General features: G+C 43.4%; 1 protein-coding gene and 6 long non-coding RNA genes across 9 annotated transcripts; 2 read left to right on the forward strand and 5 right to left on the reverse strand.

Annotated features, from left to right (window-relative positions):
- Positions 1 to 2,995: 2,995 nt before the first annotated feature.
- On the reverse strand, positions 2,996 to 8,217 carry LOC147651413 (uncharacterized). The gene is made up of 4 exons (XR_015273873.1): positions 7,997 to 8,217; positions 7,066 to 7,188; positions 5,456 to 5,581; positions 2,996 to 4,900 (listed from the first exon to the last, which is right to left on the reverse strand). It is a non-coding gene; the product is annotated as an uncharacterized LOC147651413 (long non-coding RNA).
- A 12,633-nt stretch (positions 8,218 to 20,850) lies between these two features.
- On the reverse strand, positions 20,851 to 24,175 carry LOC147651414 (uncharacterized). Its single transcript, XR_015273876.1, has 7 exons — positions 24,147 to 24,175; positions 23,984 to 24,063; positions 22,832 to 23,906; positions 22,712 to 22,753; positions 22,454 to 22,617; positions 22,292 to 22,370; positions 20,851 to 22,214 (listed from the first exon to the last, which is right to left on the reverse strand). It is a non-coding gene; the product is annotated as an uncharacterized LOC147651414 (long non-coding RNA).
- Positions 24,176 to 26,848: 2,673 nt separating this feature from the next.
- Positions 26,849 to 33,867, reverse strand: LOC147651415 (uncharacterized). The gene is made up of 3 exons (XR_015273877.1): positions 33,744 to 33,867; positions 31,970 to 32,070; positions 26,849 to 26,970 (listed from the first exon to the last, which is right to left on the reverse strand). It is a non-coding gene; the product is annotated as an uncharacterized LOC147651415 (long non-coding RNA).
- Positions 33,868 to 35,227: 1,360 nt separating this feature from the next.
- Positions 35,228 to 41,421, reverse strand: LOC147651416 (uncharacterized). Of its 2 annotated transcripts, XR_015273874.1 has the most exons (5): positions 40,505 to 41,421; positions 39,600 to 39,726; positions 37,990 to 38,115; positions 37,257 to 37,434; positions 35,228 to 36,587 (listed from the first exon to the last, which is right to left on the reverse strand). It is a non-coding gene; the product is annotated as an uncharacterized LOC147651416 (long non-coding RNA). The 2 variants fall into 2 exon arrangements; XR_015273875.1 differs by lacking the exons at positions 39,600 to 39,726; positions 40,505 to 41,421 and adding an exon at positions 39,079 to 39,234 and having other exon boundaries at positions 35,228 to 37,009.
- A 3,172-nt stretch (positions 41,422 to 44,593) lies between these two features.
- LOC147651417 (uncharacterized) lies at positions 44,594 to 54,043 on the forward strand. Its single transcript, XR_015290462.1, has 3 exons — positions 44,594 to 44,991; positions 51,614 to 51,708; positions 53,491 to 54,043. It is a non-coding gene; the product is annotated as an uncharacterized LOC147651417 (long non-coding RNA).
- Positions 54,044 to 62,223: 8,180 nt separating this feature from the next.
- Positions 62,224 to 64,859, forward strand: LOC111932458 (uncharacterized). Its single transcript, XR_002866164.2, has 3 exons — positions 62,224 to 63,967; positions 64,118 to 64,231; positions 64,428 to 64,859. It is a non-coding gene; the product is annotated as an uncharacterized LOC111932458 (long non-coding RNA).
- Positions 64,860 to 80,909: 16,050 nt separating this feature from the next.
- LOC111932689 (regulator of G protein signaling 2) lies at positions 80,910 to 84,484 on the reverse strand. 2 transcript variants are annotated; one of them, XM_086902172.1, is made up of 6 exons: positions 83,906 to 84,484; positions 83,683 to 83,808; positions 83,425 to 83,526; positions 83,266 to 83,327; positions 82,272 to 82,438; positions 80,910 to 81,860 (listed from the first exon to the last, which is right to left on the reverse strand). In XM_086902172.1, the coding sequence occupies exons 2-6, from the start codon at positions 83,790 to 83,792 to the stop codon at positions 81,666 to 81,668; spliced, it is 636 nt and encodes a 211-aa protein (XP_086758298.1). In that variant the 5' UTR covers positions 83,793 to 83,808; positions 83,906 to 84,484; the 3' UTR covers positions 80,910 to 81,665. The 2 variants fall into 2 exon arrangements, with proteins under 2 accessions (XP_086758298.1, XP_086758299.1); XM_086902173.1 differs by having other exon boundaries at positions 83,683 to 83,841; positions 83,906 to 84,113.
- Between the last annotated feature and the right edge of the window lie 38,539 nt (positions 84,485 to 123,023).

Genomic DNA, 123,023 nt, shown 5'->3' on the forward strand with positions numbered 1-123,023 from the left:
TCTATATTATTCATTTAAATGCCATGCCTTTAATTAAATAAAAAAAGAAAAGCCCCTTGTTTAAAAAAATTAATATATTTTTCTAAAATATTGATCTTCTATATTTATACACACAGATACAATGCATAACAGATATTAAAGTACATTACCATCTATCTATATAATTTTCATACTGATCATTAATTTACTTGTCCAGATTTGGATTACTGGTATTTATTTCTTCTTTTATGGCTCGCTCTCTCTCTCTCTCTCTCTCTCTCTCTCTCTCTATCTATCTATCTATCTACCTACCTACCTATCTATCTATATATCTCCCTATCTATATATCTCCCTATCTATATATCTCCATATCTATCACCCTATATACATTTCTTTATTATAGATGTGTATCTTTTGATTTCTATATTATTCATTTAAATGCCATGCCTCTATACAAATAAAAAACAAAAAGCCCCTACATTTAAATATTTGTAATATTTATTTCTATCACATTGATCTTCTTTATCTATACACATAGATATCATACATAATTGATATTAAAATATATTATATTAGCATCTATCCATAGAGTTTTCATACTGAATATTAATCGACTTTTCTAGATTTAGATTATCTGTATTTACTTTTTTTTTATGGCTCTCTCTCTCTATATATATATATCTCCCTATATCTCTTTATTTATTATAGATGTGTATATTTTCATTTCTATATTATTCATTTAAAGGCCATGCCTGTAACCAAATAAAAACCAGTAATTCCCTTGATTGAAAGATTTATAATATCTATTTCTATAATATTGATTTTCTTTATTTATACACACAGAGATATAATGCACAACAGATATTAAAATACATTACCATCTATCTGTATATTTTTCATATTGAATATTAACCAGCTTGTCTAGATATAGATAATTTGTGTTTATTTCTTTTCTATGGCTGTATCTCTTTATCTCTCTCTCTCTCTCTTTCTCTATCTATCTATCTATCTATCTATCTATCTATCTATCTATCTATCTATCTATCTATCTATTTATCTATCTATCTATCTATCTATCTCTCTCACTACATATATTTCTTTCTTATAGATGTGTATATTTTCATTTCTATATTATTCATTTAAATGCCATGCCTTTAATTAAATAAAAAAAGAAAAGCCCCTTGTTTAAAAAAATTAATATATTTTTTCTAAAATATTGATCTTCTATATTTATACACACAGATACAATGCATAACAGATATTAATGTACATTACAATCTATCTATATAGTTTTCATACTGATCATTAATTTACTTGTCCAGATTTGGATTACTGGTATTTAATTCTTCTTTTATGGCTCTATCTATCTATCTATCTATCTATCTATCTATCTATCTATCTATCTATCTATCTATCTCCCTATCTATATATCTCCCTATCTATATATCTCCCTATCTATCACCCTATATACATTCCTTTATTATAGATGTGTATATTTTGATTTCTATATTATTCATTTATATGCCATGCATCTATCCAAAAAAAAACAAAAGGACCCTACATTTAAATATTTGTAATATTTATTTCTATCGTATTGATCTTCTTTATCTATACACATAGATATCAGACGTAACTGATATTAAAATATATTAGCATCTATCCATATAGTTTTCATACTGAATATTAATCGACTTTTCTAGATTTAGATTATCTGCATTTACTTCTTTTTTATGGCGCTCTCTCTCTCTCTATATATATATCTCCCAATACCTATTTATAATATCTATTTCTATATTGATTTTCTTTATTTATACACACAGAGATATAATGCACAACAGATATTAAAATACATTACCATCTATCCGTATATTTTTCATATTGAATATTAACCACCTTGTCTAGATATAGAAAATTTGTGTTTATTTCTTTTCTATGGCTATATCTCTCTTTCTCTCTCTTTCTCTCTCTATCTCTCTGTCTATCTATCTATCTATCTATCTATTTATCTATCTATCTCCCAATCTATCTCCCTATATTTATTTCTTTATTATAGATGTGTATATTTTCATTTCTGTATTATTCATTTATATGCCATGCCTCTATCCAAATAAATTACAAAAGGACCCTACATTTAAATTTTTGTAATATTTATGTCTATCATATTGATCTTCTTTATCTATACACAGAGATATCATACAGAACTGATATTAAAATACATTATATTAGCATCTATCCATATAGTTTTCATACTGAATATTAATCTACTTGTCTAGACTTGGATTACTTGTATTTATTTCTTTTTTATGGCTCTCTCTCTCTATATATAGATCTACCTAGCTTCCCTATATTTTTTTTTACATGTATACATTTATATATTTCTCTTTCTAACATTCTGCTTTTTAAAATTTGCATTTCTTTCTCTTGGAAACTCTCCCAATTCTTTCAGCTAACAGGTCAGAATGACAAAAATATAAATTCCTACTCAACCCCGAGCGCAGAACGCGCTCGTCTCTATGGACCTTAGGCCCAGAAATTTCTCTCGGTGCATTTTAATACCTCAGGGATGCACACATGTGTTTTATACACTCCCATTTTACAGGGAAGTAAGAGGTGGAAAGACAAAACCCACTTTCTTAACCCTAAGCCGTTCCTGACATAACAAAACCCTAACGACGGAGTGCACAGAGAGGGGGTTCCTTTCCAAGGGGATTTGGAGAGGTCAATTCCTGTCCCTTGCCAATACCTACCGTAAAAACCAGAACAACTCCACAGGTTTTTGGATTCTGCACCCAGCCCTCCCAGGGAATTTCCTGGCAGCTCGGGGTCCCCTCTGGGCAAGGGTACCCAGCACCAGCCCTCCCCATTCCCCGCTCACCTTGCTCCTCCAGCGCAGCGTGTCCCTCCCTCTGGCGGGGCCCTCGGCGTGCCCCAAGGGACACGGGAGCCCCCCAGTCTCCACCCCGTCCCCCTCAGCCTTTGCTCTTCCCCCCCAAAGAAGGCACAGAACAACTCCAACTGCCCTGGACAGCAGCACCTGGCTTTATTGGAAGCCTTTCTAGGTCCAGACTACAGGGCTGGGGTGATGGTGCTGCCTTCTGCATGCCTTTCCTTTGTGGACACAAACCAGTGCAAAAGCAAGGTCCTGAAGCAACCGGGATCCTCCTGAGAGGGCCACTCCGTTCCAGCAGCAGTGCTGAACACACTCCCCCTCCTCTCCCAGCCCTGGCCAGCGCTACAGCAGGCAGAGGAGGGAGCTGCCTGGGGAAAATGGAATCTTGGCCCTGCTCCACCAGGTACCAACCTCTTCCTCTGCTAGACAATGTGCCTTCACACAAAAGACGAGTCCCCAAAGGATGGGCCTTGCAGGCTCTTGCCTTGGAGTGGGAGCAGCTCCACCCTGCTTTTATTCTGGTGGCAGCTTGCTTCCTCCCAAGGTAGACACTGGTGCTCCCAGGGTGAGCACTCCCGGTGGAATGGCCAGGCCTCCCAGCCCTGCAGTTTAAAAAGGAGCACAGACACACACAGAGAGAGAACCATGGACAGGTGAGAAAGAAATGCTCCGTGAGGCGAGGCTGGCTTGAACAGCTGCATCCTGGGCATTGCTTTGTTGTCTCCCATCACCCAGCTCTGCAGCCAAGAGGCCCCTGTGGTCTGTAGCACCCGCTTGGTGCACGTGGGACCGCTCGGGGAAGGCGGCCAGAGCAGGACGTGCTGGGGACCCGGGTGCAGCAGCCACGTAGAAATGCTGTGAGGTCCAGAGACACCGAGCGGTACGGCCAGCCCGGGTCACAGCCACGCTGGAAGGGGAGCGGGAGCTGAGAGTATGGGATGGGGTCATACTTTGTTCCAAGGCAGGTAAATTCCCCACCATTTTTCCTTGTTATTTTGAACTCTAACAGCATCAAACACTTTGTGCTTCTCTGCGTTTAACATGCAGGTTTCCAGTGAGTTGGCTGCTCACGGTTTTTCTCTGTTTCACCACAAAATCGGTTGTAAGATCTTTTGGATCAAATCCCAACATCTCCCTTTACTCGTGGATTAGGAAGGAAAATGTTGAAATATGCCTATAAAATACCTGTGAAAAAAAAATCAAAAAGGGTTGGGGTGGGCAAGTTTTTAAAATGCAAGTAATCAGATTTCACTCCAATGAACTTGACTGTTCAGTGAAATGGTATGATAATGAAATCATCACACACACACACACACACACACACACACACACTATAACCGTAATACATCTACTAGACACATCTCAATGATATACTTGATTATATAATGGCTTACACCATTCGTAAACAACTATGGGCCAAAAATCATACTCAGTTTTCTGACAGTGACATTAAGCTTTGGCTGAAATCAAAGTCAGGTTTGCTACATTGCATGTGCGCAAATCTACGGGTGAATCACGAGCCCCCGTCCTTAGAGAGTTCCAGCTCCTCCAGAGAGGCTTCAAACCTCACCATCTCGGGCAGCAGTTTCTTGAGCAGTTCAGTCGCTTAAAAAAGGAAGCACAGAAATTTATCTCTATTTTATGAAGAGCAACGCGCTGCTGCCACACAGTGTGTTTGTTAAAGGGAACCCTGGCTGAACGCTTACAGGGGAAGCGACTCCAAAATCTACCAACAAATTTTACAATGCAGCTGCCAAAACCCACAGCACGGCAGCCAGGGAGGGGAGCCACTGGCAAGTGCTGCACTCACTGTCAAAAGTTACCAATCCTCAGGTGACTGCAATCCACGTACCTTCCTCAACAGCATCAGTGGCTACAAAAATTTACTCAAGTTTAAGCCTCTCTGAGAGGCTGTGCATTATCTTTGCTGCTCCTTGCAGGGAAGGCATGTCTTCTCTGCGACCAAATGAAGTCCCTCCTTCTGAGATGAACCCCAAGCTATGGGCCACCTAGAGCTGTGCCCATCTTAACCTACGAGAGAAAGATCGACACTTTAAAACTCGGGAGCGTCACTGTGCACGCTGAAAAGCCAGAATGCACCATCTCTGGATAAGGCACAGAATCGCTCCAGTTGCAGACAGACATTTTTAAGTACGTACTGGAAATAGCTCGGGACACTTGTAGCAACATTTCGATCTCGGGTGGCCTCTGCCATGCAAGAGAAACTGGAGTGCCAAATCTTCCTAGGCAAGAATTCCTCTCCTTGACCAAATCAGCTCTCAACTGGCACGTGGCAGCTCAACTTTACACCCACACGTGGTGCTGAATACAAGAAGGAATTCCAGTTTCCTTCACTGAAATGAGGGCAACAAAGATCTGGCCCTCACAACCGGTCAGGCACACCTCGGCAGACTCTGTTAGCTCGTGTCAGGCAGGGAGAAGGTGCACGAGGAACGCGTGCGTGCGCCTCGACGCGAGCGGAAGCGTCGCTCACGTGTAACTTCCAACGTGCCCTGCAGCACACGGCCAGGAATGCACTAATGAAGTACTTGTTATGGGGAAGAAATAGACTGTTAAGGACTTTACCTTCATCTGAGTCCAGTCCTCCTTGTACTGAGTCCTTTCTGCCTCGTCTGTGGATTGAAGGTATTTCCTCCTAGACTCATCTCCCACCACGCGGAGGCCTGTAGCGAACGCCAGGCTCGGACGGGTCTGTCGGAATAGGAGCAGAGTCAGAGTCAGAAAGAGGAGCTAAAAATGAGCAGGTGCAGTCGGTTTCAGACACACAGCACTTCCAGGGTGCAGTTCCTTCTGGTACATCTATGCAGTACCCTAAGCAATGATCTCTAAACATTTATCCAAGCTTAAACAGCTTCTTCCTAATTATCACCACCTTTATAACCAGCGCTCGCTTGCCCCTGCAATACACAGGCACAGGGAGGGAGCTGCAGTTATTTACACAACAGAACAAGTAACATACCAAATTAAACACCCAGCACTATACCTCACTTTTGGAAACAAAACCTGGGCAGACACTTTAGTGTGCAAAACCCCTGTAAGAATAAAACCTGCTTTAAATATCTTAGGCATCAAGCCACAGACACGCCTATGAAATTCAGTGCAGCAGTGACAAAAAAAGGAATTATTTCCTTAACCTGTGAATAATCACCTCTAAGATTCTGTGATGCAGTTGCCACTGCACACAGCCACAAGCAGCCTTTTTATTAACAGGCAAAAGAACAAAGGCAATCCCAGTTTATCCCTTCTTGTCTGCAAAGAAACAGAGAAGGGAGAGATGCTTCTCAGAGGAGCATGGTAAAAAGACACATGGTGTAGAATATGGAACAGCTGGTGGTTCAGCATCTCTTCCACTGCAAGATCCAGGGGATAGCTGATGATACCTTGGAGGCAGGAGTCACAAAAGCTGCCGGAGAGGGAAGACAAAGGAGCTCAACCCTATCTGCTCTTAGGTTTTAGCACTGTGACCTTTACCTCAACTTACAGTTAAGTGTTTCTGACAGTGTAAATCCCTTTTGTTTTGATTTTAACAGAGTGCAAGAATTCAGTGATGAAGTAACAGTGGCATACAGCCTTTCATTTCCCCTGGTCCTCTCACCCAGCAATGAGGTCTCACAACAACAATACAACAATAAATAGTTATAGAAGGTAACTCACTGTGCTGAAGAGTCCTTCAGAAGGATGGGAGCCACAACTGAGGCAGATCCTTGGACAGATAAGCCAGAGGTGCTTAGGCCTCGTGTTTCCCCCTTACCCCAGAACCAGCCCCAAAAGGGGAACACAAAGTTCACAGGCTTCTCTTTGAAATTAACGCCATATAAAGAACAAAACATCCTAAAAAAGCTACATGTCATACAAATAAACCAGCTACCTTCTCTATGCCTTGAATCTATTTTTTTTCCCCCCTGTGTTCCTCCTTTCCATCCTTCTGCGTAGCCTTGTAGCAGATAAATCTGTTCAATAAAGGGCCCAGCTGACTGTGAGCAGAAGGCAAAGCAGAGGATTTGTCAGCATGAAAACCCACACTGCAAAGATGAACGAGCATCAGGGGCAGTTAAAAATCTGCTAGAAATTAGTGCTAATGTCACACTACCCTCTCTTCCCTGTTTTCCATATCCAAAAGGAAAGGAAGTTGTGCCTGAGCCAGAAAAGCTAAAAGGGTCGGGCAATGTGCTCACCTGCCATCCCACACAGCTGGGTGTGACTTAATGCACCAAACACAAGGGAATCGTTGCCAGCTGGGCAATAGACACCACGAAGCACACAGCTTTTCCGTGCTGTCAGCAGCTGCAAGGGGAGGACTGCCTCCGAGAAACATACCAAAACAATGAAAATAAAAAAAAATACAAATTAACATCTATTTCCACCACACATGTTTAAATTTATATACTATATTCATTTATATATGACAAGCAATATATAAAGTATCAAAATAAATTATTTTAACGTGTATACGTATGTTATTATATATTAAATATATTACATACATTTTAATGATATATATTCATTATATGTATAATACATATATAAAATAAATATATATAACATATATATTAAATATAAATCTGTTTGTATATATTGGCATTACTTCTATTTCTTTACTTTTCTGGTTGCACATACGTCTATATCTTTATATACTTAATATACATTTCTATGTTTTTATTTTTGTTGTATTTATTTAAAAGCCCCGAAGCTAACCTAATAAAAACCAAACAGTCCCTTTATCTTAAACGGTATTTAAAAATATTTTAATATATATTTTTTATCATATTTATATACCTTCTTGATATACAAAACACATAACATATCCTAAAAGATATCATATTGCCATCTATACGTACAGAAATCATATTATAGATTATAAATCAACATATATGTATATATTTCTATTACTTATTTTTACGCCTACATATATATATATATTTTTTTCTCTATATATTTATAGATATATAGATTTGTATATATTTTTCTTTATATATTCATTCTTTCAATATTTTATTTATTTGTATTTTTCCTATTTATCTAAAAGCCCTGCCTCTAACTAAATAAAAACCAAGCAGCCCCTTTTTCTTCAGTATTTTTTAATATCTATTTTGATCATCTTTATACTTACAAATATATACTCGGTTGATAAGCTGCCCCAGCCCCGGCCCCCGCTCTCACCGTTCCGACACACAGAGCAGCCGCCTCCTCGGGCTGCTTCGGTCCCGGGGCCGGGGAGCGACCGTTGGGTCCCGATGCCATTGGGGTTTCCGCCATTGCCCGGGGGGGGGCCGAGGGGGAGGGAACGGAGCGAGAGCAGCGGCGGCGAGGTACGGGTCGTCGCGAGTGCCAGAAGCCCCAGAACGCGGCCGCGGCAAGGACCCCGGCAGAGAGAGGCGTCTTCACCGCTGCCTGTCGGCGCCCGACCTGCTGGCGCCCGGCCCCGGCGCCGCCGAGCGCACAGCCCGTGTCCGCACGGCCGGAAAAGCCGCGGAAAATTGCGCCGGAGCGGCGTCGGCGCCGGGGTGTTTGTCAGGCAGTAAAACGCACGCACCCACCGCCCGGGGGTCCTTCCATTTTCCCGCCTTTTTGGCCGCCATCCTTGGGAGGTCAAGCCGGCCACGACCGGGCAGCCATCTTGTGCGTGGCGTGACGTCACTTCCGCCCTTCCTCGCCGCCATCTTTGTTGTGGCTGAAGCCACTTCCGGCTGTGCGGCCATCTTTGTTGAGGCAAGATTAAGGCCCCCGCTGCTCTCAACGCGTCTGTCTAACGTACTTGCCTGACCGAAAAACCTGCCGACGCCGACCGACTCCGAGCACTCCGCCCGATTGTCCGCCGCCTTTCCCGGGGCGAGGACGATGGCGGCGGGGCGTAGCGGCTCCGTAGCTGGGCGGCGCCCGCACCTGCGGCGGCAGGCATTGGAGCCAACGCCTCTGCCGGGGTCCTCCCGGCCGGCTCCGGAGTGGGGGGGGGCTTGACGCGGCTCGGCTCGGCTCGGCTCTTTCCGGCCCACTTCGGCTCGGCTCTTTCCGTCCCACTTCGGCTCGGCTCGGCCCCCTCCGCTTCGGATCGGCTCGGCCCTGCTCGGCCCCCGCTCGGCCCGGCCCCGCCCGCCTCGGCGCACAGCTGCAGTACCGCTCTGTGCCCACACGGCGGCAGCACTGCCGCACAGCTCAGCCCGGGGCGGGCGGGGGGGCGCCCCTGCACGTGCAGAGAAGCGAGGCAAGAAACCACGTGTGCAACCCCCTTCCAAAAACTCTTCTCCGAGGAACGCCCCAAAACCCACCCCCCATCGAAACTTAGCAAGCCCTGCCTCTAACCAAATAAAAAACAAAATACCCCTTCACTTAAATGTAATTAATATTTATTTCTATCAAATTGAGCTATATTTATACACATAGATATAATGCATAATCAATATAAAAATATATGAACGTCTATCCATATATTTTTCATATTGAATATTAATCTACTTGTCTAGTTTTAGATTACTTGGGGGTTTTTTGGTTTTTATTTCAATTTATACATAGATATATCTCCCTATATTTATTTATTTATTATAGATGTGTATATTTTCATTTCTATATTAATCATTTAAAAGCCCTGCCTCTAAGCCTCTAACCAAATAAAAAACAATTAAACCCTTGTTTTAAATGTTTTTAATATCTATTTCTATAATATTGATCTTTTATATTTGTACACACAGATACAATGCATAACAGATATTAAAGTACATTACCTATCTGTATATCTATCTGTATAGCTTTCATACTGATCATTAATTAACTTGTCCAGCTTTGGATTACTGGTATTTATTTCTTTTTTATGGCTCTATCTATCTATCTATCTATCTATCTATCTATCTATCTATCTATCTATCTATCTCCCTATATTTATTTCTTTATTATAGATGTGTATATTTTCATTTCTATATTATTCATTTAAATGCCATGCCTCTATCCAAATAAAAAACAAAAAGCCCCTACATTTAAATATTTGTAATATTTATTTCTATCATATTGATCTTCTTTATCTATACACATAGAAATCAGACATAACTAATATTAAAATATATTATATTAGCATCTATCCATAGAGTTTTCATACTGAATATTAATCGATTTTTCTAGATTTAGATTATCTGTACTTATTTATTTTTTATGGCTCTCTCTCTCCCTGTCTCTATATCTCCCTATATCTATTTCTTTATTATAGATGTGTATATTTTCATTTCTATATTATTCACTTAAATGCCATGCCTGTAACCAAATAAAAACCAGTAATTCCCTTGATTGAAAGATTTAAAATACCTATTTCTATAATATTGATTTTCTTTATTTATACACACAGAGATATAATGCACAACAGATATTAAAATACATTACCATCTATCCGTATATTTTTCATATTGAATATTAACCAGTCAACGCCTCTGCCGGGGTCCTCCCGGCCGGCTCCGGAGGTGGGGGGGGGCCCGACGCAGCTCGGCTCGGCTCGGTTCGGCTCTTTCCGGCCCACTTCGGTTCGGCTCTTTCCGTCCCACTTCGGCTCGGCTCTTTCCGTCCCACTTCGGCTCGGCTCGGCCCCCTCCGCTTCGGATCGGCTCGGCCCTGCTCGGCCCCCGCTCGGCCCGGCCCCGCCCGCCTCGGCGCACAGCTGCAGTACCGCTCTGTGCCCACACGGCGGCAGCACTGCCGCACAGCTCAGCCCGGGGCGGGCGGGGGGGCGCCCCTGCACGTGCAGAGAAGCGAGGCAAGAAACCACGTGTGCAACCCCCTTCCAAAAACTCTTCTCCGAGGAACGCCCCAAAACCCACCCCCCATCGAAACTTAGCAAGCCCTGCCTCTAACCAAATAAAAAACAAAATACCCCTTCACTTAAATGTAATTAATATTTATTTCTATCATATTAATCTATATTTTTACACAGAGATATAATGCATAATCAATATAAAAATATATGAACGTCTATCCATATATTTTTCATATTGAATATTAATCTACTTGTCTAGTTTTAGATTACTTGGGGGTTTTTTGGTTTTTATTTCAATTTATACATAGATATATCTCCCTATATTTATTTATTTATTATAGATGTGTATATTTTCATTTCTATATTAATCATTTAAAAGCCCTGCCTCTAAGCCTCTAACCAAATAAAAAACAATTAAACCCTTGTTTTAACTGTTTTTAATATCTATTTCTATAATATTGATCTTTTATATTTGTACACACAGATACAATGCATAACAGATATTAAAGTACATTACCATCTATCCCTATAGTTTTCATACTGATCATTAATTTACTTGTTCAGCTTTGGATTACTGGTATTTATTTCTTCTTTTATGGCTCTATCTATCTATCTATCTATCTATCTATCTATCTATCTATCTCCCTATCTATCTATCTCCCGATGTATCACCCTATATACATTTCTTTATTATAGATGTGTATATTTTCACTTCTATATTATTCATTTATATGCCATGCATCTATCCAAAAAAATAACAAAAGGACCCTACATTTAAATATTTGTAATATTTATTTCTATCATATTGATCTTCTTTATCTATACACATAGATATCAAACATAACTCATATTAAAATATATTATATTAGCATCTATCCATATAGTTTTCATACTGAATATTAATCGACTTTTCTAGATTTAGATTATCTGTATTTACTTCTTTTTTATGTCTCTCTCTCTCTATATATATATATATCTCCCTATATCTATTTCTTTATTATAGATGTGTATATTTTCATTTTTATATTATTCATTTAAATGCCATGCCAGTAACCAAATAAAAACCAGTAATTCCCTTGATTGAAAGATTTATAATATCTATTTCTATAATATTGATTTTCTTTATTTATACACAGAGATATAATGCACAACAGATATTAAAATACATTACCATCTATCCGTATATTTTTCATATTGAATATTAACCAGCTTGTCTAGATATAGATAATTTGTGTTTATTTCTTTTTTATGGCTGTATCTCTCTGTCTCTCTTTCTATCTCTCTATCTATCTATCTATCTATCTATCTATCTATCTATCTATCTATCTATCTACCTACCTACCTACCTACCTACCTATCTATATATCTCCCTATCTATATATCTCCATATCTATCACCCTATATACATTTCTTTATTATAGATGTGTATATTTTCATTTCTATATTATTCATTTAAATGCCATGCCTGTAACCAAATAAAAACCAGTAATTCCCTTGATTGAAAGATTTATAATATCGATTTCTATAATATTGATTTTCTTTATTTATACACACAGAGATATGATGCACAACAGATATTAAAATGCATTACCATCTATCCGTATACTTTTCATATTGAATATTAACCAGCTTGTCTAGAGATAGATAATTTGTGTTTATTTCTTTTTTATGGCTATATCTCACTCTCTCTTTCTCTATCTATCTATCTATCTATCTATCTATCTATCTATCTATCTATCTATCTCCCTATATTTATTTCTTTCTTATAGACGTGTATATTTTCATTTCTATATTAATCATTTAAAAGCGCTGCCTCTAAGCCTCTAACCAAATCAAAAAAGAATTAAACCCTTGTTTTAGATGTTTTTAATATCTATTTCTATTATATTGACCTTCTATATTTGTACACACAGATATAATGCATAACAGATATTAAAGTACATTACCATCTATCCCTATAGTTTTCATACTGATTATTAATTTACTTGTCCAGATTTGGATTACTGGTACTTATTTCTATTTATGGCTCTATCTATCTATCTATCTATCTATCTATCTATCTATCTATCTATCTATCTCCCTATCTATCTATCTCCCGATGTATCACCCTATATACATTTCTTTATTATAGATGTGTATATTTTCACTTCTATATTATTCATTTATATGCCATGCATCTATCCAAAAAAATAACAAAAGGACCCTACATTTAAATATTTGTAATATTTATTTCTATCATATTGATCTTCTTTATCTATACACATAGATATCAAACATAACTCATATTAAAATATATTATATTAGCATCTATCCATATAGTTTTCATACTGAATATTAATCGACTTTTCTAGATTTAGATTATCTGTATTTACTTCTTTTTTATGTCTCTCTCTCTCTATATATATATATATCTCCCTATATCTATTTCTTTATTATAGATGTGTATATTTTCATTTTTATATTATTCATTTAAATGCCATGCCAGTAACCAAATAAAAACCAGTAATTCCCTTGATTGAAAGATTTATAATATCTATTTCTATAATATTGATTTTCTTTATTTATACACAGAGATATAATGCACAACAGATATTAAAATACATTACCATCTATCCGTATATTTTTCATATTGAATATTAACCAGCTTGTCTAGATATAGATAATTTGTGTTTATTTCTTTTTTATGGCTGTATCTCTCTGTCTCTCTTTCTATCTCTCTATCTATCTATCTATCTATCTATCTATCTATCTATCTACCTACCTACCTACCTACCTACCTATCTATATATCTCCCTATCTATATATCTCCATATCTATCACCCTATATACATTTCTTTATTATAGATGTGTATATTTTCATTTCTATATTATTCATTTAAATGCCATGCCTGTAACCAAATAAAAACCAGTAATTCCCTTGATTGAAAGATTTATAATATCGATTTCTATAATATTGATTTTCTTTATTTATACACACAGAGATATGATGCACAACAGATATTAAAATGCATTACCATCTATCCGTATACTTTTCATATTGAATATTAACCAGCTTGTCTAGAGATAGATAATTTGTGTTTATTTCTTTTTTATGGCTATATCTCACTCTCTCTTTCTCTATCTATCTATCTATCTATCTATCTATCTATCTATCTATCTATCTATCTATCTATCTATCTCCCTATATTTATTTCTTTCTTATAGACGTGTATATTTTCATTTCTATATTAATCATTTAAAAGCGCTGCCTCTAAGCCTCTAACCAAATCAAAAAAGAATTAAACCCTTGTTTTAGATGTTTTTAATATCTATTTCTATTATATTGACCTTCTATATTTGTACACACAGATATAATGCATAACAGATATTAAAGTACATTACCATCTATCCCTATAGTTTTCATACTGATTATTAATTTACTTGTCCAGATTTGGATTACTGGTACTTATTTCTATTTATGGCTCTATCTATCTATCTATCTATCTATCTATCTATCTATCTATCTATCTATCTATCTCCCTATCTATATATCTCCCGATCTATCTCCCTATATTCATTTCTTTATTATAGATGTGTATATTTTCATTTCTATATTATTCATTTAAATGCCATGCCTGTAACCAAATAAAAACCAGTAATTCCCTTGATTGAAAGATTTATAATATCTATTTCTATAATATTGATTTTCTTTATTTATACACACAGAGATATAATGCACAACAGATATTAAAATACATTACCATCAATCCGTATATTTTTCATATTGAATATTAACCACCTTGTCTAGATATAGATAATTTGTGTTTATTTCTTTTTTATGGCTATATCTCTCTCTCTCTCTCTCTCTCTCTATCTATCTATCTAGCTCCCTATCTATATATCTCCCGATCTATCAACCTATATACATTTCTTTATTATAGATGTGTATATTTTCATTTCTCTATTATTCATTTAAATGCCATGCCTCTACCCAAATAAAAAACAAAAAGCCCCTACATTTAAATATTTGTAATATTTATTTCTATCATGTTGATCTTCTTTATCTATACACATAGATATCAGACATAAGTAATAATAAAATATATTATATTAGCATCTATCCATATAGTTTTCATACTGAATATTAATCGAATTTTCTAGATTTAGATTATCTGTACTTATTTCTTTTTTATGGCTCTCTCTCTCTCTCTATCTCCCTATATCTATTTCTTTATTATAGATGTGTATATTTTCATTTCTATATTATTCATTTAAATGCCATGCCTGTAACCAAATAAAAACCAGTAATTCCCTTGACTGAATGATTTATAATATCTCTTTCTATAATATTGATTTTCTTTATTTATACACACAGAGATATAATGCACAACAGATATTAAAATACATTACCATCTATCCGTATATTTTTCATATTGAATATTAACCACCTTGTCTAGATATAGATAATTTGTGTTTATTGCTTTTTTATGGCTATATATCTCTCTCTCTGTTTCTCTATCTATCTATCTATCTGTCTGTCTGTCTATCTATCTATCTATCTATCTATCTATCTCCCTATATTTATTTCTTTATTATAGACGTGTATATTTTCATTTCTATATTAATCATTTAAAAGCCCTGCCTCTAAGCATCTAACCAAATCAAAAAAGAATTAAACCCTTGTTTTAGATGTTTTTAATATCTATTTCTATTATATTGACCTTCTATATTTGTACACACAGATATAATGCATAACAGATATTAAAGTACATTACCATCTATCCCTATAGTTTTCATACTGATTATTAATTTACCTGTCCAGATTTGGATTACTGGTACTTATTTCTATTTATGGCTCTATCTATCTATCTATCTATCTATCTATCTATCTATCTATCTATCTCCCTATATTCATTTCTTTATTATAGATGTGTATATTTTCATTTCTATATTATTCATTTAAATGCCATGCCTCTATCCAAATAAAAAACAAAAACCCCCTACATTTAAATTTTTGTAATATTTATTTCTATCATATTGATCTTCTTTATCTATACACATAGAAATCAGACATAACAAATATTAAAATATATTATATTAGCATCTATCCATATAGCTTTCATACTGAATATTAATCGACTTTTCTAGATTTAGATTATCAGTATTTATTTATTTTTTATGGCTCTCTCTCTCTATATATATATATCTCCCTATACCTATTTCTTTATTATAGATGTGTATATTTTCTGTATTTATTTCTTTTTTATGGCTCTCTTTCTATATATATATATATATATCTCCCTATAATAGATGTGTATAAATTTCATTTCTATATTATTCATTTAAATGCCATGCCTGTAACCAAATAAAAACCAGTAATTCCCTTGATTGAAAGATTTATAATATCGATTTCTATAATATTGATTTTCTTTATTTATACACACAGAGATATAATGCACAACAGATATTAAAACACATTACCATCTATCCGTATATTTTTCATATTGAATATTAACCACCTTGTCTAGATAGAGATAATTTGTGTTTATTTCTTTTTTACGGCTATATCTCACTCTCTCTTTCTCTATCTATCTATCTATCTATCTATCTATCTATCTATCTATCTATCTATCTCCCTATATTTATTTCTTTATTATAGATGTGTATATTTTCATTTCTCTATTATTCATTTAAATGCCATGCCTGTAACCAAATAAAAAACAGTAATTCCCGTGATTGAAAGATTTATAATATCTATTTCTATAATATTGATTTTATTTATACACACAGAGATATAATGCACAACAGATATTAAAATACATTACCATCTATCTGTATATTTTTCATATTGAGTATTAACCAGCTTGTCTCGATATAGATAATTTGTGTTTATTTCTTTTCTATGGCTATATCTCTCTATCTCTCTATCTCTCTATCTCTCTATCTCTATCTATCTATCTATCTCCCTATATTTATTTCTTTATTATAGATGTGTGTATTTTCATTTCTATATTATTCATCTATATGCCATGCCTCTATCCAAATAAATAACAAAAGGACCCTACATTTAAATTTTTGTAATATTTATGTCTATCATATTGATCTTCTTTATCTATACACAGAGATATCATACAGAACTGATATTAAAATATATTATATTAGCATCTATCCATATAGTTTTCATACTGAATATTAATCTACTTGTCTAGACTTGGATTACTTGTATTTCTTTCTTTTTTATGGCTCTCTCTCTATATATAGATCTACCTAGCTTCCCTATATTTATTTTTACATGTATACATTTATATATTTCACTTTCTAATGTTCTGGTTTTTGAAATTTGCATTTCTTTCTCTTGGAAACTCTCCCAATTCTTTCAGCTAACAGATCAGAATGACAAAAATATAAATCCCTACTCAACCCCGAGCGCAGAACGCGCTCGTCTCTATGGACCTTAGGCCTAGAAATTTCTCTCGGTGCATTTTAATACCTCAGGGATGCACACATGTGTTTTATACACTGCCATTTTACAGGGAAGTAAGAGGTGGAAAGACAAAACCCACTTTCTTAACCCTAAGCCGTTCCTGACATAACAAAACCCTAACGACGGAGTGCACAGAGAGGGGGTTCCTTTCCAAGGGGATTTGGAGAGGTCAATTCCTGTCCCTTGCCAATACCTACCATAAAAACCAGAACAACTCCACAGGTTTTTGGATTCTGCACCCAGCCCTCCCAGGGAATTTCCTGGCAGCTTGGGGTCCCCTCTGGGCAAGGGTACCCAGCACAAGCCCTCCCCATTCCCCGCTCACCTTGCTCCTCCAGCGCAGCGTGTCCCTCCCTCTGGCGGGGACCTCGGCGTGCCCCAAGGGACACGGGAGCCCCCCAGTCTCCACCCCGTCCCCAGCCTTTGCTCTTCCCCCCCAAAGAAGGCACAGAACAACTCCAACTGCCCTGGACAGCAGCACCTACTTTATTGGAAGCCTTTCTAGGTCCAGACTACAGGGCTGGGGTGATGGTGTTGCCTTCTGCATGCCTTTCCTTTGTGGACACAAAGCCCTGAAGCAACCGGGATCCTCCTGAGAGAGCCACTCCATTCCAGCAGCAGTGGAATGGTGGTGGTTGTGTTTTTCTGGTTCAGATTTGGTGCTGTGCATTTATTTTTAGGTAACTATGGTGGTTCATGTGTATTTCTGGTTCGATATGGTGGTCTGCAGATGCATTTTGGCTTGAATATGGTGATGTGCATTTATTTGTGGTTAAAAATGGTTGTGGTCATGCATTTCTGGCCAAACGCGGTGCTGTACATTTGTGTGGTTTCCGGATGCTGTGCCACACGTGTTTTGGTGGGCCTGTGTGGTGTGGTTTATTTGGAGGGCTGTGTGGGTTGGTTAGTGGATGGTACAGCAGTGTGCATGTGCTGATGAGGTGTGGTTTATTTGGAGGGCTGTGTGGGTTGGTTAGTGGATGGTACAGCAGTGTGCATGTGCTGATGAGGTGTGGTTTATTTGGAGGGCTGTGTGGGTTGGTTAGTGGATGGTACAGCAGTGTGCATGTGCTGATGAGGTGTGGTTTATTTGGAGGGCTGTGTGGGTTGGTTAGTGGATGGTACAGCAGTGTGCATGTGCTGATGAGGTGTGGTTTATTTGGAGGGCTGTGTGGGTTGGTTAGTGGATGGTACAGCAGTGTGCATGTGCTGATGAGGTGTGGTTTATTTGGAGGGCTGTGTGGGTTGGTTAGTGGATGGTACAGCAGTGTGCATGTGCTGATGCGGTGTGGTGGATTTACATGGCTGCCGTGATGTATGTACTATCTATGGGAAATATTGGCAATATGATTTTGGTGAACATGGAGGGGTGTTGTTGTCATCGGTGACCTTGCAGTAGGGGATGAAGCAGCATATATAACATATAAGCATATATAACATCTATATATATATCTTATTTAATATTAATCTACATGTCTATGTTTATATTACTTATATTTCTTTTTTATGTCTATATCTTATAGATTTGTGCATTTTAATTTCTACATTATTTATTTAAAAGCTCTACCTCTAACCTAATAAACACCAAACAGCCCCTTTACCTGAAATGGTAATCAAACATTTTTTTAATGTCTATTTTTATCAAATATATATTTATATACTACATTGATATATGTATAATGCACAAGAGATATTTTTCCTGGTTTAGGGTAAATTTGGGAGAAAAGTTTTGAAAAGGGTTTTTAATAAAGAAAATTTAAGTGGTTTTTTTATTTTGTTTAATTGGTTTGGGAAAAGATTTCTTTGGAGGAAAATTGAAAAAAATGTTTATTTAATGAGTAAAGTATTTATAATTATAAACAAATGAATAATAAATAATAAAATTATTTGTTGTTTGAAGAGATGGTCAATTTAGAAAGTTCTTGTTGGGAAGTGTAGTTTTGTTTGTTTAGTTATATATCAGTTTTTTTGGTGTTGCAAAGCGTTGAGGCCCAGACCCCCGAGGGCTGGATGTGTGAGTTTTTGGTGTTTGGGTTTTTAGTTTAGAGTACATTTGAATAGATTTAAGAGAAAGAAAAAAATATATATAGTTTGGAGAATTTTTTTGTTTTAGTTTGTTAAAAATTAATTCAAAGTAAGGGAGACTTTTGTTTTGTTGTACAGAATATCGTTAGGAGAAGGATGTGAGGGAATGAGTGTTGTTTTTGAAAATAACTTGTGTGGGGTGTTTTGTTTCTTTTGGAAATTAGTTATATATATAGACAGATAAGAGTAGAGATATTGAGTAAAAAGTGAGGTTTAGTTATATATATAGACAGATAAGAGTAGAGATATTGAGTAAAAAGTGAGGTTTATACGTATTTTTTATTTAATGCTTAGATTTTTTTGAGGTATATATTTTTTGAGGTATACATTGTGTTATTTTTTCATATTATTTATCATGTGTCATTTGGTTTTTGAGTTAAGACAATTTTATGGAGTTTTTTCTATTTAACCTGGAATTGATTTTAATTGCTTTTTTAAATACATTTTTTATTTGTTACTGGGATTTTGGTTTTGTTAATGATATGCCAGGGTTTAGATTGGGTAGGGTTAGTTTGCTTGGTGGAGTTTGGGGTGTTAATGAATTAGGTGGCTTTTGCTAGATGTTTTTTAATATTTGAAAGACTTTTTTATTTAATGTTTTTAAAATGGTTTTTAATAGTTTTGTTGGGTTTTTTTTTTGTACTTGGTGCATGATAGGGGATATGGTATATTTACTGAATATTATGTTTTTTAGTTGAGGTGTTGATAAGGTTGTTTTTGAAATGAGTTTTATGGTTTGATTTAATTTTTTAGGGGCATTATGTTTTTAAAGGGCTTGTTTTTTAAGGTTAAGGATGATGTTTTGAGTAGCAGTGTGAGGTATAGGGTAGGTTTTCATTTATTTATTGATGTATTTTTATTATTGTGAGTATGTAGTGCTTATGTATGTTTGGGGTACAGTAATGTAGCTAATTCGTTAGGTTTCTTATATTTCTATTTGGATTATTGTTTCTTAGAGGAGGTTCATTTGTTTGATTGTAGTATGTTTTAAACTTATGGCTAATGTGAAAAATATTGTTTATGGTTAAATTTATTTTTTGGTTTTGTGTTTATTTGGAGATAGTATTTTTATTTTGATGATTCAAGGTATTATGAGATTATTGAGTTAGGAACAATTTGGTTTTGTATGGTTAACTGCAGTTTATTTTTGATCTTTTTTTTTTGTAGTTGCATGTACCTGTTTATTGCTTTGGTGGTTTTTATTAGTTGTATTTTTTGAGATATGAATATATATATGATGGATATGAATATATTATATGATGGATTTTTACAGTTAGTTTGTTTTTGTAGTGATTTCTTATTTTTTAGTAGCTTAATTTTTTTTATTGTTAATGTTAATGTTAATCTTAAGTTATTTTTATAGAGCATTGATTATTATTTATGAATTAGAAGGTAGAGATGTGGTTAGGTTGTTTTTAGTAATGCTTAGGGCTCATTGAATGGTTTTCAGTTTAGTAAGCTGTTGAGGTTTTTTTAAGCAGATTGGGTTGTGTTAGGTTTTATATAGCTTTTTGTGTTTTGTTTTACTTTTATGATGGGGTATGAATTATTAGTAAAAAGAGTGTAGTGGGGTTTTTTGCTCCTCTTCTAATAAACAGGGTATAATTACTAATACACTTTTAAAACATATTACTGGGATTGGGATGTAGGGTAGGCCAAAGAAACAATAAACTAAAGCTATTTGGTACAAATTTCAGTACTTTTATAAAGTTTTTATCCATCATTATTACTGACCTTAGCATAACAGCTATAGTAATCTGTTCTCTTTTACTGAGAAAGTTATGTAGTAGGGACAGTATTGGAGTTATTTTTGGATAAGAAAATAAACTTAGGGACAAGAAAGGCATTAAAACCTCCAAAAAGCTCAGAGACTAGAACAACATAAAGGCCTCCACCCTGAGAGACATGAACTTAAGTAACACCATTACAAAGTCCTTTATCCCAGCACACATTAAGCACCAATACAACATAATCAGCATGGGTTTTCCTTACTCTTCTGAACCCCACATTGGGCAGCAAATAATAAAATGCTTAGAAAGCTAAGACAAAACTCAAAGCGCTGCAGGATAACTTCACAGATGCAGACATCTTGTGTTGATCTAGGAAAAGCCTCTAGATTCCAAAGTAAAACCTATGTCACAAATTTCAAATTACAGGGGCCTGGGACTTGGCCTTGTACACCTACAGCCAGGCTGGGCAGCAGGGCAGAGCAGCTCCGGGACAACTACACCCAGACACCAGTGACACACCAGACACCCGACGAGGGGACACAATGGGGAGACAAAACTCTGGGCCACAAGGACGGCCGCAAGGACTGAGAGAATGCGGAACGAGATGAGCCAGGTGAGAATGAAGGCGAGCTGATGAAGCTCACAGAACCCGGGAGGAAGAAGATGCTGATGGAACAATTAACTCCAGGAACTGCCAAGACAGATGCTCAAGAACCTGAGGGCCGCAGTCCCCTACCTGTCTTTGCGTTTCTTCAAGTCCTAAGCCGCAACAATGGATCCTCGCGGCGCACGGCTGTTGACACAGCTCGGAACAAGAGGTCTAAAAGACATCCAATCGGATGCTTGTCAAAAGAGACGCGATTCCAAGGCCTCTGAGAGCTGCCAAGCCGAGGAGCCCAGAGATCGGAGATGCTATAAGTGATGCTGGGGTTTCTGGTAAGCCCCCAGAAGGGATAAGGGAAGGCACATACAACAACAAGAGGCACAAAAAACACAGAAGGCACAATGGACAAGTGAAACGATGCACCCCGAGGCTGCTCTGTCCTGCACACCTCAGCACTGTGAACAAAAGTGAGGCTCTCCCACCGTGTGGCCTAAGGGGCCACAGCCTGGACCTCCCCGTCCCCAAAGCTGACTCAAATATCCCAGGTCACAAGTCCCGACCCGGCACCCCGCTTTCATCCCCTCTGCGGGTGGTAGCCTTTGACTCAGCTCTCGGATGCCCGCTGGGGAGGATCCACACGGAGCGCCAAGGAAGGCCGCCTGGCTATCCGGGAAGTTCCTGCCATCGCCAGGCTGTCGTCTCTCCGTCAGCTACAAAAAATAAAACAGAAAATCAGCAGCTGATCTGTGCAGGGCGTCGGCCAAAACCCGACAATTCCGCTACTCACGGTCTCCTGCGAATGGCCGTGTCCTGAGGCCGCACGATACGGCCACGCCGGGACCAGGCAGCGTCGTCACAGGGCGCGCCTGAGTTAAGAGAAGAAAAAGTGATGTGGCATTGCTGAGACTTGAACAGGCCCTCGCTCCTCCCCCCGACATCCCCAACTCACGGGAAGCCCTCGGCCCCTTCCTGAAGGCCACCCACACGACCCCTTTACGTGGAAAAGGCTCCGTCACGCGGTCCCTGTGACGCTTCCGCAGGGCTCACGGGAGCGGCGAAGCAGGCGTGCCGGCCGGCTGGCGACGGGGTCTCGACGAAACGCGACTGGACCGCCTAAAGCACGCAAACAAGGAGGGACGCTTGGCGTCGCACCAGAAACTGAGAGCCCAGCGATAACAACAGCCTCCCTCCACCAGTCAACGCTCACCTTGCCCACTTCACCTTGACTGCTGCTAGCTGGCTCTATTTCCTAAAAATAAAGACAAAGAGGAAACCTGTAACACAGGGACCGGTTCCAGTTGCCCTGCAAAGACAAACACTGACTTACCTTCTCGGGGGAACCCCCTTACCCTGGATGGGGCGCTCTGCCACCGATTTCATCCGTCCGCATCTGAAAGAGAGCTGAGACAAAAGTCAAAGTGCTGCAGGGTAACTTCACAGCTCCGGACATCTTGTGTTGATCTAGGAATATGTTCTAGACCCCAACTACACCCTACATCACAAAGTTCAAATTACAGGGGCCTGGGACTTGGCCTTTTACACCTACAGCCAGGCTGGGCAGCAGGGCAGAGCAGCTCCGGGACAACTACACCCAGACACCCGTGACACACCAGACACCCGACGAGGGGACACAATGGGGAGACAAAACTCTGGGCCACAAGGACGGCCGCAAGGACTGAGAGAATGCGGAACGAGATGAGCCGGGTGAGAATGAAGGCGAGCTGATGAAGCTCACAGAACCCGGGAGGAAGAAGATGCTGATGGAACAATTAACTCCAGGAACTGCCAAGACAGATGCTCAAGAACCTGAGGGCCGCAGTCCCCTACCTATCTTTGCGTTTCTTCAAGTCCTAAGCCGCAACAATGGATCCTCGCGGCGCACGGCTGTTGACACAGCTCGGAAGAAGACGTCTAAAAGACATCCGATCGGATGCTTTTCAAAAGAGACGCGATTCCAAGGCCTCTGAGAGCAGCCGAGCCGAGGAGCCCAGAGATTGGAGATGCTAAGAACGGCGTCAGGGTTTCTGGTAAGCCCCCAGAAGGGATAAGGGAAGGCACATACAACACGAGAGGCACAAAAGACACAGAAGGCACAATGGACAAGTGAAACGACGCACCCCGAGGCTGCTCTGTCCTGCACACCTCAGCACTGTGAACAAAAGTGAGGCTCTCCCACCGTGCGGCCTAAGGGGCCACAGCCTGGACCTCCCCGTCCCCAAAGCTGACTCAAATATTCCAGGTCACGAGTCCCGACTAGTCCCAACTTTCATCCACTCTGCGGATCTCAGTCATCGACTATGCTCTCGAATGCCCGCTGGGGAGGATCCACACGGAGCGCCAAGGAAGGCCGCCTCGCCATCCAGAAAGTTCCTGCCATCTCCAGGATATCATCTCCAGGTCAGCTACAATAAATAAAACAGAAAATCAGCAGCTGATCTTTGTAGGGCGTCAGCCAAAACCCGACAATTCCGCTATTCACGGTCTCCTATGAATGGCTGTGTCCTGAGGCCACATGCTACGGACATGCCGGGTGCCGGACGCCATCAGCACAGGGCGCGCCTGAGTTAAGAGAAGAAAAAGTGATGTGGCATTGCTGAGACTTGAACAGGCCCTCGCTCCTCCCCCCCACATCCCCAACTCACGGGAAGCCCTCGGCCCCTTCCTGAAGGCCAGCCACACAGCCCCTTTACGTGGAAAAGGCTCCGTCACGCGGTCCCTGTGACGCTTCCGCAGGGCTCACGGGAGCGGCGAAGCAGGCGTGCCGGCCGGCTGGCGACGGGGTCTCGACGAAACGCGACTGGACCGCCTAAAGCACGCAAACAAGAAGGGACGCTTGGCGTCGCACCAGAAACTGAGAGCCCAGCGATAACAACAGCCTCCCTCCACCAGTCAACGCTCACCTTGCCCGCTTCACCTTGACTACTGCTAGCTGGCTCTATTTCCTAAAAATAAAGACAAAGAGGAGACCTGTAACACAGGGACCGGTTCCAGTTGCCCTGCAAAGACAAACACTGACTTACCTTCTCGGGGGAACCCCCTTACCCTGGATGGGGCGCTCTGCCACCGATTTCATCCATCCGCATCTGAAAGAGAGCTGAGACAAAAGTCAAAGTGCTGCAGGGTAACTTCACAGCTCCGGACATCTTGTGTTGATCTAGGAATATGTTCTAGACCCCAACTACACCCTACATCACAGATTTCAAATTACGGGGGCCTGGGACTTGGCCTTTTACACCTACAGCCAGGCTGGGCAGCAGGGCAGAGCAGCTCCGGGACAACTACACCCAGACACCAGTGACACACCAGACACCCGACGAGGGGACACAATGGGGAGACAAAACTCTGGGCCACAAGGACGGCCGCAAGGACTGAGAGAATGCGGAACGAGATGAGCCGGGTGAGAATGAAGGCGAGCTGATGAAGCTCACAGAACCCGGGAGGAAGAAGATGCTGATGGAACAATTAACTCCAGGAACTGCCAAGACAGATGCTCAAGAACCTGAGGGCCGCAGTCCCCTACCTATCTTTGCGTTTCTTCAAGTCCTAAGCCGCAACAATGGATCCTCGCGGCGCACGGCTGTTGACACAGCTCGGAACAAGACGTCTAAAAGACATCCGATCGGATGCTTTTCAAAAGAGACGCGATTCCAAGGCCTCTGAGAGCAGCCGAGCCGAGGAGCCCAGAGATTGGAGATGCTATAAGTGATGCTGGGGTTTCTGGTAAGCCCCCAGAAGAGATAGGGCAAGGCACGTACAACACAAGAGGCACAAAAGACACAGAAGGCACGACGGACAAGTGACACGACGCGCCCCGAGGCTGCTCTGTCCTGCACACCTCAGCACTGTGAACAAAAGTGAGGCTCTCCCACCGTGCGGCCTAAGGGGCCACAGCCTGGACCTCCCCGTCCCCAAAGCTGACTCAAAAATCCCAGGTCACGAGCCCCGACCCGGCACCCCGCTTTCATCCCCTCAGCGGGTCGTAGCCTTCGACTCAGCTCTCGGATGCTTGGTGGGGTGGATCCACATGGGGTGTGAAGGAAGGCCTCCTCGCCATCTGGGAAGCTCCTGCCATTGCCAGGATGTCGTCTCCTGGTCAGCTACAACCAAGAAGACCAAATATCAATGCAGGATCTTAGTGGCACATCTGTGAAAACCCAGCACTTACCTTCTCTAGAGAATGCCCAGGTTCATGGGCTGCACACTTCACCCCACAGGGAGGCAGAGGCTTGCTTCACAGCAGTATTGGCTGACAGCAAAATGACCACCACCTCAAGGAGGGGAGGAAGACTCTCCAGTCAGTGAGGGACAGGGAGCCCAGGATACCCCAAGGATAGAAACCCCAGCTTATATGACAGCAGTAGGCCCGAGCACTCACTATCGCTTCCTGGCTGGCCCTAGCACCAGGGAACTGCCTGCACCTCTCGGGGGTTCTGGCACTCTGCTGCTTTAGGGTTCCTGCCTGCAGCTGTCTCAAGGAAACGGGAGCGCTGTTAGGGCTACTGTTTAGGGTTTGAATAGTCCTGTACTCTACCTTATATCCCAACCTATACCCCTTTTATTTTCTCTGTTTGTCTCCAGCCCTCGAGCCCTTGACCTCTGAAGCCCTCCCTCAGCCTCTCCGTGTCACTGCCAAGCTGCCCCGCTGAACCCTACAAACTTACAACCCTACGCTTGCAACCGGGGATGCTCCTTATCCATAGGCCCCAAGAGATGTCCCTTAGCCCGGACCAGGCAATCCACAGTTGCTCCCTACCCTACCTAAGTTTGGCCCTGAGACAGGGCAGAGGCTGACAGAGCCGAACTCTTTGCGGAGGCCAGGCACGAAGCCTTACCAACCGCCGCCTCGAGGAGGGGTGGGAGCAATCCCCGGCTGCGGAGGGACAGAGAGCCCAGGGTGGGGCGGGGCGGGAAACCCCCTGTTTCCCCAACCCTGCGGATCGTCCCCCCACTATCTCTTCCTGGCTGGCCCTAGCACCAGGGAACTGCCTGCACCTCTCGGGGGTTCTGGCACTCTGCTGCTTTAGGGTTCCTGCCTGCAGCTGTCTCAAGGAAACGGGAGCGCTGTTAGGGCTGCTGTTTAGGGTTCGGGGTGGGGTACACCTGAACTCCACCTTACCTATACCCCTTCTTTTCACTGTTCACTCAGCCGTTTTATTTTTGGAATTCTTGTGACAGATTGAGGGCACTGAGGAAGGACTGCCAAGATGAAATCAAAAGGGAAAAGGAGAAAGATCACCCCTGCAAATCCACACTGGCTCAGCTGTTCAGGTGCTGCTTCCTGGCAGAAAGCTTTGTCCCTCACCACCTCCTTTATGCAGTGCTCCACGTCCAGGTGCATCCACGTGCTCCCCCAGACCCTATGAGATGCTCTCACCGTCACTCCATCAGATGCCACTGGGAGCCCACCAGAAACTCCTCTCCTCCAGCAGTTCCATGCCAAAGTTGATTTGCCACTCGTATTTGGCCCTGTAATAACAGCAAAATCATTGCCCTCTGTCAGGTACTTGTTGTTAGACACAGGTTTTTCCATAGCCATCTTTTCAAGAACGAAGTGCCATCCCTGCTTGATTGCTAAATCAACAGTAAATTCTGGAAAACCTAAATGAGAAAAAGAATCTAATATTACGAGTTAATATGGGAACCTTTATGTGATTAAACTAGTATGCTTTGAAATAAAGTGAATTCTTCCAGGTCTACTGCAAAAATCTAATTCCTAAAAAAAAAAATAACCAAAAAACAAACAGCATCAAATTCTCACACATATGATCAATAAAGTCACAATACCTCCACCAGCCAAGGGAAAAAAATCTTAACCTAGAAAAAATCCAAACCACCTCAAAAAGATTCAACACTGAAACACAATGCATCCTAACACTTCAACTAACAATACTAAAATAAATTTTAAAAACAAGTATTCCCTCTATCCACACCACCAATACCACATAAAACAAATAAAGCAGTCTCATCACAGCACCCCCAAATCAAAAACCTAAATTGCACTAAAATCTTTAAAATAATCACAAATTAACCCCAAAATAAAGTTTAATCTCACTAACAAAAAAAACCCCAAAACAGGTAACACAAACAAAAGCCACGCCATACAACCACCAGCAAAAACAGATGCTATGCTCTTTCACTAACAGTTCTTATCACATCAGCAAAGTTAAACATAAATAAAAAGCAACCCTATTGAACTCCACACATCACACTGAAAGGAATGATGAGCTTGTCTTTACAAACAAGCTGTGGGTCAGTTGATAAGATGTAGCTATCAGTGACAGACGACAGAAACAATGGGATGAATTCCAGTAGAAGATCAAAGAGGCACTGAAAGAACACTAGGAGTTCCATAAAAGTTAAGAAGGGATTATGCATTGGGGGTGGAGGGGGAAAAGGTACCCCAGGTGTCAGGCGTTCTGGGCAGTCTGTACCTGTCAAGTACCTCAGCCTATGGGGAAAGGGAGAAGGGACAAGCGGCCGGGAATTAGGATAAAAAAGGAGGCTGTGCCCTCAAAAAATTTGAGAAACCCCAGGGGAATGCCCCATGGCCTCTCCCTTTATTTGAATAAAGTAAAAGGACTCCTCCGTCTCCTTTTTGGACATAAACCTCTGGTGTTTGTGGATTAATTTTCCTGACATCATTGATTAGTGAATACAAAATAATTGCCAAAACCATAGTAACTTCTTCTAAAACTGTTCAACTTGACTCCAATCCCAAAACCCAAGCTACCACCAAAACACCCCACGGCTCAAAAAGACCCACGCCACATCCCAAACACACGTGAATAAAAACCACAAAACCTTCTAAATCTCCTGATCTCTACTCCACAACAAATAAACTATCTAACGTTATTCATTCTTCTTCCTACGCCCTACTTATTGAAATAAACATTTTTTTCACTTTTCCTCAAAAAAAAATTTCCTTTAAAATCTATTAAAAAACTAACTGAAACCTGATTTCTATCAAGAAACACATTCATTTTAAAACATTTCCTCCCAATTGGTCTCAGACCTTTCCAAGGTTTGGATCCTGTTCCAGTGCACCTGAACCAAATCAACCTGCTCTGGCTCTGGAAACATCAACACCAAACCCAGAGCACGAAGCACCTCGCTGTCCCTACCCTGCTGTCCCCCGGCCCTGCTCTCTCGCATCCTACGCTGCAGAGCGCTGGGAGCCAGGTTCAGCCCCGAGAATTGTCACATCCATTCCCTCGGACATTCCAGCTTCCACGGGGATATTGCGGGGACCCCCTGCATTCCATTCCCCAGTACAGCACCAAGACAAAGTTCTCACTCGGCCCGCGTCTCCAGAAAATCGCGTGCAAGGCTTAAATAAACCCCGAGGCTTGAGAAATACAGTCTGCCCGAAAAGCCCAGCTCTGCATCCAGGGGAAATGAACATCACAAACAGATTCACACACCCCAGATGCACGGGACGCTGCCAGCTCGGACCTGCAGTTAACTCGGCAATGGAAAAACCTGAGCTCGAAGCCCTCCTGCAAGGGTACAAAAGGTATTGGACACAGTTTCTAGAAGGCACCACATCGTTATTTAAAGGCGCAGCTCGGCTAAAGAGCAATATCGACAAAGCCCCGAGACAAAAAGCCCGGCAGGTCGGGCTTTTCCCCCTCCCCTCCTCCCAGCGGCTTTTGCCAGCGCACTCTGAAGCTGACAAGCCACAAGTGTCCCCCAGCGCCCCCGCCGGGACTCGCTCCCGGGCTGGCGCCGCTCCAGCTGCGGGGGGACCGGGGGAGCCACGCGAGCCCCGGCAGCGGCGGCACTCGGCACCCGGGGGCGGCCCCGCGCTCCCGGCCGGAAAGCGGCTCCTCCGGCGGGCGGGGGCAGCTCCGGCCCCGGGAGAGCCCGGCCCGCCCGGCGGCACCGGGACCGGCCCGAAGGGGCCCCGGCGGTGCCCGAGCCCCGCGCCCGGAGCGGACAGAGCAGCCGGGACAGACACAGCTCCGCGCCGCGGCTCCCGCCTGCCCGCCCGGCCTCAGCACGGCTCTGTCACTCCTCGGGGGCTGCCCAGCCGCCAAATTCCCCAGGGAATGCCAGAAGCGCTGCCGTGCAGGGCTGTAAGGGGTCAGAATCGCTCTCAAAAGCAGCGCCACGGCTCCATGTGACCCCGCCTAATGCTGGAAAAGCCGGTGTTTCTGTCAATTGAACCCCGGAAACTGAGGCAATGGGGGGGTGTTCGTGCCTTCTTAAACCAATACGATGGCAAATAAATGAGTGCTCCCCCCCTTCAATTTAATCCCCTAAAAGTAAAAAGTTGTTTTTCCCTTGATTGAAATCTCTCAAATGATAGGAAAAGGGGAACACTCAATCAGACCCTTAAAAAGTAGTGACTATAAGGCTTCCTTCTCAATTTAAACCTCAGGATGATGGAAAGTGGGGGGTTCCCCTCAAGTCAAACCCATAAAATAGCAACAATATTTCCCCCCTTCCATTTAAAATGGAACATGGGGATTCACTGTTCACTGATACCCCTAACACCCTGGAAAAGGCAGGTTTTCCTCCAATCAGCACCCTTAAAATCATAGGTGGACTCCCCCCCAGTGTAAAAATAGATAATAACAGGAGTTTCTTCCCTCAATTTATGCCCCCCTTTTGTCCTCATAATACCCATTTCTTCCGGGGGGAATTGGGGAGCAAACGGCAAAATGAAATCAAAAGGGAAAATCCCTTTTGCAAATCCCTGCGAACCCACACAGGCTTACTTGGCTCAGATGCTGCTTTAAACAATGCTCCATGTCCAGGTGTATCCAGCTGTTCTCCCAGATCCTATGAGACACTCCCAGTACTACTCCATGAAATATCCCCCAGGAGCTCACCAAAAATCCCTCTGCTCCAACTGCTCCACACTCCATGCTCAAGCGAAGTGACAGAAACCCTCCCCCTAAAATAGCCCCGGCCAGGACCCACCCATTCTTTACCATAACTGCTCACACCTGGGGCTGCTCTGAGCGCTCATCAACCTCACAATTCAGTTTGTGCTGTTGCCATCCTACGGGTGAGGGGAGGGGCAGAAGGAACTTGTCGCTCATTCCCTGGACAGGACATTGTCTGCACCTGACACACTGGGGCACCAGGCTTTCCTTGCTATGGATCAGGACACTTCTCCTCCTCCTGGTGCCCAAGGCTGAAAATGGAATTCCACCTCCACAATTCCATGTGTTTGAGTTTCACAATTCCCAATGTAATTCCCCATGGATCATAAGCCATCACCTCTAATTTTTCCTCTAGAATCACTGCTGACTTGCCTTTCTGTGGAAGTGCTTGACGCATGGATGCAGAGTTCAGGGGCTTGTTTATGGCTTATCCTGACGAGCACAAATGAAATCCAAACACCCAGAATTACAGGGAAATATGGATAAAGTTTATAAATACTCCTCTTCCCTGCAAATCCCTGGCAACCTCCCATTGACCTTTTACTCTTAACCTCTGAATTTTGACCTTTGACTCTTGACTTTAGCTCTCTGAAGTTTGATTCCCTGATAATTGACCTTGAACCACATAACCTTGGAAAATTAACCCATAACATTGCACCTTGGACCCTTTACTCTTGATCTTTGAACACTGACCATTCACATGTGACCCTTGAAGTTTGAATCCCTGACTTTCCAATTTAACCATTGACCCCTGACCTTTTGCACTTGACCTCAGCCCTTTGACCCTGCCCCAACATCAATATTACTGACCTACAGTGATTTCAGCATATGAATGCTACCACAGTTATCTCACCCAGCCGTGTCAATACCACTATCAGTCTCTATCCCAGCCCCAGTGATTATAGCTCCAGTCCTAGTGATCCCTTCCCTGCCCCAGTGATTTCAGCTCTTGGCCCACGAGCTTTATTTCACTGCAAGCTCTCTTCTTCCAGCTCCACATCCACTTCCTTTTCCCTCCGCTCTGCTAGGTGAAGCTGCTCCAGGTTGAGACAAAGGGTCTTTGTTCTTGGTTCCAGCTCTGAGGTTTCACCTTAAGGCTGAGAAATGCCACTCCAACCCCATCCCAACCCCAAAGCAATCTTTACTGTATTTACAGCCTGCCCCGTTGTGTACCATTCTATGCTTGCTTCCCACATGTACAGTCACTATGCCCTCAGAACAGTGTTTGCAGCAGTCCCCATCCCAGCCCCAGTGACTTCAGCTTCAGTCCCACAAGCTTTATTTGACTGCCAGCTCTTGTGCTATCCTTCTGCCTCCTCATCTTCCCAGCAGTGCCACATCATGCTGCTTTCTGGCTCTCCAGGCAGGATCTCTGTTTTAGCTCTAGCTCTCTGTGGTTTGAGCTTAGCTCTTGAACTCACATTCCAGCCCCAACCTGACCATCCTTACTGGAGGAACAGCTCTGCAAGGCCCTATCCCCGCCCTTACACTGATTTCAGCTCCAGCCACGCAGTTCGCATCCCAGCTCCATATTCCTTATCCCAGCCCCACAACAGTTTTACCCTAAACCCTACCATGTTTCTGTCTGCTCCAGCTCTGCTTCCTGAGTTCCTGCTCCTCAGCTTCCCACTTCTGGTGGCTGAAAGTTGCTCCCGCTTCTCACTGCAACCCAGGGCTGTTGATAAGGCCACAAGTCAGTTATTACTATCACTTCAATGTCTCTAGATACTGTCCTACCCACCCTAATGGGAGCCCAACTTTGGGGACACTTGAGGCCTCTAGCCCAACAGGTACCTTCCCCTTCCCCCTGGGTCTCAGCCCAGCACTTGCCCAAAGGCCCCCCCTCACCACCCCCAGGCATTACCAGGGGCTGGGAATAGCCATTGGGCCCCTGCTAGCCCATCCCAAAAGGTGCCCTTGGGCTGGTTCTCAGGCCCTGGAGCCCTCCCAGCCCCCAGACCCTCAGACTCTCCTTGGTACCAGCAGACAGGGGCTGCTAATCCCCCAGGCACCTCCTGCAGGCCCTGAGCTGCAGCTCCATCCCCTTCCCCCATGGCATTTATCCAGCTCCAGCCTCAGTATTTCCATTGCCCCACATTGGTTTAGGCATGATTCAAGTGCCAAGGTCTTTATTCCACACTCTGGGGCTTTATGTCTCCACTGGTCCCACAATGGGTGTTTCAGCCCCAGCCCCACAATCTCTACTGAATTAACATCAGCTATCCAGCAAAAAAGCCCCTAAAGTAATTAATTTTAAGAATTAATTAATAAATAATATTTAATTAATAATTAAATCATAAATAATAATGAACTAGTAAATAATCAATCTTTTATTAATTAATAATTTATATTTATTTAATATTTAATTAATAATCAATAAATAAAAATCAATAAATATTAGCTAACTAATAATAAATATTTAATTAAATAATTATTAATAGATATTTATTATTTAATAGTATTAAATAATTAGTAAATAACAAACTAATAAATAATAAATACTGAATTAAATAATGATTAACAAATAGTATTTAATAATAGTAGATAATATTTAATCATTATTTATTAATACTTAGTTAAACTAATACATATAAGGATAACAATATATCTTGTTAAAAGTAATTATAATTAATAATAATTTTATTATTTTAATAAAACAAGCAAAACAAAGCAACGTAATAAAGAAAATCGTTAGTATTTTAAATAAAATCAAACTAAAATAATAAAAACTAAAAAACCCAGCTTTATTCTCAATATTTTAAACATTATCTTCGATCCAGAAACTACAAAACAGATCCTCTCTGTCCCGCAGAAACAACAGCTCATCTCCCTGTGCCACTCCAGACCCCGCACCCGCCTCCGGCCGCCCGAAAAGCCCAGGACGTGGCAGAAAGAATTGGCCACGACCGGCCCCGCCGCCCCAAGACACCGCCGGCCCCCAGATGCTGGCCCCGGCAGACGCGGGCATGGCGCCCGACCTCACCGGCGCTCCCCGGATCAGCGAGCGCAAGGCTCTCGTCCTGGAGCACCGGCGCTCCCTGGATCGCTCACGCCGCCGCCCGCCTCTCCACCGCTCGCCGCCGAACTAATGCCCGCACCCCTCCAGCTCACGCTATTTATAGCCCACACCGGCCAGCCCAGCCAATCACAGCCCGAGGCAGCGCCGGGCCCGCCAATCCCAGCCCGCCCGTTCCCGCCGCGCTCGCCTCCGCGACCCCCCGCTGTCCCCTCAGGCCCCGCTCCCGTGATCCCGCCCGCTCCCCGCCTTCTCCCCGTTTCTTTGGGCGAAGTTACGGCCGGTACCTGAACGGGGAGCCCCCGCCCACCCTTCCCGGGACCCAGCAGCACCTCTCGGGGCTGCGGCAGCTCGGCTCCGCCGGCTCCCAAAGCGACAGCGGCCGGAGCGGCACCCCAGCAAAACGGGGGAGTGGGAACGGGCCACGACTGAGCGGGCTGAGCTTGGCGAGACCGCGCCTGGATGAAAAAGGGCGGCTGTGATTGGCCACCTAGAACCCTGACCTAGAACCCTGACCTAGAACCATAATCTAGAACCATGACCTAGAACCCTGACCTAGAACCGTAACCTAGAACCCCGACCTAGAACCCTGACCTAGAACCATAACCTAGAACCATGATCTAGAACCCTGACCTAGAACCCTGACCTAGAACCATAACCTAGAACCCTGATCTAGAACCCTGACCTAGAACCATAATCTAGAACCGTAACCTAGAACCATGACCTAGAACCGTAACCTAGAACCGTAACCTAGAACCCTGACCCAGAACCATAATCTAGAACCCTGACCTAGAACCGTAATCTAGAATCCTGACCTAGAACCATAACCTAGAACCGTGACCTAGAACCCTGAACTAGAACCATAACCTAGAACCCCGACCTAGAACCATAATCTAGAACCCTGACCTAGAACCATAACCTAGAACCCTGACCTAGAACCATAACCTAGAACCAATCCACCGGGATTAGCGGAAGCTTTGAGGCTGCGGCCCATGGGAGCGCGAGGTGCTCAGTTAGGCAGAGCCAGGGGTGCTCGCAGGGTCCGCGGTCGCCCTGGGCCTCTCTCGCCAGACTCCCGTCCCCTTCTCCGGCCCTCTCTATTGCCCTGGTCCCGCCTAAAAGGCCCCCGCAGAGCCTCTATCGGAGCGCCCCAGCGGCACTCGGGGCAGGGGGCGGGGAGGGGCGTAGCCGCCAACTCGCCCGGGTGTGGTGCCAGCTCGCAAAGCTGCGATGGCAGCGCGGAGCAGGGAGCGGCGGTGGGGAAGGCGTGCACAGCTCGCTGCGGGCTCTGGAGCGCCTCTTCCCTCGCAGCGGTTCCTCTTCTGTGGGGACTTGGACTGCCCGATTAGGTGCTGGCCGAGGTAAACACCTTAGCAAAATACCTAAGTGCCCGCCCCTCGCCTGCTGCGGGTCCGCTGCTCACCGTCCTTCTCCCCGCAGTCCGTCCGTGAAGCTGAAACTGATCTGCCGCCCGCCACTGCTGCTATTCTTAGCCGCCGGCCTGCACGGCCCCCGCTCCTTTTAGCGCAGTGTCCCTGCTCCCAGCCGTGTCACTTTACACACTTAACGCTATTTCACCCCTCCCTGCTATTTACAGACACCGCCCCGCTCACTCCCTCCCCAGGCTCGGCAGCCGCGGAACTGCCGTAGCTCCCGCTGCCGCCTCCCCCCCGTCACCCAGCGGAGCGGGGCAGGGCCCCGGTCGGGGCACAGCGGCAGTACCGCTCTGTGCCCACAGGAGCTCAACATAACATAACTGACTCAAAGGCAGCTCACACAAGAAGGGAAAGAGGAAAGAAAAAAACATCTGCGGAGCTCAAAAGCAGAAACTCTGTATCCATGTGCACTAACATCCATGATTTTTTACATTTCCATTTTTTCTTTACATTTGACTTCATCCCCAACAGTTGTCTAAGAAATAATGTTACTAAATCTTTGTTTCTCTTGGTACACCTTGAAAACTTGGTGTTGCTCTGTATGTGTGGCTTTGGCCACGCTTGTGGACATGTAAAGTCAGTACTTGGAGTCCTCTTGGACACATAATGGGAAAAGTGTGTCGGAGTGGATAAATTGCTGTTCTGTACATCTGTAGTGGTGCTGAGATTTCCTTTGGTTAAGGAGACCTTAACCACGTTCACTGTGGGGAAAGCTGATGGACTCCTGACTGCAGGGCTGGGGTGATGGTGCTGCCTTCTGCATGCCTTTCCTTTGTGGACACAAACCAGTGCAAAAGCAAGGTCCTGAAGCAACCGGGATCCTCCTGAGAGGGCCACTCCGTTCCAGCAGCAGTGCTGAACACACTCCCCCTCCTCTCCCAGCCCTGGCCAGCGCTACAGCAGGCAGAGGAGGGAGCTGCCTGGGGAAAATGGAATCTTGGCCCTGCTCCACCAGGTACCAACCTCTTCCTCTGCTAGACAATGTGCCTTCACACAAAAGACGAGTCCCCAAAGGATGGGCCTTGCAGGCTCTTGCCTTGGAGTGGGAGCAGCTCCACCCTGCTTTTATTCTGGTGGCAGCTTGCTTCCTCCCAAGGTAGAGACTGGTGCTCCCAGGGTGAGCACTCCCGGTGGAATGGCCAGGCCTCCCAGCCCTGCAGTTTAAAAAGGAGCACAGACACACACAGAGAGAGAGAACCATGGACAGGTGAGAAAGAAATGCTCCGTGAGGCGAGGCTGGCTTGAACAGCTGCATCCTGGGCATTGCTTTGTTGTCTCCCATCACCCAGCTCTGCAGCCAAGAGGCCCCTGTGGTCTGTAGCACCCGCTTGGTGCACGTGGGACCGCTCGGGGAAGGCGGCCAGAGCAGGACGTACTGGGGACCCGGGTGCAGCAGCCACGTAGAAATGCTGTGAGGTCCAGAGACACCGAGCGGTACGGCCAGCCTGGGTCACAGCCACGCTGGAAGGGGAGCGGGAGCTGAGAGTATGGGATGGGGTCATACTTTGTTCCAAGGCAGGTAAATTCCCCATCATTTTTCCTTGTTATTTTGAACTCTAACAGCATCAAACACTTTGTGCTTCTCTGCGTTTAACATACAGGTTTCCAGTGAGTTGGCTGCTCACGGTTTTTCCCTGTTTCACCACAAAATCGGTTGTAAGATCTTTTGGATCAAATCCCAACATCTCCCTTTTTCTCGTGGATTAGGAAGGAAAATGTTGAAATATGCCTATAAAATACCTGTGAAAAAAAAATCAAAAAGGGTTGGGGTGGGCAAGTTTTTAAAATGCAAGTAATCAGATTTCACTCCAATGAACTTGACTGTTCAGTGAAATGGTATGATAATGAAATCATCACACACACACACACACACACACACACACACACACTATAACCGTAATACATCTACTAGACACATCTCAATGATATACTTGATTATATAATGGCTTACACCATTCGTAAACAACTATGGGCCAAAAATCATACTCAGTTTTCTGACAGTGACATTAAGCTTTGGCTGAAATCAAAGTCAGGTTTGCTACATTGCATGTGCGCAAATCTACGGGTGAATCACGAGCCCCCGTCCTTAGAGAGTTCCAGCTCCTCCAGAGAGGCTTCAAACCTCACCATCTCAGGCAGCAGTTTCTTGAGCAGTTCAGTCGCTTAAAAAAGGAAGCACAGAAATTTATCTCTATTTTATGAAGAGCAACGCGCTGCTGCCACACAGTGTGTTTGTTAAAGGGAACCCTGGCTGAACGCTTATAGGGGAAGCGACTTCAAAATCTACCAACAAATTTTACAATGCAGCTGCCAAAACCCACAGCATGGCAGCCAGGGAGGGGAGCCAGTGGCAAGTGCTGCACTCACTGTCAAAAGTTACCAATCCTCAGGTGACTGCAATCCACGTACCTTCCTCAACAGCATCAGTGGCTACAAAAATTTACTCAAGTTTAAGCCTCTCCGAGAGGCTGTGCATTATCTTTGCTCTCCTTGCAGGGAAGGCATGTCTTCTCTGTGACCAAATGAAGTCCCTCCTTCTGAGATGAACCCCAAGCTATGGGCCACCTAGAGCTGTGCCCATCTTAACCTACGAGAGAAAGATCGACACTTTAAAACTCGGGAGCGTCACTGTGCACGCTGAAAAGCCAGAATGCACCATCTCTGGATAAGGCACAGAATCGCTTCAGTTGCAGACAGACATTTTTAAGTACGTACTGGAAATAGCTCGGGACACTTGTAGCAACATTTCGATCTCGGGTGGCCTCTGCCATGCAAGAGAAACTGGAGTGCCAAATCTTCCTAGGCAAGAATTCCTCTCCTTGACCAAATCAGCTCTCAACTGGCACGTGGCAGCTCAACTTTACACCCACACGTGGTGCTGAATACAAGAAGGAATTCCAGTTTCCTTCACTGAAATGAGGGCAACAAAGATCTGGCCCTCACAACCGGTCAGGCACACCTCGGCAGACTCTGTTAGCTCGTGTCAGGCAGGGAGAAGGTGCACGAGGAACGCGTGCGTGCGCCTCGACGCGAGTGGAAGCGTCGCTCACGTGTAACTTCCAACGTGCCCTGCAGCACACGGCCAGGAATGCACTAATGAAGTACTTGTTATGGGGAAGAAATAGACTGTTAAGGACTTTACCTTCATCTGAGTCCAGTCCTCCTTGTACTGAGTCCTTTCTGCCTCGTCTGTGGATTGAAGGTATTTCCTCCTAGACTCATCTCCCACCACGCGGAGGCCTGTAGCGAACGCCAGGCTCGGACGGGTCTGTCGGAATAGGAGCAGAGTCAGAGTCAGAAAGAGGAGCTAAAACTGAGCAGGTGCAGTCGGTTTCAGACACACAGCACTTCCAGGGTGCAGTTCCTTCTGGTACATCTATGCAGTACCCTAAGCAATGATCTCTAAACATTTATCCAAGCTTAAACAGCTTCTTCCTAATTATCACCACCTTTATAACCAGCGCTCGCTTGCCCCTGCAATACACAGGCACAGGGAGGGAGCTGCAGTTATTTACACAACAGAACAAGTAACATACCAAATTAAACACCCAGCACTATACCTCACTTTTGGAAACAAAACCTGGGCAGACACTTTAGTGTGCAAAACCCCTGTAAGAATAAAACCTGCTTTAAATATCTTAGGCATCAAGCCACAGACACGCCTATGAAATTCAGTGCAGCAGTGACAAAAAAAGGAATTATTTCCTTAACCTGTGAATAATCACCTCTAAGATTCTGTGATGCAGTTGCCACTGCACACAGCCACAAGCAGCCTTTTTATTAACAGGCAAAAGAACAAAGGCAATCCCAGTTTATCCCTTCTTGTCTGCAAAGAAACAGAGAAGGGAGAGATGCTTCTCAGAGGAGCATGGTAAAAAGACACATGGTGTAGAATATGGAACAGCTGGTGGTTCAGCATCTCTTCCACTGCAAGATCCAGGGGATAGCTGATGATACCTTGGAGGCAGGAGTCACAAAAGCTGCCGGAGAGGGAAGACAAAGGAGCTCAACCCTATCTGCTCTTAGGTTTTAGCACTGTGACCTTTACCTCAACTTACAGTTAAGTGTTTCTGACAGTGTAAATCCCTTTTGTTTTGATTTTAACAGAGTGCAAGAATTCAGTGATGAAGTAACAGTGGCATACAGCCTTTCATTTCCCCTGGTCCTCTCACCCAGCAATGAGGACTCACAACAACAATACAACAATAAATAGTTATAGAAGGTAACTCACTGTGCTGAAGAGTCCTTCAGAAGGATGGGAGCCACAACTGAGGCAGATCCTTGGACAGATAAGCCAGAGGTGCTTAGGCCTCGTGTTTCCCCCTTACCCCAGAACCAGCCCCAAAAGGGGAACACAAAGTTCACAGGCTTCTCTTTGAAATTAACGCCATATAAAGAACAAAACATCCTAAAAAAGCTACATGTCATACAAATAAACCAGCTACCTTCTCTATGCCTTGAATCTATTTTTTTTCCCCCCTGTGTTCCTCCTTTCCATCCTTCTGCGTAGCCTTGTAGCAGATAAATCTGTTCAATAAAGGGCCCAGCTGACTGTGAGCAGAAGGCAAAGCAGAGGATTTGTCAGCATGAAAACCCACACTGCAAAGATGAACGAGCATCAGGGGCAGTTAAAAATCTGCTAGAAATTAGTGCTAATGTCACACTACCCTCTCTTCCCTGTTTTCCATATCCAAAAGGAAAGGAAGTTGTGCCTGAGCCAGAAAAGCTAAAAGGGTCGGGCAATGTGCTCACCTGCCATCCCACACAGCTGGGTGTGACTTAATGCACCAAACACAAGGGAATCGTTGCCAGCTGGGCAATAGACACCACGAAGCACACAGCTTTTCCGTGCTGTCAGCAGCTGCAAGGGGAGGATTGCCTCCGAGAAACATACCAAAACAATGAAAATAAAAAAAAAATACAAATTAACATCTATTTCCACCACACATGTTTAAATTTATATACTATATTCATTTATATATGACAAGCAATATATAAAGTATCAAAATATATTATTTTAACGTGTATACGTATGTTATTATATATTAAATATATTACATACATTTTAATGATATATATTCATTATATGTATAATACATATATAAAATAAATATATATAACATATATATTAAATATAAATCTGTTTGTATATATTGGCATTACTTCTATTTCTTTACTTTTCTGGTTGCACATACGTCTATATCTTTATATACTTAATATACATTTCTATGTTTTTATTTTTGTTGTATTTATTTAAAAGCCCCGAAGCTAACCTAATAAAAACCAAACAGTCCCTTTATCTTAAACGGTATTTAAAAATATTTTAATATATATTTTTTATCATATTTATATACCTTGGTGATATACAAAACACATAACATATCCTAAAAGATATCATATTACCATCTATACGTACAGAAATCATATTATAGATTATAAATCAACATATATGTATATATTTCTATTACTTATTTTTACGCCTACATATATATATTTTTTTTTTTTCTCTATACCTTTATATATTCATTCTTTCAATATTTTATTTATTTTTATTTTTCCTATTTATCTAAAAGCCCTGCCTCTAACTAAATAAAAACCAAGCAGCCCCTTTTTCTTCAATATTTTTTAATATCTATTTTGATCATCTTTATACTTACAGGTATATACTCGGTTGATTAGCTGCCCCCGCCCCGGCCCCCGCTCTCACCGTTCCGACACACAGAGCAGCCGCCTCCTCGGGCTGCTTCGGTCCCGGGGCCGGGGAGCGACCGTTGGGTCCCGATGCCATTGGGGTTTCCGCCATTGCCCGGGGGGGGGGACGAGGGGGAGAGAACGGAGCGAGAGCAGCGGCGGCGAGGTACGGGTCGTCGCGAGTGCCAGAAGCCCCAGAACGCGGCCGCAGCAAGGACCCCGGCAGAGAGAGGCGTCTTCACCGCTGCCTGTCGGCGCCCGACCTGCTGGCGCCCGGCCCCGGCGCCGCCGAGCGCACAGCCCGTGTCCGCACGGCCGGAAAAGCCGCGGAAAATTGCGCCGGAGCAGCGTCGGCGCCGGGGTGTTTGTCAGGCAGTAAATCGCACGCACCCACCGCCCGGGGTCCTTCCGTTTTCCCGCCTTTTTGGCCGCCATCCTTGGGAGGTCAAGGCGGCCACGACCGGGCAGCCATCTTGTGCGTGGCGTGACGTCACTTCCGCCCTTCCTCGCCGCCATCTTTGTTGTGGCTGAAGCCACTTCCGGCTGTGCGGCCATCTTTGTTGCGGCACAATTAAGGCCCCCGCTGCTCTCAGCGCGTCTGTCTAACTTACTTGCCTGAACGAAAAACCTGCCGACGCCGACCGACTCCGAGCACTCCGCCCGATTGTCCGCCGCCTTTCCCGGGTTCGAGGACGATGGCGGCGGGGCTCAGCGTCTCCGTAGCTGGGCGGCGGCCGCGCTTGCGGCGGCAGGCATTGGAGCCAACGCCACTGCCGGGGTCCTCCCGGCCGGCTCCGGAGGTGGGGGGGGGGCCCGACGCGGCTCGGCTCGGTTCGGCTCTTTCCGGCCCGCTTCGGCTCGGCTCTTTCCGTCCCGCTTCGGCTCGGTTCGGCCCCGCCCGCTTCGGCTCGGCTCGGCCCTGCTCGGCCCCCGCTCGGCCCGGCCCCGCCCGCCTCGGCGCACAGCTGCAGTACCGCTCTGTGCCCACACGGCGGCAGCACTGCCGCACAGCTCAGCCCGGGGCGGGCGGGGGGGCGCCCCTGCACGTGCAGAGAAGCGAGGCCAGAAACCACGTGTGCAACCCCCTTCCAAAAACTCTTCTCCGAGGAACGCCCCAAAACCCACCCCCCATCGAAACTTAGCAAGCCCTGCCTCTAACCAAATAAAAAACAAAATACCCCTTCACTTAAATGTAATTAATATTTATTTCTATCATATTAATCTATATTTTTACACATAGATATAATGCATAATCAATATAAAAATATATGAACGTCTATCCATACATTTTTCAAATTGAATATTAATCTACTTGTCTAGTTTTAGATTACTTGGGGTTTTTTTGGTTTTTATTTCAATTTATACATAGATATATCTCCCTATATTTATTTCTTTATTATAGATGTGTATATTTTCATTTCTATATTATTCATTTATATGCCATGCCTCTATCCAAATAAAAAATAAAAAGCCCCTACATTTAAATATTTGTAATATTTATTTCAATCATATTGATCTTCTTTATCTATACACATACATATTAGATATAACTAATATTAAAATTTATTATTTTAGCATCTATCCATATAGTTTTCCTACTGAATATTAATCGACTTTTTGAAATTTAGATTATCTGTATTTATTTCTTTTTTATGTCTCTCTCTCTCTCTATATATATATATCTCCCTATATCTCTTTCTTTATTATAGATGTATATATTTTCATTTCTATATTATTCATTTAAATGCCATGCCTGTAACCAAATAAAAACCAGTAATTCCCTTGATTGAAAGATTTATAATATCTCTTTCTATAATATTGATTTTCTTTATTTATACACACAGAGATATAATGCACAACAGATATTAAAATACATTACCATCTATCCGTATATTTTTCATATTGAATATTAACCAGCTTGTCTAGATATAGATAATTTGTGTTTATTTCTTTTTTATGGCTATATCTCTCTATCTCTAGCTCTCTTTCTCTCTCTCTCTTTCTCTATCTATCTATCTATCTATCTATCTATCTATCTATCTATCTCCCTATATTTATTTCTTTATTATAGATGTGTATATTTTCATTTCTATATTATTCATTTATATGCCATGCCTCCATCCAAATAAATAATAAAAAGCCCCTACATTTAAATATTTGTAATATTTATTTCTATCATATTGATCTTCTTTATCTATACACATAGATATCAGACATAACGGATATTAAAATATATTATATTAGCATCTATCCATATAGTTTTCATACTGAATATTAATCGACTTTTCAAGATTTAGATTATCTGTATTTACTTCTTTTTTATGGCTCTCTCTCTCTCTGAAACTTCAAATTCTGTTCAGCAGCAAAGATTTTAAGCTCATTATCTTGAGTTTTTAATTATTTTTAGTGCTTGGGGGGCTGTTCAGAACTCAGCCTGCAGGTCGTAAGGCACGGGTGTCATGTGGAGTGGATGCCTGTAGCCCTGGATCAGCGAGGAGTTGATGTAGCTGCTGTCCACGGCGGGAAGGCTTGGGGTTCTCGACACGGGAGAAGCTTGGCGGGGTAAATTTAAAATGCTGGGAAAGTGGGCGAGGAAAAAAAGCTCATTAAAAGAGGAATGGGAATGGGAAAAAACTCGTTAAAAAAATAAAATGCCTAAAATACGCAAAATGTGTAAAATACGCAAAATCAGTGCATTGTACTTTATTTATTTATTTATTGCAGTTATTTGTTTTATTGCTGTCCCATCAGGGGATGCTTCTTAGTAAATGGAATTTCAGTTCAAAATCTCGAACTTCTTGGGGGCATCCCACGCTCCCCGGGATTTCTCCTCACCATATTCCAGCAGGAAAGGCAGCCCCAGAGAGCCGGGATTTAGGGAAGAGTCCCTCCCCCAGGGAGGTTCAAACCCAGATTAGCTCAGTTGATTGGAGCAGAATCCCAGGAATGGCTGGGTTGTGAGCTCCCCCCTTCAATTTAATCCCCTGCAACAGCAACAGCAAAGGAGGAGAGATTTCCCTCAAATCTCTCGAATGATGGGGAAAGGAGGATTTTTATCTCCGTTCAAACCCTTACAATTCAGGGACAACAGGGTCATGAGGTATTTAAAACTTTAGGGTATGAAGAATGATTTTTTCATAGAGTTCGACTCATTCTTAGTTCTGAAAGTCTGTGCATGTGAACAGTCCTGCTTAAGTCAGATTTCTTACATAAACAGCTCCTGCAGACAGGTAGAAAGGTTCATGCCTGCGTTTATTGTTTATGTTTTTGATTAGATCTTGTCTCCGAGGAACTGCTCACTGTATTTCTAAATAGTTTCCAAATGTGAGATCCTGGTGTCTTAATTGTAGAGGGTGAGATGTACCTTCAACACTTTCTTTCACACTGTAAGCAAAACTAAGTTCAGAAAGGCTGTGAGAGAGTGATGAATTAAAAGCGAGATGTTTAATTTAGTCTGGGCTTCAGTTCATATTGTTCCTAGTCCATTATTTATACGAGGTTTTATATTTTACTGTAAGCTCTCAGTGTTTGTGGTCACAATTTTTCTGCTAAACCACCCGTTGAACTAATAAAAAATCTTGTGTGTACTGTTCCTATTCCTCATATTCATCTACGCTTATCTTTATTCTTTGTTTCTCTTGTCATTGCTTTCCTGACCTGTTTTTCTTTTGGAGTATGGCCAGGCAAAATATATCAGTTTTATGAGTTCCCAATAGAAAGAGGTTGGAGATAAACAGTTTAGTAATATTTATAGGTGCAAAGACTAAAATTGCAAAATTACAAAATATTGGACTAATCTGCTTTGCATGAAGGACTAATTAATTAATCCAGTCCTAATGTATGCTTTTGTATTTTTATTTCCTAGAGGGTAAAACATGCAGTAACGGGTTTTTAAACTTGAGAACCCCATTTCTTGGATGCCATGTGCACCTGGGCATGTCAGGAGCCCGGGAGGGTGAGTTTGCTGCAGAGAGGAGACTTTTCCTTTCCCCTCAGCCAGGCGGGGGAGCAGCAGGTCTGGATATTCTCCTGCAGTGGAGCCTCTTCTGGTTTGTAAGAGCCTTCAGAGCACCCTGACTTCAGGGAGTGTTTTTTATTCCTAAACGATGAGAAAACAGAGCTGATAGCATTGGATCCTCTCTAGATGTTTGCTGTTCATGTTTTCAGGCTGTACCTGCATACTTTAAGCTGGCTACATTTTAACTGTAATTTATTGTGGTTAATTGGAGTGAAATTGCAGAAACCGGAGGGAGCAGAAATTGCTGTGGAAAGCACTTTGCTGCTTACAGGGTGGACAGTGTTTCTGGGCTTTTACTGTGCTGTTATTTTCTGCCTTTATCTAGATGAAGGTACATCTGCCCCTCCTGTTATGCTACACCCAGTTCCTGGGGAAAAGGGAGAGGATTTTTGCTTTCTTCCTTGGAGAATCCCTTACCCATGTGGAGGTCGTAAGGTAAGCACCATCACTGCTCTCTTTCTCGGCACATCTTTAGAAGAAGAGTGTTAATCCTGTTCCTGTTTGGAGTGAAAGTGGTGGGATCACGCTCATGAGGTCTGCTCTGGACTCTGCACACAGCGTCACTCTTTGTGGTGAGTCTACACTGGGGGTGGGTTATGGACCACCAGTAGGAGTTTCCATCTTCCTGATGTGTTTTGGACACTAAGTTCCTCCTCAGTGTTGTAGGACTGTCACTGGAGTAGAGAGACCTGACTAAAAGACACAGACCTAAACTCTCAGATTCATTAGTGGAGAGTTGGATGCCACGAGTCTCTCTGAAAACCACTGCCCTCAGCCATTTTGGGTGTTTTCCTTGGCGACACACATTTTACGTGGTGTGCTGCTTTGGGACCCGTGTCTCTGCAGTGACAGCAGTGGGGAGGATCAGTGCACACAGCAGGAGTGCTCTGGGTGAGGCCAGGACTGCCCTCCACTGCTCTTCAGTCCCGGTTTGATGTTCTCATGCCCAGTCTCCACCAGGCATTGCTGCAGCATGTGGGGTTTGCTCCTTCTAGGCTACAAGAGGATGAGTTTATAATTGCTTTCTAATTTACAGAGCATAACGTGGTTTGGCTGTAAGCATTCAGAGAAAAAAAAAAAAGAGTTTCAATTGCAATTGGAGCAAATCATAATAAGGAAGCTGCTGGCAATAGTCCTTGTGGGGTAGGGAAGTCTCATATACAGTGATTTAGAGAGTACATTAAATTAATTATAAGCTCCTAGAAGTTAATATTAGTTAATATTAGCTCAATTAGACTAAAATCACCCTTTCCTTTTATTTTTGGAAGTTCATTAAATGAGGATGTTTATGCTCATGTTCAGTTGCATCAATTGTCTTATGATCCATTTTGCTTGCATCTTCTTCTTTCTACGAGTCCTTGAAACCTACAAATTATTAAAGAGAGCAGTCATGCCTAAAGTTAAAACACTGTCTGAATCCTTAACAGGATTGAAAAAAAATCACCCCTGCAGCAGCATCCTATTTTTGCCCCAAGACCTGCAACTAATGTCTTTCTGGTTCTCTTTGGGGTTTTTAACGCAGTTTTCTCTCTTTTAATCTTTATTTTGTTGATTATTTATGACAAATAAATAATCATAATGCAGACATTACATTTTGTGCTCTTAAATAGTTATGTCAGTGTATTTACATAGATAAAAAAAAAATCTGGCCTATAATTGTCAATATCACTATCTTGGTGAGCAGTATGATGAAATAACTTTTTTCCCCGTCAACCTTTAATTTGCATTTAAGATACTACATAAACATTGATATTATTTTGATATGCTATCACTTATGAAAGCTTCTCCTCCCATCAAAAAAACAAAAAAGGAAAGGAAAAAAATCTCGTGGCAAGATAAGATATCCACTGTCACAGAAAAGCATTATTGCTTGTCAGTCACTGCATTGTTTCTCAACATCTGTTCTCAGTTTGAACACCTGAATGTCCCACAAACACCAAGAACCTTCATTATTCCACATGCGAATGCAGAAAATACAGAACGTATTTTAGTGACATTTCAAGTGTAATCATCCTATTTGCATTGGTATGCATAGCTCACATGATGTTTCATTTCTTTTCTGTCCAAAATAACATTCCTTTTGCAAAGTTTAGCTTTGGATATGGAGAAATACAGGGGTTTCAAATGCCATTCAGACTTCAAACTAACATCTGCCTTAGAGATCTCGAGGAACTGGGACTGGAGCTTGGCTGTGAGTGCTTGAGTTATGGCTGTTGTTGCTGGAGGGTTTAGCTCACGCAATCCTTAGTGCATCTGCCAAAAAACAGTAATGAGAACTTTCAACTTTTATTTCATTTCAGCAGGAAAAAAAATTACCTGAGTTAAGAACCTGTGGGTATTGGAACCTTTGTCCAAATCTTTACTGAATTCCATAGAATTGAGTAAATTGGCTGAATTCAACAGCTCCTGGAAGATCAGGTAGAGAATCTTTTTGTGCATGAGGACAGGAAACATTTTTTAGGCATTGCTACCTTTGCCTTTCTGCAGTGTTGCTCCCAGGGTATCTCAGGGAAACGCAGACCTTGCTGCTGGGGGAAATGCTCTTGTGAGTGCTCAGCAGCAAAGCAAGGGGAGAGCAGGTCCTGGCGTAAATAATGACAGCCCTGGCTCGGCAGAGGCTGGAGCTGAGTGGGGTTTTGTCCCTGGCTGCAGTTTCAGGCCTTCCCTGGGTGCCTCAGACACGCAGGGTTTGAAGCAGTGACCTGCAGGTTGGGTTTGGCAGGCAGAGCTTTCCATGGCTGCGCTGGCAGCCAGGAGGAGAGCAGCTTCCCAGCTCTCCTGCCACTCTGAGCAGCTCTGCAGCTCCCTGCCTGTGCTTTCCAGCACAGCTCCAGCGTGCTGGCCAGGGGGGATGTCTGCATCAACCCCCAGCCTTCTCTCGGGAAATGGCCCAGCTAATTTTAGAAGCAGGAACAGCCCAAAGAGGCCCATTTCAAATGCAGCCAGAGCACCTCCCCTCTAATCAGCACTGAAATCTGACTGATGCTGAAGCCTTTCCTTAGCAGAATGTTTATTGCTCTTGAAGGGGGTGGGGAGAAAAACAACACAAGAGATCTTTTACAAGGCAGACATAAGTGAACAGAAGCTCTTTAAACATGAACTTGTGGGAACCGGCAGACTGATGCAATATATCACGGGGACAAGAAAGGCCAGACAACAGCTTTCTGGGGCACAAAATATGATGGGGAGAAGAGAAACCACCGTACTTTTTGCCTGACACGACCTGAGGAAAATTACTGGCTGTTATGTGGCTCTTGCATGGTTGTCTCAGGCATATCATGTTCTGTAGTGATTAAAATACAACTTCTGGTCACAGCAGGAAGCCAAATGCTCTTCTGAATTTTGTGCAAAGCGTGACGGCTATTCCTTCAACCCCAGGTGGTGTTTCAGAATATGCTTCAACAACTGCTTTTTATTGCATTTGATTCCTGTATTGTTGTACTGAATGAAAACAGGGGAAGCCCAAAATCTTGTGGCAATATTCTGTTTATAAGGGGAAAGGTCACCTGCTCTCAGGGTCTGTGGATGTTGTATGGATTCACACCATGCCAGGAAGGTAGGGAAGACAAAAGTAAGCACATTTTTGAATTTTTTACCTAAACTCTGAAGCACAAATGAAATTTTTTTCAGTGAACAGCTGCTGGAGAAAACATTTTGCTCCAGGAGTACAACTAGCACGTTGTTTTCCTAGCAGGACTACCAATGAAGGCTCTTCTCTTCCTCGCTCACTAGGGGAGCCTGGGGCACGAACGAAGTCGTAGAGAGAGGGAGTCTGATGCATTTTTTGGCGTCTGCTCCTCAATAGACATTTGCCATTTTCCTTTTCAGAGAGGGTAGGCTATTTCTGCACTATTTTGTCTTGTACATAACTATCACTATACCTGAAAATGTTACTTAGCCGTGGGCATGAGAAACTTTAACCTAAATAAGGCCTGAAGCTGATATATTTGGGCCTGGCTTTAAACGCTGACATTTTGGGCTGCAAATTATAGCTCAGGTTGAAAGGTGCTGCATTATTTGGAGCTGCAGGTACATTTCTCCTCTGACTGCTACAGGTGAAAGGATCAATTCCCTCTTATTTTTGGTAGGATGGGACTTCCTGGTATTCCTTATAGCTCCAGAAAAAGTCGCAGTTTTTCTCTGTACAAAATGTCTGCCACAAACCTAGTGCCATTCTAGAACATTTTGTTACAGCTGATTGTGCCTCAAATATCATCTTTGGGAAGATTTTTTTTCCCTCTCTTTAGTCTGGGCAAAAATGAGTGCTGGTGAGTGATTTTTTTGTGCGATTTAAGTTCTCAGAGAAGAGATGATGAGAGCATTAGCAGCCCTGTAATGTACAACTTGTTACAACTCCCTGCTCTGGTGGGTTTTACCAAGCTCTTGCCACAAACTTTGCTGGTAACAGACAAGCTTGTTCTGAAGGCTTTTAACAAATCCAACCAGGAACATTTTTTGAGAACTGTAAGACCTTTTTGAGGATGTATGTAAAGATCTAATGTGAGGCACGGAAGTGAGAGCCCTAAGGCAAGGAAGCAGCTCCATTGTTTGTGCTCTTAAAATTACTTTAGAGCTCAAGTCACTTCTGAGCCAAAAACAATCAGATATTAGACCTCAGTGAACTTGTGGATGTCAGAACTATTTTGAGAAATGGGAATACTTCATCGTAACCACATATTTGGCCGTGATACCGTGTGTGGCCCCAATTCAAAGAAACTGTAAATACGGCCATTTATCCAAATTATTGTTCCCTTGCTATGTCTAAACTTGAAAGAAAAACAGTTTCTTAGTAGTTTGTATGCTGCTATAAATAATATTTCTCTTTATTGCATACTGAGAGAAGAATAGCACTCCATGAGTCATACTTATTGTGGGGTGTGTGGACAAAGCTCTCAAGGCTTTATGAGCTTCCACAGTGGGCAAAAGCCTTCAGGTTCAACAGTCTTGCTTCTTCCAGCAGTAAATTAAAGGCAGATTCCTTAAAATCCTTGGACACGAGTAGCTGAACTTGCTTTAAGGAGCACCTTGGTACTAAGTTGCTCTCGGATTCAAACGGAGGAAAGCAAAACCTCCTCCTTAGGGGTAAGGTGAAGAAAAATCTTTGTCCAGAAATTTCTTGGGTTTGTTTGGTGTTATTATTCAATAAGGTGGAGGTAATGTGTTCACTGAATGCTGCAATGCACAACTGCCAGGATTGGTTTTGGGAGTTTTTAATCATTTTCTAGCAATGAAATCTACTTAAGGGAAGTGACACTTGGCCATCACTTATTGCAAGTGACACAAATCCTGCTCTGTTACAGCTCTAGTCTTGTTGAAGTCCATGGAAGTAGAGAGAAAAATTTGACCCTCCTTATTATCATTTACAACTTTGAGCCAATTTGCCAGATAAGTTGCCTCAATGCCATTTTGATCATTTTGATATTTCTCTTGTATGAGAATTGCTGTCTGTGGAAATTCCAATGGGACTGTATCTTTTGTAAAATGACAAACCCAAAACCTGAAAAGACAGTGATTTTGAGGTGTGCAGTTCCTTGCCTACAGAATCATCTTCTGCAAATAAGTACCTTTGAGTGGCCTGAGGCATCAGAGTTTTTTGCTGTCCTGTGTAAAGGTCAAGAGATGTGAAATTCAGTGGATGCATCTTGATGTTTTACCGTATCTGGCTTAGCTGGAAGGTTTGTGTCAGTATTGTTCATTTTGCCTGAACAAGAGCTGAAATAATGAGCCAGCCTCTGGGACTGAGCACAGCTTTATCTTCAGCACCCATCTGATAGGAGAGAGGAGAAATCAGAGCCACAGTAAGGATGGGATCACCAGGAAGCCACCGAATAGGATTCTCTGAAGAAATTTCCTGTGTCTTCAGATACTTCATCCAGAAACCTTTCTCTATTTTGCAATGGCTCTGAGGGAAGCACATGGTACACTGAAAGACACTGAATAATCTTCTGACTGGCCAGATCTATTCCATACCATTGTCAAAGAGTCCAGTAAATACATATGGGAATAATTTCCATTTGTGTGCAAAAGCAAATATAGCTGACCTTTTAATACACTTCTGCAGACAGTCACGTCTGTGAACTTTGCATCTGCAGAGATTGCATTCAGATTGCCTCAAAAGCTATGCCCAAACTTAGAAGGTGAAATGAAACTCTGAAGTTTAACTTTTTTTCACCCTTTTGAGAACGAGGTTCCCTTGAAAAACCTTGGTTTGTTGATTTATCCCCAGCTTTGTAGCAGAAGTTTCTTGTCCCCGCTATGCCTCAAATTTCCACTTTGCAAAAATGTAGGAGTCTCTCATTCCTTGTAATTTGGAGGTAAGAGTGAATGATGCTGTGTTACTGAAGAATATATTTTAAATTTGTCTTTCATTAGGCTTTTACAGGTCAAAGCACTATAAAGTTAGTTAGTGATGCTATATGATACGCTGAGTAAGGAAAGGCAAGATTTCAGACTTCTAGGTGAGAGTGCTGAGATGAGGGATTGTGCTACCAATATTTCAGGACCTGTTTAAACACAACAAACACTGTGAAAATGGATTGCTGCAAAGGAACTGCAGTATTTCAGAAGCTTCATGCCTGCAAAGGGAGCAGCTCTTGCACCCTTTTCCCTCTCTGCTTTTGCAGAATTTGCAATAGTTTTTGTAGGACTTCATGTAGACCCCTCCTGCTGAGATCTTTTTACTGTCTCTAAGTATGGTTCTACTCTACACACTTGACAAATGTCAGATGAGCTATAGGGAAATATTTGATTACATGGGATATCTGCTCTTAGGGCTGGTGGTTTTTGTTTAACTGCACTGTTAGGTCCATGAAAGAGCAAGATACTCTAGCACAGACCTCTTCAGTGTAGGGCTTGTTTACAAACAGCGAGTGGCTGCTTCTGTGGGATCTCACCTGACACACACCTGTCCATGTCTGTGGGGCACTTCAGCCTCCTGTGGGCTGCTGAGAGCATTGCCTTGTAAGGGATCAGGATTTTCCACCATCAAGACAGCTAAAGCTTTTTACTGTCGCAGGGTAGGACGTAGACAAAGGTTGATTTTGTCCATTTTTCACAGGCATTCATCCAAACCAAAACATTTCAGATTCAGGCCAGTTGGAGTAGCTGAGTACAGACATAAAAATGCTACTTAAGGACAAGACGAAGCAATGAGTAAGTCACTTTTCTGTATCTGTCCCTCTTTAAGAGACACACTCATCTCTGTGAAAATTCAGATTAACCTCAGTAAAAGACAAATACACATATTAACATGCCTTGAGCAACCAACCTGATCTCTGTGACCCATAAAATGAAAATCAGGATTTTCTTTTTTAAATTTATCTATTAGATTATTGTGAGTGTTATTCAAATAGAATATACATACAGTGGTGGGACATGTCAGAATCTTGAATTGACAAATTTAAATCTGGCAAATGTTAAATGATCAACAATTTGTCAATATAATCTCCTAAATAAATCTGAAGGATTAGTGATGATCTCTTCACTAAAGTTGTCTTCTACATTGTAGGACATTTATCAATTAACTAATTTATTAGAGATTGTTGGTCAGTGGTTATTTTAAGGGCTGCTACGCAGACTTAGGTGGGCTTTAGCACTTTGGAAGTTATGATTTCAGAAGTGGATGCTGTGGGTTCTCCTAGAGATTAATAACTAAAACCTGTTTTTATTTCTGGGGGACAAAACAGAGACTGTTTGCTTTTCACTGAAATTAACATAAATGTCATGGGTTTGTACAAAATCCAGGTTTTTATTTTTCTTGGTTGCAAAATGTACCAGCTGATGATAAGGAAAGTCAAGAAAAAAACCACCTCTATAGTTTTTGCATTTCATATTATTTACCCGAAAACCAGTGTGAGAGATATTCCTGTAGCAGAGCAGAAGGGATTGTATTACAAAATCTTTTCTCAGAACATTGTTTCTGACTGAAATTTGTGTGATGAGGTCGAATAGAACTTTAAGTTGGTTGAGGTATTTTTGTTTCTTGCCTGAAGGAGAGCAGAGGGAGGAGGAGATGCAACAGAGAATTAAGACAAGAATTTGCCAGTATATTTAAAGAGCTGTCATAGAAATCAAGTGCATCTTGTCCTGGTCTTTCAGTTTCAAGATGAGGATAAGAAAATACGGAATCACTGGGGTGAGAACAGAGCAAGGGCAAGGGAAGCCAAACCCATTTCAGCAACTACATTTCCAAATACAGAATAGTTTAATTGTCTGTCCTTGTTAGGCTTGTTTTCTAGATTTAAAAATAGCCAAGATTACTCCTTAATCAACACTTGCAAATTATGATCTGGCAGTGACCTGTGCTGAGCATCCTGCACGTCTGTGTCTTTGGGTGGTCACGGATTTATGAGTTTCCCTGAATGCCTCCTGGGCAGATGGGAGAAAGGCCACTGTTCTTTCAGGCTCATAAATAAATGCCAGTTTTGGCAGTGACAAAACTGAAACTTGGATCGTACCCTTCACCTTCTGTCTCCCCTCATGTCTAAAATACAGGGAACCACCACAGTATATTGACCATGTTTGATTAAAACATTTCAAATTGATGCTTACCCAACTCTGGGATTTATACAATGCTGGTCTAGAAGGTGCCATCCTCCACTGCTTTTGGGGGAAAATTGTCCAGTGGTTTGCAAGGTATTTTTAAAAGTTGCTAGTTGATCCAAAAGAATTCTGCCTACCCCTTTAGATTACTGTATTCACATACGTGATAATGTTTCATTGTTCCCCCTATTTATACCCCCTTAATATTTTTTTATGTAATTAAATGAATTGTTGTTTCTCTAGGTGTTTAAAAATAAAGAAGTAATTTCTTCCTTACAGGCATTAGCGTAATTGGGCCAAACTTAATCAAATGTCTTAACTAATCATTCTATTAGTTATTCTATTAGTTTTGATGCCTTAAGTTCTAGCTTTCATAGCTTTCATATTTTCCAGATGCTGTACTGCATTGGTATAAAACTCTGAGCTCCATATGAAGTGTCAGCCAGTTCTCCTCACAGCTCAGGCACACACAACAATCCTTTTCCAGCCCCACAACCAAGGACACCGCTGCAGCTCCAGCCCCAAAAAGCACAACCAGCAGCGAATGGAGGAGAGCAATCTGGGAGGATGGGACTGCATCACCTGCAGCTGGAATGGGACAATGAACCCCAATGTGGAAATGGACCAAAACTGATCAAAGTGTGAAAACTGTTCATCTTGGGTGTAGCCATGGCTGGGCTCTTGCACTGCCCAAGGTGCAGCCTTTGAAGGCCTTTTTAACAAATCCCCACTTTATTCCTTTAACTCTGTCTAGCCTCTGTTCTAGGTAGCCTCTTGTGGAATCAGTTTCAGTGGAAAAAACCTCATTAGAACCTGTAACTGAACTGAAACTCTGCTGATTAAAAGCTGATGACCCACGAACAACAGATATGCCATTATACATGTTTATAATATCCTCTGAAATGGAATAAGAAATTAAATGAGAAAATGTCTGGAGAGAGGAAAATATTGCATTATCTCTGCACATTTTATTGTCATCTTCAAGAATGACTCTGAAGGAAGAATGACTCATTTTGGAAACAGAGAACGTAATGAAATATCCATGAAAGGTCTGAAACTGGATGGTTACAGTGACTGTTATAAATAGGTTTCCACAAGCTAAATAAGGGAATTTGGTGAAATATCCAGGTGCTGATTTGGGCAAGTCATTAAATATGTTGGGAGATGGGATTGCCTGAGTTTGAGCTACAGGAATACTTAAGAATTCTTAAATCACAACAAGTATTACAGTGTGGTCCTTATTTTGGTTTCCATTACCTCTCCTGCATCTCTTCTTTCTCCTTGTGCATTGCAGAGTAGTAGAAATGTCTACGGCTACTGTACTTTAATGCTTGATTAAAGCAAATTATACCAGAGGAGCAGTCAGAAGAATGCTTTCATAATCTAGCAAAATATTCTCAGGAAGAGAAAAAAGCAATCCCTGCGAAATGACTATTTCTAAAAAAAGGAACAACTTATTAGACTTGAATGGTTCTTCTCAAAGATGAGCCAGTCATGGAGCTCATCCATCATTTCCATCGACATCATGGCAGCAGGAGCTGTGGAAAGAAATGCTCAAGGACGAGTTTTCTGATCTTTCCCTGTGGCTTGGTGCCAGTAACCCAGCTATTAGGTAAGGCTTTGCTTCACCTCTGCTCTTTCTAACTCTGACATGCAGTGAGAGGGACGCTTGGAAACATGGATGAGAAAAATAGTAGCGTCCCACTCACATGAGGATTAGTTACTGCACGGGATGCTTTATGGGACTGCTCGGTTTTCTTTTCTCTCCCTCAGCTTGAAAAGTTCTGATATTTCTTGGTCTCTATTGTTCCATACTATTTATAACATGTAGCTACCCAGATCTGTATCAGCCACTGTAGCTCCCTTGCTACATTAGAAGAATGTTATTGTCGCCTTTCTGTCTAAAATTACCCTAGTGTGCTTTATCTTCTCAGTTTCCTCTTATTATTCTCCCTCAGATCATTGTTCTTGATGCTGTTTCTAAAAGTAATGTATTGATTTCCTGTCTCTCTCCCTGTGTTTTGATTATTAAGATGATGAATGTTTTAAGATCGTCTGTCATTTATTACCTTTATCGTATCTCTCTTACACGACAGTTTCTACACCGAATTTAAGAGCTGAATCACAAGCCTAATGACTCCAGAACAGCCATCAACACCTCAAGAAAAACCTCTGTGTTCTTTGTTTTATTACTTCATTTCCAAGGTGCTGGTAACAAAGGACTATTTGTTTTCCAGGAGCAGCGAGATGATGGTTTGTATTTACCTCTCTGAAACCAACATCCACTCAGTGCCTGTCACAGAAACAACTTCTGAAAAGAAGCTGCTGTAACAGAAATATTCATCTTTTTTAATTTGCTTCAGCTAATAAATCAGATATGTGCAAAGCCTCGAAGTTTCAGGTCCATAACTATGCTACTTTTTTGTCATTCAAACTTCAGAGTCAAAAGATTCAAAGTCAAAAGTTGACTTCAGCTCTTCATGAGGTTTAAAGTCTTAAAAATCTTATGAAACCAGTGTTATTTTCCTACACAGAACCCTAAGTCAGCCTAGGTTTCTTCAAGCTGGTAAACTTGTCACATGCTTTGATTTAAAAGGGAAAGATTTTCACTTTTGCTTGCTTAGAGCCAGCTTTGAGTTGGTGAGAGCTCTCACACCTCTGCTGCTGGGGGAGCGTCCTGCCTCAAGGGCAGTGCCCTCCCTGCAGTGTACAAACCTTGTCTTGGACCCCAACTGGCTGTCTCACGTTTCTCTGATTCTGCTGATGTGCTGCAGTTTAAACCTCCCTGGAGAAAGGCAGCCAAGGCTTGTCCTGCACCATTGTCTGGTCCTTGGCGATGCTGGAGGGGAAACGTGTGGGCAACCGAAGGCCCGTTGTAATTTGGGGATGTGGAGAGAAGTGGAGCTATGAAAAAGAAAACTGGGTGAAGGGCATGGACCACAAGAGTGAAGAGAGGTGGACACTGCTCCCTGTGAGCTTGGCATTCTCCTGCTGGAGGCAGAGGCTGGCACACCTACACCCTTGTGTCTGAAGGGCAGTGTGGGCAGTGCTGGACCTTAAGCTAAAGCCCTGCTTAAGGATGTCATTTTAGAGAGTCAAAGCAAAAGCTAACCCAGCTCACGTGTTGGAACATGGCTGGATACCACGGACTTGAGTGGAATTTCACTCCAGCAGAGGCTTACTCCACTCATGATCCTATATTCGGAAAGATAAACACGAATGTATGCTTACATCCCGAACGCAAGTTATTCAAGGGAGATAAAGCAAGAGAAAGTAAATAGAAGTCATGCTATAGACCAGGATGCCAGCTGACCTTGTGTTTTGTCAGCTCGCTTCCCAGTATTTGCTCTGCTGAAAGGAAAACCTGAGTATTTGCAATGTTTGTGAATGGATTGGCGCGTTGGTCTTTACGCTCGTCTGTCTCAGCTCTGCAAACAAGATAAGGAGTGGTTAAGGTACCCTGCTGCCTACGTGGGCACCCCGACTGCAGCCCAGCCAGGAGCAGGGCCAGAGCAAGATGTGTAGTGTGTGAAAGGATCTGCAGGGAGCTGAGGATGTTTATGCAGCCATAAAGAGAACAGGTGTGTGTGTGTGGGGGGGTGACTCCATAGAAAACCCAACATCCTGTTTATCAAAGGAAGTCTCTTGGTTTTTCATGGAACCACTCATCCTTGCATTTGCATCTTTGGGCAAGAGAAATAAGGAGCAAAAGCAAAAATAGCTGCAGTATCAGACTTTCTTCCTGAAAGCTGCTTTGCATGGGGGGTGTTTGAAGGGCTGGGCTCAGACAGAGAAATGTAATTGTGCTGTCAGGGCCTGGCTGGGAGCTCTGTTATGTCTCTGAACAAAAGAATAATATCCATCTGCTTGGTTGGAGCACAAATCTCTATTTCTGACAATACTTGGCATAGTCTTAACACTAAAACTACTATTTTCCATTGTTTTTTTGACCCTCAGACAACTTGGTTTATGGGCAAAAATTTACTACCTGCATGCATTGTATTTAATGGAGCTGGCGTTCTGCCACAAATGAGCTTTTCTGCTGCGTTTTCTTCAGGGGGAGGAAGCTGCAAGACAATGGCTGCATGTGGCTTCATTCATTTCTGGTGAAGCCTTGCTGAGTGGCACCAAAGGCTGATGTCCTGGCCACCGGACATGGAGGCTGTAGAGTTCTCTCCTCCTATCAGTGGTGTCCAGATCCATAATTCAGATGGAAACCTTTGTCACTTTTAGGCCAGTGGAAGTCATCTCAGGATCCCAAGAGTCAAAGAGCATTTTTTTCCACCTTGTGTATAATGGCAAACAATAAATATTCCAAAAAGCCCTAGCAGGGCTGTAGCAACAGCAGCGCAGAGGCTGTGATGCACATGTAGAGCTTTGCAAATGGATTTATTCATGGGCTCAAGGTGGAGTAAAGCACACCCCTTCTTGCTCAAGGGGGCTTGGAGTAGAGAATTCTCCAAGAAGAAGCAGCCTGTTTGGGCACTAGCTTTGCAGAAAGAAAATTTGCAGGTTTAAGTTGGTTCAGCCATACAACACTTAACAAAAAAAAAAAAAAAAATCTTTAAGGGAAAAAAACCACCAGTGAAACCCAAATGTCATAATATTGCTAGTTTTAGGCATGTGCAGTAGCACATTCCCTTTGAAAGCTCTGGTAACTCTTTTTGCCAATTTAATGGCAATAGTAAAGTATCTTTAGAGACTTTACCTATACACTTTTATATATGCTGCAAAGCTATTTGACCAAAAGGCAACCCCTGACATCTTTGAAATGAATCTTCTAGAAATACAAGCCAATACCTTTTTATAGTAACATACTGACAAGGGCAATTTATGTATTCTACAATATAGAAAATGCTGCAGGCAGTGCTATTTTTGGCTGTGTAACCTTTAAGCATATTTAGCTATATAGTAGGAAATTGGATTTTAACAGGTGAATAACTTAATATAGCAAGGCAGATGAATTACAGATGTGGACAATGTCTGTCCAGATCCCTGTTTTTTCCTGGCTCTAAATTATTCATCTGGGATGGCCAGAAGCCAGCTATGGGGATTATTGATAAAACTGAGTTAAGAATAGATTAGAACATTTCTCTTGTGTATAATGTTTCTCTGTTGACTGTGTTATTTTCCATCTTCCATTAAGCACCGTAAGCCAGACTTTTTAAACCCAATTTTAAACTATTCATGTTCTGCATACGTAATATTATTGTGAATGCTTGAGTTCCTTGTTTGTAGGGGAAGGGGTGTTTTTTAAAAAGACATACTGCTGTAAATAAGAAGACAGGCATTTCAGCATTTTGCTTAGGTGTGGATTTTCTGGAGAAGTAAAACTTTTCTTCCAAAGTCTTGCCAGCTGTCAGAGCTGGGTGGCTGAAATGTGTAATTCCCTTTCATTTTAGTTGGTGGTGCCAGTGCCATTCAGCCAGTGACTGAATGTGACAGTGACAGTGGTACTCCAGCTGTGGGTTTGTGTATTTTTTCTTGTTCTCTGTCATTTTTTTCACCATTGCTCTTTATTTTTAATAAATCTAGATTACCAAGAAGATCAAAGATTAAGAGATTGAGATACATATGGGGAATTAATTTGAAACATGACAGTGGAAAAAGCATCATTCCTTCTAAAACACCAACTAAATGAGGTTTACTCTGCAGCTGTGCAACGTAGCTCTAATAACTGTGAAAAGTAAATGAAGACTGTGGTGTAAGAAATGTGAAGTGACTCTGTCCCCATGGAGGCCATAAGGGCTTTTTCCTACATTAACACAGGTTTATAAATGCTTTGCTGCATTTGAAATTTGTTTGAGGCTAAAAGAAAAAGAGAAAAAAAATCACTAATGAGGAAACAAAAAGGTATGGAAATAGAGTCCAGAATCTTGAGGTTTATTTTGGAATTGAAGTATTTTAATCTTTGGTCACATTTCTCACCTATGTTGTGGTGAATAGCTGTAAGGAAGGAGTGGTAAAAATAATAATGACGAATAATTCTGGTGTTCTGAGAAATGTGGAGAAAGGATAGCAGGCAATAGCCAGGTGAGCACTAGAGATTAAAGAATCAGGTCTGAGCTCTGAGCTTGCCTTTTCATGTCATCAGTGTAAATTTCTTTAGTCTTTTTCCCTGGTGTGTAATGAAGATAATTTTCTCATCTTTATTGTCAGAATTATTTCATTTATTTCCATGAATGCTTTTCTCCGTCCCAAGATGAAACTTTCCTGTTGTGTTCTACATTTCTGTGTGACTTTTAACTGTAAAACAAACCACAATTCACCAACTCTGCTGGTGAATTTTAGAGAAATGTTGTCCTAAACCTCTGTCCTAGCATCCTTCTGGCTCCTGATCTTTCTTCAGCTTTAGATTTCTGATCTGTTGCACATATTTGGTATCTTGGTGATGTAAGAGTTTGACTCTAGATGAGTAGAAGCTGAGGTACAGGTTGCCATATGTGTAGGTGCTGTTTTTGAAATGTCCAGCCACTTTATTTTTGTTTCTCCTGGCTTTGCATTTGTGTGTAACTGGGACAACAATCTGGAAATACTGAATGGTGTGGTGTCTCTCACTGAAAAGTCATTCCCATTGCAGTCATTGTTTAAATAATAATGGCTTCAGGAGAAGGAGGTTTGGTAAGAACAGCAAATGGGGTCTCTGTAGGAAATGGAAACTGAGTGACAAAATGATCAAACATGAGCAATGCTTGTAGAGGCTGTGAAATAAATTATCAGAGTTACCAAAGTGTAATCACAGAAAGAGAAGAAAGCTGGAAGTGGAAGATAGCTCCAGAGTGGTTTAAAGCTGATACTGTCTCTCAGATGATTTTCTTTTTCTGTTTGCTAATGTGCTAACTTATGATGCAGGATCTCACACTTGAGGTTTTTAACATTACCGTTGTTATTCCACCAAGTCTGACTGTTTCTTATACTCCCTTGTTATTTTTCATGCTCCTGCCAGGGCATGGCTTGATGGCCAGGATTAAATTTTTGAGGTGTTCAGCGTTGTTTACAGTCTGGCCATTGCAACAGCTTGTTTTGCTGCCTTTTCTTTATCCCTGTCCTACCTCTTCCTTCCTATGCCCTTTGCTCGCTCTCAGCGGGGCAGTTCTGCCCCATCTTTGAACAGGTTCTGAGCTGATTTACCTTTTAATTTACCTGTCTATAAAATAAAGTAAAATCTTTTTCCTGGGTGGTTTTCTGTCCTTTCAATGACTTGAAACAGAAGGGCCTGACAAGTGCTGGTGAGGAGGGGGAGGGCTGGAAAATGATGGTCTGTGCAGAAGGATTCATCAGTTCTGTCACGAGAGCCAAGCCCGTCTGGCATCGTGGCCATTCTCATTTGTTGTGCTGAGGAATATCTTCAGTGCAGGTAGTTCAGGGAAGCAGGAGGCCCAGGAGGCCTTGAATTGCTGACCCTTTGGATAAAAAGGGGCCTGGAGACCTGTGGCACAGCCAGGTGAGGGACACTTGGGGACACAAGGAGCAGGTGGCCCCAGATTTAGCCTCACGTGGATTGTGAGGATATAAAAGCCCAGGGCCTCCTTTTCTCGGGGTGCCTGCTCAGAGACATCAGCTTGAGCTGTTGATTTCTCACTCAGTTATTGCACCAAAATTAAGCTACTTTAGGGCTCAGGATGTCTGAGATGTGGGTGTGGGGAGCCTGGGGCCAAGCCAGCGAGGAAACCCATGTGTGTGTGTCTGGGAAGGGACCTCTGTCCCAGCTCAGGTGGTGCAGCTGGGACTGCCACTGTGGCTTCTGGATGGTCAGACAGGCAAGTTTCCTTAACAGGAGCTTGTCAAAAATGCACCAGTTTGGTAAAAATGTCAGGTTCCGAGAGCATCAGGATGAATCAGCCCGAGCTGGGAGCAGGCCCTGTGGGGCACAGTGGGAAGCACTTGCTCAGTTAACCTTGGCACTTTTGTCTCCTTGGCACTGTTGTTTCCTTTCCCCCCAGATGAAAAGTTTTTTTCTTCCTGGACTTTGCATTGTGTTTCCCTGAAAGGTTTCAGTCTCCCTCATGGAAATTATGCAAATGTCACTGTGCGCACGTAAAAAATCTGACAATGGCACAAAAAGTACAGGACCAAAATAGGTTTTGCTAAATTAAAAAAAAAAAAAAAAAAAAAAAAGAAAGTCTATGTAGCAATGAGAGACCTAATTTCCCTGTTGCATATTTGAATTATTAGGACATAATTCTGTTTATCAGTCTGCCAAAGTCTCTTTTTAAAAATGAATTATACATTTTAAAAGGAAATTTGTGTACAAATTTAGTGACAATGATGAAGTAAAAAACCCTGGGATGTAAAAGCAGATGCATTTGCTGCTCCAGGTCTTTAACAAACGAAGGAGTTCGGTTCATGTTGCAAAACAAGCTGACCTTCTAGCAGGGGCCAGGCATGAAGCTTTTTGCCAAAGGTGAATGGTTTGGAAAACTGAGCGTGTGTGAAAAGGGAAACAGTGGAAACTATTCCGTGCTTGGAGTGCGCCTGGGCTCTGGAAAGCAGCTCTGTAAAAATGTCAGCCTCTGACTGAGTAGCTCTGTTTCCTACGTGAGGCAGCAGCCTGAGCAGCCTGGTTCGTGTGGGGCGTGCAGGGTGTGTGCTCACCACGCTCGGTGCGGTGGGGCTTTGGCTGCTCGCTGCTCCACAGCCAGCAGCACATGCAGCAAGCGCTCTCCCAGCCCTGGCCATCAGTGGAAGTCTCTCTTGGCAGACTTTTCTCTGCAGATCTCTTCCTGCTTCACCCTTGCAGGTGTCTGCAAGGCCACTGGTCCCGGTGGGGTTCCTTTTAGGGGTGTTTTTGGAAAGCTGGGGCTCTGCAGTACAGACCTAGAGGCCACCCTGCCCTGTGAAGTGAATGTCCCTTTGCCAGAGTGCCAGGTTTCTCTTCGTGTCACTCAAAAATTCCAGAAAGGAAGCTAGCAAAGCACAGTAATGCCACTGAATCACTATAGCTTTTCCTGATGTTCTGCTGATGGCTTGTGGTCATAAATTCTGACAGGAGCCACCCACAAACATCAACTTGAATGTAAATATATGTATTACACATTGCCACGTTTGTGCTTCAGTTTCCCATCAAACTTTAAGCTCATATACCAACTCCTGAAGTGTAAGAGACAGGTACAAATGACCTGAAATTGAGCGTCCCTTGTGTGATAGGGGAAGTTAATAATGTTAGTCTCTGAGGGAACTACAGCAAGAAACATAAATAGGAGCAGAACACTGTGTTCCTTCTTCAGTGTCTTGCCCTAATCCTGACACGTGAGCACCTACCAACACAAATAATGTTATCAGGTCAGAATCACCAGCCAGTAATGAATCAGCCCTGGCGCTGGGGAGGCTCTCGCTGCTGTACAGCAGTGTGACCTCCCGTCAGCAGGAGACTTCATCTTCGGGCAGAGATGCTTGCGTTTGGTGGGAAGCATCTTGCACGAGTACCCAGGAGATGTGCATGCAGGTTGGAAAAACAGAGACACGAGGAGGTGTAAATTTACACAGAGTCTGTGTGGATGATGTCCTCTTCCAGCTACCCAGAGCAGCTGCAAGGCCAGTAAGAGTTTCCAAACGTGGAAGAAATGGGCAGACAGCAGATGCTGGGTGGCATATGGGTTATAGCTCAGAGCTGGATATTACTGGTTACAAATGGTTCACTGCTGGCATACACTGGAAGGGTAAACATCTCTGTGGAAATGTGTAAAACTTGAAAAACTGAACATGGATAGATAATGAAATCTGCTTTCAGAGTTGCTGGCATTTCTGTCTACAGAAAAGATTGTCCTTTCTTCTTAAAAACTACTTGAGAACTCAGTGGAGAAACCTCAGTACAACATGAGGTGAGAATTTGCCTCCTTTGAAATGAGCTGGATGTGGAAGAGCCAATTTCAGTATTCTTTTATTTATAGACATCCTGGTGGCAGTTTTGTTCTTAAGTGCTATCAGCAGCCATCAATGCATTTCAGATAGATCCCAAGCCAGCAGCTCCAGGGTTTTTCCATTCCTTCCCCTGCGTTTTCCAAGCGTTTTTAATCCCTGTCAAAGACTGTATCAACAGTCCTGACAGGTGGATAAAGCACTAGCAAGAGTATCAAGAGTTACTGTTTCTGTTGGAAAAATAAGAAGTATTTGATTCAAAACATTGGTTATACTGGTTATATTTAAACTCCTTTGAAGTCAATAGTGAGATTCTACTGATCCTACTGCAAGATGAATTATTCCAAGGGATCCAGTACAAACATTTAGACCTACTTATCTAGAAGAAGCAGACTCTCCAAACCAGAGACAAAATACCATATGTAATGCACATATTTACTATTTGTGTACTAAGCACAAAGAGAAGGGCATAAGGCCAGGAGAGAGATAAGGTAACTTTTATTTTATGCCGTGAAATTGCATCTGACAGCACGGTGTATCCATTTGTGAGCAGTGTAGATGAGTCTGAACCATCTGGGGAAGTGAGTAAGAAGGGGTCTGTGCTGTTAGATGTGGAGCTGATGGCAGAAGACATCCCCTGTACTTTCTGCACTGTACAGAGGAGGAAGGAAGGGCAGGTTGCACAAAGGCAGTGCCAGGCTGTCAGGATTTCCTCTGTGAGAACTTCTGAGTTCTCAGAATGTACAGAGCATTGTGTATTACCCAGATGTTGCATCGGTGCGTAAAAGGCACAGGTTCATCCGTGACAGGAAAGGGTAATGGTGACTGTAAAACTGGGCATGCAAAAGAAATGCTTGAGTTATGGTTGCTTGTAAAACTTTGCTTACTCTTCCCTCTAGAACTGAAGTACTGCTTTGATTTCCAGAGACACTTCTTAAATGCGTGCTGCTGTCCTAGTTTGGGCAGGGCTGTGGCCAGCTCGTTCCCCCATCCCTGTGCAGATCATTCACAGGTAGGTGACATACGAAATCCGCATGGAACTGGTATTTTTTGGTGCCCTTGTGCATTCTCTAGTTTCTGAACGGCTTTGCTGTTGCGTGGAACGTCTATAAACATAACCCACAGTCACCTTTTGTACTTTCTCATTTTCTCCCCAAACAAGAATGGTCTGGTCTGGACTTTGCAGTAATCTCTGATGTACAGGCAATCTACCTCCAGTGATGCAGGGAAGGAGCCACAGCCTCTGTCAGCGGTCGGGGCTGGCTGCCAGCAGGAGGTGAGGGTTCTGCCCCACATTTGAAGGCAAAAGTGCAAAACTTTGCACAGATCAAAGGGACTCAATTATTCACTTTACACAGACAGAGGCCTTCTCTGGTTTCAGGGCAGTGTCAGATCTAGAGCACCCAAAACAAAACCTGCGTTTCCATTGAGTAGGGGATGGCTGGTGATGGAAATGTCTTTTTACCTTGCAGTGTAGTGGCTTGCAGCACTGCTGTCTGCATGTCCCACGGGAATAAGCTCTTTCAGCTGCTGCCAAACTCTTCAATCACTCTGAAATTCACCCATGAAGCAACTCCTCTGTGGAGCACAGCAGCAAAGAGCAAATTGGCACTGGAGGCCTTTCTCATAGCGCTTCGCTAAACTGTCTCAGAGATTTGTATGTGACACTGGAAGTTTCTCTGAAAGAATAATCAAAACTCCTCAAAGTGTTTAAGGAAAATATGACAAGAATTTAAGCCTTGTGTTAGAAAAATTGTTTGTATCGTTCCTCAGAGATTCCTCAGAGATTATTCCTCATTGTTTATTTATAAACAATGTTGTCGTGCATTAACTTCTTGTGCACCGATCCTTTTTCTGTCTTTTGAAATGTTTAGATAGAAAATATAAATACATCTTATAAAGCTTACTTATTGTCTGCCTCTTGCATTTACAAAAGTGCAACCAGGTTTAGAGTTAAACTACAGCACTTGTTTAAAAATGTGCTGTTTCGGGGGCTCTTACGTAAAATGTTTGAGTTCTGGGTTCTGCTTGGATTTTATTTTTTCTTTCTCCAAATTTTTCATCGCCCTGTCATCAACAGGGAAGAAAGATGTGCGAACAAAAAGAGATGTAGGCCCAGCATATTTAGGTCAGAGAGATCTGTGTGCTCTGACCCTAAATCCACACAGATGCAGGTGTGAGGGCTGGACAGTAGGAAAGGGCTGCCTTTACCCTGGGGTTGCCTCAGCATTTGTAACACCTCTCTGTCCAGCTCTGAAAGCCAGAATAATGTGCTGCTAAATGGGAGGAATGCTAGCTGTATCTGGCTCGTGGTAACAGAAAACACAAACCAACCCTGAAAAAATCCCTGGAAACCTCGAGGCCCTAAAAACATTTAGAATTACACAAAAAAAACCCCAAAACAAAGAAACCACCAAATAACCAGAAACAACCACAAGAACAACAACAAAAAACCCCAAACAATCCCCCCAAGCCCTCCTCGCTGGCCCCTGATGGCACTGAATTAAGGACAAGGTGTTGCTGCGAGGGGACACGGGCGTTGCGACACTCCCTGGAGAGGTGACAAACGCGGCAGCCTGTTCCGTTCCTGTGCTAATTAATTAATCACTGCTTGGCCATCCTGGAGGCAATTCCTGCCTGTGCTCAGCTCCGCACTCCAACTGCCCCACTGGTGTCTGGCTGCAGCTTTTTCCATGATGTGCCTGTATTTTGGCAGTTTCATTTGATTCTCGCAGTCTGAAACGCAAGGTTCATACATCAAAGGGGGATCCCACCCCCGGCTGAGGGGTTGTGGCCATACATGGTATTTAGATTTATAAACCAAGTAAAACTGTTGCTATTTTAAGAAGATGCTGCCAGAAGTCTGGCTCTGGCCCTCTGGAACTCTAAATAGTAATTTTTAAATGTTCCACAGTGATGACTCTTATCACCCCCAGCAGATTCTCTGTGCTGCAGCAACAGGGGCTCCAGACAAAAGCAATGGCATTGCACCATTTTATGTTAGTCCTAAACATTCAATATAAATTAAAAAGCTAAGATCTCTTAAACAGTAAGAAAAAGGGGGTTTAGTTTGGGGAGGCAAGTGGGAGTTATTAACCTTGTAGTCTTTTGTGCTTCTGGAAGTCACATTTCAGCCTTCGCTTTGCAACCACAAATGCTATACATAAAGAAAATCGAATTAGTTTTATTTTAAACAACAGCTCCAATAACTTACAGCTCTCATAAAGCAGAAAAGACACCAGAGAAATTAAAAGTGCTGCCCAAGTGCAATGTGCTTTTGATCTGCCTCTGGTTCTAAGCCTTAAACTTTCACTTTCCCTTTTCCTCGCCCAAACCTTGTCGAATAACCTCTCTACAGCGCACTACAAAATAGCCACTTAATTATCACGCCCTGATTGTTTCCTGCCACTGCTCTGGTGGCAGAAGGAGTTATTTCCTTGCTGCCCTGCTTTTACCGCTGCGCTCAGGAAGCTGTGTCACGGGGATGTGTCAGTGCCACCGCGCTGACACCACGGCTGGGCACCATGACATTGCCAGTGAATCAAAAGGGAAAGGCAAATTTCAATCTGTGTATCCTGGGGTGCAGCAGTGACTGATATGGAAAGTATTAAGAAGTGGCACAATGAGCAGTGTGTGTAGGAGCGCTGGGTGTAAGTGCGGCTTCACTAAAAAAAGCCTTGTGCTGCCTGACAATTGTTTGAATAAGCCTTAAATCGACGGGGGGAGAAAAAGGACTGCACCTCTGCTTTTCGAGGTGGCTTTTGTGAACAGCAAATCAAACAAGCGGGGAGCACCAGCTTTCAATTTTTAAAGCAAACATTCCTTCTGTTTTTGTGCAGAATGATGTGTGAGCAGTGAAGGGTGCTCCTTTCTACAGCGTGTGCGATGATGGGGACTGGATGTGAGTCCCGCTCCTGTTGGCTGCGGGCATGGGGATGTGCCCGGTTCCGCAGTGTAAATAACCCCTTCGTGCCCGGGGGAAGGTGCAGGTAAAGCTCTTGTGGATCACCCTGGTCCCTCTCAGCAGGTTCTCAGAGCCCAGGCTGCGGGAACAGCTCCCGTGGGAAACACGCAGGTTAGCGAGGTGTGCCTGCGGCTGTGCCCCAGCTCTGAGCCGCTCCTGAGCCTTTCTCTCAACCAAGGCACAGGTAGGTGGGAGTGATGGACGGCTCTGCCGCCGAGCCCCGCCGTGGTTCTCGCACCAGCTCGACACTGATACCCCGCCGTGGGAGGAGATGCAGGAGCCCGCTCCCTCTCCGTGCCAGGAATGCCGGAGCTGGCATCCTGCTGGGGGTGGCCATGTGTGGGCGAGAGGGTAGCGTTGCAACACCCTAAATATAGATGGGAAGTCCCCAGCTACGCTGCTGTGGGACTGCATTCCAGTCTCTGACAATAGTATGTGATTTTCAGACTGCATTTTTGCGGCGCAGTGCTGGGTTTGCATCTTTTTCAAGTGCCTTGCGCTGTGCTCTTCAAGCCCTGGCTGTGCGAGCAATGTTGTCATAATATAGAAACACATCCCTGACATAAAGCTGGGCAAGTACTTTCATGTTAGAATGCATGTCCTTGTCTGTGATGTTAAATAAGCTTGTCCTGGACTCCTGCAGTGGTAATTCAGAAAGAGAATTTTAATCACACTGATATTTTACTCTTTGTGGATGGCTGCATTTTTGCCCCTTCCTTAGCTGCAGGATTCAGCAATTGGCATCACCAGCTGTGTGCGCTTATGAAAGCGTACAGGAGGGACAGAGAAAATCTGAAGCTCCTAGGTCCTGATTACAACCCGGCAAAAGTCTTGAGAAGCTTTTCAGCTTTGCTAACCTGTTCCTAGATCCACATCAGCGGATCCCTGTGACTCTTAGTGGGGCTCTGCACAGTGGCACAAATCTCTGCTCCTTGTCTTTGCCAGCATAGCTGAAGGAGCAAGGACGAGAAGATCCCTCCCTCTCTCTTCGTGCTGTGGCAGCAAGCCACTACTGGAGTTATGCTGCAAGCAGGCCATCAGCTCTACTTACCATTCAGCCTAATTAGTATTTTGTTTGTTTCTTTGTTTTTGTTTGTTTGTTTTGGGTTTTTGTTTTGTTTTGCTTGTGGTTTTTTGTTTGTTTTCTTTTTTTTTTTTTCTTTTTTTCTTAAATCTAGTCAGTCATATCTTAAAGCTGTTGATACTTTCGACCTCTGGATGATCCAGAGTGTAATTACAGAGTGTGCGAGGACATGTTCCCTCTTGTTTGTTTTAGATCTGCCTCCCAGCAGATGCAGTTGGGTGCCAGACGTTTCCCGCATTGTGTGAAGCAGGGTTTGTTTTGTTGATTTTTTTTAAAGTCCTCTGCACTATTTGCAAAATTATAAACAGGCCCCTCTGCCACCTTTTTTTCTTGGCTTAAAACACTAAACGGTGTCAGACTTGCTATTGGGGAGCAAGGTGTGAAATCCCTCTTGAGGAGAGACCCTCTGTCAGGTCCCGGAGCAGTGTGGAGGTGAACACGGGTCTGTTTCACAATCCGGGGCTTTCTGTGTATTGCCCTGTTCCCATGGGCCTTTCTGTGGGAAACAAATCTCTGAAAGGGAAAGTTGTCCGCCCTGGTAATGGGATTTCTCTTAAGTACTGCTTGCTGAAGGCAGCAGGAGCACAGGGAAGCTAAAATTGCTTTTGAAAGCCGTTCTGATGTTGCCTGGGGATTTTGTATGTCTCTCTATTTTCCACCTCCTCTCAATAATGTATGGCACTAAAATTAGATCTAGTGTTAGGAAATTACTTTGGAGTTAGCTTGAGTTTGTCCAAGATTTAAAGGGATTCCTGAATGTTTGTGTTCCTGGAACCTTACTCCATATGAAAGTCCATTTCAGCTTAATGCATTTCCCTGAACAGGCAAAGCTAAGTAAGGAAACGACAGCTGGGTACAGGCACCTGAATATTTCTGTCCTGGCCCAAGTACTCTGGCTTATTTTATTCCACATTAACTATTCCAGCAAAATCTCTGATGAAAAAAATGTTTAGTGGAACTCTGGAAAGAATTAAACCCATTTTTTTTCCAGTAAATCACGGCATCACTGTAACCTCATTGAATTGCTTCATATTTTCCCAGACTCAGGGACTGAGAGGATATTTTGGATAGAAAATTCTGTTATGCTGATGTTTATAAATGCCAGTCTTTATACCAAACATCTCTTTGTAGCAAAATCCTACACTCTGTCTAAAAGGCCTCATTTTAGTTTGACAAGCAAGAAAGATATAGCAATAACTTCTCTTTTTGTAACAAAAGTGTGCCAGCCTTGCTTTAGGGCAGAGCCAAGTCAAAGCCAGGGTGTATTTTCATATTTCTTTGTATGTGTCCCCAGAATGAGGTTTCTCATCTCCATTTCCCACATGCCCACACAGGTGGGAAGCTGAAACATCTTCGTGACACTCACCTTTTCCCCAGACTGTAATTATTAAACATGGTCATCATTTTCCAGGCACAACTTCTCAGCAAATACTTCTCTGGAGACAAACTCACAAATCTGCAGAGCTGCAAAGCTGATGTTGGCTGGCAACAGGAGGTAGAGAGAGAAAACTTTTTGATAACCTGGGGCTGCACCAGGACAGGAGGAAAGATGCCTCTGCTGCCGGGGCTGCCCCATCACCACACCACGTTTGCGGTGAAAATGTGGCAAGCTCTTCTCCAGGAGGTGATTTTAAGTGACAACTTTGACTGCAGTTTGCACATATGCCTAATTAACTCAAAATTAATGGCCCAGAACCTAGTACAACAGTTGTGCTTAATGTTGCAGAAAAAAACCCCTCCCTTTTATGTCCAGGGTAATAGTTTTTCTTCCTAAAGCAGTGTTGGTTAGTCTTGAATATCAAAGGATTGTAAGCATAAGTGCAATGTATACATTTATATTGGTTTAGTTGCTGGTGCCCTTTGTTGAGCCTGTCCTAAAATCCAGTATTGCATTGCTTCAACTTTTTTTGTCTTTACGGTTTTAAATTTAAAAGTAAATAATTAAGTCCCTCTTCAATGTGTTTAGCTGCATTCCTACCAAATTCCTGTACAGATGCTCAGATGGAGCAATGAGAAAAGATGAGGTTAATGCTTCTGTGGCTGATTACTTGATTTACATTTCAGGCTTTTCTGAAAGGCTAAACTTGAGGGGGAATATCTATTTATTCAAAAGAGTTGCTACCTCATATATGTTTTATTTTAATATTAATGAGCTCTTGTATTTTAAACACAGTCTTTGCAGACTGTAACTTTTCTCCAAGCACTGGCTGATAGGTAGATGTATATGGTCAGTTGTTGAAGTGTGTAATGATTTCCCTTGGCACCAGACCTAGCTATTAATTAATAACTTGGATTTATTACATAACAGCAGATGGAAAGAAAAATGCTTTAAAGCACCTCCAGAGTGCTCCAGTATCTTTAATGTGCTTTATTTTGGGTCTAAATCAAGAGCTGTACCAGTTAGCCTTTTGTGTCAGAGACTTCTTACAAGGGCATGTAGTGACAAGGGAAAATGGCTTTGAACTGAAAGAGAAGAGGTTTAGATCAGATATTACTGTGAGGGTGGGCAGGCCCTGGCACAGGGTGTCCAGAGGATCTGTGGCTGCCCCTGGATCCCTGGCAGTGTCCAAGGCTGGGTTGGATGGGGCTTGGAGCACCCTGGGATAGAGGAAGATGTCCCTGCCCATGGCAGGGGGTGGCAATGAGGTGATCCTTAAGGTCCCAACCCAAACCATTGTATGATTTTATGACAAATAAAGGAGACTTTTGAAGCTGAGACTTTCCAGCAGAGCTGTAGGTCTTGGATTGCTTGATCCTCACCCTGGAAGAAGGCGAGTGGGCATTACTGCAGGTGTGGTGTGACTGAAGAGGCGCTGGCTCAGCTTCCAACGCCGCTTTCAGACAAAACCTGGCTTCTTGTGAAAGGTTAATGGGGAAATGTAAATGCTGCCTGCCTGAGGAATCTATTTTGGAAAACACCAGATGCTCCCCCCGGGAGGAGGGCGGCGTCTGCCGAGGTTAATGGAAGGAAAGTTGTGCTGCAGCTCAAGATGTGCTCGTTAGCAACTGTCGTCATTTGGTGATACGGAAAAGTTGCATTTCAAAGGCATTTCAAACCAGAAATCTGCCTTACAGTCGTTTTCTGTCCATCGGATCCAGATCTTAGTGACCTTCTTTCCTCATAAAAAGATGATGGAGGGAAAAGGATATCTGATATTGCTGACTTCATTTACTACTGGCAAGGGGAAAAATGTGGGTGAAAAGGATTCCCTGACTTTTGTAATACTGTAGCTATGGCAGTAAATAGAAACAGTAGCTGGGGAAGATTGCAAGAGTAGAAATCACTATTATCAGTGTTCAGGCTCTGGGAAAGGGAAAAAATCTGCTAATAAGAGTCTCTTGGCATTCCCAAAACTGTATCAGGGATCCATCACAGCACTGCCTTGCTTCATCCCCATTCTCAAGTAATGCATCCCTGACTCTTTGGGTGAGATTAAAGAAGGAAATACGGGTTAGTTAGGAACACACATGTGCTGTAAATAAAGTTTCCTTGAAACTTGAGCAAATTTAGGTCCAAGTTGAAGCTGTTCAAACGTGAGCAGTTAAAGTCCTTGCTTTAATCAAAACTATTTGGCCCCAGTCAAAATGGAACTGGTAACTGCAGTCAAAAGCAGCAGCTTCAGCTGCTGCTGTGGAGCGGTGCCTGCTGCCAGTAAACCACTTTCTGTGTTACTGGTAGTGCCTGAGAGGGGCAGAGTATTTATAAACTCCACAGGGAGAAAGATGCACACAGTCAGAACTAATCCTCGTCTCAAATATACTGGATCCTTGAGAGAATCATTATGATCCTAACTAGTTTGGGAAGGTATCACTGCTTGGTGAAAGCAGGAAAAAAAAGCTGGCTACTTTAATCACTTAAAATGGTCTCCTGGCAGCAGATTTGTAGTCTGATATTTTCCTTATAAAAATCAATACACTGTAGGCAGCGTATCCTATTCTGCAACAGCATGAGTTTTGTTCTGGAAACTGTGCTCGTCATCAAAAAGCCACTAAACAGATGAAGGTGTTCTGCTGGAAGATATGAATTTGCATCAGTGCTTTTCCAGGTCCATTTGGAAGCCAGGTAGGTTGCTTTTGGAAAAAGGTGGTGATGTTCTGAGCAGCTTTGTCCATTGACACTTTCGCCCATTTGCATTACACCAGTGACTCAGCTCAGGTCATGTTACAAATGTACTAAAATTATTTCCAGGCCATAATTGAACCTTGTACGTCCCAACCAGACTGTTAAACATCAGCAGGTGCTCAGGTGATCTGTAACATGAAATTATTTATTGGATGTTAAACCAGCCAACCGACCCTTCTCTTTCTTAATGAATGACCCGAGCTGCCCCTTCCCTGTTTGGACATCACCACATTCACAGCTTTGCTGGTGATATCTTCCATTTCAGCTGCTCCCACGCTCTGTAAATACCTCCTGAGGTGCTGCCCTGTGACTAGACTGGGTTATCAAGGAAGGAGAGGCAGAAAATCAACAGTGCCGTTTCCGGACTGATGGCATTCCTTGTGAAGATGCACCAAAGCAACGTGGAGGTGGAGTCTAAAGGGAAAAGTATGACAGAGTGGTGACGAGGGACTTGAGCCTCAACGTCAGTCGGCCACACCTTCCTGTATCTCAGGCCATGTCTCACCAGTGTGTCCCTCTCTTCCCTGTCACCCTCGTCTGGGTGGCTGCAGGCTAAGTTGGATCAGTGATCTGATTGCGTGGAAAACAAATCCACCAAAAAAAGAACAGTTTCCTGCCTGACCAGCTTGCTCATCCAGCTCCACAGCAGCTGCAAAGCTGCTAAATCAGATGCAAGGGCAGTGAGGGACAGGCAGGGAATGGGGGAGTGTGACAAGGTGACTGTCCCGCTTCTCGGGAAAGCAGCTGCTCTTGGTGCGTCACACCGCAGCGTAACATGAGGGACACATCCTTCATTTGTCTGAGCAGAATTCCCTGAATCCACGCAGCTAGCAACACCCAATGGAAAGCTCACTGAAGAATGTTGATGCTGTCCCAGTGCAGCCATATCCTGTCAGTCCCCTGCTGTGGTGGGACTGGGGAGGATGTGACCAAGCAGCTGTCACCCAGCCGGTGATGTCACTCCCGGTCCTTTGATACACATGTTAGCAGCACGCTGAGATTTAAAAAAGCTGCCCCAATGTGCCTGGTTTTGGCAAACTGCTATTAAAATAACCCTGTGTATTCATTTGTGGTTATGTCAGTTCTGCAAGTGACTTGTTCCCAGAAAAAGTAATTTGGGCCCTACTAAGTCCCACGGGCACAAGCTATGCTTTGTTGTCAGCAAAGCAGCAAAGCAGCTGCATTATTTCCACCCTTGGGGAGTGCAAGCTCCCCTTGATCTGAAGGGTGGAATATTTCCTATCTGCTGGCAATCTGCTGTCAGCTACACCCACGCTTCCTTAGTGACAGCTCTTCCACGCTCCTCTGTTGTCTGTGTCACTGAGACCCCGTGCAAACCCTGTAGCTGATATGTTCTTGGCATGTAAATAGTACTTTGTTCCCCTCATGTCTGTTTGTTTCTGGTGGCATCGATTCACTGGCTGTCACCAGTGGCACCTGCCTGAGCCCAGCTCTCCCCCCCAACAGCTGCAGGGCAATGCTGCACCATCCTGCGCTTACTCAGAGGAGCTGCTGCTGTCTTTGGTTATTATTTCCTAACTTGTTGCCTTGTTGATGACTGCCATCATCATTAGTCACTTACTATTTCCTAGTGGAAAACATGTTCCACAGGGACTCCTCTCCAAGTCCGTGCTAATTCTACCTGTTCATGTGGGAACGGGAGATGACTCCCGTCCTGAGCCTGACCCTGAAACCCTCACTCAGGGGTGATTCACGAGGCTGAAGCAAAAGCTTGGCAGGTTGTCCCCTCACTGGTGGCCAGCCATGCTCTGGACATCCTGTTTGATCATGCTGCCAGCCACGTGGCTGGCTCGGCCAGAATGCTCTGTCTTCCCTAGGGAAGGCACTTCCCGTGCCAGGGGTGCTTCTCTTCAATCCCAGTACTCCTGTAATTAGGCTGGGCTGCTGGGCTGGAGTCACACTCCAGGGACTGCTGCAGGGGTGTTTCGGAGAGACTCACCATCCTCTGGGGTTTCTAGGTGCTATCTTTAGGAGCTAGCTATTACAACCTGACTGTGGGTATAGTCCCTGCTTTGCTGTTTTAGTTACACTGCATTAATTGAGATTTTCTGGGTGCTCTAGATTGGTATCATTGACCTGCACAAAGCTGAGGATCTGTATTTAGTATTTCCTAGTATATTATTCAAGCTCTTACGTACATCCCTTAACTATCAACAGTTTGGTTTCCCTGTCTCTATCAGAGAGTGAGGCTGTGGGGATGAACCAGCAATGTCCTGCCCCTCGTTCAGAGGAGGCTGGAGAAAGGCTCTGTTTACCCCTGGATGCAGCACTGGTGGTCAGCTGGGCAATGCTGAGCCAGTTTTCCCTTTGCAGACTCTTAACTCTGCACAGGGCAGGACTTCAGCAGTGTGCTGGGGTTATTTGGCACCAGATTCATCACCGTGCTCAAACCCTTGATGAACACCGTAAAAAATAGACTTTGCTCAAGTAGGCTTTATGTAACAATTAGTTTGGGTTAAATATAGCAGGTATGTTGCAGGACAGGTGCATCAGCCAGGATGTGGGCTGCAAATCATGCTGCATGCTGTTCCTTTTGACACTAGGCATTGTCATTAGTTTGTTGCCCTGATAAATGTTTGGTTTTCTCATGGGAATGAAATTACTAAAAGAGATTAACTGTGGTGTCCAACAGAGCTGATAAAGAAACATATTTCTTCCTATTCCAGCCATGTAAAGGGAAGGTAAGTGAAAGCCCGTTTCAGGAGGTTCTCCCAAAATCAGCAAGCTTGAGAATATAAACACAAAAGGATTTGCTAATGTTCTTGCATGTGAGGTGTAGGTGCTTTCTCCAAAAGTTACAGGACAAAAGCAGACGAAGAGACCTTTCAGTGTGCAAAGGCTCCTTGTTTCAGAGCACAGTGGGGTTTATACCACTGTGATATTTTTTGTTTTGTTTTTATGAGGAAACATACAAAAGGAGAAACAGTTTACAAGTGTGTTTGTGTTTCAGAACACCACACTGCAGAAAAATTGTGGGCTCTCGTATTTCCTCAAACAGCTACAAGACAGCTACCCAACCCCTTCTTGCAGCGGGCTCTGCACAGGACTTTGTGTTTCCCTCTGAACAAAATGAAGCCAGGAGCCTTTATTGGGACTATTCAGTATATTTGTATACAAATACAGTAGTGACCTATGCATTCACACAGGCATTAGCCTGTTGGAACATGAGTAATCTCCACAGCATCACAGAGCTGCAGCCAGTGGGATCGTGTGACTGTGGCACTGCAGCCTGACCTCCACGGGCTCTGCCCCTCAAGTCACGGCTGATCTCTCCCTCAGATCTCAACCGTGACCCATTTACGCTGCACATTTATCTGGCATTTTCGTCTCCAAGGGCCGCTGCTGCCGAGCAAGCTGACCTTTCCTTTGGGAAACAGAGGGACTCTGCTCGGAAAGCCAGCAGCCTGCAGGGGGGACAGGGGACAGAAACACATCTGGGTGTGCCGATGGCACTGCAGGCGGCTGCAGAGCGCTGTCCTGCCCGGCAGGCAATCCTCCCCAGCCCACTGCAGACACCGGGGACAGCAAACAGCAGGGCCCGAGCGCAGGACACGGCTCTGCCCTGCCCACAGGACACGGCCCCAGGACACGGCCCCGCTCTGCCCACAGGACACAGCTCCTGTCTGCCCACAGGACACGGCTCCTCTCTTCCCCACAGGACACGGCTCTGCCCTGCCCACAGGACACGGCCACAGGACACGGCCCTGCTCTGCCCACAGGACACAGCTCCTGTCTGCCCACAGGACACGGCTCCTCTCTTCCCCACAGGACACGGCTCTCCTGTGCCCACAGGACACGGCCCCGCTCTGCCCACAGGACACAGCTCCTGTCTGCCCACAGGACACAGCTCCTGTCTGCCCACAGGACACAGCTCCTGTCTGCCCACAGGACACGGCCCCTCTCTCCCCACAGGACACGGCTCCTCTCTGCCCACAGGACACGGCTCCTCTCTGCCCACAGGACACGGCCCCTCTCTCCCCACAGGACACGGCTCTCCTGTGCCCACAGGACACGGCTCCTCTCTGCCCACAGGACACGGCTCCTCTCTCCCCACAGGACACGGCTCTCCTGTGCCCACAGCCCGGGCAGCGGCCGGCCAGGGCAGCCTCGCCCGGCACAGAATCTGCCAGCACGGAGATCGCAGAGAGCGGGGAGCCCTGCAGGCTCTGCCACAGCTGAGGTGTCCCCGGCACACGGGGGACAGCTCCCGGGCTCAGCCCCACCAGCTCCGCCTGCTCCCAGCAAACCCGGCAATCCCCCGGGCCTTCGGCAGCGATGCTCGGGTCAAGAGGTGCCGGCACAGCCCCTCTGCCGTGCTCCTGGTATTTCCATTTCCTTTAGACACCCCAAAGGCAAAGGGACACACCAGCTCATTAAACTGCCCACTCTGCTCCCGAATGTCTTTTCCATACTGGACAGCCGATTTTCCGAGCCCTGTAAATATCATAATAGTACCATGTCCCCTGGAAGCCCAAAAGCAGGCTCGCATCCAAAAAGCCGCTGGTCTAAATCTGTAACGCAGAAACGCAACTTATTCCACAAGATCCCAAGTGGGAAAACTGGCTGGGGAACACAAGTACTAATTTATGTCAATTAGATTATCTTGAATGGAATATTTAATATTTTTAATGGAACATTTTTTAATTGCTGCTCATGGGTACTTTGTAGCTGTTGGAAACTCTGATCTAAATGATTATTTTAATGAAAGATTGCCAAAGGACTCACATTTGAAACTCCTACGTAGGCTAACAGTGGGACTGGCCAGCCCTCGTTTCCCAGTCAAGGCACTCAGGGTAATGTCAATTAGCACAGCTAAAGAACTCAATGAAGCAAATTGTGGAGGGTGTTCACCACAAAACTGACTGTGGAGCCTCCTCAGAAACAGTCTGAGCTGATGGGCTCATATGGACAGCTCAGGACCCCTCAGAAAAGGACATCTCCTGACATATTTGTGTCAGGGCCCTGAGGGCACTGATGGGTTTAACTGCCTTGACCAGTCCCTCCTGTACCCCTCTCCTGCTGCCCATTGGAGGGGGCTCCATTTCAGCTCAGCCTAGAGGTGCCTCCATTTCCCCCAGAATGTTGCTGTAGGTGCAGCCTCCCGTACAGCTCCTGCTCCCAGATGGATCAACACCCCATGCTGCAGGTAGGTCTGTTCCCAGCCCTGCTTCTAGCCTGTCTCTGGGGTGCACCTTGTGTTGATGTAGAAGCCTTGCTGCTCCCTGGCACATGTTAGCTGTTCCACCTGAAGGAAATTGAATTTGGGATGCTGTCCCAGCTTCTGACCAGTTTTCCCCCTCTTGAATCACAGTAAGTAAAATCTGGACCAAAAAAAAACCAAAAAAACCCAACCACAAGCCATCAAGATCCTAAAACTATTTCTAAAGGTCACATTTCTTGTCTGTTCAAGTTGCCAGATTACAAAGTTCCACACACATATATACGTGCCTATACAACCCTTTGAATCATCATTACTGTCCCCTTTTCCAAAGGGAGAGCTGCAATTTCAAGTGAAGAAGCAGATTGTATTTATAGTCTGGTTTTATCTTTCAGCCACAATACACAAATCCGTGGAGCAATGTCCCTGCACTGCCATTTGTTTACTGCATTGCTTTCCCATTCTCCTGGAGTGGTGAATCATCCTCGCTGCTGAGCTCACCCTGCTCTCAGAGGCCCTCTCCAGCCTCTGTGCCACGGAGCACTTGATGAGGGTCAGCAGCCTTGGAGCTGTGCTTTAGAAGGTTAATTTACATGTTGCCTCTTGGCAGCATGGAGGACTGTCCATCAGCTTTCCTGTGCTGTGGTGTCAGGGTAAGCCCTTCAAAACCCAAATTGTTGCTGGATGTGGTCAGCTGAAACTCCTGACCTAGTTACTAAAAATCATGTGTTTGGTTTAAAAAATTAGATTTACTGCTTTCTAAAATAATTGTGTAGTCTTTGCATCAAGTTCTTGTTTGAGGAATTGCTAGAGATACTCCAGTTGCAATTTTGAATTTCTCTTGTCATAAAGGTGAGAGGTGTATATTTTTGTGATACATGAGTAGGGAAACCGCTTGCCTCTAGCAGCTAAGAAGAACACCAACTATCATGACACTGGTTTAAAAGCAGTGGTATGTGGATAGTTAGAAGTTGCTGTTATTCCAGGTTTGCTGGGGTGTTTCAGCAATTCCAGATCCTCAGACCTGTGTGCAGTTATCAGCTGTGTTAGGATGATGTTAGATGTTAGATGTGTTAGGATGGGCTGGCAGCGACTTGCTCGGGGTCAGTCTGGGCTCGCTGTGTGGCTGCAGGCAGCACCCAGGTGCTGGGGTGGCCTCCTGCAGGTGCCCACTTCTCACTCCTCTGCTCTTTGCAGCATGTTCCCCATGAGTGCCAGGCTTGTTTACACATTGCTCCAGGTTCTGTGCTCCTTTGCAGCTATTCACTGAGATCCTTCTTATGTTTCTGCCTCAGCAGCTCCAGCCCATAACCCAAATGGTGAATATGGGCAGGAGCAGTTTGGTAATCTGATGGATTCTAAAAAAGGGACAGTGCCCTGGCCAGCAGCACCCACACCTCGGCCTGCAGGCCCCCGGTTCTGTCACCCCGCCCTTGCTGTCCCCACGCCAGTCCTGTCCCTGCCATCACCGCGTGTTTGGCTGTGGGCAGTCTGCTGGGAGTGGGGTGTGTGAATGTGGATGGGCTGTGGGGGAAGGAGCAGTTTATTACTTGTTGCCATTGGATACTGATACCAGAGTTCCAATTTTTATGGCAGCTGCAAGGCTGCCAGGAGTGCAGAACCAGCAATTGTTAAAACAATTGTTGGGGTTTTATTTCCACAGGAAATGTTCATAGCAATATCTCAGGTTGCAGCACTCCCAATTTGCATGTAGTACCTGGTTTTCTAGTGAAGCTGCCTTCTAGGAGTTGGGAAAATAGATTAAAAATGAAAAAGCAGCAATTGGAAGGACCATTGTATGTTAGATTTGACTAAAATGATGGGGGGTTTTTTGTGAGGTTTTTTGTGAGGTTTTTTGTTTTGGTTTTTTTGGTGTTTTGGGTTTTTTTGCTGTTGATACACTGGGTTGTTTTGCTGCACAGCTTGGCCTTGGAGCCAGGCCCCTCTGTGCTGCTGACAGACTGTGCCAGGGACTCAGCAAGGCTTGGTTGCTTTGCCAGCCCAGTGGCTCGCTCTGTGGCAGCTGCAGAACTGCCTGCATGGCCCTCCTAAAGCTCAATACTCATGAGTCAGATTTTAAAAACACCCCAGGAGAGCCTCAGGCAGGGATGCCAGGCCTAACAGCCCCATTTAATTTCCTCTACATACTGTGCTATAAGTAGTTCAGGCACCTGCTGAAACTAGAAATGTTTATTTCCTTAAAACCAGACACCAGCAGTGGTTAATTACCACATCCCAAATTGGAACAGTTGAATCTTCATGGAATTATTCCTGCCCCAGGTCTGAGTATTTAATAGGTATACTTCTGGCTATTTTTTTTATTTTGTTATATCACAAAAGCAATTATCAGCCCAAATTTGTTTTCCTTTGTTAGTAAAAAAAACTCTGTTGCAGGAAATAATCAGGATGGCTTTTTCTTGTGCTTTCTTTATGCAGACTTAACTGATCAGCAAATGTAGTTGCATGAGAGCTGGCTCTCACAGCTCCAGCTACCTAATGCAAGGTAGGAGCTGAACCAAACAAATTTCTGTGCATGGAGCCAGCATATCTGTGGGTATGTATTCACTCCACTATACATAGAGTCCTCATGTAATCATAGACTGGTTTGGGCTGGGAGAAGGCCTAAATACGATCAGGGTGGCAAGGACCCTCCCACCAGACCAGGCTGCTCGAAGCCCTGTCCAACCTGGCCTTGAGCACCCCCAGAGATGGGGCAGCCACAGCATCTCTGTGCTACCTGGTCCAGTGCCTCTGCACCCTCAGGGCAAGGCACTGCCTCCTAATATCTAATCTAATAGCTCACGTCTCCTAATATCAAATTTAATCTGGCCTACTCTGTTGGAATCCATTGCCCTTTTTCCTGTCACTCCATGCTCATGTGAGAAGTCCCCCTCCATCTTTCCTGTAGGCTCCTCTCCTGCAATGCACATATACAGATCTGAAGGAGTTGCTTTTGAACAGCTTTTTGGATGTATAATTGAAGTAGAAAATACCATTGTTAAAATTTTCTTGAAAAGGCTTGGAAAAGTGGAGTGTTACTGAAGTGACTGCTGTGGTTACCCGTGAAATAAACAAAGCTGTGAATTGAGCAATGGAATAACAATGACCAGAGACTTTCCCCTAAGCAACTGTCACGTAGCTGGGAGTCAAATGCCTTTATTGTACTATTGCCTCTCCTGACTTTGCACAGGTTCTGTGATACTGAAGTCCTCCTAAACCCTTTCTGAAGCAGAGTTGGGGCAGGAGCAGGTACAGTACAATGGGTGCCCATGTTCCCAGTGGCATCCTGTGAGCTACAGCAGCACTGCTGCTCTGTGTAATCTGGTATAGATATTCAGATAGCTGAATGTATGCCTAACATGTCTTAGAGGCTTGCTTCACAGACTTGTTGGGACAGAGGATGTGGTTCAACACTGTCTCCCTGTTAAGCTTTCAAGCTCTGCAGGTTTTTATTCTCTTGCCAAAACCCAACCAGAAAACTCACTTCATAGATTAAGAGCGAGTGGCTTTAAAATTAGCCCTATTGAGATCTCACCCAGGACCCACAGTCTCCATACTCTCTGTGTATCTGTGTGTGCAACACAAATTAGGCAACAAAAGAAGCTTTGTATCAAAATAGTTTATTAAAAACAATACTTCACTGAAGCTTGCTGTCTTCAAGACAGAATTATGACATTGCAGCATTCAACACAATCATAATCCACATATAAATATAATACTATACAGCTCCTGTTCGCCTTGGCCAAGTTCTGCCCTCAGTCTGGCCCCGCACAGCCCTGCTGACACAACCCAGCCCTGCATACTTCAGCTGCAGAACCTGTTCCTCTGGGAACAGAGTTATTCTATCCCTTCCTCCCCTCACAGTGCTGTTACTGTGAGGAGCTTGCACAGAAACCCAGCACAGCTCTTGGCAGCTCCAGGCAGCAACAGAACCGGTGTGAGCACACCGAGCCTGACAACAGCGGCGCTGGGGGATGTTTAGGAAAAATAAATAGGCAATTACTCAAGTTCCCAGCAGTGCCCAAGTGCAGAGAGCAGCTTCTGTTCCCAAGAAGGAAGCTCTGTCCGGGCCTGCCGCATTGCTCCTGGGCAGTGACAGAAGGGCTCCTGCACGGCCACCTCTCGCTGCAGGGAAGGGCAGAGCCTGCAGCTGGCTGCCACTGCTGCCAGCTCCCCTGAACACCCTCCAACAGCGGCACTCTGGGCCAGCAGCTCTGCACCCGAGGCAGCGTTTGTCCTTGCACTGTGGCAAACACACTGAGTGCTCAGTGCCCCAGCCTTTCGGGTCAGGATGCTGCTCGTGAGCCGTGGCTTGGCTTCCTCGCCAGCCCAGAGGCTGCTTCTCCCTCCTCTCCATCACTCATGTGCCCTGGGCTGCTCTGCTGATAGGTGTCTTCTTGCACAGTTCCTGGTAGAATTCAGACTCCAAAAAGCGTGGGTAGGAGTTATTCTCCATTAAGCTGTAAACTCTCTTCTGGGCTGCGCTGAAGCAGGTATGGGTGGCTTCCTGGATGTTCTGTGCAATCATGCTCTTGGTCTGGAAGTCGATATTTATCTGAAATACAGAAAGAGGGATATTATTCCTGAGAACATAATTCAAGTAAGTGTAATGCACAGTACAACTTCTGAAAAGGTGAAAAAGGCAAGACCCCATTACTGCAGGGTCAAATTACTAGAGAATTTTCTTTAAGAAATTTTCTTTAAGATACTTTTCTGCAAGAAAATTCTTCTTTTGCACAAAAGCAAAACTAATTCAAATACATCTTTTGTCAGTTAAAATGGAAATTCTCTGCAACACTGCTTCTGCCATTTTCCAGTTTGGTGAAAAGGCAGTTGTATTCAGACCCAGACATTAACCATGAGCTTATGTACAATGCAGTTTGGCATCTGTGTCTTCAGTTCAGAGAAATAATGGCTGTAAGAACTCATAGAACAGAGAATTTATTTTTAAGCAGCTTTTCTTTACCTCTTTGGGAGCCTCCTTTTCAATGAAGTCATTGTAGATTTTCTTTGCTTTTGATGTCAGCTTTTGGGGTGATTTAGTTTTCTTAAAGTCCTCACAGGCCAACCAGAACTCAATGTTCTCTTCACAAAACTCAGACTTCAAAAAAGCTCGGAAAGCAGCAAGACCATCTAAGGAAAGAAAAAAATACTCACCATCAATAAACAATTTCAGGAATCTTGATTTTACCTATTCCTCACATCAATTTCAGGATGTTTTGCTGTAGGTCTATTTTTTTTTCAGCGATATCATGGCAGTAAAAAGGTTCCATAATTTATGTTTGAAAGCAAGTTAATGCTTGGACAGTTTGGCAGGTTTCACTTTGAGTTTGCCATTTCTTAGGCAAACACAAAAAATTAAACCATTTCTATTGTTATGTTTCCTCCTGTGATGCCTGAGAATACATTAAAAAAAACCATTTCTCTCTAGATAAGCTCTCCTCTGTTAACCTTTGCACTGCAGTAAATATGACTACCATAGTCTGGAATATTCTTTCAATGGAAAGGATGACTCAAGCTCAAAGAGCAAACAGTAGTATTGTTTCTTAGTCTTTTTGCTTTGCTAGTGAACGCTGCTTCTTGTACAGCTACGGTAAAACCCCAAGATCACTGAACTTGTGTTGCAGAATCCTTCCCACATTACTGGAAAGCACTTGGTTTGGTTATGCAGTGATCTCAGGGAATAAATGCCCTTTTCTCATTTGGCAAAACCAAGCTGACAAGTATGATTTTAGCTATGGAGGTATTATTTGTTTTATTATTAGTTAACATTTCTTATTAAAAAAACTCACTTATATATATTCTGGCTTTAAACTGTTAAAAGCATTTAACTTCCAAGACCAGAATTAGAGCTCTTTCCATGAGAGGTACAATGCTGACATTGAAGGAAGCAGACTCTTAGACACAAAAACTTCTCCATCCCTTTGCTCCCAAATATTACTTTTTGAAGAGAAACTTACATTTGTTAGCAAGAAGTTCATCAAAGGCTTCTGACCACAGCTGGGCCTCTTCAGGGGAAGGTCTGCAGAAAGAGAGGGAGAACATCAGACTACGCTGCTCAAGCTTTACTGCTCTTGAGGAACACTCGAGTTATTTAAACAGTCTTTCTCCTAACTTACCTGAAGTAGTTGCGGTGCTTCCCTGCCTTCTTAGATTTCCTTTTGTTAGAATTGGAAGAGTTCTGAAGGAAGTAGCTCAACTTTGTTTTCCAATCTTTAATGCTGGAAGGAAGAAGAGGGAGATGCTCGTTAAAGATGACAGCTCGCAGAGCTTTAGACAGCAGCGCTGTCCCCTGAGGCGGCTCCGGCAGCGGGAGTCACCCACAGCCCCTGAAGGCAAGGAAAACGCTTCCCGAGCGTGCGGGCGGGGGGACTCACATCGTTCTCTTCATCCTGCCCTTGTCGGCCTCCTCCGGCTCGCTGCGGCGGCGGCCGCCCCGCTCCGTGCGCCCGCCGTGCCGCACCGCCAGGACCAGCGCGCTCTGCATCCCGGTGCTCAGGGTGCTCCCGGTGCTCAGGGTGCTCCCGGTGCTCGGGCTGCTCCCACCGCTCCCGGTGCTCGGGATGCTTCCACCGCTCCCGGTGCTCGGGATGCTTCCACCGCTCCCGGTGCTCGGGCTGCTCCCGGTGCTCGGGCTGCTCCCGGTGCTCGGGCTGCTCCCACCGCTCGGGCTGCTCCCGGTGCTCGGGATGCTTCCACCGCTCCCGGTGCTCGGGCTGCTCCCGGTGCTCGGGCTGCTTCCACCGCTCCCGGTGCTCGGGCTGCTCCCGGTGCTCGGGCTGCTTCCACCGCTCCCGGTACCGCCGCCCGCCCGCTCCGCCCGAGCCGCGCCCGCTCTTATGGCCCCGCGGGCGGGCGGGGCCGGGCCGGGCCGGGCCGAGGGCGGCACCGAGGCAGCCCCGCCTGCCTGCAGGGATCTGCAGAGCCAGCTTCGCCTCTCATCCGCATCGCGTCCCTTTCACCCCTTCCTTTGATTTTCCCTTATCCCCCTCTTCTTGGAAATCGTTCTGCGCGTCCCCCCGCCAAAGGGCTGGCTGTCCTTCCCGTCAGTCAAAAACGTACCCTGCTCTTCTGGAGGTGTTTGAAGGTCATTCAGCTTTTTGAGTGTGGCCAATACGCGAAAAAGAAAGGACCTAGCCATATTTCTTCAAAAAAAAAAAAAAAATGAAGTTGCTCTAAGTTTGAGCGTACGGTGCTTTTGGGGTGTCCCCTTTGCTGACCCGGGCTGTGGCTCCCTTCCACCCCGTGTGTGCGCAGGGTTTCGCTCTGGGCAGTGTTGCCCCCTACCAGTGAATTCTGTAAATTACTCCCAGCACTGGGAGCCGAAGTTGCAGCGCCCTACTTGAGCCCTCGGCTTGTTGAAAAGGCCGTGTGGTCCTTCTCAGCAGCGTCCAGCTGGAGGGTATCGTGTCCAAACAATTTGAATTTAGGAACCACGTGAGTTTACCCTCTCTCTGCTTTTCTGTTTTCTTTTCTGTGCATGTGTCTTCCTCTCCACAGTACCCTAGAGTCTGTCTTTCCTGCCACAAAAAGCAATGTTCAGAGAGACTGACTCCCAAAATACCAGCTGACTTCAACACAATGAATGTCTGATCCTTTTAGATAATCGCTGTGTCCTTACAACCTCTGCTTGCTGAACACTCACGAGCTGCACTAAAGCATTTTGCTTTAAATGAGATGTCTGGGGAAAAGGAATGCCATTTAATTTGTGACAGCATTTAAAGAACTTTTCAGTGCTTCTAGTTGTACTTTGCAGCATATATTGATGATCTGATACAAAAATTAAGTTAAATCCCATAAATTTTACCAAATCACTTTAAATATTTTTTGCAACATAGTCCTGTATATGGCATGTAGGGAAATATAGGGAAATATAATATGGGAAATTATTGTGAGGGTGGTTACCATGGGAGAAAGAATGGAAAGAGAAAGACTCTAGGTGCTGTAAAAGCATCAGTTCCAGAAAGTCTGTGGGGTGAAGTTGCCAAAGCCAGGAGCGGGGCAGGCAGTGCCAGGATGATGGATGGGTGTGTGCCCACTGCCTTCCAGCGCTCCAGCTGTGCGGGCCTGGCACAGGCAGGCTTGGAATAACACCGGGACCCTCAGCCCTGGCCTTCCCCACGCTGCAGCCTCTGCAAGGGATCAAATGATCTGCAAAGAAGAACAGCACGTCCCCACCTGCCGCCCGCCTTGCAGATTTCTGCGGTTTGGATGCCGGTTTCGAGTTTCCTTCACCTGATTCTCAAAGCTGAATGGGGGAAAATGTGCCAGCTGTTGGGAAATGGGAAACTTCAGAGTCCAGCACGCTACAGAAAGGTTCGGTATATAAGCAATTATATTAATTTGGGAACTTACCCCTAGCACACCAGAGAGCCTGCATATGTTTAAAGCCTGACAAAATGTTTTCTTGTTGGTCCTAGAGGAGGATTGCAAGTGTAGAGCTGGGATATTCCCAGCATCTGCCAAGTTGTAAAGTTGGCAGTAGTCAGCATATGGAAAATCGCAGCATGAATCACGTATTTATCTGATACTTTCTATTTCAAACTTTTAATTGCTTCTTTCAGAAACCCATAAAATGGAAGTGCCAGTTAAGGAAGGCAGTTATAACATATGGGATACCTTTCAAGAGTGGAAAAAACAGATGAAATATTAGGCTGAATATGGAATTGTGAGGTTAGATGACCTCATAAAAAATTCTTACTGTAGCATTTGGTTTAAAGACTATTTAGATTAAAATTGAATTTTGCTGGTTGTGTTAGGTATATTTTGGTTTACATATTTATTACACTTTTAAAGCATGGATATTGCTGTTTTTTCCAGTAAAAGAGACACTTTAGAAAATACTTCTGTGCTTCACCATGGTGTGTTTTCTGGCTGGGACAGTTACCTTTGCCAGGACATCACTTACACATCTGCATGATAAAACATGTTTTCCATTTATGTTCCAAGAGCAAGAAAAAGTGTCTGACCTCCCCCAGTGCCACCAGTGCGCTGTTCCCAGTCTGGGCTGGGATGGAAGGGAGGAGGCTGCTGGGAGGGAGCCGGCCAACTTCTCCCCTTGAGAACCTGCCCAGGTGCTGTGGGCATGAAGTGGCCCTGGCACTGCCTGCAAGAGTGTTTAGGCTCACTGAGCAGTTTGAAAGGCACCAAACCCAAGCATTATTCATTTCATCAGTTTCTGGTTTTTCAAAGCAAGGTGGCAAAATGGCTCAGGTCATTAGCTCTCCTCTCTGAAGGGGGATCTGTTTCAGACTGGTGGTGCCATACACTGACTGGGCAAAGGACATGTGGCATCTCAGCCCTGTCCTGCGCTGTGTCTTGCAACAGTATATTGAAAATTCCAGGAAAATCAGGAATTGGGGTTGTAAAGAAAAGCCCTGGGTTGCAGCACAGGTTCAGGTGTGTTAGCACAGCACAATATGGAGTGCTGCTGGAAAAATCAATGTCTCCAAGCTGTGATTCCTTTCACTGGGAACGGGTCTGAGCGGCTCCAAGCAGTGCCCAGGGCAGCCCTGCAGATCTGCCTGTGGGAGTGCTGACCTCTGCCCTTTGGAAACAGGGAAGCTCTTGGTAGCTGAGGACAAACGCAAACATAGCGCTCCAGCTTTTCCTTTACGTCCTCCTTAAAGCTTCCGTCTATTTCTGTCCCACTAATCTCATTGGCAAGGGGCACGGCCGAGGGAAAGTGGTGGGAGGAGAGAGCCCAGAGCCCAAACTTTGCTATTGAAGTCAGTGACAAATTTGCCATCGCCTGCAGCGAAATCTGATGTCAGACATTTAACGGCACAAGCGCTCACCCTGGAGATCACACTTCGCTTTTCAGAGCCTTTCTTGAGAATGTTCTGTTCTTTTTCTGCTTATACAATTCCTACGGTCACCAGGGATGGCTAGATGTACAGGGGACCGCGGCATTGGCAATAAACATCTCGGGGAGAAGATTAGGATTTTTCCATCTCAGTTGCGTTCTATGTCGCAATAGCTACGCTGATCTTTGGAAGTCGCCAGTGAGTTGTTCTCACTGAATGATGTTTAAATCCATGCCTGCATTTAGTGAAATGCCTGCCCTTGTTTCTTTCTTTTACTTGGCTGGTAGGACACAGGAAAAGTGGTCCAGAGTTTGTAGCTGAGTTTCATAAAGCCAGGAGGATAGAACATACTTTTGCATGCTAGTTCAAACCATGCATGGGAATTATTTGAGGGATGTCTTACTGAACCCTCAGCTATGACTACCTGAAAATCATATTCAAAAGAAGGAACAAGATATTGAGCCGTGTCTTTTTGTTTTGTAATGCAAATTGCCAATTTCCTGTATTTTTATTGTTCTTGAATGTACAGCTGTGCTGTGAGATGATTCATGTAGGCATCAGAACAGATCAGCCAAGCACACCACATTGTGACCCTCTGTTCTTGCCTCCCTTTCAGGCTGTGTCCTCTGTGAAGTGCAGGGGCTGATCTGCACCAGTACAGAGGAGCACAGAGGTGCCAGCAAAGGCTTTGTGCTGTGCATTGCTGGATAACAGCAGCCAAGCCCAGGCTGTGTGCTGGGGCACTAGTTTCTAAATGAAGGTTATGGTTATGAATATTAAAATTGCCACTCTTTCTCATTTTTTTAATATGCGAAGAATTTAAATTTTAAAATTAAACTAAAGAATTTAAAGAATTTTTGAGAATCACTCAAGCCCTTAGTCTAATACTAATCCTGTTCATTGCATTCTGCCTTTCTAACTCCTGCTAGAATTTCAATTACATGTAGTAAGGGGTGCTGTTTCCTTTGGATTTTTTTTTTTTTGGTGGTTGTTCTGTTTTGGGTTTTGTATATTTTTTATCTTGTTTGTTTGTTAGTGTTTTTTTAATTCCTGAATGTTTAAATTTAGTTAAAATTTTAATTCAATTTAAAAAATAATTTTAATTTTAATAATTCAATTAAAATTTAAAATTTTAATTTTCTAATTGCTGAAGTCAAGTTGTTGCATTCTCTGTCTCTGGCCCTGCAGGCTGTGCCTGACAGGCTGCTGTACTTCCCCCAGCATTGTTTTCCAGTCATAAAACTCAAAATGTGCAAATGACCAGAAGCCATTTCTGGATCTAAATTTAGCACTACTATGGATTAACACTAGCCTGGACCAGTTATATGCTGAGTCTTTCCTAAATAAAAATAAAACATGTCTCATTACAAATGGCTTTTGTTTCACTTAGCAGCAAAATCCTCTGAGTAACCTGTAAACTAGACAGAATTCTCTGAGAACTCATCAGTCCCAGCCCTCAGCCACCTTCTTTTGCATAAACACTGACATTAGTTTATAAAAGTTCTAAAAATAGAGCTGAAATTTGTCAAGTGGACCAGCTGGGACTGTGTGTCTACATACAGGGTTGCTGTTGTGTGGATGTGTATGTCTCTGTTTTAGTGATGCTGTGAAAAAAGTATGAATTTAGGCATTGAGCCCAAATTGTGATTCCCCCTTGCCCCTGGACATTGGGGAATGTTGGTTTTGAAGGACACACTGGACAGCAGCCATCAGGAATTGGAACAGCAGGTTCCCTGGGAAGCAGGGATGGCTGTCCTGCTCGTGTCAGATCTACTTTATCCCTTCTGCAAAAAAAGCTGAAAGGAGACCTGTTAATGCAGTCTGCATTCTAAAGGACAGCACATTCTCAAATTCCTCATGCCTTTTGTCAATACAGAAAGCAAACAGCTTAGCAAGAAGCAGGGCACTTTTAACAATTAGGTTTCCTTAGCAGAAGCAAGCTGGGTTACACCATCTCAGGGGAAGAGAGATGATTAATCTTGTTTGAGGTCAGCCAGGTGGAGCAGAACACTGGCTCCATGTCCTGTTCCACTTGCAGCCCATTTTGCCCTCCCTCTCCCCAAAGACTGTATTTGTTATTCTGGGTGTGCAGAGGGACATTAAACTATCCAATATGTTCATTAAATCTGGATGTGGGCACCGTCTTTATTAAGTTATCTGCATGTAACACAGCCCTTCTGATGACTCTTTAATCCATGTTAATTAAAGTCTCTGCAAATACCTGAAATCAAATATCAGACATTGATTCAGAAAGTCTCTGTCCCTCTTACAACTCCCACAGGTGGACAATGCCAGGAGCACAAGAGCAAGAAAGCTAGAGGTGTCAGAGTATAGGAGTATAACCATCTGTCCACTGCCTTAAAAGCTGAAATTAAAATAAGCATTTAAAATAATAAATGAAAACAACAGGTACTTCTTTTGAAATGAGATAAAATTTCTTTCTTATTTTGTGATAGGCAAAGAAGTTTTAAAAAGCCCACTTCTTGAGACACCCTGATCTCCATGCTGGGTGAAACTAGCAGAAGTTTAATTGGTATATTTTAGTGGAAAATAAAAACAATAGCGAAATATCAAATTTGCCAATGGAAATTTTTTTAACTTCTCTAGAATGATTTTAGGGTGATATTTTCCTTTTATCACTTTCAGTGTTGCAGTGTAGGATTTTTGGTGAAGAGTAGAAAGGTGATGAATGTCTCAGATGTGAAAAAGGCTGCATGGTAAGGGAGAGGAGAGGAAGCACCGTCTGAGCAAATCTGCTTTTCCAAGTCAGGAGACATCTCAGGAAGGGCGGCCTTACACCCTTTCTAGTCATCATACTGACAAAAACTACCTCAAAATTTGGAGGTTAAACTCTCTGCAGTTAGAAAAGGCCAGAATGTACAAGGTTATTAATCCCACAGTGGCATCCTGGGCTACTCTCAGACTGAGGGCTGGGAGTGAAAGGCGGGACAGGGTGAAATTTGTCCTCATCAAAATGTAGAAATTCCCTCCTGGCTGTTTGAAGAGTACGCTGAGGAGGTCAGACCATAACCAGGGTGTCTTTGGGGGGGTCTGGGAGACAGGCATAGCCAAGGACCTTGACAGATTAATCATTCCCCTAATGACAAATGTTGCAAAACAATGTCCCCATCCTCCAAGCAGCCATAGACAGGTACATGGTTCCCACCAGAACACTTTTTTTTTATTAGTTCAATATTCAAACAGGCCTTCAGAGCAGAACAATTCATATCTGACTTTAGGTGAATCATTCCATGTGGAAAATACAGGTCCAAACCTATAAAAATATGTGGAGAGAATGATAACGTCATTTCTTGTGTCTGAATGAATGTTAGATAAAATTCCACAGAAATTAGCAAAGCTCTCCTTGCTGATATTGCAGTGCTAGATGTAATCAGAGCACTTACTGCCACAGCAAATAGCAATGACAGGTAATTCTGCATTAAAGAAACATTTTCTGGGCTGTTTGCAGTGCTAGGAAATGTCAGTGTAGGACTGTACATTACTGCAGGTTGCACTCAGAATTTTGAGAGGCTGCAAATAACTCACTGAGTGTTCTGGCAAACTCCTTTTTGAAGGGACTGTGGTAAGTGTCACACCGTGACACAGCCCCCTGTTAGGGGATATGAGGAGATCTCCACATTAGGCACTTGGTATTTCTCAAGGATGTTCTTCAAGGATTGCTTGATGTATCAGTGAGAAATGAGAGCAAGAAACCTGAATTAACAAAAGAATCAACAAAAATTTACCATTTCTTCACTGGCTGTAAGTACTAAAGTGTCCCAAATGGGTAATTTAAAGGGGAAAAAAAGGAAATCTTGCCAGTTCTTAAAGAATGGGGCAGGGTAATTGGAGGTGACAGAGAGGAGAGTTGAACATGTCTGTTCAACACCTCTCTCCTGGCAGGCTCATCTCTTCCAAGATGAACTACTGCAGAGGAGGGGGTGCTCTGTGATGCTGGCTGTGATTTCTCCTGCTCCTTCCAGGAAGCTTCTCCTAACTCTTTTAAAAATGAAACCCATGTGTGGCAGTTTGTAAACACACACTTCAAAACAGGATCCTTCAGTACTTTTTCTGATGCGTGTTGCTCTGAGGGGCGACACGTGAGCTGCAGCTCAAGCTCTGGGACGGTGAACTTATTTCACATTTAACATTAAACTGGTGTTTAGTTGCTATGGATTTTTTTTTATTTTTTTAATCAAGTTGTTTACCTAGTGTCTTTGTTTTAAGTAAGTTTGTTTTTCTGGTAGTTTTCCAACAGAAATGGTTATTTGAAGACTGGGACAACATTCCTGGCAAGTTTATAACTGAGAAAGAAACCAGGGGAAAAGAGGGCTTGCTGCAGCTCTCTGGGATATGTGTGAGCGTATTAGGAATCATAGGATGCATAGGTAAACTGCAAGGGGTAATGAAAAGAAGAACAAAAAACATCTGGAAGAAATTAGGGTTCTAATTTCTTCTGTTTCTTCCAGTTCCTTCTACTGTGTGCTGTACCAATATCCACTGAATAACTATTGCCCACTGTATTGATTATGTTCTGCTTGCTTTGCCTAGAGGAGAAGTGAGGACAATTTTTTCAGTGTATTATGGAATTGTTCCTTCTGTGCATATGTATTTTCTTTATTTCAGACAACTACTCCAATCCATACAGAGTAAGCAGCCAAGGGAGATTTGGAACTGGACACAGGTTAAACACAGGGAAAGCTTCTGGAAGCTAGAGGGTATTTTTGCATTGACAGTTTCCCTGCAAGTAAAGGGAGAGTAAAGAAGGATGTGGTGAGGTTCTCTGCTGTGCTTTTGGGTTTGCAGCAGGTATTACACAACTGCCCTGTGTGCATCATATGGACATGGTACTTTGAATAATATTTACTAAATCTTCTGTCTGCCAGTTTTATTTAATTTGCTTTTATTAAAACAAATTGAAGCAAGAGATTATTTTATTACAAGTCAAAATGAGCTGCTTTTGTTTCTTTGCCAGTTTGCATTTACATTTATAATTCGTTACTAGCCAGCTCATTTTCTTTTTTGGTTTTAAGTACAGCTGAGAAATCAAGAGGTTTCTATTAAACTACATTCCACCCCCCCACCACCCCTTTTTCTTTTCTCCCTCCTGGGGAAAAATCTGGTAAGACTGGGTTTTGCTTGCCTGTCTGCTTGCTTTTAAAGTTTCTGAGTGAAGAATGAAGATGTATTTATAATGTTATTGCAGCAGGTCCTTTTTGAGCTGGGGAAAGTGGATCAGGAAAGAATAGGTACAGTCAGAGCTGTGGTGTGTCTGCTGCAGTTTGGGCTGGCTGTCTTGTGGATGGAGCTGAGTTACCATGACGTGTGGGGTGAAAAGCAGTATTTCTCAGCTGTGGCACCCCTGGTGCTGTGGCTTTCCTGCAGGATCTGAGCTGCCCAGCTGGCACGTCTGGCAAAGCTCTGTAGGGCTGGAGCTCCTGTGAGCAGAGCAGCCCTCAGGAGCAGGCAGGTTGTTCCTTGCTCTCCATGAACCTCTGTCCTCCCTGGCAGGACCCAAAATCCATGCTGCAAATGTGTACTCAAGCACAGCCGTGGGAGAAAGGGAGGAGGTTGTATGGAGGGGTGAGAAAGGAGCTTTGGCTGCCCTGGGCTGGAGCTGCCCGCTGTTCATCTGCTCCTGCGCCAGCCCAGGAGCACCTTCTGTGTGGGACAGCCCGTGCCAATGTCCCACACTGGACAGCCCAGGCTCCCTGGCCCTCTCAGGTCACTGCAAGGGCTGTGGCACTGTCTGAGGGCAGAGCTGGCCAGTGCCAGCCCTGCACTGGGAGCTCCTTTGGACAATGTTCCCTTCCCAGACAGGTGTGCGCTCACGGCTCCTCTTCTCTAGGGAAATCCACCCGTGTCTTTTTTCTTCTGTGTGTGAAGCCCCCGGGCTCAGCAAGAGCTTTGAAGTGGTGCTGGCAGCTGGAAAAGTGCCTTCTGAATGTCTCCCTCTCTGTATTTTTATTTTTATTGTTTTACTTTTCATGATTTCTCTCCACTCTGAGAACTAAGCGTTCTGTGCTGCTCTGATTGCAATTCTTTTTCCTTTTTTTCAAATCCTCAGTGAAACAGCAATACTGGCCCAATGTTTTAAGCTTTTAAAAGCAGCAGGTTATTACCATTTGCAATTGCTCAAGTTTAAGGGCATGTTTATTTATAAATATTTACCCAAAGGATAATGAGACGAGAAACTGAGAATGTTTTCCCCAATCCCCTATACTGACCTGGTCATGTGGCACCATTTAGCAGATTTACAGCAATTTTCCAGCTCTGTGAGCTCTCCTAGGTAAGAAAGCTGCCAATGAGCAGCTCCAAGATTTCCCTTCAGCCTGTAAATGCACTGGGGAAAATGGAAGGCATGAAGCACCCTGAAAATTTCTGGGTGCCTATATTGGTTATTCTAACCTGTGCTGCAGGTTTGTCCTCACCTACTTTGCTCTGCATAAACTGCATGAAACAGCTGAAAGTGTGATCTGAGGACCAGATCAGCAAGATTTAATAGTAATTGAGGTTTAATTGCACTAACAAATTATATACTGTTTAGCAAGAGTATAAAAAGTAGGTGATGTAAATGCCAGCAGACATTCTTTTAGCAAAAATAATGAACTTTTAAAATGTTGTGCTTTACAGACTCTGAGTTAAAATAGTCCAGTCTGGAATGTAACCTCTTTTGGAGTACATAAGGGAGAGTTAAGTTTCTATTTTTCAGTTTTTTCAGAAACCTAAAAGAAATTGCTATCTGCAAAGCATCCTGTTTGTTTTTGGGGTTTTTTTACAGCAACAGGGGACTGTTATATTTTGCAATCTCAGAAGTTTCTGTATTTTGCCCTGCTGTTTGTCACCCCCTTCCTAGAGGGTAGTGATTAGCTTTGGCCCAAACCACAGAATGCTGGGGTACATTTGGGGAACACGGTGTAGTTTAAACTCACTGTGAGCAATGCAGAGGAAACTGCATGGTACTAACTCATGCAGCTGCCTTGACCTGCATCACCTTTTGGAGAAGTAGCGGCTGTTTTCTGTCTTTTGTCTTTGTTGTCATCAATTAGCAAGGGTTTACATTCTCAGGGACTTCTTTTCCTTAAGATCCATGGAACCTTTGAATGTTTTCTGCCAGCAATGTAATTACCCTGAGCTTCCTGCTCAGTCCACTTGAGGATTTTAAATAGGTATATTTTTTTAAACAACCTTTTCACAAAGCAGGCTCAAATGCATGTGAAATTATCCTCATCTACAGCCAAGTTCGATTTGAACTGGAATGTTCTCAGTGTGATAACAGGATTCTGTGCTCTTTGGAATTTAGGGCAGTTTTATGGAGAGAGAGATTGAGAGCTTCAATGGTTCTTTTTCTGTAACCATTTTGAGGTTAAATCCTCTCTAGGTAGAGATATCTGTTTGTGTTGTTTACTTTGCCACAGACAGCCTTTGTTCAGTCATTGCCAGGCTGGGCTTTCATCAGCTCCTGGATGAACTGAGCTTCTTTCCTGCTAGCTCCTTAGTTTCTCCAGTGCCATTTTCAGGGCTGCACCAGGCACTCTCCATTTCCTGGACATGCATTTTGTGAACTATTGAAACATTACCTTTGCTCCTGTTGCCTTTTTTCATTTTTCCTAACCAGATTTTAGTCAGTAGTTAAATGTGGACACGCTCAAGAAGTGTTGTGAGTTCTCAAGATGCAACACAAAATCATTGCCAGGTAATTAGTGTTTGATGCTTAATTGCTGCTCTTTTTTGGAATGTCATATTCAGAGGCACCAGAAAAATGTGGTGGTGGTAAGTCTTCCATGTTTTTTTGTTATTTCATGCCTTAGCTGTTGCTGGGAGCGGGCTGGGATGTTCATGGGCAGTAGGTCTGTAAATGGATCTTGAAGGACAGCTGTTCTGGGCTTGTCTAACATGAGCAAGGAGACAGTGCAAAGAAGGGAAATGACAATGGCCAAAGAGGTGAAACTACAATTAGGGGATGACTTGGTACAAGCAGTAAGAGGGCAATTAGAATAAAAGCAAAGCTGTCTCCATCCAGCAGGTACTGACCACCTGGAACTTGCTTCCACGGGAGGCTGTGGGGATGGGCCAGCCACTGGGTTCAAGTAAATTCATGGACAACAGATCCACAAAGAGATGCTGAAAAGGATGTGGGTGCTCTAAAATCCCTGTTGTAATAGCTGTGGATGCAGAACCACTGTGAGGGGAACAGAGCAAGAAAGCAGCTGGATTTTTGTGCTCTCCCTACCTGCTTTCTTCACCGGCACCGGAGACTGACTGCAGGGCTAGAGAGGGCCCCACTGAGGCATTTTCTGTGCCCTTCTAAGTTTTATTTATTGCTCAGACCACCACAAAACCAGGGCTTAAAGCACTTACCCATGAAAGCTCTACAAGTAAGGACCTTGTATGTGTGCAAGATTTTGCTAGACTCAGACCCTATACTTTATTTGGTTAAATAGAACCACCAACATTCACAGAGCTATATAAATAATCTTGTCCAGTTAGTCCTGTCAGCTGAGCCAAAAGAGAGGTTTTAAGTGCCAAGGACTTAGAACATCTCTTTCTAATTTTACCCTGGCTCAAAGTATGTTTAGAAGATGAGGTATAGATAAAATCAGATAAGCAAAATTATTTAGTATCCTGTCACTTGTAAAATGTTTATCAGTTAAAAATAAAAGAGGTGAGAAAAATAAGTTAATCTTTTACAGGAAACAAAAACACATCTAATGGCTGGGTTAGGAGGCTGTGTTTAATAAGCAGCAGGGGATGATTACAAACAGTCCACAGTGGCTGCTGGCAGACATCCTGTTTTTGGTGGTTTGTGCACAGCTCACCAAGAGATGCTACCTGCAGAGGTAGCAAATCTCCATGTGTTGTCTTAGCTGCAGCTAATTAGCTGGAAGATGGGTAGAAAACCATGAATGACTCAGCTGGGGACTGGAGCTGTTTGGAGGTGTTCCAGCTGATTTGTTTTCTGGTAGAAAAGGCTGATTCTTTCAAAGGATAACATCTTGCTAGGAAATGTAATCTCAATAAAAATGTCTTTTGTGCTCTGCTCAGACTATTCCCCGACTTTTCCAGGATCTCTGGCAGGGGGAACAGAGGTGAGCTCTCCCCATCTTCCTCTGCAGTGGCTCCTGGCTGGTCTTGCAGCCAGGGACCGTATCTGTCCTTCCAGCCACGTCAGCTGACCCTGTTGGCTGTCCAAGTCTACCATTGCAGATGATATTTTTTCATATGTTTGAAATATTTTTCAGGCTGCATAGAAAATCTTCCAGGCAGCTGCATTAATATACCAAGAGCCTGGAGGCAAAAGAAGCCCTTAGAGAGAATACAGCAGATGGTTTTTTTTCTCCTGCAAGAAAAATGTCAGTAGGTTCTTGTTTAGTGATTTGGACATCAAGAGGGATTTTCAGCGTTTTTCTGAAATATTGCCAGCTGACATTGGATTATTCCTGCCCTCAGCAGTGCACTAACATCTAATGGCAAATGCTAAGCTTCACCCTTATTTTGTTTATGGAACAGAACTTGTGGCACAGAGGATGCTGAGGAAGGTGCCTGTGCAAAAAATCTATTAGTGGGTTTCACAGTTTATGGCATACATCAAATCTAATGATTCATGCTACTTGTGGAGAGACAGGGGCTGAAAAGAGAAAAGAAAGAGCCTCAGCAGCTGTCTGAGAAGAGGAAAAAGCGCTGCCATGGCACCTCAGGTGGGAGGAGGTGGCAGCAGGGCAAACAGGCCCCTGCCAGGAAGGCACCTTGCAACACCAGGCTGCAGCATTTCCCCTCTGCCAAGTCTGCTCATCTCTTTCAATACCTCCTTTTTTACCAAACACTCCTTTTAAAAAGTCATGGGATTGTGCCTAAAGGCACATCATAAGTCTGGATGATTTTGAGTGTTTTCTCAACCTAAATTTTCACTTTAGCTGAGTGTTTTACAGGTTTTTACGTGATTTTTACAACCATGAGCATTGCTGGAATGACAGAGCAGGAACAAACAACCATGTGTTCCTCTTGACTGGGAAACAGTTCCTTATTTCAGTTATAATATTTGTAACTTTTTTGGCTCCAAGGTGTACAGGTTCTCCATCAGAGAGATTTCTTTTGTGCTTGGTAATTTATGTCTTTGTGCCATAGATGTCAGATCTTTGCAGCGCACGAGGCCATGAAAATGTTGAGCTCAGCAAGTCATATTGCAGGAAAAAGACTGGAAGAAATGTCAGCCCTGGACTTTCCCTTCCTGGAAGGCAAGGCAAGATTTTACCTCAAGGAGAAACAAAGAAGTCACTTATGTTTGTTTATCACAGTGTAAGGACTAATGTATCCTGAGGGTGGGAAGTTTGGATTCATTTTTGTCTTTTCCATATGAAAACTACTGTACTAATAAGGAAGGAAGGAAGAAGAAAAATGGAGCAACTGCTTGACAAATAATTCTTGCAAAAGAGAAAAAATATGTTTACAGAACCATGTTTATATCATGGGATGGAACAACCATTAGTGACTTCAAACACGAGCCATTTCAGCCTCTGTAACTCCCAGATGCTCCTGCTGGAAGAGGCCAGCTGTCCCTCAGCCTGACTCCCTCTGCATCCAAAAAAGGGATGTGGAGGGCTGGGGTTTCACCTGGCAGCTGAACACAGCCAATGATGATTTGCTTCTGCAGGGGATGGTCTTGCTGCTCTGGGTCTGACCCTCAGGTGGCCTCTGGCTGTGACCCAGCTGGCTACTACACTGCCAAACTTGTCCCTTTCCCTGCCACCGGGTCTGAGCCGGGAGGAGTCACGGGAAGAGGGTTCAGGGTAAATCTTTATGTCCTGCAGTGCCTCTGCTGAGTGACACCACACCCTATGAAATGTGGAGACTACTCCTGTGCAAATTCCTCACCTGGAATCATACCTACAAATTATATTCTCAGGGGCAGACATTTAGAAGGAAAAACAGGTATTTTGTTGATCAAGTATCTTCTTTTTGGTGATAATTGATGCGATAAGAATGAAGCCGGTTTTCAGAAGTGTGTGTTGTGACAATGAAAAACAGTGTTGGATTGAAAGACTGGAGGTGGTCCCATGGCACAATGTTTAGTCTGCATCTGGAATCATGACTTTTCCCCTTGCTTTCCTTGGGACTTTGTAATTATTAAAAGAAAAAAAAGTCCAGCACAGCAGCTAGTTCAAAAAACTTCCCTTCCCAGTGAAACATTTCCTTTTAACCCAGTACTGATGGACCCTGGAGAAGCCAGTTATTATTTCTTCCCTTCACAAGCAGAAAACACCAGCCTTTCCATATTTCTGATCAGCAGATTTCACCATGGATACAGATGACATCAAATACTCTTTTTTCTTTTCATTACGAGCACCATTAAAGTACTCTTGGCACAGTTCAGAGTACTTGTGAGACAGCCAGGTTTTAACCTTCAAATAAAAATAAGCCTGTGTTTCTGATTTATTTATCCTATTTATTGACTTTTTTTTTTTTCCCTAAGATAACAAACTAGCTCTTGGGAATAAAGCAACACGTGAGAGGTGCTGTAGCAGGAGCCCCAGTGCCGTGCAGCCTGTACAGATGTTCCAGGAACAGCTGTCAGCCTCAGCTGGGGCTGAGCAGAGGGCTGAGCACAGGCAGGTGACAGCACTGCTTAGATGGATCCTGGCTGGCCAGCAAAGCTGCCAGAGCAGCTGCTGGTGGTGACCTCAGCCGAGTTTTACTGAGAGATGGAGCTTGGGACAGGGGCTGTAAATACTATTGAAGGACTTGGCAGGGCCCAGAGGCCTGGCTAACAGGGTGCAATGAGAAAGGAATGTTTTTGGGTGCATGCTCTATGGGCTGAGCACTGCAGACAGGATTGCAGGTGTATTTCAGAAAGCCCAGAGGCCTGGCTAACAGGGTGCAATGAGAAAGGAATGTTTTTGTGTGCATGCTCTATGGGCTGAGCACTGCAGACAGGATTGCAGGTGTATTTCAGAAAGCAGGGCTTCAACAGCACATCCTGTGTGCAGTGCAGGGTTTGAGCTTGTCACAGCTCCTGCTGTGATCAGGCTGCAGTGACAGCTGCTGGTTTATTACAATGTTTGTTATACACAGGGCACAGCAAGTTGTATTTGGGGTGCTTGCTAAAAACAAAAGCAATCCACTTGTGCAGTGAAGATTTCAGTTCTCAAGTTCTCACATTCCTGCAGTCCCTGTGAAGGAACAGGAGAGGCACAAGCTCCAAGAGGCACAAACATTTTTCTTACATTTTTGGAAGGTACTTTGGAGAAGAAACTTTGTGAAAGTTGTAAGAACATGATTGGTCCTCTAGAACTATTGCTTCCTAATTTTAATAAGGCAGCAAGTGCCTCAGAAGGTCTCAACAACTACCTGCAGCCTTTCATTCAGGAAAGTTTTCAGTGCCTGCAAGAGTGTAAACAGCACTGTATCATCTGGTTTCTATAACTATGTATTTTAGCTTGGCTTTGGTGGTATAAATATGGGAGTTTTGGTTGGTTTGCTGTAAATGGATGTCATGGGGATGCTGAAAATTCAAAAATGCACTCTTTCTGTCACGTGTAATTTTGTTCTCAATGCGTAGGATCACTAACAGTCAAACCTATTTTGTTGTACAGCTTTGCTGCTTAGAGTTAATACATATTAGTGGCAAAGTTGCTTAAGGAGGGCCTTCTCCTAACAGGAGCCAGACTTAAGGACTGGATTTCCAGGTCTCAGGAATGCTGGGAGAAGACTCTCTGGGTAAAGTCTTCCCTCACACTTTGATTGAGAGTCTTCTATTTTGAATAAAATAGCTCCTTGTACATCCTTCATTACTGTCTTTAATGTGTTCCCCAAAATCAAGCCCATTGTTTTTGGCTCTAGTGGATTGTCTTGTAGGGTAACCTAAAAGAAGGAAGAAAAAGGTATTGGTTGTCTCATTTCCAAAACATTTCTCTTCCATTTCCCTTATGATTTCATGGTACTTCTAGGAGACATCCTGTGTCCTGAATCTCAGCTCTTCTCACAGCCAGACAGAAGAGGCCTTATAAAACCCTCCTCCAGTGAGATGTTTTTTTGGATAACAGCCCTCTGATACTGGAGTAAAGTTGAAGACCAAAAGCATTGTTTAGTTTAGTTTATTTTTGGATAGTTGTTTAAGATGGGAAGTTAATACACTTTTATGCACAATCACGGTGTTGATCAGAAGATTTTAGATAGTCCACTTAACATCTGTGTAGTTTATCTGTAAACAGGGGAAGCAAAGGAAAAATTATGAGGAGTCATTGGCTTGTTTTCTTGATGAAGCTCTAGGCTCAGTGCCAGAGGTTTCTTCCTTTCTGAAACCCAGGGAAGGCTTTTTGGACATGGAGAGCATCGCTGGGACTTTTTGGAGAGAAGAAAATTCTTTTGTATAAGCTCAGAAAATTCAGAAGTGCCAGGTAGGCAAGAGAAGATGACACAATTGGACTGCATTAAAAAACCAAAAAGCCAAAAAGCCTCACGCCAGCAATAAGCCAGATTTGAGGAGCTGACCATCAAAGAAAGAGATTTTTTAAAAAACAAACAAAATAAACTACCAAAACCTATACTCCCCCATCATCATCAACAACAAAACAACAGCTAAACCCAAAACCCCCCCAAAACAACAAGGAAAGGACAGGGTTGTTTGCAGAGGAGTTGCTCTTCTGTTCTGGAGGAGGGTGGAAAGGGTGGGTGTGATATAAATTCTTCCTCTGTCTGCATGAGAGTAAGCATCTACAATTTATCATTGTCTAGGGGGAGAACGGCTTCTGCACCTAGTGACAAATAAAAGCATATTTAAAGATAATAAGTAAGGTGGGCTCTGTGATTTTGTCAAGAACAGCCCCTCAGGCATGACCCCACCATGCTGAGAAGGGCTGGCTGGGGATTTAAAGCCATTTCAAAACTTCTACAGTTCAGAGGCCCAGAGGCAGCAGCTCCCAAGCCAGAGGGGAACCTCCCGGGCTGGAGAGTCCTCAGGGAGCTTCTCTTATCTGCCAGCATTCATTAACATTCCCTTACTCCCTGTGGATTGAATATAGAGCCCTCACCGATAATCATTGCCATAGAGATACTGACACAGATATTGTTGATGACTGTAAAGAACTAATTCCAGGAGGACCATCTTGTTACAGCCCTCTGCTGGTTGTCTAATTGCTGTCCCATTAGCCTGTAGCCAGAAAAGCAATGTTCTTACTCTTTGAAATACAACACCTTTTTCCAGTTTGTGATTTTCTGGCTTTATCTTGCTAACACAGTGTAAACATTGGTCTTTATTTCCAGGTAAACTTATCTGATAAATGTTACATCGCATGAAATTAGTATTTTACATTATAACCCCAAATGTTTATTTAATCCTGGGCTCATAAGGATGAGACTAGGAACCTTACACAGAAGGATGCATTCAAGGTCTGAGTGACTTCTTCTAGCATGTGTGACTAGCTTTACTAGCAAACTCATGACAAAAATCTGGAACTGCTGTGGTCCTGTCAAAGCCTGTGAAAAAAAAGTCCTTAAAATGCAGCTGAAGAGCAGAGAGCTCATTGTCTGGATGAACACAGCACTTCCTGCCCACAGCTGTCTTCAGGGATGAGAACTCAGCTGCCAGCACCCAAGACCTTATCAAGATGTGCAGCATTCATTTCAGGTCAAGACAAACTAAAATTGCTGCTTTAGGCTGTGAGGTTTCAGCAGTTGTTTCATTGTGAGCTGAGTCATCCCTGCAAGAGGAAAGCTGAAAGAATAAATTAGTTTGCAGGACACAAAGTGGTCCTTCTTCTAATAGGGGAAAGATGAAATTTGGAGGTAATTTATTTTGAGAACGTAACTGCAAGACAGCAGAATGGTAGCAGTGAAATGTAAGAGTTAGGAAAAGGAAAAGAGACACTGAGAAGATCAGGAAGGACACTGGTTAAGATGTGGGCTGCAGAGTGCCATAACTTCTGATTTTCAAGTGTGTACATGTTTAGAGTGGAATAGGAAATGGGAGTCTGGTTTTGGACTAGTAAACTTGGCAAGCAGTTTGTAAATTTGAGGATGAATTGGTTAGTTTAAATTGGTTAAATAAACTAAAATTGGTTAGTTTTATAATGCCTGTGCTTACAGCCAGGGGTTGCTGCATAGTTTTGAGGTGTGCATATAAAAGGGAGGCTGTAGGGCTTACTGTGCTCTTGCAAAGAAATTTTTTTTTTCTTCTCAAAAAAGACACATTTTCCCTTTCTTTTGTGGGAGAAAAGGGAACTTAAGGAATAGGGGCAGCATTTGTGGATTGCACCGTGTTCTGTAAATGCCATGAACACTGCAGACTGGACTAAGTGAAAGATAAGCAGGAGAAAGAATACAAAATGCTGTTTGTCCATCTCCATGAGCCTGGGGAGCTCAGACTGGAGGTGAGACAGTTCCTTTGCGTAAAACTCTCTTGAGCTGAGCAGAAATTGCAATAAATCTGAGAAAGCTGCAGTACAAACTGAATGTACTGAACCACAAAATTTATGAAAATTAGTCTTATCTCGTGTTCTCTTGTAAGTTCAGACTGTTTCTTAGCCTGATGCCAGAATTTAGTCACCGAGGCATATTTTAGAGACTAATTGGATTTGGAAAGAAAATATTTTCATGGGCATTAGATGCGCTTTTTGTTCCATCCTTTCTCAAACTGATACTGAGGATGTGCCACTTTTACTGGAAATTAATCCACCATTTTTAGACAAAAGTGTATTACTATTTGGCAAGACATACTGTAGCAGTGATATGTGATGTGCAAATCACAGCAGCTCTTTAAAATCACTTTATTACCACCCAGTATTGACTCAGCCACATGCACACTTGTCATTACCTGCTAAACTCCAGATTTTTGGCAAAGGGCTGCTCCCACTGAAATGATTTCTTATGCTGCCTTGGGGGTTTAGTTATCTGTTGTTAGCTTGGGGAGGTTTAGATTTCACCCTGACTCCTGAAAAGCTTCCAACTTTGTGTATGAGCATGCAAGGAAATGGCTGGAATTCAGGAAAGGGCAGAGTGACCAAATATCTAATTAAAACCTTGTGCAGTTGTGATTCCTGCCTCTAAACCAAAACCTGTGGGAGCTAATCAAATATGGGTCGTACAGCTATAAACACAGACAATCTAACTTTTGGCAGCTGGTTTTTGGAGAGGTTTGGCACAGTTTTCTTCAAGTGAAGTGTATAAGCCATTGCTACTTGATGGATTCTCCAGCTGGGGGTTGTGATGGCTGTCCTGTGATGAAAGCTGTATAAAGAAAACAAGGACAGGCTCAGATCATCACATTTTAATCTCCTGCTCTGTGTTCTCTCTGAACCGAGAAGGAATTTGGCCGGGGCCTTCCACCAGTGCATCTTTACTGGAAATTAGTGCTGAATTAATTGGCAGGCTCTGTAATGCTTTTCTTTTTATGCTGATAGGGATTACAGATCAGGAGAGAAGTGACCACAAATGATTGCAATATTGCCCTACAGATTACAATTGCTCAGCTGCTTTGCAAGAGGAGCAGAGAGCTGTTCTCCTGGGGAGAGAGGCTGCAAGAGGAGGTTCTCCAGTTAATGGTTCCTGCTGGAAGGGCTGGTTCAGGTTTCTCTACTATTCCAAGCATGTTTTAGTGCCAAACCCGAGGTCAACACCGTATTTTCTTTGCACACCAAGGATATGCACTTGTAAACAAAATGCAGTTCTTCAAACGAGACAGAAATATCTTTTGGAGGACACCACAGACAGGAAATACCAGGGAAAATTTGCCATAATTTTGTCTGACATCCAAAATTGGCTGTACAGGTAGCTTGAGTAAGGAGAGCCTGACTTGGAACAAGTAGTAGTTCCTGCCCCACAGAAGGTTGGGTTTAATGGCTCATTTAGCAGCTGCTGCTCACAGCCTTCGTTCTCCATCATTTGGGGCTGTCCTAAACAGTAAACAGATGATTTGGTAACTGCTGATTGAGCAATTAACTGCTCAATTATATATAATATATATATAATTTATATTTCTAGAGATATAATAATATAATTTCTATAATATATAAAGATGCTGAAGTTACAGGGGGGTTTGTGTGGTAGCCTTGAGAAGGCTGCCCTAGAACAGAGGCTGGACAGAGTTAAGACTATTCATTGAAAGACCTTAAAGGACACACTCTGGGTAGTACAAGAGCCTGGCCTGGGCTACATCTAAGATGAACCCAAAAATGGTCACAAAATGGATGACTGGTAACATTTTTATTAGTTTTGGTCCACCTGCATGTTTGGGTTAGTTTTCCAAATACAGCTTCAGGTTATGAAGTCCCATAACCTTGCTTTGTTTTGTTTTGTTCTTGTTTTCTCTCTTCAGGACACTGCTGTTTATACTTTTGGGCCTGAAGCTTGTGAAGATTTTCCTCGGTATAAAGCTAGAAAAGGAATTGTTTTGTCTACCTGCTCTGTGAAGAGAGCTCACTAACACTTAACATGAAGCTCCAAACTACACACCCAGGCAACGCAGAATCTGAAAAAACATGAAAGCTAAAACTGAAGGCATCAGTAGGATGGGTGTATTTGGAAAATAAGAAATTTTTTAAGTTTTAATGTAAAGGGTTTATTTAAAGCATTGATATAAAATACACAGCAGAGTGGTTTAAAATTTGAAAGCTTTGCTTGGTCACTTTTCTAATTCACTAAACGTATTTGCATCAAATTTGAGCAGCTGAGCCTGGAATGTTCCTACAGGAAGCTCCTCCAGTACAGAAGGATGGATATAAAACCTGAAGGTGAGTTCCATGCAATTCCAGTGCCACTACTTTAAGTAAATATGTTGAGAAATAAACTACAGTTCAAGTAAATAGCTAAGGCAGGTGATGAATTGAATGATCACTCAGAAGTTCCCTGCAGTGGGGCCTTGAACCCCTTCAAGGGAGGAGAAGAAACAGAAGCTGGCATCACAACAGGCAAACCAGGTTTTTCACTGAAATAAGTCACATTTATACAAAATGTGCACCACCTGCAAATGTGAGCAAGGCATGTTATGTGTTCTTTCTTTCTGTCCTCCTTTGTGTTTGCTATTTGTGTTTTGTAGCCATAAAGAAGGAGAGGGAAGAAGGAAAAGACAGCAGGTTACACCACACATTTTCTTGCATAAAAGTTAGGTTTTGAATTACTTTAAAAATCCTTTTACAGATAACACAGTTTAAAAAGTCATTGGGATATGTTATTTAGAAGTATGAGCACTTTTAGTTATGAAAAATCACCAATGAAAATGCTGAAATTTTTTTCACTAAGTTTTTTCTTGAAGAAAATGAATGTTGGAGCACGTTTCTGTGCTTTAATCTGAAACATTATCTTGGAAAGAATTATAGAAGGGGGATGTAGAATAAATGGCTTTTGATAGTGCAAATGTATACAAAGGGAGGCTGTGTATTTGTTTTTATGTCACAGGAACCTGGCTGGACTTAATCAATTACCCCTTCTCGTTAACCTTCCTTGAGGTAACTCGGGACTTGTTTCATTTGTTAAGGTTTTGCATAATTATGCTTTTTGATATATTGTTACTATGGTGCAGAAGATAATATCTGTAGAGGAAAGCAGGGTGACAAAGTGAGTGCCTGAGAGGATTAATGTCCCTGTCATAAACCTGTGAGCAAATCTGAACAGTCTGTTCTAAACTGTTTTGTACTTCTGGCATTGACAGAAAAGCAATGTTGGTAAGCTGGGGAAAATTTTGTGTTTGTGAGATTTATTTTTTTTTTTTTTTTGTGTTAAGATCTCTGTGGCCTGCAGTCAGTGCAGCTTTGCTTATCAGGGAATAATAACCAATTCCCATTGGTTAATGGGAAGCCAATTGCTGGATTTAATCTCCAGTTGGAGACAAAGCTTGGTATTCCCATCCTGTCCTCTATGTGTGGATTTGTGTGAAAGTTCTCTCAAAAGCTGCCTTTAATTTCGTTGTTTACAACATAAAACCGAAGTATCCTCAATCTGGGAGGAGTCTGGAAGGATTCAGATCAGTAGTGGCTGTTAGTACCATGTCCTGGGTCAAGGTGGCTAAAACCTATTTATCTCTTCATTTCTGAATGGCACCATTCACCCTTTCAAACAAATCTCCCTTTCCGAAAATATCTTCAAATCTATTTTTTTCCAATCTTTCTTTTCAGAACCTAGAAAGGAAACATGGTTTGAAATGTAACCAACATCAATTCATTGTAGGAGAAAACCCCTGCTCTTGTCTTATTTCAATTTTGCTGTGGTTTTGGTGTCTGAATCTGACACCCATTGTAGTTTGGGCAGAGCAGGCAGGGCCCTTCCTTTCCCAGCTCCTGCTCCTCCTGGGCTGTTTTCCTGGGGTGCAGGAAGGTGAGGTGGATGTGTCTCTTCCAGGGGGTTTGTCTGCCTTAGGGCTATGAACTGCAGCTGGGCTCCTTACAGGGGAAAACAGGCAAAGCCTTACACAGCAGAGCTTTTCCTGAGGATGCAGTGCTGGTGCAGAGTGGGGTGTGATTTTTGCATCATCGCTCCTGCACTCTTTTGCACCTTACTGCAGAAGCTGTCAGCCTCTGGCTCCTTTCCCTGCTAAGGGGTTTTCTCTGTGGCCAAGCCTGTTGGGTCCCACCAGGTACCAAGTGCTCTTTCTCCTGCAGTCCAGGCTCCAAGAGAGGCAAAAAAAAGCCAAACAGAAAACCTGAGAGGGATCACATGGATGGTGTTCTGAAGACACCACTGAATCAATGTTTGTGACAGAGAGAGCTCTCTAAATGTGCAGTGCTTTTCCAAGTCCCCTGGGAGGAAGCATGCCTCATTGACTGGGGACATTCATGGCTCTATTGAAAGATGGGAGAATGAATAAACAACACTTTATTTGAACAAAACAAGAAAAAAGCAAAGCCCACCTCCTGGGAGCCAGAAGCAATGGTGTTTGCTTTGATCCTTTATTTGCACAGTGGGTAGACATTTTCATCTCTCTTATTCCAATTACAGTGGCAAGTACATGTTGCCCATTTCACTTTTGTTGCTGGGTTTTCTGTTCCAAGTATTGTAATTCACACAGGACTGCCTGGAAATGCCAAGTTTGTTCTTGATTAACTAACTTTGCTCTTTTGGGTAGGGCTTTGGCCCGTATCTGATGGAAGGGACAGAGCAGCCCCTGGTGTGCTGTGCATGATGAGGAGATAACTGGGGTAATCTTTACATCTCCTCTAAGCCTCTGGCTGGGGATTTTTGTAGTTCAGCATCCCTGACTTTAAACTTGTGAGGATGGATGTGTTTCAATGACTGCTGTAATCTGATCTGTGCTTCTGAACAAGTGTGATGATTCCATGTAACAATGGTGCTTTTGTTCCTGCACTTTGGGGGGAATCTCGATGATACAAAGGATTTGGAGCTTGACATAAAGGGGTTGAAGCTTAACATGAGATGTTCAGCAGCTCCACATGATAAGTAATGGAACAGTTTACTATGGGCAAAGATCACTTAGAGATGTGTGGCAATTAGTTAGAGATGTACCTGCTGAAGCTCAGTGCTCTTGCCTTTCCTTCCCTCCTTGGTCTCTAACCCTGCTAATAAGCAAGATCTGCAAGTTTGGTTTCCTGTGTTATTCCAGTTCTCTGGCATTAACATACCCACAAACCAAAGGCAACATTCATCTGGATGTTTTCATTCCTTGCTTGCATTCTTATCAGAAATGAAAGTCTACTCAGCTGGGCCCTTCACTTGCCCTGGCTACAGACACTTTGTATATTAATGTTTTCTCCTTATCAGAAGCTGTCAGTAGCTTTCTTTTGAAAGAAAATGCCAGCTTCACTCGTCTTTTTGGTTCTGACAAAAAATATCAGTGGCATCTGATCTGCTGCTGGTGAAGATTTCTTAGCTCTTGTGGTGAAATGGTTTTGCCAGAGCTGAAAAGAAAACACTTTTAGAACCTGTTGCCTGGACACTGCGGTGCCTTGGACCCCCAGAGTGCTCCAGTTGTTTTCAGAGGTCTGTCTAAAATAACAGATTCCTGGCTGGCTCAGCTCCCTTCTGTTCAGCTGTGTGCAGCTCAGGTTAACAGGGGCTTTCCCTTCCCCACAGCAGCTGAGGGTGCTGATCTAACCAGCATTTCACCAGGGTTTTGCTGGGATGTGGAAGCTCCCTGTGGTAAAACCCAAAGCTGCGCATTTGGGGATTTAACACATCAACCTCTGGCTTTGAATGAGCACAGCATGGACTGGCAGTTATTTCATGTTGGCTCCTGGAAGCACAAGTGGGCATCCAGAACTCATAGATGTCATTCCCAGCCTGTACTCAGCCTCAATTAACACTGTTTCGGCATTTTGAAACACTTTCTTAGTGAAATTTGGTTATTAGTGATTGTACCTCATGAGGTCACCTGGAGAACTTATCCCTGCAGGAGAAATCTTTCTGCCACTGACAGGGGGATGACAGAGCTCAGCACGGATGAGATGGGAGGTGTTTCCATCAGCCTGGGGTTGGGAGAGGCTGGAGGAAATTGCTGGGGAGTTTTTGAGAGCCTCCCAGAGGTGAGCCCTGGAAATCATGCGGCTGAAACAAAGCCACTGCCACATCCTGAGCAACGTGTATTTTACATGATTTTGAAAAAGCTGATCACTTTTTTTGGGGGCTACAGAAAAACTCTGCTTTGTAAATGCTAACTTGTTTGTCTGATGCTAACAATCCTGGATCTGCCTTGGATTACTGCCTGAGAGACCACAGCTTTGGAGCCAGTGTATCATAACAAATGAAGGGAGACATCTGCTTTGTAGCAGTCACACTTTCTTTCTTGGATTGATGAGCCAGCACTACGCAATTTCAATTTATTTGAGGATCTATTACCATTCAGTACTTTGATAACTTGCCAAGGGTTAGGTGACCGAGTTTTCCAGCAGCATTAGCACGTGAAACTCTGAATTCCTTGGTTTTGTTCCTTTGAGCAGTTATCCCATGTCACCGGCACAAGGAGTCAGCCAATACCCCGAAGCTGCTTGGTAACATTCCAGGAACAGGGTATAAAACAGTTTATTCTGAGAGGTTACAAACCAACACTGACATGTTCTTACTCAGCAGTCCTGCTCCTCTAACTCATTACAGCTTATTCCAGCTGGCACCAGAGGCCACACGCTTTTTGCTCTTTTTTTCCCTGGGAATTTTTTGGTCAAATGTGTCAATTCTCCAACCTCTGGCACTGGCACATCTCTCAGGAGGTGATGTCAAGAGCCCCTGCACAGTTTCATGAGTTTCATGCCTGTTCAGGCATCCACATGAGGAAAGGGAGCTCTGATGAACAAAGGTTAACTTTCTCAAACATGGCACACGATAGAGGCAGGGATGAGAAATGAGATTTGCAAGACTGTGGATGCATTAGGAGAAAAGTGAAGCATTTCAGATATAGAAAACTCCACTGTATTTACTGACAGGGGTCCCAGCAGTGTGTGGAGACACCAATAAGGAATGCTTTTAGTTTTACAAAGCAGATTTTGCCTGGGTTTTTATCCTGTCCTTACTTCTTGTGAGCAATGCAAATTAGACCCCCAAGTTTTATATACCCTCTAAAGGGATCCTTAAACACCTCTCTTTAAATCATAACCAGCATATTGTGGCAGTGAAAGGCATTATTTTAGCACCAGCTAGTTCTAAGCCTGTGTACTTTTTGGGAGACATGTAACCCCTGGGAAGGGAAGGATTTCTTCTGAGAATCCCTCCAAGGCTGCTATCAGGACAGAAATGTGCTTCCAGGCTCCTTGCCAAGCCCCAGGGTTGCATCTGTCCCTTTAGAGTGAGCTTTGTTAATGCTGGGGAGATGGTGTGCTCTTGTATGTGTTGACTCTTCTTACTGGAGTAAGAGAAGTGACCTTTCAAAGGATAATTAATTGCATTTTCCTTCCTATTTTGTTTGTTGGTTTCCTGCTGGACCTAAGCTGTAAGTGCAGCGATCTGCTGGCTCTGTCAAACTCTACCTTCATCTCAAGGCAGCAAATTACAAAGCTCTAATATCTATTGATAATAAATGAAGGCATCAGTGGGAAGTTACTTTTCCAAAATACCTGGGTGTCATGCACTCGTGCAGAAGTTCTGAGAGCAAACAAACTTACAATTGCAGAATTTCTGTAGCCAGTACATGATCAGGCAATGGCAAAATCCGAGGGCTCGTTTTGATCCGGGGTATTTCTTTCTTCCTTGTTTAGTCTGGCAGCAATGGATGGGATTGGGAATCCAGGTTCCATTCCAGGCACTGACATAGGCTTTCCCATGTGAGGATGGAGCAAGCTGGTTTTTGCAGTGGGTAATTGGAGCCCTTGGGAGAGCAGCCAGCCAGAGCTGGAGTGCTCAGAGGAGCTGGGGGCTCAGCACTGGGAACACAGTTTGCAGAAGCAGGGACCAGGTGAGAAGGGCTGGATCAGAAACACGCAGGGACTTCATGGGGGAGGAAATGGAATAGCTGGAACTAAAATCCACAGAATATTCAGCTGGCAAGTGATCCAAATGGAAATGATAACTGTCATGGAAAGAAAGCCCTAAACATCTAGGGAACTTGCATGGGAATTTTGAAAATTTCTCTTCCAGGTTCCCCCCTTCAGCTGTGGGCCTTAAATTGTCTTAATATTCTCCTCAGTTTGGGGCACTATTTCTTTTGGATGCTGCCATTTTCTGTATGATTTTTCAGTTTCTTCAGAGCCAAGGAAATGTATCAATACTTCATGGAGGAGCAGAATTTCAGTCTGTGTTTATAAAAAATTTCTATATATGTCATTTAGAAACAACACTACTCTGACTGTTGCTGGGCTTCCTTCATGTTTGAACTCAAAAGTTTTTCCCTTTTGCACATATGTATCAGTGTTAATACATTTATTTATGAGTCATAGCTGGAAAGTTTCCAGCATGTCTGAAGAAAGCTCCTGCAGAGCCACATTTCCTACAGCAGTGGGAAGGCAGAGATAACCTGCACTTCTGACAGCAGCCCCTTTCCAAGGAAAAGAGAACACAAGTAGACACATCTCGGTATTTATTGGTGTTGGAAGTGCATGAGGTGCTTGAGTGGCTGCTGAGCATTCTGCAGTGTGTACCCAGGAGGGATCAGCTGTGAGCTGTGTCCCCTTCCCCTTGCTGAACAAACCCACTGCAGCCTTCTCAGAGGGAAGGCAAACACAAGTTCCATTCCAAACTGGTTGGTCTGGCTGCCAGGTGTGGGTTAAACTGGGACAAAACCAAGGACAAGCAGAGCTTTTGGCAGAATTACAGTCTGAGTGGGAATGAGGAAGAAAAAAAAAGAAGAAATTGGCTTTAAGAGTTTTAGGAGTCCATTATCAATTACTAGAAAGAATTTCTGTAAGGAATTTGTGGAGGTTTAACAGATTTTAGGTCTTCGGTGAGAGTCTATGGGCAACTCTAAGAATTAGACTGATGATTGCTTGGGGATTATCTCCAAACCTTTTTGTCTTGGTTCGTTATCTGAGCCCTGCACAATCCTCCAACTTCAGTTAAAAGCAGAGACATCAAACATGCCTATGATATTTGAAGATTTCTGCTGTGCAGAATATTATGTAGTTGCAAAAAAATGCAGCCCACTCCCTGTGCTTTCCTTGCTTAACATAAATATTTGTGTGGTCACCGTGTAATACATATGTATAAATATTAAGCATATTAAAAACCAATCTTTCTAACAGTGCCTAACAGCTCTTATTGATGCTTTGAAGACTGACATTTATTTGTCTATTATTTAAGCAGCAGTTGCACCATCTTAGCATGCTGAGGCCTTATGTGCTACATGCTTGTAAAAACAAATAAATCTGCACTTACCTTCAAAGCTGCATGGCAGGGATAAATGGTCTCTCTTGAAATTTAAACACTCTATAAAATATCAGATTATTCTCCAGGCGAGAGAAATAACTTAAGGTTAAAGTTACTTTCTTTATACTTAAGGTAAGAGTGTAAGGTAAAGATAACACAGCAACAAACCAGTTTAAATTAGCTTGAATTAGTTGGACTATTCAGGACTTTTTCTGAAGACAGATGCTTCTAATGGTGGGGAGTAGAAAAACCAAAGCAGCAAACAAAAACCTTCCCCTGGGTCCTTGAGAATGTGCTGGTGGATGGAGAAGTTGATGCAGTAAGAATTTGAAAGGTAAAGGAAGTGTGTGGGCTTGCTGCTTCTCTTTTTGGTTTTGTATTGTTTGTTGTTTGTTTTTCCTGTCCACAGCCAGTACCTGTCACACATTCCCATTCTGGACACAGTTCTGGGAGTGCTTCCACATCACCTTCATTAGATGGGATTCTTTTCTTGCTTTATTATGTTGTGTTACTCACAGGAGGAGACAAAAGCATTACATCAGGTTGTGCAGGTGTGGTGTGGTTGTAAAGATACAGCTCTGCTCAAAGTAAAACTTCTCCCATGGAAGATGCTGTATTTGAGAACTAAATTAGGGAGTTGCAATTAAACAAGGAATGCTGCGTATTTTTAAATGTGATCTTCAGTAAGGAATGAGAGGGGAAACAAGAAAATTGAGTTGAAGCAAGTACAGAAGCAAGTAATGGTTCAAGAAACAAATAACTGTTTATCTAAGCTAACTACATCTTTTTATACACTGTGATTTTTGCCAATGCTCTTGGTGAAGCTGCTCATTTTGGGAGTCCATCTGGGATTTTTGTGTGTGAGATTAGCCACAAGTTCCCTGGCAGCTGCAGTCCTGCTTTAAGCAGTGCTGGGTGATTTGTTTCTGGGAGCTGAGGAGGCTTCCAAATGCCTTTGGGGGTGTTCAAACAGAACAGAAACAGAATCTCTGACGGTAGCATTACTTTCAAAAGCTTGAATTAGAAGGGGAGGGAGGCACAAGACCCACAGCTCCATGACAGAAATCATGAGCTGTGTCCTGCTGTTGGCTTTCCCTTCTCTCTGGGCAGTTTGGGCTGAAATGCAATGACTGAAAGTGCTTCCAACTGGACTTAATATTAAAGCAACTGAGAGACATAACTGGTCCTTTTTGCATGTTGCAATAAATGCAGCTTTGCAGAGGCTGGAAAGGAGAAGTGTGACAGGGCATAATTTGCCTGTTTCCTGATCTTTTCCCTAAATGCTTTCTGTATCTCAGGGAAATTCTTCTTTTGCTCCCCCATTCCATGTCCAGGTGCAGCTTCTTGTTCATCCCCTTTCCTGATCAGTATGGATCAGTACCACTGCAGGACTGATACAAGAATAAAATATAGATGTATGAATCACATAAAAAATTTATATAAAATATAAATTATATTGAAAAAAAAATTACTTTCACATAAAGTTATCAACTTTTTCTTTTAAAGCACCACTTTGGGATTTTTGTTTGTTTTTGGTTGTTACAGGTACAGCCACATCCCTCTTGTGAGGCTGCACTTGTTGTTTCTCACTTGTCTGAGAACCTGTCTGGGGTTAATTCTGCACTGGATAGTGTGGTTGCCATCTCATTTGCCATGCTGCAGTGAAGCAGAGAACACCTTGTGCTTTTAGTCTCAGTGAGCTTCATCGCTTATTAATTGTCACAGGCCTTAATGATAGCCTGATGTAAAATTCTTTTCAAATCTTGCACTTCACATCAGAAAGGTTAATGGCAAACAGCTGAATTTAAATGACAAACCTAATGATGCAATTGTCTCCTGACAGGGTTCTTTAGACAAGGGGCAGTAACAATTTCAGTTTCCTGAATGCATTTGGGGACCATAATTTTGTTATCCCCTGAGACAAGGCTCTGCTCTGCCTGTCAGGACAGGTCTGGGTTAGGGTGAGCATCAACAGAGCTGCTTGGCCAAGGAAAAGAAGCAAGAATGGTGCTCCAAACTGACTAAAAATAGCAACAGCAAATATGGAAAACAGACCATAGGCAATTTTAATTCATTGAAAACCAAAGGAATGCTGAGTTTCTATAATGGTATTTCCCATTGGATTCAAATTCCCCCCTTACAGCATTGGTCATAAATAGTTTTTTCATTGCTTCAGTAATGTTATTGCACATCTGGACTACATGTGATCAGTCTTGGATATTACTGTGCATTTGCAGGAATGGACTGTGCACAAGCTGGGAGGGAGAAGCAAAACTTCTGATATCCTCCACATGTGGTAGTTTTTAAATTGTTTGTGAGGGTTTGAGAAAGTTTTGTGTTAGGCTAAATGGGAAGCCAGGTCTTTTTATAGTTTTGTTTCTCTGCTTTCTTAGCTCTTGTTATTTCTGGTGCTGCAGGAGTGGTGTCCTGATTAAAACATTCTGCCTTCTGAAGCCTGTTGAACATATGTCAATTGTGTTTGTAAATGAAAAAATGTCAAATAAACTGGAATGAAAAAAGTCTGTTGGAAACTTTAATTTTCTGTTTTATGTTTAGATGTTTGGTGCAGTTTGCTTCCCTAGATGCCTCTGTGTAACTAAATGATTGAGTAACTGTTTTGTGGGTTTTTAAGCTGTATGCATTAAAAATAATTTTCTTGTATAAAAATACAGAATTATGCATTCTTACCAGAATAGAAACTGTAATTTAAGACAGCTTGATGTGGTAATGTGGATATTCTGTCTTTAGATGGAAATTGCAGAAGAATCTGTCTTAATAAAGAGCTGAGGTTTATTTGTGTGTCCTAATTTTTAACCCTGTTTCTTTGAACATTAAGAATTGCCATTAATTCTTAATTAAACATTAAGAATTACCATTAATGTCACGGCAATAACCCCTCAAGCTGTCCTGGAGCTGATGGAGTCACTAAGTCCAACACCTGGGTTGCCATTTCTGGCAGTGTTTGTCTGGCTGGTTGCAGCAGGTGAAGGAGCCCCAGACGGCTGTGGTGGCATTTTCATTTCCATTTCATTTTCATTTCCATTTCCATTTCCATTTCCATTTCCATTTCCATTTCCATTTCCAGTTCCAGTTCCAGTTCCATTTCCATTTCCATTTCCATTTCCATTTCCATTTCCATTTCCATTTCCATTTCCATTTCCAGTTCCATTTCCATTTCCAGTTCCATTTCATTCCCAGTTCCCTTTCCATTGCCTTGGGAGTGCTGATGGAGATGCAGCCAGGCATCCTGCAGCTCCTGGGGTATCCGGAGGTCTCAAGGCTTTGTTGTGGCTGTCTAAAGGTGTCTGAAGGTGTGGCCCTGGCCCAAAAGGAAGGTGCAAGGGAGGAGGTCAGGTTGGGGTGAGCTGGCCCTCACCCTGACCCCTTTCTGCTCCTGGTTTTATTTGGGGCAATGTTCCCCTAGGAAACCTGAAATGCCCCTCATTGTTTCTTACCTCCTTTGACTCCACGTGTTTGTTTTTTTTTAAGCAGGATGTGCTAATGCCCCGGGGCTTTCCACGGGGACTACCAGCATTAACAAAATGTAAATAGGTGACAGTCAAAGCCTCTCTGTCCAGAAATCCTTTCACGTTCCATCACTGCTAAAGCCCCCCAGCCTCAGAGGCGTGAGTGCTTTTATTAAAGCAGCTTCTCAGCGATGCTTATAAACTTGTGCTGGTGGGGTCAGGTAGCTCTTGGCACTGGAAATGATCTTTCTTCTGCTTATGTGAAGTGCAGGTGGAGTAGATTAACCTTTCTGTAAGTGTGGGTGCACTCCAGCTTCTCTTGTAAACAGCTGGATGCTGGGTAGAAAAGCTCTTTTTATAGCCAGAATGGCTGGCAGACCTACTGCAGGCACAAAATTTGGAAGAGTTCTTTCAAAATCTGTGAAAACTACAATCTGGATCATTTAGACAATGAGCTCCATGCAGCACTGCAGAATTATTAGTAATTCCAGGGCAAGCTGCTAAAGGCAAAATTATTAGCATAATCTATTAAACATTTACCTATTAAAACAGAAAAAATCTTTGCTAGATTCCATCTTCACTGTTTGATCTCCTAAAAAAGCTCCCTGAAGATTTTGCAATGCTGTGCTTTGCTATTTTATTAGAGAAGCAGGGCTAGACAGAGCATAATTATCTTGGTAACTGTTTTTTGCAATTTAGCACTTCTGTAATTAACACTAGAGGGAGATTCCTCCCACTCTTCCATACAAAGCAAAGTAAAACTGCCTGGTTTAAATGTCAGTGAACTGACACCCAGTGTACTGCAAAGACAGGAGAGGTTTGTCATCCTCTGAGCATTCTATCCTGCTTTTGCACAGATTGTGCTGCAGGGAGGTAATTGCTGTGCTGAAGTAGCAGCAACAGAATTTCACCAGCTGAAATTTGAATTTCAATTGAAATTTGAAATTTGAAGAATTTCCCCGTTGTAATTTGGTTGGAGGAGCTGTGGAAGTGAGGGCTGTGCTCTTTTTTAGTGGTGCTTTGGGACAGGTTACCCAGCCTGGTAATGAGGAGAATGTGGTGATGTGGGAAGGATCTGTAGGGACAGAGTGGAGAGAGCTCTTTAAAACAGCATCAGGTTACTCCTGAGAGAGTGTGTGCTCATCCAAAAGGGCTGTGAACCAATGCCATGTGCACAATATAAACCTTGAGTTATTTAAAGCAATCATCAAACCCTCTAAAATCCTGAAATATGTGATTGTTAAAAGTGCTTTAAAAAATAATTCTGTACTGAATGTAAATATATAGAAGGCAGATGGAAAGGGAAGGAATTTGCAGAGATACCGAGATAAATATATGAAGAAAATATGTTCTAGGAAACAAGAGCAGGGTGCCTACCAGCAGAAACTGTTGCAGAGCTACAGCTAAAATGAAAAGTGCTGAGAGTGTAAAGAAAGTAATGAGGAATAAACAAGTAATGTCTGCACTGGTATCTGAGCTGAGATTGCATGTACTAGTTATAAAATCCTCTTGCATTACTGAAAACATCATTTCAGCAACAGACACGATTATGAGTAAAGAAAACCTGGGCAATGTTTCACAGGCTAGGTATTTCTTATTTTTGAAGTTTTTTCATTAAATGCTCATTTTTTGGAATTATTATATTTAAAACTGAGTATGTATTCATTGGTAAAGTAATCAATAGAAAATGTAAATGGTTAGTGCTGTTGAGAATTAATGTAATCTGCCATGGCCCTGAAAAACTCATTAATAACTGCCTGGGTCATGTGTTGTGAATGAAAATCTTTAACAATTGCAAATGTCTAAAAACGGCTTTTACAAATTTTTGGAGTTGTTTCCTTGAAATTTATGCAGGTAAAGCTACAGCCCTGCTCCCATTTTCTTTTCAGAGGCAAAGCAGATCATAGCAGGTAGGAAATAACTCCATGAAATAAAAATTTCTTTGGGGGGAAATCTTGTTCTTGTTTACTCACCTGTTTGTTTCTGAGGTGATTACTAGAATCAACACTTGAGGAGTGTGGGAGAAAAGACCATTTGCTGGAGCTGTGTGTAGTGACAGCCCTCGTGCCGGATGTTCAGGACAAGTTTTGACCTTGCAGCCCGAGACTCGAGAGATCAGCAAGCCAGGACACAACACAGGGGTGGCAAACTCGCTTCCTTCAGGAGCCTGCATTTCACCAGGAATGCCAGCAATCCAAAATGCCAGCAATCCAAAATTCCAGCAATCTGAAATTCCAGCAATCTGAAATTCCAGCAATCCAAAATTCCAGCAACCCGAAATTCCAGCAATCCAAAATTCCAGCAATCTGAATTTCCAGCAATCCACAATTCCAGCAATATGATTTTCTAGCAATCTGAAATTCCAGCAATCCGGAATTCCAGCAATCTGAAATGCCAGCAATCTGAATTTCCAGCAATCCAAAATTCCAGCAATCCGGAATTCCAGCAATCTGAAATTCCAGCAATCTGAAATTCCAGCAATCCAAAATTCCAGCAATATGATTTTCTAGCAATCTGAAATTCCAGCAACCCAAAATTCCAGCAATCCGGAATTCCAGCAATCTGAAATGCCAGCAATCTGAAATTCCAGCAATCCAGAATCCCAGCAATCCCAATTTCCAGCAATCCCAGTTTCCAGCAATCCCAGTTTCCAGCAATCCCGATTTCCAGCAATCCCAGTTTCCAGCAATCCCAGTTTCCAGCAATCCCAGTTTCCAGCAATCTGAATTTCCAGCAATCCCAGTTTCCAGCAATCCCAGTTTCCAGCAATCCCAGTTTCCAGCAATCCCGATTTCCAGCAATCCCAGTTTCCAGCAATCCCGATTTCCAGCAATCCCAGTTTTCAGCAATCCCAGTTTCCAGCAATCCCAATATTTCCAGCAATCCCAGTTTCCAGCAATCCCAGTTTCCAGCAATCCCGATTTCCAGCAATCCCAGTTTCCAGCAATCCCAGTTTCCAGCAATCCCGATTTTCAGCAATCCCAGTTTCCAGCAATCCCAGTTTCCAGCAATCCCGATTTCCAGCAATCCCAGTTTCCAGCAATCCCAGTTTCCAGCAATCCCAGTTTCCAGCAATCCCAGTTTCCAGCAATCCCGATTTCCAGCAATCCCAGTTTCCAGCAATCCCGATTTCCAGCAATCCCAGTTTTCAGCAATCCCAGTTTCCAGCAATCCCAATATTTCCAGCAATCCCAGTTTCCAGCAATCCCAATTTCCAGCAATCCCGATTTCCAGCAATCCCAATTTCCAGCAATCCCAGTTTCCAGCAATCCCGGTTTCCAGCAATCCCAATTTCCAGCAATCCCAGTTTCCAGCAATCCCGGTTTCCAGCAATCCCAATTTCCAGCAATCCCAGTTTCCAGCAATCCCAATTTCCAGCAATCCCAGTTTCCAGCAATCCCGATTTCCAGCAATCCCAGTTTTCAGCAATCCCAGTTTCCAGCAATCCCAATATTTCCAGCAATCCCAGTTTCCAGCAATCCCAATTTCCAGCAATCCCAGTTTCCAGCAATCCAGAATCCCAGCAATCCCAGTTTTCAGCAATCTGAATTTTCAGCAATCCCAGTTTCCAGCAATCCCGATTTCCAGCAATCCCAGTTTCCAGCAATCCCAGTTCCCAGCAATCCCAGTTTCCAGCAATCCCGATTTCCAGCAATCCCAGTTTCCAGCAATCCCAGTTTCCAGCAATCTGAATTTCCAGCAATCCCAGTTTCCAGCAATCCCAGTTTCCAGCAATCCCAGTTTCCAGCAATCCCAGTTTCCAGCAATCCCGGTTTCCCTGTCCAGCGGGGTTTGGTGCTGTGCTCAGGGCTGGCACAGCCTGGCAGAGCTGGGCAGGAGAGCAGCGCTCACGGAAATCTCCGTACGAGCTCCGGGCTTTGGCTCCCGGGCTGAGTCCCCCGAGCAGCGCCCGCACTGTGAAGCCCCACTGTGGATCTGAGGGGTCCTGCAGTGTACAGGGGATGGGTTTGTGGAAGAGAACCTCGTTCCTGGCCTCGTGGAAATGCTCAGGATTTCCCCCTTACCCTCAGGTCTGTGCAGAGATCCAGAGGGGACGTGGCACTGGGGAGCTGTGGCTGGGAAGGAGGGCTGTAGCTCATGGACGGAGCTTTGGATGGTTGAAACCCCGTTTGTGTGATCTGCTCAGTGTGGATTTACCCATTTCCCAACTTTGTGAGGTGCCTGTCCTCGCAGTGAGGAGAGGCTCTCAGTCCCCGGATAGCTGGATCATGTTTTGAGTTGAGCAAAATCTGAGGTACAGATTGAGATAATTGTCATGGCAGTTTCAGAGAGGAAAAAATTTATAGAGAAACCATTTATTGAAAGGCTGTTTTAAGATGCCAGTGGTGGGCAAAGGCTGGCAAATGTGAAACCTTCAGCTGATAGATTTAAGAAGCAGCAAGCTTCTGATTCAGTTGTGTAAGCACAGGCCTCTGGTCCTACAGAGATGCTCTAGGGTCCCTGTGGCATCCACTTTGCAGCAGGGATGGAAGGGATGTCCTGGACGGATTTCCTGGCCCCACACACCCCAAGGGCACTGCAGACCATGGAGGGTTTGTGCAGCTCAGCCGAGGCACAGTGAATGTGTGTGCTTGTGATGCTGAGCAGCTGCAGAGCCCTGCACCACGTCCTGTTCACATCACTGCTCTCAGGAGCTGAAAATCCACAGAAAGGCACTGCCTGGGGTCAGAGTGTGGCACCATCGTGCTCTCAGTAATCTGCATTCCTTTCTGAAGAACCCATTGCACAATTTTGCTGCAGTGGCTGAGATCTCGTTTCAGGCGTAATGAGAATTCAGTTCTTAGAATCTGTGTACATATGATGTGTAATGTCTCAAAGAGTGCTGGACTGCATGATTTGCTTCCTCATTACGTAATTTTCTCCTCCTGCATATTTTTATCTTTCTTTCTACATTGTTTCACACACTTGTTTTTTCCTTTTTTATTAAAAAAAAAATAAATATTTTATGTATTCTAATGAGACCCTGAGTCGGGTCTGCTATTTTAAATTTCATTTTTTTTTAAGTTCATATTTTCTAAAGCCTTTTTAAAATTTGAGATTTAAGATTTTAATAGCAAAGCTTCTTAAAACTACTGACAAAAATTAAATGGGCAATTCTACTGAGATGCCCACCTCTGTGAGGCTGCATTGTAGGAGACTGTGGGCAAGCCTGTGTCAGGATGCAGTCTTTGCCCAAAACCAGCTGTGTTCTGTAGCTGTGGGTTCCAGGTGATCAGCACATGCAGCAAAATTTTCTTTTTTGGAGGATTTCTTCCATTGCTCTGTGTTTAGTGAACATTAGATCAAAGATAATTTTCTGCAGGGCCCTGTGACTGCAGCAGTGCTGTACCTTTGGTAATACTTGGAAATGCTGCTGTCATTTCCCTTTCCTGTGAGGCTGAGAGTTCCCAAACATCCTCCCCTGGCCTGGAGCTGGGGATAAACATCTCTGCTCACACATTGTTTATATCACTTGTCTGCTGTACCACGCTCTGTGTAATGGCTCATTGCTGCACTTGGACTGCCTAACATTCATTTCTTGAATGAAATGGGAGTAGGGAAGTACAAAAGTAATGAGGAGAACTTGAGAGAAGAGCCTCCTAACAACCTGTTCTCTGAAATCTCTGGAATGCACAGTGGAGAGACATTTTGTTCTCATTTACTACCCATCTGTACCAAAAAAAATAGGCTAGGTGTCATTTTGGGTGACTCAAATTATAAACAGATTTTTACTTTGTTTTATAGACCTGATCTACAATCTGCATTTTTTTATTCTACACTTACCACCTATACACAGAGAGTTGATGTAAAATTCATGGAAATACCAGTACAACAATAAATTTCACAGCTGTTATTAAGAAAGTAGGCCAACAAAGCTCATATTTACAAAGGAAAAGACATCTAATTGTCAGCTCTTCTGAAAAAGAAACAAAACCAAACCCAAAAAGGCCTTAGACCATCTGTCCAGTATGGGTGGTTTTTTTTTTAAGGAGCCTCCATAGGTCAACAGTTTCCAGGGTTGAATACAGTTAATTGCTATAGTGGTTTTATTAATCTGAATTTTAATCTTGCCAAACTTAAAGCTTGAAGAATCACCCCTTTGGTTTGTTTTTTTGCTTTTTTTTTCATTCTTCTTAAATAAAGGAGGGAAGAAGGAGAATTCTGCCAGTTTAGCTATTTTCAAGTTTTATATCTTTTTTTAACAGTAGCTTTGAGTGATTAATGTGAGCAAATGCCTTTTAGGTTTGTCTGCCAGTGGAAAAGTATACCTGAGCTTGTTCAAATGCTGTAATGAAAATGATAAAAGCAGTGATTTGTTATTGCTGCTGCCATTAGTTACTGCTTTATAAATCATATGCTCTGATGAAATACTCTGTTATTGCCCTGCATCTGGTAACCCAAAAGAAAAGCCAAGCAAGAGAAAGATCTCTAGCAGTTAAAAACAACTCTGTTTTGGGAAAAGAACCCTCTTTATCTGCAGCCAGGGTGTGTGGGACAGACATGGGAGAGAGGAAACCAAGCCCCCAAACCCAACATTTTGTTTATATCTAGAAGGAAATATAAAATTAAAAAGTGTACCAAGAATAAGGGTTGGTTCATGAGCTGTAAAATGCCCACTGAACATTTCCTGCCATAAAAACGTGTTTGTGAGTCCCTCTGTGATTTCCCTCAGTATTCTCTGTGTGTGTTTGTGTGTTTTCTTCCTTCTGGATAATCTCCTCTGTGTAGGGAGGAAGGGTCTCTCTGCCAGCCCAGTACCTGAGCAGATCTTTGAGTGACCCCCAGGAAAGCTGTGCATGCTGAGCCTCTTTGGCTGTGCAGAGTTTTTGTTCTTGGTCACCACTTAGATATCAAGGTCTTCTCAATTTCTCATTCAAACAGAAATGGGAAGATTTTCCTTAGTGTAATCCTTGGTTTATTTATTGTCTGTGTTTTTTACTGGTTTTGTTTTCACTTCTGCTCAGGCTGGCTTTGTCACTGATTTCCTTCCCTGCAGGAATTGTGTTTTTTTTAAGAGATTCTATATTTTTTTTTCTTTGCTGTGGTATCTTGAAGGCCTAATCAGACTAAAGTCCAGTGCTCTGTACACCCATCAGGAGTCAGCAGCAGCAAAAGCTGTGCTATCCCTAGCTGGATTTCCTGGAGAGTCCTTTCTTGCTGAATGGTTTTATGAGCTGTATAATCACACATTTGCATGATAATCCCTTTATATGAAATCACTGCAGAAGGAAAGGATTATCTGCTAGAGCAGCACTCCCTTTTCTCACAACACCAAATTCTCTCAAAGCTTTCTGTTCTGCTGGAGGTTATGCTCAGACTTGCTTTGTATTCTGCTATGGACATATACATGGATCCTAGCTTGAGAATTCAAAATTACTGATGGATGAAAAGAATTTTTGAGGCCTTAGATAAGTGACAAGTTAAGCATGTTCATTTCCATCCCATGTTGTCATTGCCATGTTGCCACTGGGGCCCACGTGGTTGCAATTTACCAGTGTAACTTCCCACAAAGCCAGACATCATTTGGTACATTTGGTATTTGTTGATCAGCATCCTTATCTGTCATCAGCAAATCACTGTCTCTCTGCAGGGGTAGCCTGTGCTGTGCACCACAGTAAGAGTGCTGCTGAGATGCCAGTTTTAATGAGGTTTGAGAGGATCAGATTGGTTATTGGTCTGAACCAGGACACTGGAATAATTGATGAACACATCAAT

Source organism: Cyanistes caeruleus, chromosome 9, assembly GCF_971803275.1.
Source record: "Cyanistes caeruleus chromosome 9, bCyaCae1.hap1.1, whole genome shotgun sequence".
Taxonomy (NCBI): Eukaryota; Metazoa; Chordata; class Aves; order Passeriformes; family Paridae; genus Cyanistes; species Cyanistes caeruleus.

Bases quoted from the DNA above. Each gene is read 5' to 3' on its own strand.
- LOC111932689 (XM_086902172.1), bottom strand. From the start codon at position 83,792: ATGCAGAGCGCGCTGGTCCTGGCGGTGCGGCACGGCGGGCGCACGGAG. The intron at 83,527-83,682 runs GTGAGTCCCCCC...TCTTCCTTCCAG, and splicing joins GGCAGGATGAAGAGAACGAT to CATTAAAGATTGGAAAACAA. The intron at 82,439-83,265 runs GTAAGTTTCTCT...TTCTTTCCTTAG, and splicing joins TGAACTTCTTGCTAACAAAT to ATGGTCTTGCTGCTTTCCGA.